The sequence below is a fragment of the Nomascus leucogenys genome, chromosome X (genome assembly GCF_006542625.1).
Source record: "Nomascus leucogenys isolate Asia chromosome X, Asia_NLE_v1, whole genome shotgun sequence".
Lineage (NCBI taxonomy): Eukaryota > Metazoa > Chordata > Mammalia > Primates > Hylobatidae > Nomascus > Nomascus leucogenys.
The window spans coordinates 121,197,210-121,341,388 of NC_044406.1; the positions used below are offsets into that span (position 1 = coordinate 121,197,210).

Genomic DNA, 144,179 nt, shown 5'->3' on the forward strand with positions numbered 1-144,179 from the left:
GATATTCTCGATCATTTCCCTATAAAACTGGGTTTCTAGCCAGGGCTCATGCCTTCACACTTGCTGAAACCAGTTCACCTTCTGCACCAGTGCTGCCAGAGAGAGCTCCCTGTGACACGGGAATCATGTTTCTGCACTTCCCACGCAGGAGCCACTCACCATATGTGGCTCCTGAGCACATGAAGTGTGGCTGGAGCTGGGAATGGCTGAAGAGTTAGTTCTATTTGAGTTTCAATAGCCCCGTGTGGCAAGTGGCTACTTGGAAAGCAGCACACCACCTGAGATGGCAGGAACAACATGAAAACATCCTCCATGCCACTGCAAAAATGTCTGCCTATACATCTTAGAAGAAGACATGTCCAGCATGAACATCATTACGAGTATGGTAGAAAAATCAACAGCTGCCACTGCTACAGGTTAATAGATTGCCTTCAACATGAAGATAAAATGCTTCCAGCACTTCCACTCTGCCCCATAGTCTCTTAGTTGAGCTAATGCCCTGCAGAGCTTCTCTTCAACCAGAAGGGGGCACAGACACCAGGCAAGAGCCTATGCTCAGTGATACGGAATGTTCTAGAGCCCAGGAGACCGTTCCATCCACTGAGCTGAGCTGGTCAGACCTAACTAATGTCATCTTTTCCTTCTTAAAGGGAGATGCCAGGATGAGGAGGGAACAAGTAAAAACTGCTTTTGCTGTTTCAAGGTTGTGACAGGCACTACCAACCACCAAGGTCAGCAACTCAAAGGCACCTCAACCCGGCCTCAACTTCTTGGTTTGGGGCCCAGGTGGGGGAATTCTCCAGCTGCTACTGCAGTCTCTCCTCTTTCTTCTTCAGATAGAAGGTCATGTTATCGAAGATGGCCTTGTAGAGACTGCTGAAGCTGGCATCTGTGACGTTAGGGCATTCCAGCATGGCCCAGTTCCCACGAATAACACTGGAGACTTTTTTTTTTTTTAAACACAGTGTATTCAGGAACAGAATGCCACTGGCCACCTACAGGCCTGCAGAGCACCAGGGGGATTTCATGGCAGTCCGGCAGCACCCACAGCCCCTGGGTCTTCTCGAAAGCCACATCCCACACATGGTGCTAGATTGACAGATGCTGCCTGTACAGTAAGTTAGCTGTCTGAGAATATCAAGCTGGAAGATGTAGATTACAGGAATACAGTTGCACAGAAGCGTCATGCAGTTCTCCTAACACCAGAACATGATCCCGGATGTGACAAACCTCTGGTGTCCCAGGGGTCCATCAGCCCTTGCAGACTGGCCAGGTGAGAGCAGTGCAGTTGATGGCCACTTCTGTACTCCCAGAGCCTAAGAGTGCAGTCCCTGGAGGAGGACAAGAAACAGTTCGGGCTGAGTGGGCACCACAGAGATGCAGCTCACAAACTACGTGTGCCTGAGGCAGAAGGACTCGATACTGTGAGGCGCTGTGGCCTAGCTGACCTGGATCTTCTCATCCTGGTTGGCAGTGAGGATGAAGCAGTTATCAGGACTCACAGTCACCTCTAACAACATTGACAGGTGTGCCAGGTCAAGTCTGCCGCATCTATGTGGCTCTGAAACCAAAAAGGAGTACACATCTCCAGATTTGTCAGCCACCAAGACCTTCACCTCAGAGGCTGTAAGGTCAGGGCCATACACCTCCTTGCCATGGTCCTGACACTCAGACATTGCCATGGTTTTGTATGGAAAAGAATCAGATGCTTGTGGTCATCTGTTAAAGCAAAATAGCTGCCAGACTTGGAGGTGGATGCCAGAATCATGCCACTCCCCCAGACCAAGGGCAGCCCATCCTCCCCTTTATTTTCTTGTGACTATTCTGCAGCACTGCAGTCATAGATGAAGAGGTTGTTGTCATCACTGTTTGCAGCAGAGGTGGCCAGGAAAAACCCAGAGACTCTACAAGAAAATGGTTAGAAGTGATAAACAAATTCAGTAAATTTGCAGAACACAAAATCAACATAAAAAACTCAGTATCACTTCTATATGCCAACAACAAACAATCTGAACAAAAAATCAAGAAAGTAATCCCATTTACAATTGACAGAAATAAAATAAAATACCTAGGGTTAAATTTAACCAAAGCGAAAGATCTCTACAATGAAAACTATAAAACATTGATGCAAGAAATTGAAGAGGACACAAAATAATAGAAAGGTATTCCATGTTCATGGATTAGAAGAATCAATATTGTTAAAATGTCCATATTAACCAAAGCAATCTACAGATTCAATGCAATCCCTATCAAAATACTAATGCCATTCTTCACAGAAACAGAAAAAAAAAATTCTAACATCTATATGGAATCACAAAAGATCCAGAATAGCCAAAAGTATCCTGGGCAAAAAGAACAAAACTGGAGGCATCGCATTACCTGACCTCAAATTATGTTACAGAGTGTAGCAACCAAAACAGCATAATACTGCCATAAAAATCAGACGTATAGACCAATGGAACAGAATAGAGAACCCAGAAACAAATCCACACCCCTACAGTGAACTCGTTTTCAACAAAAGTGCCAAGAGCATTCACTGGGGAAAAGACAGTCTCTTCAAAAAATGGTGCTGGGAAAACCGGATATTCATATGCAGAAAGATGAAACTAGACCCCCATCTCTGACCACATTAAAAATCAAATCAAGTGGATTAAAGACTTAAATCTAAGACCTCAAATTATGAAACTACTACAAGAAAACATCAGGGAAACTCTCCAGGACGTGAGACTGGGCAAAGATTTCTTGAGTAATACCCTGCAAGCACAGACAACCAAAGCAAATATGGACAAATGAGATCACACCAAGTTTAAAAGCTTCTGCACAGAAAAGGAAACAACCAATAAAGTGAAGAGACAACACACAGAATAAGAGAAAATATTTGCAAACTACCCATTTGACAAGGAATTAATAACCAGAATATATAAGGAGCTCATACAACTCAATAGGAAAAAATCTAATAATCTGATTTTTAAATGGGCAAAAGATCTGAATGCATATTTTTCAAAAGAAGATATACAAATGGCAAACAGGTATATGAAAAGGTGCTCAACATCATTGATCATTGAGAAATGCAGATCAAAACTACAACGATATATCATCTCACTCCAGTTAGAATGGGTTCTATCCAAAAGACAGGCAATAATAACAAATGCTGGAGAGGATGTGGAGAAAAGGAAACCCCTTGTACACTGTTAGTGGAGATGTAAATTAGTACGACCACTATGGAGAATGGCTTGGAGTTTCCTTAAAGAAACTAAAGTAGGACTACCATAGGATTCACCAATCTCACCCCTAGATGTATGCTCAAATGAAAGGAAATCAGTATGTTGAAGATATATCTGCACTCCCGTGTTTACTGCAGCACAATTCACAATAGCCAAGATTTAGAAGCAACCTATGTGTCCATCAGCAGATGAATGGAAAAAGAAAATGTGGTGTATATACACAATGGAGTACTATTCAGCCGTAAAAAGAATGACATTCTTTCATTTGCGACAACACGGATGGAACTGGAAATCATTATGTTAAGTGAAATAAGCCAGGCACAGAAAAGACAAACTTTGCATGTTTTCACTCATTTGTGGGAGCTAAAAATTAAAAATAATTGAATTCATGGAGATGGAGAGTAGAAGGATGGTTCCTGAGGCTGGGAAGAGTAGTCACAGGGGAGTGGGGATGGTTAATGGGTACAAAAATATAGTTAGATAGAATGAATAAGATCTAGTATTTGATAACACAGCAGGGTGACTACAGTCAACATAATTTATTGTACATTTCAAAATCACTAAAAGAGTATCATTGGATTGTCTGTAACACAAAGAAATGGTGAATGCTTGAGCTGATGGTTACCCCATTTACCCTGATGTGGCTATTATGCATTGTATGCCTAATGTATCAAAACATCTCATGTACCCTATAAATATATACACCTACTATGTACCCACAAAATTTAAAAATAAAAAAATTAAACCTTTTTTAGAGACAATATATAGGTAGCTGTATGGATTTTTGTATAGATCTAGATATAGTTCGTGAATACTAACTACCCAACTTTGTGTGACTTGCCTACAGTGTGACTGCATTATCTCTTGGGAATCATCAGGAGAGGAAGTATCTTAGAAGCTAGTCTGTAAGGTAGAATGCAGAAACTCTGAATTTTGGGGGAGAAAATGAGGCCCTTCCCTTGAGCTGGAAGGGAAGTCTATGGTAAACTGTGTGGGTAAATTAAAAATTTTGACTTGGTCCCAGTTACTCGGGCACAATTCTCTCAGAATTGGGGTCATGTTATTTGTGATGGTTTTTCTGATGTGTCACCTTGGGTAGGCTACAGTTTCCAGTTATTTAATCAAACACTAAATGTTGCTGTAAAGAGAGTTTTTAAATATAATTAAAGGCTATAATCAGCTGAATCTAGGTGAGGGAGATTATCCTGGTTAATTTGGGTTGGCCTGAGTCAATCTGTTGGAAGGCCTTAAAAGCAGGGTTGAGGTTTCCCCAAGAGAGAAGAAATTCCACCTATGGACTTCAGCTTCAGCCTGTGCCTATGAATTTCAGGTTGTCCAAGATTTTTCCTTCCTGACTGCCTGCCATAACAACTTGTTTAGCCAGACCTCACAATTGCCAATTCCATGCAATAAACAGATAGATAGATGATAGATAGATAATAGGTAGATAGATATATGGAGAAAAAGAGAGAGAGAGAGAGAGAGAAAGATAGGTAAGATATAGATATAGATACAGATATCCTACCAATACTGCTTCTGTAATTGAGTTCTTACTAATACACTCTGCAAAGGCAATTGAACTAGGGTGTTTCTACCAGTAAGATGCTAGGGCCGCAGAGGAGGGTTTGGAATTGTGTCTATACAAACCATGGGTGGTGCATCATCTCCTTGATTGAAGTTGACCACTTCAAGGCAGTTGAATGTATGTTTGGAAAAATGAAAGCCAGCAGGGATTTAGTAACTTGTAGAATTCTTAAACTGCTGGAAAGCAGGAGAAAAGAAAGCCTCAGTAAATATACTGATGTTGCAGAGGTTGGAGACAAGGCTTTGGCAAAGAAATGGAGATGAGCAAATCAGATTTGTTTAGATCAAGTGAGAGTAGGAACTGTCCGAAATAGAATACTTCCGTGGAAACATGAATGGCACTGGAATCCTGAAGGTCTCCACAGATTCTCACTTTTATCAGAATTAGTTTGTGAGGAGGATAGAAAGGAAGCAGCATGAAAGGCTTGCAGTAGTGAAGGTGACTAAGTCTTATATCATGAGCAGAAACATTTAGGGCAAACACCCAGGACCTAGGGAAGTACTGTTGTGTTGCTCCCAAGGAAGGGAATGTGGAGACAAGTAGGTCAGCTGTGGCCACTGGGAAAACCACCTGCGAGCATGTAGAAAGATACTGGGAATAGAGACACATCAGAAAAAGGCCACAAAACTTTCTGTAGTGAGGAAACTTGGCCCTGAGAAGGATAGGCTTAACAAAGTATAGGCTGACTTCATGTCCTGCCATGGGCAACATGGAAGCCAAGATAGAATGAAGGCTGTGTTTTGCAGTATTGGATGGTGGACAGTAGTGACTATAATTGTCCAACACTTTCTATGAATAGCCCTTGACCATCTCCCACAATCATCTGTTAGCTGGTGGAGTTACTTTACCTCCTCCAGCCTCTTTTCTCCTCAGTAAAATGGAGATAACAATAGTCTGTTTCCTAGGAATGTTGTAATGGCCTCATGAGAGGATGTATGCAAAGTGCTTCAGCCAGCTGCTTACATTTCATGAAGTATATAAGGTATTCCAGGCTTCCACGTCTTTTCTGGTTGTTCCTTCTACATGGTAGGAGGATATTCCCACATCTGGCCTCAACCTTCTCAGACCCAACTAGAAAATTCTCCAGCATGTTTGAAGGATGAACTTAAGGGTCCTCCCTCCATGAGCCCTTCCTTGATGGCCCTATTAGGCATAGCTGACCACTCTCATTCTGTGAACAGTCAAACAAGCTTCTATAGATGTCTTGGGGGGATTCAGTGAAGAGCACAAAAAGTTCACGCCAATCCAGGCTCTGGATTCCTCGTCTCCCATCCAGGATGCTCCAATTCCTGACTGCTACTGCTTTTCAAGTGAATTATACTGGAATGGCAACCAGCCTACGTTAAAGACTTGTTTAAAGCCATGGCCAGTTGCAGAATAGACTAAATGCATCATTTAACTGTAAGTAAGAAACCCACAGCATGGCCCCCTAAGGGATCAGTGCAGAGACATGCCTGTTTTATCTGTCTTGGAACGTTTTCAGGGCTGCAGCAGCCTTCTGAGAAGAGTTTGATGAATTAATTTCAAAGCAAATATATTACTCTTAGCTAGTAATCTAGAGAATCTAGTGCAAGGGATAACAGATGGGGCAAGCAGTAGACAAATCAAAAAAGCTTGGGAAAAAAGAGGCTGGGGAAAAGATAGAAAGGAGAACAAGGGCTTTGTAAAGCTTCTGAGTACATTAAGGACTCTATAAGCCCATGCACTTGCCCAGGAATGGGTGGATACTCAAAGAAGACCTGAGAAGACCTTGATCTTTCACCTGTGGGTGACATTTAAGCTCTGCACAAGCATATAGTGTAGGCTAGGTCAGAAATGTAACACAGAGTCAATCTACTATTTTTATTTTTGTCTCCTAGCATGCAAGGAAATCTCTGTCCTATTATTAGTGGACCACTAAGCTAACAGAACAAAGACTTTAGTGAACACACATAACAAAGGATAGAGTCTTTAAAAATGTTTCTAAAAGTCACCAAAAAAAAAAAAAAAAAAAAAAAGAACGAACAAACCTACAACCCACGATAAGCAGTAACAACAAACCCTGGAGAAAGAGATAATCTGATTCTCTGAGTTACTGCATTATAATGTTTTAAACGTCCAATTTTCATCAAAAATATGTGATGCCTGCAAAGAAATTAAAAACTATGACTCAAGTACAGGAAGAAAAAGAACAGATACCGTCCCTGAGGAAGTCTGAATGTGCTTCTTACTAGACAAAGACATTAAATCAATTGTGCCTCACCTGGGGTTCCTGAGGCCTTTATGTCCCCACTACTATTAAAATAGGCCTTTCCTGGGATCCCTTTCCTTTAACAACACTTTCTGCTTTCTAATCCATATTGCTAACTCAACCTGACCATTATAGTTCTCATTGAAAGTTGATTGGCATTCTACTTTGTAAATCAATCCTTGGTAAGCTTGGCTTAACTCTTGGCTCTTGCAAAATGTGTTCATGACTCTGAAAAGCTGAAGACCAGCCCTTAGACATGGTAACCGAGCAGATTCTGATCATATCTCTAAGTGCCTATGGCACACTCAAATATAAAAACTCAAAATGTCCCAAGTTGAACTTGTCTTTTCTTAAAAAAAAAAAAATCCCTCTCTTCTTTCTTGGTTCCCTCTCTTGAGTGGTGTCACCATCATCTACCTAGAAAGTCAAAAGACATCTCTGAGTCAGCTGCATCCCACTTCCCCAGGAAAAACAGTTAAGACAGACTTCACTTCTTATAGTTTCAAAAATCCATCCCACACTTCATCCTCATCAGCCTTAACTTGGTTTGGATACACTTTATGTTCCCCTATGTCAGCAAGTTTTTTGTTACTGTCCCTGTTTCCAGGTTTTCACCCACATCTCCACCAATGCTAAATTTATCCCCCTCATCCCAGGTAAGGTGATCCATAGAAAACATAAATATGACCACGCCACTCCCCTCTCCAATATACTTCAACAAAGAATATCAACTGATGATAAAGTTTGAATTCTAAGACCCATTAAAAGCTAATTGCTGCCCTTACACCACTTGTTCTCCCTCTCTTCCACCCGAGGATCTGACAACCTGATATATCCTCCACTGCTGACAGAGTGATGTACTCTCCACACAATCTAACCTTATCCTTCCTCTTTCAATCCTTCTTCCCACCATGAACATATCCTTATTTCACCTGCTGTCTTCAGGACAAAGTTCAAACTCCTTTATCCTTCTGATGTTAGTGTTTGCTACACCTCCAACTTGGCTGGATTGTAGATATGGACACAAAGGCAGATGAAGAAAGGCATACTAAGCAAACTCAGGAAATGAGCTAGTCATTAATGTCAGGCAGACACTGGCAGTGGGGAAAGGAAAGAATATGAACAACTGAAATTCTTCCCAGAATGACTGTAGATAAAATAAGGGAGCAGAAAAGTTATCAAAACCATAGGCTGGAACCATATAGTGAAGGAATAAACCGTGACCATCACATTCGTTACTCTAAAAGCATAATAAGTTGAAATTAATGACATAAAAGTAATAATTGATAACAATTAATATTACATATTGAATTCGTATAAATTAGCAATAGTACTAGAATGAATAATTAATATTTATATAAGGATGATCTTCAGTCATCAGGAAAGGGTACATTATTTTCAGGATGCTTAGTTTAAGAAGCAGAGGTCACGTGTAATTCTTTAAATTCCTATGAAAGAAGTATTAAAAGTTTGGGTGCTCAAAGCTGACACTGATATGTAAAATGTATATATACATAATATATATAATAGTATATATAATATATAGATAATATATACATATATTGCAATTCAATCTCAAAAGATGCTCGGTACATGCAACTAAAATACTTAAACCATATGTTAGATATTTGTTATCTGCTAGGGACTTGTACCAAAAGCTTTCCTTTGATTTTGACAGACAGGTTGTGGTGAGTATTATTACTACTATTTATCAATTAGGAGATGTAGACTCAGGAATATCATCTACCCGCCCATGATCACAATCTGAGTGAGTGGTGGAGATAGGATCCACATCTGGGTCAATCTGACTCCAAAGCTATAATTTCCTTGTATCTCAGTTTCACAAACTTTCCCTTTCTTTTCACAGCAGAGGGGCCAGAAATTGGCAGAAGATGAAAGCAAACGTATTTTTTGAAAGAGAGAAATGCAAAAAGCTTAGATAGTGGAGCAAAGTCTGGAATGGCAGGGTGAAACCCTCCATAAACTTGTTCCTCCTTAAAAAAAATGCAAATACTGGCAAAAATTGTCACAATCAACTTTTTTAGAACTCTGGAAATTAAACAAAGGTTTGCAAGAATCTGAGAAGCTTTTATTAAACAAAAGCTGCTGAGTCTCAATAAGAGCAGCAAGGCTTATGACTTTTTAACTTGAACTATCCCCATTCCTTTCTCACCAGCTTCACAGGGGCCTTAAAATCCAGCAGCCTGAAAATCGTGGCTGTGAGAACCATCAGGCTGAAAAACGATTCCTCCTCCACACCCAAAAAAAGCCAAAATGTAAAAAGTCCAAATGTCCTTCCATTAATAATGGTTATCTCTGAGTGTGGAGTGAGATTTGAGACTTTTGCTTTTTACTTTATAACACTTCTATACAATTAAATTATTATGAGTGTAACTTTTAAAATAAATGACACAATAAAGATAAAACAGGAAGAAATCATTCCTGAAAATGCTCTAATGAGTGAAGGATGGTAGATGGAAATTATACAGAATTGTTTATGACTATTTCTAATTTTAAAAGTATATAAAATATTGACTTTTTAAATGTGGTGTTCTGTCTTTAACTTTCATTTTAGTGAAAGTCAAAAACAGCTTCTAAGAGCTTTTATAGACTCACAATTTGTCCTTTGGTTTCTGATTCTACTTTACCCACAGCGTTCTAAGTCCTTCAAATATAAATTATTTTACCACAGTGATTTTCAGGGATTTAACCGTAACAAGTGGGGAAAGGCTACAGTGTAGGACTTTGCTGGCAAGCTTGCTCTGCTACTCTTGGCAAACATAATTGTGAGTTAACTCCAGCTGTAATATTAAAGCTAACTGGAAGTCATTATAGGCAGCTTTTTGCTCACAATGTTATAGTCTGTCATGGAGCCTGCAACTATTTTTGACAGCATAGAACAATGCATCCTGTGCCTGAGAGATACAGTAGCAGTAGATACAGTAGATACTATATATAGCTGCCTACTGTAATAACATCTCCACAATTATTCAGGAAGCCTAGGAAGTGTGAATGAGCCTAAGAAGAAACCTGCTATGAAAAAAGATCCCCCCACCTCTCATTCCAGACACAACAATTACACATTTTGTTTGAAACCAGGAAGTAACCTGCAACATTCAAATTCTCCCCATAATTATTGGAAAGTATATCTGCTTAAGACTAGGGAGTAACCACTGTAATCAAATTCTCGACAAGTATCTACAGATCATGGCTAGGATTCAGATGGCCTTTGAAGGTCCTGAAATTGGAGCTCTAATTTTTGTGCATGTGTGAATTTGGGTGACAGACTATCACTTTCATCAGTTTCCCACGGTGGCCTGTGGCCAAAAGAAATCTAAGAGGTACTGATCTTAGGGTTTCCAGTATTAGACTAGGAAGTAACAGACTGGTAAAAGATGTCCCTCTCCTCCCCACCAGATCCTTCAATGGCAGCTCTAAATCTGGATTCATCCCTGGACCTGCAGTTTTTTGACACTATACTCAGGCAGAGGATGGAAGCACTGAAGGGCAAGCTGGAGGTAGGAAAACAGAACGGTGTTTCCAAGATCCTGACCTGAAAGCACCTTCAGGGAGAAAGATCTATCTCTGCTTTGAGAGTAACTAGTTTTAACCAGGCTGTGATGCCTAAAGAAAGAAGCAGAAAGCTGGTTGTTTCTGGATGTGAGTACCAGATAATGAGCAACTGCCGAGTTAGGGGCCACCAAAGATCCAGTTTCTAGTTGGATTCAAAGAAATTGACCCTGATGCCCAGCCAAGATAAGACCAAGAGCCAGGTCTGAGGGAGTTAATCTGCTTAGCCTAGAGTAAAGCAGGCCAAAGCGACGCATTAACATAATATATAGGGAGAACCAAGTGGCATCGCAAGTCCAAAAATTTCAGTTTTAGTCTCAGCTCCTAGGCTAGCTAGCTGTGTGCACTTGAGCAAGACCCTTAAGGTTTTGGGATACCATTTCCTTCTCTGCAGATTGTGAGCTTTAGACTAATGACATGCATAAGCATATATCATTGAGTGTTTCAGGTGCAAAACCTTTGTTTATGTTTCTAAAACTCAAAACATGCTAATTTAGGAGCTAATTGGAGCCAAGTAAGATGTTATCGATTTACTCGTGATTTATTTATTTAAACTGACAAACTGCACATATTTATGATATACAGCATGATGTTTTAAAATATGTATACATTGTAGAATGGCTAAATTAAGCTAATTAATGTATGTATTACCTCACATACTTATTTTCTGTGGTCTAGATTCTTAAAAAGTACTCTTTAGCAATTTTCAGGTATACAACACAATGTTATTAACTGGGATCTGGAGATGCCTCACATTTGTAGTGCAGTAGATTTTGATGTCTTAATTGCTAACTCAGGGTGTTCAGAATTGAATGAAATGCCAGCTAGGAAAGCTCTAGAAGTGAAATTATGCTCAGGACTGCAGCTGGAAAATCTCTGTCATAAGTCATAAGAAGAGAAACAAATGCATTAACCCCTCTGATGGAGGTGGCAGAATTGATCAGAGGGAAACTTGGGAAGGATCCTGTTTTGGGGTGCAACTATGTATCACATGGATCAAGAAAACCTTTCAGGAAAGATTCTTAATCTATGCAGAGGATCACCATAGAGGCTGGCCCACGCACTCTAAGCTGAAAGATATATTTGTGAAGCATTGAACTTCAGAAGTAGTTGATGAAATATATAGGAATAGTCACCTATGTCACTGGTAAGAATGTCAATTGGTCTAACCCTTTTAAGAAGCAGTTTTCAGATATTTATTTAGAGCCATAAATTAAATGAAATAGTTTGTGTGCTCTGACCTAGCAATTCTAATTTTGAGGACTCTATTCTAATGAAATCCAAATGATTGAAAATTCATCGTGCACAGGTTGTCATCACAGTGCCATTTATCTTACCAGAATATGGGAACACGAAACACAAGGTATGCAAAACCACTGACGTTCACTGTAGTCTAACCCCTTCCCACGTCCTTAGCCCTCACCGAATGCCCAGCATCCACATGCATCCTTCTTTCCATTTACTTACTTGCAAAAATGTTCCCTAATCTAATATCACTATTTTCCATGCATTACGCTAAAGACACTTACTCCCTTTCTGAAGGATACAACCCGAAGTCTCATCCCTGTTTTTCATCAAGCTTCAAGTGCAACACCTCTGAGCGATTGGCCTTCCTCTTGTTCATTTCTGAATGCAGAATCTCATAGTAGGCATAAGTGTATGCACTTCTGCTTCTGGTGGTTGGCATAGTGATGATCTTTACTATTCTCCACATAATGGCAGTCCTCTCTCGAGATTAGTAATTAGCAAAACCACTTTGGACCTTGATCCAGCAATCCCACTTCCAGGTGTATATCCAAAGAAAATTAAGTAATTATTTCAAAGAGATATCTGCACATTCATGTTCATTGCAGCACTATTCACAATAGCCAAGATATGGAATCAACTTAAGTGCCCATCAATGGATGAATGGATAAAGAAAATGTGGTGCACATATACAATGGAAAACTATTCAGCCTTAAAGGGGAGAAATCCTGGATCTGAAACAACATAGGTAGATCTGAAGGACATTATGCTAAGCTAAATAAGCCAAACACAGAAAGGCAAATACTGCATGATCTCATTTATGTGCAGAATCTGAAAAAGTCAAACTCATAAAAACAGAGAATAGAACAGTAATTATCAGGGACTGCCAGGTGGGAGAAATGGGGAGATGTTGCTCAAAGAGTACCAAGTTTATAAGATGAATAGGTTCTGGGGATCAGGACCATGAATCTGGGGATCCGTTCCATGAACGGATCAGGATCTCTTCCAGACCTTTGTCAATGCTGCTCTTTTCTGCTTGGAATGTCACTTCCCTCTCAAACTCCTTGTCTAACTAACTCTTACTCATGTTTTATGCATTAAAATTACAACATCACTTCTTCTTAAGTCTTTCCCTGCTCTCTAAAGTCTGGGTTAAGTTCCTTTCCTCTGAGCTCCCACAGCTCTCTGGACCTCTTTCATATACCACTTATCATGCTGCAAAATGATTGCCTGTTCAGCTGCCTGTCACTTTCACCAGACGGCTATGGACTGCCTTGTTCTTCTTTGTAATCTAGCATCTCACCAAGATGATGGCGTAGAGTAGGATCTTGTACCTACAGTATGTTTTCAAATGAAATCAATACAGCACTTTGTTGTAATATGACAATATGTAAATAAATGAGTATGCTGTGTTCACAGGAGAGAGATTGAATAGGCCTGACTAGAATAGAAGATGTACAAGCATGCTAGGAGTTGTGGGAATTAAGGATGAGTGGGTGCCAGGATGAGGCCTGAAGGGAGGGTCTTGACAGGCTAACAGATGAGTTTACACTTTCTGCTATTGGAAATCCATGGAGTCATTGAAAAGCTTAGTACAGGGGAGTGAGTGGTGTGTGTGATGTTAAAGGATCATTATTCTGGTATCAGTATGTAGGATGGATAGAAGGTGGGTATCACTGTGGTTATCCAGGCCAGCTAGTGATCATTTGAGCAGGAGAAATGAGGGCCTGGGCTAGGTTGGAGGTGGTGGAGTTGGAAAAGACCAGATGATGATAGTAAATTTTAAATAATCACCAACAGAAGCCTTGGAAAATCACCTCAGAATACATTTATAATAAATAAGCAGATTATTGCAGTCTATTTTTCAAATTCAGATAAAATCAAGTTAAAATTTAAATCAAGTCTTGAAAATAGTCACAGATTAGGGTAATTGAATGTGGCTGCTAGGGAAGCCGGTCTCACCACTTTACAGCCTCACTTCATGAACCTCAGGTAATTTGTATTTTTGGTGTGAGGGACTTATTCCCTCTCCAAGCCTCTGCACCCCCCATTCCATGAGTTCCAACATGGAAGGACTCCTAAAATCACCTCCCCAACTGGCCTTAAGTTAGGAATAATTCTGCTGACTTGATACAAGTTTTTCGTGTGTGCGTAATTCTGCTGACTTGATACAAGCTAGTGTGTGTGTGTGTGTGTGTGTGTGTATTCAACTGTTCTTTCAGAGCAATAGCATCTAGAAACACAAAGCTGTTATAGGCAAGGTCCTTTATTTGATGGATATCCTGAGCTGAAGAGTTGCTTAATACACACACATACATTCACGTGCACACACATGAATGTGCACACATGTATGCACATACACATTCTAAATAGAAAAAATGAATGAATTGAATGAGTTAGCCTAAATTAGGAGAATTTGCCGTACAACATAGAAACAGAAGAACTCCAGTTTCTCTGCATAGATTAATGACAGTTTGTCCTAAACAATGCCAGTCAAAATAAGCTGCGAAGAGATATCCAGAATGGGCATATAAAAGTTATTAGGAATATAAAACAGCATAGTCAATTGATATGTAGATTTAATTTCTTCATTTGATATTATATGGAACTCATTAGAGTGAGGCGTTTAAGAGAGCTGGTTCTGCAGTCAGTCAGACCTGGCTCAAGTCCTAGCCACCACTTGCTAGCTATGTGATCTTGGGTACTTTGGCCTGTCTACAACTCAGTTTCCTCAGATGTCAAATGGAGGTACATATAATACTAATTCCATACGTTTTTTATGAAGATTCAGAAAATAGATACAAAGAGGCTGATAGATGATAGTGCTAAATACATAATAGCTGTTGTCCTTTAAATGCAAATGTAAGGGTTTATGTCCCTTATTAGTAATGTTTTCTCAACTGGCCAGATGGAAGACCACCACAGTGGAGTCAGAGGATGATGATGGAGATTATTAAGAAGCCAGAGAGAAGAGTCTCCACTGAGGTATAGGTGAACTAGAGCCTTCATTATGCTAACGTATGTCTGAAGAATTTTATAATAATTGATTGGTACTGGCTAATCTTCTATAATAACATAGTGTACTTTCAAAAAGCTACCCATATTATATAGTTACTGTGGAACTGAATGTGAAATTATGTTCAAAAGGCTTTTCTCTCTCAAATGTCCCTCTTCTGGTAATACTTCAAGATTTTGGACACCTGGGAGGCTGCTATTCAAGGAGTCATTCTTTTTTACTCTATTGCAGTCTTAAGAGCATTGTCTCTAGAACCAGACTACCTGGACTCAAATACTTGCTGTACTGCTTGATAGCTTTATTGTCTTAGGAAATTTAATTAACCTCTCTGTTTCTTGGTGTCCACATCTCTAAAATGACAATAAAAATAGCACCTCCCTCATAGGACTGTTGTGAGAATTAAATGAGATAATCCCTATGCTACCATGTATTATTATGTTTTTATGTACATGTACTGTTTTCCTAACCAGATTGTAGCACATACCATTGAGAGAAGGAACTGTGCCCTATTTATCTTTGGAGTCAATGTCCATGGACATATGCTGTTGAGTATGAGGAAACTTAAAGTAATATCTTTCTTTAATACATAGATTTTCAAAGGCTACCACAAGGTGGTTTTAGTTGACATTTTCTATTTAGTCTAAAAGTAGGTCCGTGAAATGGGTCATCTGCCACTCTAGCTTTATAAAGCAAACCAGACAGTTCTCATACAATAATGGGTGTCTTAACTACACTTATAATCCAATGTGCAGCATAAAGTTTTTGCCTTTATTTTGAAGAAATCCCAAAAGGTGAAAGTGATTTTAGCAAAGTAAAGTATTTCTGCTGTAGCTATGGTATTGTATGGGACTTTTAGGCTTGCTTTCTCAAGAGTCTTTTTCTGGAGAGCATGTAATTGGCCACATTTGGATCCATCCTGATTTGTTGCCTAGTGATGGCCAAAGGAAGTCACCCTATGGTGAACCACAAGTCTGTTTGCCATTTTGGTTTCACACAAAGTGGCTTTGTAGCAATGTTTAGCAAAAACAACAGTGTTCATTCGATCTCAAAATGGTTACGTTGGGAGGATTCTATATTCTGATTCCCTGGTTTGCTCTGGGGTGCCCTAGGACCACTGTAAGATTTGGGTTGAGATAAGAAAGGGTCCGGTGACTCCAATAAAACCCTCTAGTTACTTAGCATCACTCTCTACAAATCTGGGTTTTTCAGAAACTCTTTGACAGCCTTACTCTCCATATACTTGGGCTACTATTACAAAATACGACAAACTAGGTGGCTGGCAATTTTGGGATTCCGTGGCTTGTAGATGCATCACTCCAATCCTTTGTCTTCACATAGTATTCTCCCTGTGTGTCAGTCACATCATCTTCTCTCTGTTGCATATCTGTCTATGTCCAAATTTCCCCTTTTTATAAGGACATATATTATAAAATCATGTTGGATTAGGGCCCATACTAATGACCTCTTTATGGATTATCTTCATAAAAACCCTATTTTCAAATAAGGTCACACTCTGAGAATGTGCCCGGGAATTAGGACTTTAACATATCTTTTTTGGGGGGACAGGGTGGAGGAGAACACCTCAACCCATAACATACCTGCTTGTTGTTGTTTTGGTTTGTTTTTTAAAATTCACCAGATTTCAGTTCCCTGGCCCTTCCATGTTGTTCTAGTCAATTAACCCTTTTCTGTCTTTAATTCTTTCCTGATCTAGACTAGACCTGTGGTACATTATTCAATGACTCTGTATCTCCGTTATACTTCCATTCCACTTTCCAGAAAAACTCTAACCCTGGGTCAATTCAACTGCACCTGCCTTCTTTGTGCCTTCTTACTCTAGAGTTGCTGAGTGCTGCAAGAGGAAATCCTGCCACTATGTGGATGGGTGCCAGCCACTACACATTCATGATCTCCAATTCCAACTCAGTCCTTGGATGCTGTCCAGGGTCCTCCAGAGATACAGAAACAATAGGAGGTGTGTGTGTGTGTGTGTGTGTGTGTGTGTGTGTGTGTGTGTGTGTGTGTGATTTTAAAGAATTGTCTAAAAATCTGTGGAGGCTGGAAAATCTAAATTCTGTAGGACAGACCAATAGGCTGGAGACCCAGAGAAGAATTGAGACAAGTTGATACATAAGATTAATCACCATATACCCTCATGCTCCACAAGAACTATTTGAAACATTCTCTACTCTTCTTAACCTTCAGTCTTAGTAAAAAGGACTTTGATTCCTACTCTTTAGGGAAAATGGCCATTTTCAATCAGAAAGTCCCTCACCTTTCTGCCTTCATGCCATTAAAAACCCACCCACCCCAGCCGTGATCCTTGCCTCCTCTCTTCCTGGCACAGAGGAAGGGAAGTCACTCCTAAGCCCAGTCTCCCCATCTGTACTCTGGGTTTTAATTATCACTGCATTTTCAGAACCTATGTGGTGTAAGGAATATGGTGGTCCTTCCTTAAGCATATGTTGAACGACTGAATGAATCCCTTCCTAAGCCCTTTCTTTCATTCTCCCCTCTTTCCCTCTATTCTCAACCTCTCCTTCCACTCTTTAATATTTCTCTGTAGTATCTAAACAAACTCAAGTCTTTACTACTATGGAATCGGCATCCTTGACCATGTTTCTTCTTCAAAAAATAAAAATTGTATAAAAATTGTATATATTTAAGATGTACAGTGGGATTATTTGATATATGTATACATTGTGAAATGATTACCACAATCAAGCTCATTAACATTAATCAAGCTTCACCTCACATATTTACCCCTTCTTTTGTATGTGGTGAGAACATTTAAGATTTATTCTCTTAGCAGATTTTAAGTATACAATACATTTCTTGTTGTAGAAACGAAGTCTTACTATGTTGCTCAAGCTGGACTTGAATTCCTGGGCTCAAGGGATCCTTCCATCTCAGCTTCCCAAGTAGCTGGGACTACAGGCATGTGTCACCACACCCAGATTACAACTTATTATTATTAACTGTAGTCACCATGCTGAAGTGTTGATGGGGAGAGGGGAGGGAAAAGTGTTATGAGAGCACTTAAAAGGAAACATTTAGTCCTACCTATTGGAAAGGAGAGAATCAAAGAAAATAGAGACAGTGAGAGTTTGATTGTGTTGTAGACATCTATGTATTGTGCCTGCACCTAGCACTCTCCTGGGCACATGGAAAGCACCCAGCAGTTGATTTGTTAGCTCACCATTCTGTCTCTTCATCAGCTAGGCCATTTAACAGATTCATTTTGGCCCAGGAATGCTGTATTAGTTATGCTGTGGTAGCAACACCAAAAATCTCACTGTCTGACTACAACAAAATTTAATTTCTTGCTCTCACAAAATCCATTGCAAGTCCAGGTGACACTCTGAGGCAGCTTTCCTTCGTGTGGTAACTCAGTGGTACCAGCTGCTTTGATTTTGTGGCACCCAAAATCTCTATACATGCTTCCATATTTTCACTTCAGGCATGGGAAGAAAGAGTGGAGGGTCTCACTCAGACAGTTAAATAATGTAATCATAAAACGTATCACTTCATCTCACAATTCATTAGCCAGAATAAGTCACATCGTCTGTCTCAATAGCAAAAGAGAATGGGGAAGTGGAATCCTTCAGTGTGCTCAGAAGGAGGAGAACCAACTAGACTAACATTAGCTAAGTGAATGCTAAATTTCACTTAAATAGATTTATTTATGCTATGGACTGAACGTTTGTGTCACTCTCCAAATTCATATATTGAAATCTAATCACCAAGGTGATTATATTAAAAGGTCCTTGGGGTTGATTAGGTCATGAAAGGATCTGCCCTCCTGACTGGCATTACTGGCCTTATAAATGAGGCCCCAGAGAGCTGCCGTGCTGCTTGCACCATGTGTGAAGATGTATAGAAGGCACTATCTATGAGGAACAGGCTCTTACCAGAAAGCAAATTTGCTGGTGCCTTGATCTGGGACCTCCCAGCCTCCAGGACTGTGAGCAATAAATTTCTATTCTTTATAAATTACACAAAATACTTTGGTTGGTGCAAAATACTTTAGGTTGGTGCAAAATACTTTAGGTTGGTGCAAAAGTAATTGCGGTTTTGGACCATGAATTTTGAATCATTATAACTAGGCTCAAACACATCTTTATTAATCAAAATAGGAACCATTACAATTGATATAGGAGTTAAGAAGAAATTACTTAGGTAGATAGTAAGGGTATGGGAGTCCCCAATAAGGCTTTTCTTTTTAATGAAAAGCAGCCCCAAATTATTTTCCTTTCTAATGAAGAGCAGCCTGTAAAATTAAGCTGCAGACACAGATACCAGCAGTTGTGCCAATCATGTTCAAGATGGCAGCTCCATCTCCCTTTCTCTTTGTCAGCCACTTGTGTACAGTAAGAAGCAGACAAGATGGCACCGATCAACTGGAATACCCATTTGCATAATAAGATTAGGGTGGGGCGACCCTTCTCCCATGCACTATGTAGACGTCATAACTGATCGAACCAATCTATGAGCCCTATGTAAATCAGACACTGCTTCCTCAAACTGGACTATAAAACTCGGCACATTCGCTTCAGTGGTCCTTTTTTTTTTCCTCTTGGACACCCTCTTTTGGTCTTTCTCAACATGAGGAAGCTTTTTCTCTCTTTTCTTCTTTTTCTGTTAAACTTTCTGCTCCAAAACCCACTCCTCTTGTGTGTCTGTGCCCTGAATTCCTTCCCTACTGAGACCAAGAGCTAGGGTATATACCCCAGACAATGGAGCTGTTTCACAATCAACACATTTTTGCCAAAGAGAAATAAGTTTGTCTATTCCTGTAGCATAAAAATCCATGCTTTGGGATTCGATGAACTCTTGGAAAGTATTTTCTGCCTCCTGCTGGTTGTGGAAGCATTTTCCCTGCAAAAAGTTGTCGAGATGCTTAAAGAAGTGGTAGTCAGTTGGCAAGAGGTCAGGTGAATATGGTGGATGAGACAAAACTTTGTAGCCCAATCTGTTCAACTTTTGAAGCGTTGGTTGTGCAACCTGTGGTCGGGCATTGTCATGGAGAAGAATTGGGCCCTTTCTGTTGACCAATGCTGGCTGCCATCATTGCAATTTTTGGTGCATCTCATCAATTTGCTGAGCACACTTCTCAGATGTAATGGTTTCGCTGGGATTCAGAAAGCTGTAGTGGATTAGACAGGCAGCAGACTACCAAACAGTGACCATGACCTTTTTATGGTGCAAATTTGGCTTTGTGAATTGCTGTGGAGCTTCTTCTCCATCCAACCACTGAGCTGGTGGTCGCTGGTTGTTGTATAAAATCCACTTTTCTTTGCATGTCACAATCCAATTGAGGAATGGTTTACTGTTGTTGTTATGTAAAATAAGAGAAGACAATACTTCAAAACGACAATTTTAAAATTTTCGGTCAGCTCATGAGGCACCCACTTACCGAGCTTTTTCACCTTTCCGATTTGCCTCAAATGCCAAAGGACTGTAGAATGGTCGACGTTGAGTTCTTCAGCAACTTTTCGTGTAGTTGTAAGTAGATCACCTTCTGTGATTGCTCTCAAATGGTTGTTGCCAACTTCTGATGGCCGGCCACTAAGCTTCTCATCTTCAAGTCTCTCGTCTCCTTGGACCACCACCACACTGCACGTTCGTTAACAGTTCCTGGGCCAAATGTATTGTTGATGTTGTGAGTTGCCTCTGTTGCTTTACAACCCATTTTGAACTCGAATGAGAAAATTGCTCAAATTTGCTTTTTGTGTAACATCATTTCTATAGCCTAAAATAAACAGCAAGTAATAAGACATTAGCAAAAATAAATAAATAAATAATAAAAATAAACCAAGGGCCCATTAAAATGATGTCTAACATAACCATATTATTTAAGAATGTATTCCAATATCAAACTGCAATTTCCAACAATGCAAAAACCACAATTACATTTGCACCAACCTAATATTTTATTATAGCAGCCCAAACAGACTAAGACAATTCATGATTATTTGTGCTAAGTCGGTCTGTTAGCTATTGTGTTGACAGAGGCAACTACTCAAGTATTTGGGCTTAGATGCTTTTGTTACATTTGTTTTCCCTGACTGGAAACTATGCCATCACCTGTTTGGGGTATTGAGCCAACAATACTGTCATCTGGCGAAACGATTACATTACTTTGAGCCATTGTATTATCGATGATGTCACCATTTGGAAAGTGTGGCTTGTATATGTTGCGAATGAAACAAGACAAACAGCCAAGTGACAGATCCAAGATAGATCTACTATGCTCTGTAGATCTTTCTTATATGATGAAGATTTTCTTCATTTGTATCCTTTGATGGGCGATTTAGCTATTTCCTTGAATTAGGTTGTCGTGCAACTTAAGTCACATCCATTTAGGCTCTATCTATATTTCCTATATACAAACTCTATGAAGTTATATACCAAATATACATCTGCTGTGTGTTCCCAGAATGAGTGTCTAACATGCCAGGCCCTGAAAAATGACCCTAAAAACCTTTTGAGAATATATGCAGGTTATACGGAAGAATGAGAGAGGCCAATTAGCATTAGCTTCCTAATTCACCCCAAATATGGATGCTTAATGTATATTGATTATTGGAAAAATAAGATATCCTTTTTTTGTCTATCCTAGTATGAAAAGTGTAAAAGTTTGATAGTATTGAAGAGGGTGTGAACAAGCCAGCACACTCTGGCTGAAAGTATAAATTGGTATGATATTTTCAAAGGGCAATTTGGTAGTATCTGTCAATTTGGTAGTATCTGGTAAAAGACAACTCATAAGACCCAGTGATGCAACACTTATAGTGCTAGAAATTTTTCCTGTAGAAACATCTCCACAAATGTGCAAAGATTTATGTATAAATATATTTATTGCATCATTGCTTGTAATAGAAAAAAAATGAAAAGAACTCAAATGTCTATCCATAGAGGAACTGAGAAAAATACACAAAGGTGCATTTTAAAAAATTAGGTGGATCTACATCTACTGATACACAAAGACAATTTGTGCTGTATAAGTCATTTAATAAAGCAAACTAAAAACAGTATGAATCATTTGTTTAAAAAAATAGTTCTGTAATGTTAGAAAATTTTGGAATCAGTAAATGATATTAAATTAGAAAAAAAGTAAAACTTTCCCCCAAGAAAATAATATATTTTATATATGTACTTTATATATGTACATATATACATATATACAATACATATATACTTTATATATGTATTGTATATATGTATAAATAATTTTATATATAATAAAACTATTTGAATAAAAGCTGACTTCTGAGAAAGTCCTGATCTACTCTGTAACTCAGGAAATGGATGTGGCAGCTCTTAATGTGACCAGCCAAGTGTAGCAGAGTGGAGCTTAGCAAAAGGCTCTGAGCAATTAAAGCTGCAGAATAATTGGCCAGGTGCAGTGGCTCATGCCTGCAATCCCAGCACTTTGGGACGCCAAGGAAGGAGGATTGCTTGAGCCCAGGAGTTCGAGACCAGCCTGGGCAACATAGTAAGACCCCCATAAGGAAAAAAGCTGCAGAATAATTACCAGCCATCAGAGCTTCTGATGGAACCCACTCCTCTGTACTGTCATCTTTGATCTGCTCTTAAGCCCTAATCCAAATGCTCAGTGCTTTTGGCACAAGAGTACAGTTCTGATCAGATGACTCTCTTTAAAACCATCCTTGGCTACCTACAGAATAAATCTAAATCATTTAGCGTGGCATTCAGGGCCCTATGCTATTTTCCGACTGTAAATCTCAACCCAATCAAAAGGCCTGTACAGCATAATGTTTAAGAGTTCAGGTTTTAGAGTGGGGATGGTTAAGGAGTCCAAAAACATAGATATAATGAATAAGATCTAGCATTTGATAGCACAGCAGAGTGACTACAGTCAACAATAATTTATTGTGTATTTTTAAATAACTAAGAGTGGAATTGGAATGTTCCCAACACAAAGAAATGATAAATCCTTGAGGTGCTGGATGCCCCAATTACTCTGATGTGATTAGTACACACTGTATGCCTTTATCAAAACATCACATGTACCCCATAAATATATACAACTTTTTTTCTCATTAGAAGATTTTATTTCTTTTTTTTATCTTTTTTTTTTTTGGTTTATTTGTTTGTTTTGGAGACGGAGTTTCACTCTCGTTGCTCAGGCTGGCATGCAATGGCGCAATCTCGGCGCACTGCAACCTCCACTTCCCAGGTTCAAGTGATTCTCCTGCCTCAACCTCCCAAGTAGCGGGGATTACAGGCACCCGCCACCATGCCCAGCTAATTTTTTTTATTTTTAGTAGAGACGGAGTTTTGCCATGTTGACCAAGCTAGTCTTGAACTCCTGACCTCAGGTGATCCACCTGCCTCGGCCTCCCAAAGTGCTGGGATTATAGGCGTGAGCCACTGAGCCTGGCCTTATCTTTAAATTATTATTTTAGTTTATTTTATGTTCCAGGATACATGTGCAGGATGCACAGGCTTGTTACATAGGTAAACGCGTGCCATGGATATACACCTATTTTTTTTTTTTTAAATTAAGAGTTCAGGCTTTAAATGCTTAGCCAGATCTAGGATTGAGTGCTCTGCCTTATCACCATTTCAACGAATCTTAAACTATTTGTCCTTTGAAGCCAAATTCACCAATCTTTTCTCCATACCCCGTTCTTCCCAGATCCCTGTGAGAAAGCATGAAACTGTCCTTTCCCTGAACTCCCACATGGTTGTGTCTATACTGCTCTCAAGGCACTTGCACTTTTTTACTAAGTGATTTTTTGTTTGTTTTTTGTGACTTCCGTACTAAAATGTCAGGCCCATGAGAGTGGGACTCCACTGCCATCCCCATAGCACCCAGCATATTGCTTGCGCATGCCAGGCTGATAGTAAATATTTGTGGAATTAAATGAATAAATGAATGAATGCATTTCCCTTTTAGCAACAGTCTCAACAATTTACATATGCTACCAGCAAGTGGCAGTAGTCTCCTTTGGCTGTTCTAGCATTCAGCAAGCTGCTGCTCATTAGAGCCTAAAATCATTCTACAAGTAATGCAATTCTCAGTTTTAGATAGTTTGGCAGAGCTGAAAGTGCTGAAATCAGAATCTAGTAATTTGAGCTTTTAGCCCCAGATCTGCCACTGACGAGATATGTGACTTTCAAATCAGTCCTTTACTTTCTGGATCTTTTTCTGCATCTGCAAAATGAAGGATGGGATGATTTCCAGAGTTTGACATTCTGTGATTTTCATACCCTGCAAACTCAAGATAACGAGAGCTATGGATTCTTGGCTTGTTGCCATCGTCATTTTTTATCTCTTGTAGAATGTACTTAAGATAAGGACATGGACAGAGGTATTTCCTTAGAAATTCTCTCTAAATGCTCTTTCCTTGTTTGGATGTAATGGAAGATCACCGGGGCCTAACCATCCCTCTCTGACTAGTGTTAACTCTCATGACGGAAACAGGTAGTGATTCTTAGAAGTGAAGGAAGAGGAGGATTAGGGGAGGAGGTTCAGTTCAAGAACCATGGGATCAGGCAATGAGAGAAGGCTGGGAATCCGCTGATTTGATTCCCAGAAGGATCTCTACTGTATCTGTTTCAAAACCTCTGCTTTGATTCTGCATAAATGTGTTTTTAAAATTATATTCTGGGGAAAAGGAGTAGTTACTTTTTATAATTACTATGGTAATTTAACTATTTAATGTTTTTAAACCACAGTTCTATCTTCATCAATAAAATGCTGTCCCTAAAACACTATTGGAGAGTGGACGGCTCTCGTAATATAACGCTAAGTGAAATAAACCAGATTAAACTTCTATAGACAATATGATCCATTGTGTTTAATTGTAACATATACACACAGAAAAGGAGAGAAGACTCCCTATCAAGGATAGGAAGCAGGAAGCCAGACACTGGAGCAAAACGGCACACATTTTAGAGCCCAGGGTAACTTCAGGTAAGCATTAGGAGAGAAAAAGTCTTGCTATGTAGGTTGGGTTTTAAAGGCAAGAAGGGACAAAGGGTTGCCACATTATTTAGAAAAAAAAAAAAGATGCACATAATTGAGGTTTTATATTTGGTTAACAGATATAATGGATATCACATTCAAAGTTTTGTTACTTAGAAAGATGTAACAAAGGTAAATATTATTTTGATAAAGAGTTGAACTTGGTGTAGAAGTCTGGTTCTAGCTACGGGAAAATATCTTCACTCTTTTCTTATTACTTTGTGGCAGAGAGTGCAAATTACTGGAACAAAGAGTAAATTTGGAATAAGGATCTCCTCTGAGAGGGAAACTAATAGGGAAATAAAAATGTTTTCTAGTTACAAGAAACAACTGATTTAACTTTACCTTAACCAATGATATCAATGCATCTTAAGTATGCATGAGACAAAGACAGAAATTTTTCTGTGCATGTGCAGCACTGTCTAGGAGAAAGAAACAATCTCGTAATATAATGCTAAGTGAAATAAACCAGATTAAACTTCTATAGACAATATGATCCATTGTGTTTAATTGTAATGTATACACATAGAAAAATTAGTGGAAAAAACATACAAAATATGTTCACAGTGTTCATGATGGAATTTCACATAACAGGCAATTTTACTTTTCTTCCGTATAATTTTCTTTAACTTTTGAATTCTCTGTGGAACTGATAGAACGTTTACAATGTAAAAAGTAAAACTGATGTCAAGGCCTATTATGTTAATAGTGAAAAAGGCAGGTATGGCTAAGTTTCTCTGGATCCCTGAAGCCCATCTTGCCACCCGTACTCCAACAGATTCCCAAGGGTAGGATATAATCACAAAGATGCCTCAGGAAAGAGCCTACTTATTGCTGAATCACTAAAGTATTAGGTTGGTGCAAAAGTGATCACGGTTTTTGCCATTAAAAGTAATAGCAAAATCACTTTTGCACCAACCTAATAGTTACTTACCCTGGTAAACTGGCCTGCTGTGTGTGAGGTGAAAGGACCCTTTTTTCCCCTTGAGGTTAAATGAGCTTAGACAAGAAGTAAAGCCTAAGCAGGTACAAGACAGATCTGTTTTTTTCTCCTTGGCCCACCCTGGTTTCCTTTTTGGGTAAGGTCAATGCAGTCTGCTTACAAAGAGCAGACCACCCTGGCCTGTCTTGTCATATGAGCCACATGAGATGCAGGGGCAGGGGAGAACACAGAACAGAGAGAACTTGCACTGCACTGAAGAGGTTAGCCCTAGCCCTGTTCGAACTAAAATCACTTGACTCTTCCCAGAGAAAGCTCTAAACCCTAGTAGGGGAGGAAATGGGAGAAGCCTGGCCTTCTCCTAAAGCAGGGATTCCCAAACTTTGACGATGACCCCAGTACACACATACCACACACTCCCACACCCACACTTGAAGTAAAACTTTCACAAAAACTACGTAATCCTCAGGGCTGGCTTCCTAGGCATGTGACCTGTTATAGTAGCACAGGGCCACATGCTCAGAAGAGCCCGATAGTTGGTTTAATGTTCTGCTACCACTGTCTAGGAATCTTTAATAATTTTATTTTTGAACTTGTGTTTTGTAAATGAAGTCAAATGCAACAGTGGAGCATGCACATGAGCAGAGTAGATGCGGAAAATGTGTGTGTCTTGTTCCCTCATTTACGTATAGTGTTTGTGATGCCCCCAGAGAACACAACTGCAGTGAACTGGCAATGCTTGGAAGTTCAGCAAGTCTCAAAGGGAGAAGAAGGTGTGTTCCCTCTACAACTAAGGCGGGGTGGAGTAGGGTAGTGACAGACCAAAGAGGTCATGCTTACCTTTTGAACGAGATCTTGTTTCATAGACAGAAAGAATTCAATGCAATGGAATTCTAAGAAATATGAAAACCGGCCAGGCGCAGTGGCTCACACCTGTAATCCCAACACTTTGGGAGGCCAAGGTGGGTGGATCACGAGGTCAGGAGATCGAGACCATTCTGGCTAACACAGTGAAACCCTGTCTCTACTAAAAATACAAAGAAATTAGCCAGGCGTGGTGGCGGGCGCCTGTAGTCCCAGCTACTCAGGAGGCTGAGGCAGGAGAATGGTGTGAACCTGGGAGGTGGAGCTTGCAGTGAGCCGAGATCGCACCACTGCACTCCAGCCTGGGCCACAGAGCAAGACTCCGTCTCAAAAAAAAAAAAGAAAGAAATATGAAGAACCCTATTATATCCTATGGTGTTACTTTCCTGTATTAGCCAACCAGTTATGCTGAAGATGACGACATAGAAAAAAAGGGAGAAGATACATCAACCCTTTCTATTTCATCATGCCTTACTCACCAGTAAACCAAAGGCAGAGACTATTTTTAGTATGTGTAGTATGTGCATGTATCGGAAGTGAAATAAATTCATTTTGTGCAGCGTTTCTACTGTTCTGGTAAAAGCTACAAAATATAAACTGTGTAGTTTTGGTGATTCTGCATGTAAGTTAAGTGCTTTTATATTTGTGTCTTTGAACTGGCCTTGCCTAATAAAGATTAATGGTAAATTTTACGTTAATAATTTAATTTTTTTTTTTTTACTTAGAGTTGGAATAAATAGCAAATAAAAATACATTGTGGCAGCCAGGCGCAGTGGGTTTTGCTTGTAATCCCAGCACTTGGGGAGACCGAGGTGGGCAGATTCCTTGAGTTCTGGAGTTCAAGACCTGCCTGGGCAACATGGTGAAACATGTCTCTACAAAAATTAAAAAATTAGCTGGGCATGGTGTGCACCTGTAGTCCCAGCTACTCAGGAGGCTGAGGTGGGAGGATCGCTGAAGCTCAGGAGTTCAGGGCTGCAGTGAGCCGTGATTGTCCCACTACATTCCAGCTTGGGCAACAGAGTGAGACCCTGTCTCACACACAAAAATATCCCCAATATGGCTGGCAAGTCAAGACAGAGACTGCAGAAAAAAGAAAAAAGCTTTATATTTGAGTCCCTCTAGCAACAGTATTTTCTGCCTTATAATCGAGGAGCCCCATATTTCTATTTTGTGGTGGGCCCCAAAAATTATTTAGCTGGTCCTGCCTATAAGGTATGAGATCTATAATACTTTCTACTCTGGTCTTCTCTGTTTTTAAATGTTACTCATGGATACCCCAAATACCATGGCTTGATCATTACACATTCTATGCCTGTGGCAAACACTCACATGTACCCTATAAATATGTAACACATTATGTATCAGTAAAAGAAAAAAGCCAAGCGTGATGGCTCACGCCTGTAATCCCAGCACATTGGGAGGCCAAAGCAGGTGGATCTCTTGAGCCCGGGAGTTACGGACCAGCCTGGGCAACATGGTGAAATCCCGTCTCTACAAGAAATACAAAAATTAACCAGGAGCACACCTATGGTCCCAGCTACTTGGAAGGCTGAGGTGGGACGATTGCTTGAACCTGGGAGGTCGAGGCTGCAGTGAGCTATGATCATGCCACTGAACTCTAGACTAGATGGCAGAGCAAGACCCTGTCTCAAAAAAAAAAAAAAAAGGAAATGAAAAAAACTGTAACACATGTAAATACACGAAGAACACAAGAAATAATAATTAATGATGTCATAAAAATAATGCTATCTTTAGTAATCCATATTACTTTAGAAAGGTCTAGTCCATGAGTGTGTGAAATAAAAGGAGTCATGTAAATTGGGTTAAAAAAATGTTGCTCATGATCCACTAAATTGACTTCATGACCCTTAATGGGTTGTGACAGGCAGTTGGCAGAACCCTGCCCTAGAGGTTAGAGTGCATGGTTAACATTTCCCCAAACATTTTCTCTTCAACTAAACCAAAGTGCTTAGCAGCCAGGTCTCGGGTCAGTCAAAGGTGATTTCATTTCCCCTTGAGGGAGATAATCAGAGGTATAAAGAAAGTCCTACCACCACCTTCGAAAGGCTGCTTGACTAATTATTGTCATGGCTGCTAGAACCAATGAGATGGCTAATTTGGTCCCTCAAGGCCTTATACAAATGTCTCTTTGATCTTACCTCAGAAGTCTCTGTAACCCATCAAAGTAATACTTCAATTAAGTTTATCCCAAGGCTATCCCACGTACTGGGTCAGGAAGTCACCCCCTACTCAATTTCTCATCTAAAATTATGCTCAACTCAGTTATCCCAATAGGGTCACCAGACAGGATTATACAAGGCACGCTAAATATTAACATCCCACAGAGGAAGTTGCATTTCTAACAAAGTTAATATTGTGATGGTTCAGAGCATGAGCTTAGAAGTCAATTAGATCAGATGCTAATCCTAGCTCTGTCCCTCTCTTGGGCATGTAACTTAACCTTTCTGGGTATTGTTTTACTCATCTGTAAAATGGGAATGTTCATATCTATAGTGTTGCTGTAAGGAATAATGTTTGCAAAGTGCCTAATAGCACTTAGTAAATTATAGCTGTTATTATTGCTGTTGTCTTTTCCAACAGAGATATTTAAGTAAAATTATCTAAAAACATCTTCCTTATACAATTCTGTTTCTGTACTGTTCTGTCCAGCCAGAAGGGTCTTCCTTGAGTACCTGGTTCAGTGATTCTCAACTGGAGGCAACTTTGCACACTGGGTGATATTTGACAATGTCTAAAGATGTTTTGGTTGTCATGACACGGGGTGAAGGGTGCCACTAGCATCAAGTGGGTAGAGGCCAGGGATGCTGTTAAACATCCTACAGTGCACAGCACCCCTTACCCCAGATACACACGCAACAAAGAATTATACAGTCCAAAATGTCAAAAGAGCCAAGGTTGAGAAACCTTGCCTTGATTGAAGCCTGGACCAGCATCTATTAGAAAGTACATAGCTCCTTCAACACCTCCAAAATTGTTTTTTTCTGATTTTGAACAATTAGATTTCAGATTTTGTGATAATTTAGTCAGACCTGGCCTAAATTTGTCATCATGAAATTTTTAGGCAATTAATTAATAAACAAGATACATGCGTGTGTGTGTCTGTGTCTATGTGTGTATATTAGTATAGTGGTGAGGGGTGATGGTGAGAAGTACTTCCTTGAAAAAATTAAGCAATTTTAAGTACTCCAGGAATAAATTACAAATGAATTTTGTCCATCCATACAATGGAAATCCTATAGGAATGTCTATTAATCTACCTTTTAACCTCCTTTAAATTACTGAGTGATTACATGAAATGAAACTGGTGCAAAATTCAACACCTCCAAAATTATATTACTCCAACCCCGTGACTCCTATCTTCCAAAGTTCCCAGAGCTATCAGACTATATGGAACGACCAGGGAAAATTTTGATCCATTCATACTACAGAATATGATGCAATCATAAAAGGAATGAGAACATTAGCATAATAGCTAATATTAATTCAGCATTCACGTGCTTTACATTCAGGATCTCATTTGGTTCCTAAAGCATTATGAGGTAGATTCTATTATGATCACCACCACCTCCTACACAGTTTTACAGATAAGGAAACTGGAGGTGGAAGAGGTAAGGTGACATGCAAGTAATTGAGGTTAGTTTCTTGAAACTTGAGAGTTTATTTTTGTTAACCAAAGATAAATAATTGCAGTATGGTGTAAGTCAATTGGGAGAAACAGATTCAACTGGCTTAATATAATCTTAAAGGCCTGTATTTCTTCACTTGTGATTTACTTGCTTTAAGATCTTATTTTGAGTAGAGAGAAACTCTTCTTATTGAATTTCTCATTATTTCGATTTTTTATATATTCACTGGGGAACCATCAGTGCAGGCACCATGGAATGTAATTGAGATGTTAAATCCAAGCTAAACATTTGAATATTTATCCTCATATTATAATGCAGTGCTTCTCAAAGTGTGATCTATGGACCCATACAATTCCTTGAGACAGTCTCAGGGGGTCCACAAGGTCAAAACTAATGTAATATCAAAATATTATTCACTTTTTTCACTATGTTGAGGTTTGCACAGATAGTGCAAAAGCAATGGTGAGTAAAACTGCCAGCCCCTTAGAATGAATCAAGGCAGTGGAACTAAACCACTGTCTTGTAGTGGTTTTTGTAGTCTCCAATACCACATACTCAGAGAAAAAAAAAAAGCAGTTTCATTTAAGAATGCCTTCAGAGAAAGAGCAAAAATTATTATTTTTATTAAATCCTTTTATATTGCATAGTAACGAAATGAGAAGTATGCATAAAGTAGTTCCACTTTGCAATAAAGTATAGTGGTTGTTTCAGTGGAAAGCACTTGTCCAGTTGTTTGAGTTGAAAGATAAATGTAAAACATTCATTGATATGACTTCACATTCCACATTGCAACTAAGCTTTAAGAACTACCAAGCCAAATGACTTCACTGGTGAATTCTACTACTCATTTAAATGTAAATAAAAGTAAAACTATACAAACTCTTCCAAAAAATTGGAGACAATAGAATACCTCTCAACTCATTCTTTGAGGCCTACATTTATCTGACACCAAAACTATAAAAAGAAATTACAAGAAAAGAAAAGGCCTGTGGTTACAAACTAATATCCCTTATAAACTTCGATGCAAAAATTCTTAACAAAATCTCAGAAAATCAAATCCAACAAGATATATTTAAAAAGTGAATACATTGAGATCAAGTGTGGTTTATGCCAGGAAGGCAAAGTTGGTTTAACATTCGGAAATTAATTCAGTTCACCATATTAATGGATTAAAAAACTAAAAACATATCATTTTCTCAATAGACTTAAGGAAATACTACATCTATTCCCGATTAAAAACAAACCTCTCAGCTAGGAATAAAAAGGAACTTTCCAGACCTAAAGGGCACTTACAAAAAAACCTACATATACCATCATATTTAATTAGGAAAAATTAGTTTTTCCTCTTAAGATCAAAAACAAAGCAAGGATGTGTGCTCTCACCACTTCTATCCAACAATGTACTGGACATTCAAACCAGTGCACTAAGGAAGGAAAAGAAAAAGCATCCAGATCAGAAAGGAAGAAATTAAACTATCTTTATTTTCAGAAGAAATGATGGAGAAAATCGGCCGGGCGCGGTGGCTCACGCCTGTAATCCCAGCACTTTGAGAGGCCGAGGCGGGCGGATCACGAGGTCAGGAGATTGAGACCATCCTGGCTAACACAGTGAAACCCCGTCTCTACTAAAAATACAAAAAATTAGCCGGGCGAGGTGGCGGGCGCCTGTACTCCCAGCTACTCGGGAGGCTGAGGCAGGAGAATGGCGTGAACCCCAGGGGGCGGAGCTTGCAGTGAGCCGAGATCGCGCCACTGCACTCCAGCCTGGGCAACAGTGAGACTCTGTCTCAAAAAAAAAAAAAAAAAAAAAAAAAAAATGATGGAGAAAACCCAGTGTAATCTACAAAGAAGTTACTAAAACTAAGAAGTGAGTTTAGATTAGTTGCAGGATATAAAATCATTATACAATGTTTTTCTATACTAGGAATGAACAATCAGAAATTAAAATTTAAAATATTATTTATAGTAACATTAAAAGTATGAAACACTTAGGGATAAATTTGACAAAAAAACGCAAGAGCTGTACACCAAAAACTATAAAACATTGCTGAGATAAATTTTGAAAGACTTAATTAAAGGGAGGAAGAGTGTTCATCACTTGGAAGAATAAATGCTGTTAAGATGTCAATCTTCCCCAAACTGATCTGCATATTCAGTGCAACTCTAGACAAAATCTTAACATGCATTTTTATAGAAATTAACAAGCTTGTTCTAAAATTTATATGGAAATGCAAAGGACTCAAAGTAACCAAAACAATTTTGAAAAGGAAAACAAAGCTGGAAGACTTACACTACAGACCGGCCTGCCCCTACATCATCCTGGAGCCTGAGGACAGGCATGCCCCACCTCTGCCACCACCAGTGCTTTTGCATGTCATCTGGGGGCCTGGGGATCATCTGACCCCATTCACCACAGCTGGCACTTGCATACACGATTGAGATTCCTGTGAGCAGACTTGCACCACCTGCCACTCTACGCAGCTCCCTATACTAGGCTCAAGGCCCACGAATGCCAAGGGGCTCTCCTATGGCTAGGATTGCAGGAATTTATGGTAGTAATGTGTACCCCTGAGGATATCTTGCTTACCTTTTTTCCACAGTAGGGAATTTCTCCTGGTTCTGAGCCTATTTTGGTTGAGCCAGCTGCTTTGCCTCCCTCTCTTTCTCAGAGGGTCCCTGTCCCTTCTCTGCGGAATTCCAGTGTTCTCTCTTAGAAGCTCTATTTAACACGTGATTACCTACTGCTGTTTTGGTTTTTCTTTGTGGAGGAGGCGATTACCAGGTGCCTCTAGTCAGCCATCTTGAAGCCCCCAATCCACGTTCTTAAACGGCAAAATATTTTAACAGACACTTTACCAAAGAATATATATGGATAAGAAATAAATACATAAAAATGTCTCAATATCATTATTCATTAACTAAAATCATCATTATTTTTACATTAAAATAATGAATACTACAACACATTCATTAGAATGGCTAAAATTATAAAAATGTATCATTCTAAATGTTGGTGAGGATTTAGGGCAACTGGAACTCTTATACACTGTTGGTGGGAATTTAAAATGGCATAACTACTTTGGAAAACAGTTTTACAGTTTCTTAAAAACTTAAACATATACCTACCATATGACCGAATCATTCACTCCTAAGTATTTAATCAAGAGAAATGAAAACATATGTTCATATAAAGACTTGTACATGAAGTCTTTATTTATTTGCAACTTTCTTTGTAATATTTCCAAACTGGAAACCACCCAAATGTCCATCAACAGGTGATTGGATAATTAAATTGTTTTATGTTCTTAAAATTGAATACTACTTGGCAATAGAAAGGAATTAACTATTAATACATGCAACAGCATATTATGAATCTCAAAATAATTATGCTGAGTGAAAGAAGACAAACAAGAAAGAGTTTATCTATTGATTCATTTTGTACAAAATTCAAGAAAGTGCAAATGAATCTATAGTTGCAGAAATGAATCTATAGTTACAGAAAGTATATCAGTGGTTTCCTGGAACAGTTGGGGAGCTGAGAGGGTCAGAAGCGAGTCATAAGGGTTATAAAGGGTCATAAGGATAAATGGTCATAAAGTTATAAAGGGTCATAAAGAAACTTTGGTGGATGCTGGATATACTCATTATCTTGATTGTGGCAATGGGAGCCCCAAGAGGGTGGATCAGGAGGTCAGGAGTTCAAGACCAGCCGGGTGCAGTGGCTCGTGCCTATAATTCCAGCACTTTGGGAGGCCGAGGTGGGTGGATCATTTGAGGGCAGGAGTTCGAGACCAGCCTGGCCAACATGGTTAAACCCCTGTCTCTACTAAAAATACAGAAATTAGCCGGGCGTGGTGGCAGGCGCCTGTAATCCCAGCTACTCGGGAGGCTGAGGCAGGAGAATTGCTTGAATCCCAGGCGGCAGAGGTTGCAGTGAGCCGAGATCCTGCCACTGCACTCCAGCTTGGGCAACAGAGTGAGACTCCATTAAAGAAAAAAATCTCCACAAATTCTTTGATATACCTCCCTTCAAGAGACGTAGTTTACTTCTCCTGTTGAGTACAGGCTGGTATTAGTGACTCACTTCTAATGAATAAAATATGACAGAATTTACAGTATTTCACATCCAAGATTAAGTCCTAAAGAGCACTGCAGCATACTGAATGCATTCTGTGTTGGATCGCTTATCCTGGAATCCAGCTGCCACGTATGAGAACACTCAAACAGTGCAATGGAGAAGCCCATGTGACAAAAAACTGAGACCTGCTCCCAATAGGCGGCAAAAAAACTAAGGCTTTCTGCTCATAGCCATGCAAGAGAACCATCTTTAAGGCAAATCCTCCATCCTCAGTCTTGCCTTCGGATGCAGCCCCAGCTGTGGTTGTGACTGAAACTTCATGAGACCATGAGCCCAAACCACTCATACAATTAAGCCACTGCTGGATTACTGGCTCACAGAAGCTGTGATATAATAAATGTTTATTGTTTTAAGCCAGTAACTTTGGAGTAATTTGTTACACAGCCTATATATATAAAATTTGCATTTATGTATTGTATATATATGTATATATATCAAAACATCAAATTATAGTCTTTAAATATATGTATTAGTAGTTTATTATATGTCCATCATACTTCAATAAAATTGTAACAAGGAAAAGAAACTACCATTTGTTGAGTTTTGGTGCATATCAACAAAGAATATCCACAATTATCTTCAAAATATAAAGTACTCCTCTTTGTTCCAACTCTGCATCTACGTGAGTCCTGATTCTCTTTCACATACTGCAACCAAAACAACATTTGTCAACTAATTGAACACAGAAGCAGATATGAGAATCCAGCTGTTTTTTTATTATTCCAGATATCGAAGAAATTTGCAAAAAATGTAAAACGATGCCACTTTTCTCATTAACTTTTTTTGTTTTGCATAATGTAAGGTTTTAACATTTATTTTACCAGTTTTGAGAAATACCTAAATTCAATATGAAATTAAAATTACAAATGGGACACAGCCCTCATCACTTACCTGGATTACTATCATATCTAAGAATTATCATTCCGAAATAAAACATATTATGCATTTTCTAGTAATAATCTAGCTTACTTTTATCATCTGTTTTCTAGAGATGGACACACCTAGAGCAAGACTATGAGCACTTCCACTTTGGGAGGCCAAGGCGAGTCAATCACCTGAGGTCAGGAGTTCAAGACCAGCCTGGCCAACATGGCAAAACCCCTTCTGTACTAAAAATACAAAAAATTAGCAGGGCATGGTGGTGCGTGCCTGTAATCCCAACTACTCGGGAAGCTGAGGCAGGAGAATCACAGGAACCCAAGAGGTGGAGGTTGCAGTGACCCGAGATCGTGCCACTGCACTCCAGCTTAGGCAACAGAGGGAGAATCCGCCTCAGGAAAAAATAAAAAAGTGAATTGAAACTGTATCCTAGTCTACTAATGAAGCAATTCAGACTGGAAGTTAACCGATAGGAAACTATTCAAATGTCCATTAACAGAAAGACTGATGAACAAATTGTGACTATTCATACAACGGAATGTTATTTAGCAATAGAAAGAAATACATTCCGGTTATATACAATTTTGAATGAATCTCAACATTATGGTGAGTTTAAAAAGCCAGACACAAAAGAGTGTATAAAATATGATTCCATTTATATAAAGTTCAAGAACAGGCAAAAATAACCAATGGTTATTCAGAACAGGGATGTCTATGAAGGGATTGTTAGGAAGAAGACATAAGTGAACTTTCTGGAGTTATTTGGATAATAGTAACATAGATGTATACATTTTTCAAAGACCATAAAACTGTACAGTTAAGATCTGTGCCTTTAAATGAATTAAACTGTACCTCAAAAAAGTAAGTTAGCAAACCAATGTATAGATAGATCATGCTTTGAATGAATCCATGTGTCACTGGTTTAACCTAAGATACTTGTTTCTTTCCAATTGAAATGATTGAAGTGAGACTGTCACCAGCTATGGTGAAAAAACACTCATTTCTCCAGCAAAAATCCATCCACTACTGAATCTGTCCACTACTTCCCATCTCCACTACTCCACTCAAGTACACTAGGAGCCTCCCGTGTGGACTCCTTGCTCACAATCCTGCCCTGCTACAGTCTTCTCTCTAAACAGCAGCAATACCACTCAGAGCATATCATTCCCATACTTACACCTTCCAAAGGCTTCCCTTCACATTTAGGAAGAGATCCAAGCTCCTTCCTCTGTCCTACAAAGTCCTACATGAATGGGTCCTGCCCTCCTCACCAGCTACTCTGCCACTTATTACTGTGTTCTAGCTACTCTGCCCATCTTTCAGTTCAAAAGCACCAAGCTCTTTCCGGACTCTAGACACTCACCCAGCCTGTTTCTTCTGCGCAGAAAGCTCTTCCCTGACCCTCTTCAACTGACTAACTGTCCCACATTCTGCAAATCTGCTGAAATGTTATTTATTCAGAAAGGCTATCCCCGATTCTCCAGTCTGTATGGTTTTCCTGTTATTCATTCTTATAGTACACTGTATTCTTCTCTTTCGCAGAACATATCCTCATTTACAGTTATATATTTATTACTGTGTTCATTCATTTATTGTGTGTGTTTGCTACTAGAATGCTGTTTCTCCAGAGTCTAGCGCTTATTCACCAATAAATATTTGGTGAATGAATGAATGCACTCATCCTACAACTAGCTTGGAAGCGTTTTATTTGGGACGATTATGAAGGCTGGCCTAATGAGTCAGAAAAGGAAACATTAGTGGAGAATGTTCTTTCTACTGGACAGAGCAGAAAGAAGAGCAATAGTGCAACAGTGAAGGGCATCTGTTGTTTTAATGAGTGCCCCAGGCGATTTTGAGGCAGATGGTCCCCAAATGTAACTCATTCTTTTTGATTCATGCCACACATACTTGATTAGCACCGTGTGTTGGGGAGACAGCAGGGAACAAGGTAGTTCCTGCCTCCATGGAGTTCACATTTTAGTGGAGGGCAAGAGAAAATAAACAAAATAAGCAAAGTGCCACATAATATAATGTCCGGACTGTAGTGATAATCCAGGGCTCAATCTGTAGCAGTAGCTCTACCTACTCCATCTCCACCTCCACACTTAAAGGCCTAGCAAGTACCAAGATGTATCATCCCAGCCTGATCACTTTGCTTCTCTCTGCCTTCTTGCTATTTTAGAGTGAATTCTGATCATGTTACTACCCTTTCTATTTTCACTGTGATTCCCAGCCATAGCTGTACAATAGAATTGTTTGAGGAGGTTTAGAAAATACTGATACACTGGGCTGCCCTCCCCCAGAGATTCTGATTTAGTTGCTCTGGCGTGTGGTCTGGGCATGCAAATGTTTTAAAGTTCCCAAGGTGATTCTTATGTGTAGCTAAGGTTGAATTGCTGTATGAGAAAAAATACTGCAAGATACAATAAGACTTGGACATCGTAACTTTTAACAAGAGCTTACTCTCAGCTGAAAGCTTCAACCTTAGCCAGAGGCTCTCACCCTGTGATCCTCTGATTGCCTGAATCTGCTGGGGAGCATGTTAAATGCAGACTTCTGGATTCTACAGATGGAAGTTTTGATTCTTTAGATCTGGGATAAGGCCCATGTTTCTGCACTGAAACAAGCATCCTCCATGGCTCTGAGGCACACTACAGCCTCAGAACCTTGGGTCCTAGAAATTGGCCACTCCCACCAACTGGGGGTACAAAGCCCTGTTCTAGATGATGTGGTGGGGTGTGTAAAGAAAGAGTAAATCAGGGACCTCACAGCCTAGTAGGGGAGAGAAAAGCTATACATGAATAACTGAAAGTCATGGTACAGTAAAGAGGGTGCCATGGCAGAGGTATTTAGGTAGAAAATAAGAAATTTCTGATATTTAAACATTATTTTAAGGATTGGTAAAACTTTAATAAGTGGAAATCGGGCTAGAAAGGGTCAGGCCCATACCACCATTCTCATTTCCTAGTCTGGAGCACTGCATCTTAATATTGCTATGTTTTATTGCTGTATTTGTTTGTTCATTTGCTTGTTTGTTTTGTTTTTGAGATGGGGGTCTCATCTGTTGCCCAGGTTGGAGTGCAGTGGCATGATCTTGGCTCACTGTAACCTCTGCTTCCCAGGTTCAAGCAATTCTGCTGCCTTGGCCTCCTGAGTAGTTGGGGTTACAGGCATATGCCACCACGCCCAGCTAATTTTGGTGTTTTTTTCTTCTTTAGTAGAAACAAGGTTTCACCATGTTGGCCAGGCTGGCCTCGAACTCCTGGCCTCCAGTGATCCGCCCACCTTGGCCTCCCAAAGTGCTGAGATTATAGGCATGAGTCACCATGGCCAGCTGGTAGAGCCAGGTTTTAATATGGAGATCATTTTTATTTCTCTGGCATGAATGCCCAGTGATGGCACTTATCATGGGTCATATAATTAGTATATGTTTAGTTTCTAATAAATTTCCAAACTGTTTTTCAGGAGCTATAATTCCCACCAGCAATGTGTGAATGAACTTGTTTCTCTACATCTTCACCAGCATTTGGTGTTGTTACTATTTTCTTTTAATTTTAGCCATTCTGATAAGTGTACTGTAATGATATTTCATTATTGTTTTAATTTCATTTTCCTACTGATTGATGATGTCAAATAATGCTATGGCTTGCTCGTGTCCCCTATAGTTCATGTGTTCAAAAGTTCATCCTCAATGCAACAGTATTGAGAGGTGGAACCTTTCAGAAGTGATGAGGCCCATGCTGGCTCTGCCCTCATGAATGGATTAATGCAGTTATCATGAAAGTAGGTTAGTTATCATTGGAGTGGATTCCTGATAAAAGTATGAGTTTGGGCCCCCTTCCCTCCTCTCTCTCTCACACATGCTTTCTTGCCCTTCCACCTTCCACCATGGGATGATGCAGCAATAAAGCCCTCACAAGACACAGGGTCCTCGAACTTTGACTTCCAAGACTCCAGAAATGTACCCTAGAAATTTGTATAATCATTATGTATCAATTAAAAATAAATAAAATAAAAAAAATAAATCTCTGATCTTTATAAACCACCCAATCTCAGCTAATCTGCGATAACAGCACAAAACAGACCAAGACAAACATCTTTCTATTGGCTTATTTTCCATTTGTATATTGTCTCCAGTGAAATGTCTGCTCATTTGGTTTTCTCATTTTCTAATTGAATTATGTGCTTTGTTACAGTTGAGTTTTAAAAATGCTTTATATATTCTAGACACTTAGTACTGTGTTAGACATGTGGTTTGCAAATATTTTCTTCCAGTCTGTAGCTAGTTTTTTCATCTTTTTCACAGGTTCTTCCACAAAGCAGAAGTTTTTCAATTTGATGAGGTCCAATTTATCAATTTTTTTCTTTTATGAGTCATGTTTTTGGGATCATGAGTTAATTTATGCATATGCTATAAGGTTTAGATCAAGATTAATGTTTTTCCTATGGTATCTAATTACAGTATTACCATTTGTTGAAAAAACTATCATTCCTCCATCGAATTGCTTTTGCATCTTTGTAAAACAAATCATTCGCTCTTTCCTCATTAAGTATGATGTTAGCTGAACAACATACAGCTAACGTGAAAGGTTGGGTTTTTTTTTCTCTTTTCTTTTTTTTTTCGTAGATGCTCTTTATCAAGTTGAGGAAGTTACCCTCTCTTCCTATTTTTGAGGGTTTTTTTTTTTAAATCATGAAAAGATGTTGGATTTAGTCAAATGCTTTTTTTTGCATTGATTAATAGAATTATGTTGTTTTTCTCCTTTAGCCCATTAATATGGTTGATTACATTGATTGATTTTTAAATACCAAACCAGCCTTGCATCTCTGGAGTACACTCCATTTGGTTATGGTGTAGAATTGTTACATAGTGCTGAATTCTATTTGCTAATTTTTAAAGTATTTTTGCGTCTAAGTTATGAGGGATATTGGTCTATAGTTAAATGAATTTTTTTGTTTTTGCACTTTGTCTGGCTTTGGTATCAGGGTAAAACTGGCCTCATAAACAGAGTTGAGGAAGCATTCCCCTCCCCTTTTCTGGAAGATATGTGGATAATTAGTGTGAATTGTTCATTAAACACTTGGTAAAAATGTCCAGTGAGACTACTGGACCAGGAGATGTATTTTTAGGGAGATTTAAAATTACAAATCCAATCTCCTCCATAATTATAGTACTATTCAAATTCTCTATTTTACATTGAATGATTTTTGGAAGTTTGTGCTTTTCAAAGAATTGATACACTTTATCTCAGTTCTCAAATATATGCATGCACAGTTGTTTATAGTATTATGTTCTTTTAATGGCTCTAGAGTCAGTAGTGATACCTTGTTTCATTCCTGGTGTTAGTAATTTGTGTCACCTCTTTTTTTTTCTTTTTCAGTATTGCTAGAGATTTGTTAATTTTATATAACTTTTCAAAGAAGCAAGTTTTTTTTCCATTGATTTTCTGTACTTTTCTTCTATTTTCAATTTCATTGATTTCTGCTGTTTGTCTTTTCTATCCTTCTCCTTGCTAGCTTTGTTTTGCCCTTCTTTTTCTAGATCTTTAAGGTGGAAGCTTAGATTATTGATTTGATCCTTTTTTCTAATGCAAGCATTTAGTACAATACATTTTCTCTTTAACTCTACTTCAGTGGGATACCATAAATTGTAGTATGTTGTATTTTCATTTTAAGTTAGTTCAATTTATTTTGTATTTCCCTGAGGCTTCTGCTTTGATCCATGGATTATTTAGAAATGTGTTCTATAGTTTCCAAATGTTTGGAAATTTTCCTGTTATCTTTCTCTTACTAATTTCTAGTTAAATCTCATGTATCAGGGAATAATCTCTGAGCACTTTTAATTCTTTTAAATTTGTTGAGGTTTGTTTCATGGCCCAGAATATAGTGCATCTTGGTATTATGTTCCATGGGTGCTTGAAAAGAACGTGTATTCTGCTGTTGTTGGATAGAGTATTCTATAAATATTGATAAGATCATTTTGGTTGATGGTGTTGTTGGGCTATTTTATGTCTTTGCTGATGTTCTGCATGGTCGTTCTATCGCTTGTTGAGAGGGGTGTTGAAGTCTCAACTGCAACTGTGAACCTATTTTTCCTTTCAGTTCTATCAGTTTTCAGTTCACAAATTTTTCAGCTCTGCAGTTCAGTACACACGCATTTAGGATTCTTAGTGGATTGGCTCTTTTATCATTATATAATGGTCCTCTCTGTTCCTGCCTTTCTGTAGATTATTTGAACGTTGTTTTAGAATTCGATTTTGATTTTTCTATATTAGTTCTTGGTTTATCTTTTTGTACAACTTTTAAGTGGTTGTTCTAGGTATTGCATTATATATACATAACTTATCACAGTCTACTAATGTCATTATTTTACCAGCCTGGGGAAAGAATAGAAACTTGATCTCTCTTTGTATTCCTTTACCTTCCCTCATTTATAATATAATTGTCTTGAATAACCCCCTTGCCTATATTGACAATGAGTTCAGGGTAGTGTTATTGTTTTTGTTTCAACCATCAAAAATAATTCAGAAAATTCAAGAGGAGCCAAAAAATCTATAGTATTCACTTTTATTTTTATTCATTATATTACTCTTCCTTTCTGATAATCTGAGACTATTTTAGTTATTATTTCCTGTCTGTTTACAGAAGTTCATGAACCATTTTTCCTCACTGGCATCATATTCCCTTAATCTTCATGTGAAGATTCATGTCTTGAATTCACCTTCATTCTTGCAGGATATTTTTGCTTGATATACAATTTTGGATTGATAGTACTTTTCTTTCAGCACTTAGGTCACTTTTTTTCTGTCCTCTATGGTTTCTAATGAGAAAGTCATAATTATTTGAATTGTCTTCCCCATCTGTAAAATGCCATTTCTCCCTTCATGATTTCAAATTTTCCTTTTTCTGTTTAGTTTTCAGAATTTTTATGGTGATTTGTCTAGGCCTGGATATCTTTTGTTTTATCCCATTTGGGTTAGCTCAACTTCTTGATTTTGTATGTTTATTTCTTTTGTCAAATTTTGGAAATTTTACTTATTATTTTTTGAATACTTTTTTCAGCTCTTCATTTTGAGACTCAGGGGGAGTTGACATGAATGCTAGATCTTTTGTTAAAGTCTCACATGTCTCTGAGGTTGTGTTCATTTTTCCCTATCTATGTGCTCTCTGTTATACAAATTGGGAAGGTTTTATTGCTCTATTTTCAACTTCAATGATTTATTTCCTCTCTCTTGTCCATTCTGTTATTAGGCCATCCATTAAATATTTTAGATTAATTTTTGTATTTCTCAACTCTAAAGTTTCAGTTTCGTTTCCTCTTTACATCTTTTTTTTCTGATATTTTCTATTATTTTAATTTTTAATTTAGGTTCAGCAGTACATGTGCAGGCCTGTTATGCAGGTAAATTGCATATCACAGGAGTTTGGTATACAGATTATTTTGTCACCCAGGTAATAAGCATAGCACCCAATAGGTAGTTTTTTGATCCTCTCCCTCCTACCACCCTCCACTATCATGTAGGCCACAGTGTCTGTTGTTTACTTCTTTGTGTCCATGTGTTCTCAGTGTTTAGCCCCCACTTATAAGTAAGAACATACATTATTTGGTTTTCTGTTCCTGCGGTAGTTGGCTTATGATAATAGCCTCTATCTCCATCCTTGTTGCTATGAAGGACATGGTCTTCTTCTTTTTATGGCTGTATAGTATTCCATGTTGTATGTACGTATGTATTTATTTTAGAGACAGGATCTTGCTCTGTTACCCAGGCTGGAGTGCAGTGATGTGATCATGGCTCACTGCAGCCTTGAACTCCTGGGCTCAGGCAATCCTCCTGCTTCAGCCTCCCAAGTATCTCGGACAACAGGCTTACACCACCACAACCAGCTAATTTTTCAATAAAAACTTTTGTACAGATAGAGTCTTGCTATATTGCCCAGGCTGGTCTTGAACTCCTGGGCTCAACCAATTCTCCCACCTTAGCCTCCCAAAGTGCTGGGATTACAGGCATGAGTCGCTATGCCTGGCCCTTCTAGAAGTATTTTTATAATAACCCCTTTAAAATATTTTTTGGCTAATTCTAACATCTCTGTCATCAACAGTAGTTGGCATCTACTGATTGTCTTTCTTCATTGTTAGAGATCTTCCTGGTTCTTTGCATAACAAGTGAGTTTTTATTGAATCTTGGACATTCTTATATTATGTCAGAGACTTTGGCTCTTACTTAAACCTTTGGTTTTAGCTGGTTTCCTAAGACACTGTTTTAGCAGGGAAAGGGGAGACACAGCCTTCTTACTGACAGATGGAAGAAGTCCAGGCTCACCAGTTGGCCTCCACTGATAACTGTCAGGGGCAGTGGGGTCATTACTGCTGTGAAGCGTTGGTAGTTCTGGGTTCTCATATGGTCTCCTTTATACCCAACTGTTTGGGAGGGGTTAGAATGCCTTTGTACAGCTCTTCATCTGGAGTCACTGACACAGGGCAGGTATAGGAGTGTGCAGTGGATTATTTTCCACTGGGTAGTGATGAAGTCCTGACTCTCCACTAGGCCTCCTCTGCCACCACCCTAGAAGGTGCACTGGAGCACCTTGTTACAGCCTGTTAAGGATGGAAGTCTAGGCACCCTACTAGGAATTTACTTGCTTGAGTTCATTAATGCCACAGTATTTTCTATGGGGTTTGGCTGGAGTAGAGCAGTTATTACCTAAAAGTTTCCACTCTTGCTAGATTGCCCCTTTCCTTGTCCTCTAGCTAAAGAGACCAGGCTTTCCTTGGGGCTTTTTTGTCCACACCTTTTGGCACTTGGGGTTACCAGTTTCCCCAGTACTCAGTCTGGGATATATGAGGCAGAAAGGAAACTTACCACCAAGGTCCCTACCTTATTTGCCACCTTCTCTCCACTTTTCAGTGTCTTATGTTTGTTTTATTTATTTATATTTTGAGACATGGTCTTGCTCTGTCACTCAGGCTGGAGTGCATTGGCATGATCACGGCTCACTGCAGTCTCAACCTCTGAGATGTAAGTGACCCTCCCACCTCAGCCTCCCATATACCTAGGACTACAGGCATGTGCCACCACAACCAGCTATTTTTTTTGTAGAGATGGGATCTCACTGTGTTGCCCAGGCTGGTCTCAAACTCCTGGACTCAAGTGATCCTCTCACCTTGGCCTCCCAAAGTGCTAGGATTACAGGGGTGAGCCACCGTGTCTGGCTTGTTCTATTTTTTAAAGTCCAAAGTTTTTAGCTGTACTTAGTGGGAAGAATAGTGGTGGTGGGGGGAAGAATATCTACTCTATCTTTCTGTATATGGAAGTCTCCAAATTTATTTTGAAATTCAGAATTTGGGGGATTTTAAGATGTTAATGTGATGCACAATGGTTCTCAAGTGAGTGTGCATCAGAATTTCCTGGAGGGCTTGTTTAAACAGATTTCTGGGCTCATGTCCCAGATATTCTGATTGAGTAAATGTGGGTGGGGGTTGGGAATTTGTATTTCTAACAAATCCTATTCAGTACTGCTGTTTAAGGATCACATTTTAAGACTACTGCCTTAAGATATTTAGCTCAATGATTCTCAACTTTGACTGCTTATTAGAGTCATCTGGTGAACTTAATTTTTTTTTTTTCAAAAAGAATGTCCAAGCACTACCTATTCTCTACCCCCCAGATATTTTGATTCTGTTGGTGTGGAGTGAGACCTGGGAATTCTGTAGTTTTAAAAGTTTCCCAGACATGAATGTTCATAGCAGAGTTATTTATAATAGCTAAAAAGTGGAAATAACCTAAATATCCATCAACTAATGAATAGATAACAAAAATGTGTTATATTTATACAATGGAATATTTAACTATAAAAAGAAATGAAATATTATACATGCTACAACATGGATGAACCTTGACAACATATGTAAAGTGAAATGAGCCAATCATGAAAGGTCACATAGTATATGATTCCATTTACATGAAATGTCTAGAATAGGCAAATCCATAGAGCCCAAACTTAAGACTAGTGGTTGTCAGGGCTGGTAGTGTTGTATGTGTTGGGGGGATGCTATGCTTTGAATGTCTTATCTAAAACTCATGTTGAAACTTAACCTCAAAGTGGTAGTATTGAGAAATGGGGCCTTTCAGAGGTGATTGGATCATGAGGGCCCTCCCATCATGAATAGATTAATACAATAATGGATTAAATGGTTAATGGATTAATGAGTTATCATGAGAGTGAGACTAGTGGCTTGCTCTATCTATCTATCTATCTGTCTATCTATCTATTTATTTGTAGAGACAGGATCTCACTCTGTCACCCAGGCTGGAGTTCAGTGATGGGATCAGAGCTCACTGCAGCCTCCAATTCCTGGGCTCAAGTAATCCTTCCAGTTCCACCTTCCAAGTAGCCAGGACTACAGGTGCATGTCCCCATGCCTGGCTCAGTTTTTTATGTTTTGTAGAGATGGGGTCTCACTATGTTGCCCAGGCTGATCTCAAACTCCTGGCCTCAAGTGATCATCCCACCTCGGTCTCCCAAAGTGTTTGGATTACAGGTGTGAGCCACTGTGCCCAGCCGAGACTAGTGGCTTTATAAGAAGAGGAAGACAGACTTGAGCTAGCATGCTCAGTCACCTTGCCATGTTGGGACTCTAGAAAGTGCCCATCAGCAAGAAGGCTCTCACCAGATGCAGTCCCTCAACCTTGGACTTCTCAGCCTCCATAACTGCAAGAAATGAATTCCTTTTTAAAATAAATTACCTAGTTTCAGGTATTTGTTATAAGCAACAGAAAACTGACTAAGACGAGGAAAATAGAAAGTGACTGCTAGTGGCTATGGAGTGGTTTCCTTTTGGAGGTGAAGAAATGTCCTGGACTTAGAGAGTTGTGATGGTTATATGACTTTGTGAACATACTAGACACCATTGAATTGTATTATTTAACAAGATGACTTTTATGGTATGTGAATTTTGTTGTGATAAAAAAAATCCCTCTCAGGTGATATCCAATATATTCCAGTAACTGAAACAACGCAGCATTATACCTCACAAGAAGTTGCAAATGCTGACAGGAATGACTGAGATTTTTAAAGTCCAGGTAAAGGATTTGTAATTATTTCTTTAAGTTAATGTTTTCTAAACTTTTCTGAGCAGAAGAATCACCTGAGAACTTGCTAAAAATGTAGAGTTCCAGACCCCTCCCCAGTGAGGATTTAGATCTTGGATTGTAATCAGATTTAGGTTAAGAGTGATATTTGTAATCTGTTTTTGTTTGTTTGTTTGTTTTAACAATACCTAGAGTGATTTTGTTGGTGGTTTTTTTTTTTTAATTAATTTCAATAGATTTAGGGCTACATGTGGTTTTTGGTTACATGAATTACTTGTACAGTGGTGAGGTCTGAAATTTCAGTGCACCTGTCACCTGGGTAGGGTACATTGTACCCAATATGTAGTTTTTTATCCCTCATCCCCCTTTTACCCTCCCCACTTCTGAGTCACCAATGTCCATTATACCACTCTGTATGCCTTCGTGTACCCATAACTTAGCTCCCACTTGTAACTGACAACATACAGCAGCATTTTGGTTTTTCATTACTGAGTTAATTCACATAGAAGAATGGCCTCCAGTTCCATCCAAGTTGCTGCAAAGTACATTATTTCATTATTTTTATGGCTGAGTAGTATTCCATAAATACACAATATATACCATATTTTATTTGTCCACTCATTGGTTGATGGGCACTTAAGTTGGTTCCACGTTTGCAATTGTGAATTGTGCTGCGATAAATATATGTGTGCAGGTATCTTTTTCATTAATGTCTTCTTTTCCTTTAGATAGATACCCAGTAGTGGGATTGCCAGATTAAGTGCATGGTAGATCTACTTTCAGTCTTTGAGAAATCTCCATTCTATTTCCTGGAGTGATTTTGATGTTCAAGCAAATTTGGGAAACAGCCTTAAGTGATGAGAAGCCAATCAAAGCTTTTTCTCTTTTAATTGAAAATTGTTATTTTCTCAAATGTGTCTTTGTTTTGGTAGTTGATTAGACTAGAGTTAATTTAACCAGAATTTTAATTTATTACACATGTTTGTCAAGGAGCAATTAAGTGTATTTCTGCTGTGTTAAACATTGGGAAATGGTCTGTGTATTTGTAAAGTCTATTCGATTTCAAGTCTAATTATGTATCTGTAGTTAGTTCCTACAGTTAACAGATGTGAATTTGTGTCAACTGCAGATTTCTAACTGTTTTCTCATCGTTTCTCCCATGTTGTTCCTTCTTCATTTTATCTATGTGTAGCACATTTCTAATATTTACATCATTTATCCAATGTTTTGCAAAATGGAAAATGTCCCTACTGACAGCTTTTTAAAAAATTCAAACAACAAATAAAAAAATTAAAGTTATTCACAGACTCTTGTACTTCCCAGAAATAACTTCTGTTAACACTGTGCTGTATATACTTCCAGATATTTTATGCACATATACAAAAATGGAATCATAGTATACCTTCTGTCTTTTTTAGTTAATATGTTGAAGATCTTTTTGTGTCAACGCTTTAAATATCTACCTTGTCTACCTTAATGATTGCATGGTATTATATTGTATGTATACAACTGTCCCTTGGTGTCCCCCCACAGGAGACTGGTTCAAGGACTCCCTCAGAAAACAAAGTTGGAGGATGCTCGAGTCCCTTATATAGAATGGCAGTATTTGCATATCATCTACGCTCATCCTCCCATATACTTTAAATCATCTCTAGATTACTTACAATAATGAAAACAATGTAAATGCTATATAAATAATTGCTATACTGTATTGTTTTAAAATTTGCATTATTTTTATTATTGTACTCTTATTTTAAAAATATTTTCCATTTGTGGTTGGTTGAATCAGTGGATGTGGAACCCATGGAAATGGATAGCCAATTGTATATTATAACTTATGTAATCAGTATCCTTTTGAAAGACTTAAACGATGGTCCAATACTATACCACTTTTTGAATGAATGAAGTAGATCTGCATGTGCTGCCATAAAAAGATATCCAGGAAGTAATATATGGTTAAAAGAAAACCCTAAACGAAATTGCAGAACAGTATGTGAGCTATGGTCCTATTTTTGTAAAAATGTTTGTGACATGTATGTATATAGACATATACCTACATACCTAGAATACACACATACTCACACCTAGAAAAATGCCTGGAATATAACATATCAAATGTTAACAGTAATTACCTCTGATGAGTGAGACATTTATTTTTTTGGTTACACATCTGTATTATCACAAATCTGAATTTGTTACAATGAATAAGCAAAGCATTTTTTTATGTAGCTATATATATATTCAGGATATATATGTTTAGAATATATAAATTTGGAATAGATATATGAAATTCCATGTGGAAGTTGTGTTTTTTGTGAAAGTTGACAGTTTTAGAGCAGGAGTATGTAAACAATTAGAGCTGAGCCTTAGTTTAATCTGGAGAAAGGCATGTACCGAGGACAAGGATAGGTGGTAGAGACACTATAGAAAGGAAAAACCATAGGACCTGACAACTAATTCTATGTAAGCGCAGAGATAAGGGTGAGTTTAAAAAAGCTCACTGAAAGAGCTTTGGAGATAGCATTAACCTGAGTAGGGAAGCCAGAGGAGCTGATTTTAAAAGGAAAATCACGACTTCAGAGCCTAGAAAGATATATTAGTTGCCTACTGTTACAAAATAATTTACCCTCAAACTTAGTAGCTTAAAACACCAATAATCATCTATTATTTATATGGCTTCTGTAGATCAGGAATGCAGACTTAGGCTCAGCAAGGAAAAGTTGTTTCTGTTTCATGATGTCTGTGTCCTCAGCTGGAAGATCCAAAAGCTGAGAGCTGGAAATCATCTGATGGTTCTTTCACTCACATTACCTCACAACTGAGGTCAGGCTGGTGACAGGTGTCAGCTAGGGGCCTAGCTGGGACTGTCAGCCAGAACATCAACATGGAGCCTCTTCATGTGGTCTGGCTTCCTCACAACATAGTAGCTGCATTCCAAAGGAGAGCATCCTGACAGAGAGAGAGAGAGAGATCCAGGTGGAAGCCATATTTCCTTTTAGAAGCTTGCCTTGGACATCACACAGCATTGCCACCGCTGTACACCATGGGCCAGTGTGGTTATAAGCCCCTTTCCCCACATTTAAGAGTGTGAAACACAGACCCCCACCTCCCAGTGGGAAGAGTGTTAGTCACGTTACATTGTAAGGGCATGTGGGGTGGGATAAATGTATAGGTATGGCCATCTTTTAAAAATGAATCTGTCACACTGCATCGTACTTTAAGGTGAATTCGACTATTCATGGCTTAATGAATTATCACTTTGAGAAAGATAGGCATTTGGCTAAGGAACCCAGCAGCCCACAATGCCTTAACCTAAATAAATAACTCACTAAAGTTGCAGAAGCTACATTGTTAAGGGGGGACCATGATTTCAGGAAGGGTGCTTTAATCTTTAAAAGGCTCAATATAAAAATTAAAAAGACTCAAAAAGTCTTTCATATGGCACACACAGTCCTCTATGATCTGGCTTTTTGCTGAATTCTTGGGTTTCATCTTCCAACTATTCCTTAACTCACACCTTAAGTACAAGGTATGCCAAATGTCTAGGAGTTCTTTGAACATACTATTTGAGGTCAGGTTCTCTAGAAGCAGGGATTCAGGTCCTTGTAATTTACTACAGGAGAGTTTCAGGAAGAAGTGGGTGAGGGAAGCAGGACAGGGCAGGGGAGGAACCTAAGCAAGAATGTGGACTCACTTAGAGAGAGGGTTCGGCTGCTTCCCCAAATCTGGGAACCATGAATGACACCACAAAGATGATCCCATCTTATATAAAATGGCAGTATTTGCATATCATCTACGCTCATCCTCCCACATACTTTAAATGATCCCATCTTTGTTAGGCAGTCATTGGCTGCAGGTTGCGGGGGACGGCGGCGGGGGGGAGGTGATGTGACTTGGTGCCAAAGAGGCTCCCATTCCTGAGGAGAACTTTCCAGAGAAGGGGAGGGGCAGCCGACATTCACAGCAGCTGTGGGATGGGTGCACTGGCCAATAAAGAGCACCTGAGCAGACCACTAGTTGGGGCTACCACACATATTAATCTGTTTCAAGGCCTCAGACCCTGGCTCCTACTAGTCCCTTTATTTTGGGAGACAACTGCTTCTCTTTTTCTTTCTTTTTTTTTTTGTCATTTTTTTGAGACCAAGTCTCACTCTGTCACCAAGGCTGGAGGGCAGTGGCATGATCTCAGTTCACTGCAGCCTCTGCCTCCCAGGTTCAAGTGATTCTCCTGCCTCCACACCCTGCTAATTTTTGTATTTTTCATAGACAAGGTTTTGCCATGTTGCCCAGGCTGCTCTCGAACTCCTGACCTCAAGTGATCCACCCACCTTGGCCTCTCAAAGTGCTGCGATTACAGGTGTGAGCCACCACACCCGGCCTCAACTGCCTCTCTTTTTCATCACGAATTCTTCCTTTCAGGTCAAGTTCAGATACCACCTCCTCCAGGAGGCTTTCCCTGATGACTGGCTAAGTCCTACCCTTCTGTGCTCACATAGAACCTTGTGCGTTTCCCACATTGTATTGAAAATATTTGTTTCTATTCTGGCCTTCCCCAGTGGAATAGAAGCTCATCAAGGCAGAAGCCATGTCCTGTTTATCTTTTCACCCCAGGCATTTAGCAAAATGTCAAGTAGAGCAGGCCTAAATAAATATCTGATGAACTGAACACTAAGTAAGTGATTTCTGTGGCCCTACAAGGCCAGCCAGCTCTGCTATCAATAGTTCTTCATTCTCCATTTGGTAGAAGGGAAACAGGCAAAATTGGGAAAATTAAGTTATTTATGACAAATAAGCTAGGTATGGCGCTTCTCACTACACCTAAGTAAAAATATGATTCTACTGTTGTTACATTTTACAGGACATGTTTACAAAAAACGGAACAACAGACAGTGGGGCCTACTTGAAGGTGGAGGGTGGGAGGAGGGAGAGGAGCAGAAAAAATAACCATTAGATCCTAGGCCTAGTCCAACAACTTCCCGTGACATGAGTTTGCCTATATAACAAACCTTCACATGTACTCCCAAACCTAAAATAAAAGTTAAAATAAAATAAAGGACATGTTCAAACATAGTTTAAGTGCTGTCATTTAGAAAACATAGCCTTAAGGAGAAGAGGGAAGAATGATGAAACTTATGCTTTAGCAAGAATCAAAATCTTTCTTTTTTGTCAGTGGAAATGTCTTGGTATAGAAGCTATTTAAGGATTTTTCACAATACTAATCCTCCCCAGAAGTTAAAAGGGAAACTAAAGGCATGTTAGTACTATGGACTAAATAAGATGCAAAGAACCCAGCCAGGAGAAAAGCAGTGAGGGGATGAATTTAAGTGATATAGAAGGTAGAAATTCAACAGTACTTGATGGTCTGTGGATGTGGAGGAGGAAAGAGACAGAAGCATCTAGTTTTCTGGAGGCAAGAGAGGCTGAAGCTGGCTGTGGCAAGGTCCTCCCCACCACCACGCTTAGAATTCACTCTCTGTGCACTGTGTACATCCCTGGTGTTCCACACACAGAATAATGGCCCTCTTGCCTGTGAGTTCCACAGGAGGCATGGGCAGTGGCTTCAGGGTGGTGAGGTATGAGGAGAACACCACAGAAAATGTGAAGAGGAAAGACCAAGATTCCAGGGCCTCAGCCCAGAGGCTCCAACACCCTGACTTGTGAGAGGAAGTTACCCAAGTGGCAAGACTCGCTGGGGAGCTTTGTGTGGGCTGCCCTGGGCCAACTTTCATAACCAGCTATTTTTATTTTTAGCCTACACCACCTCTCGGAGTAACTAAGTCTATCAATGTCCATATAACTTGCTCTGCCTGGGTCCTGGGCAGAAGGGAGCCACTAAGAAGGATTGTGCTAGGCATTTGGCTGCCCTTGATCAACAGATGTCTGGATCTCACCTCAGCTCTCTGGGCACCCCAACATTACCATCACCCCTCACTGCTCACCAGCCCTTCTCTCATCAGGTTTCAGAAAGGGGATTTCCTGAGCATGGGTAGAACAAGTGTCCACAGGCAGATCACAGCAAATTCAGGTCTCATACAGTCCCACAAGATGGGTTATCCAAGGCCAGTCTTTTGAGGGCTGAGGGAGCCCAGTCTTCATGCCTGGATGACTCACTCCCACCATCCTCTCTCTGGCCCCTCTGCATCCTGCTCTCCTGCAGGGCAGTGCCCGGGTTTTCTGTGCTTCTCTGCCAGTGAGCTGGTTCCATGCTGGGCTTCTTCTAATGTGTTTCTGGGCTCTTAGACACCCAGCACATACCCTCTCATTCTGGTATTGTTCCTGCAGAGTGGAGAAAAGGAGCTTGGGCTCGGGGGTCAGGCAGCTGACCAGTGGAGGGACCTCAGTTTCCTCACCTTCACCTGGGAAAAATAGTAGGCCCTACCTCACAAGATTGATGCCTTGAGATAAAATGCGCAAAGTGCCAAGGCCTTTGCCTTGTACATAGTTAGTGCTTAAAAAAAGAAGCACTCACAACTGTAGTGTATTCTCCCAAAATCTGTCTGGGAAGCTTCTCCCTTCTTCAAGGCTTATTTTTATACTTTACTCAGCCAGCTTGCTTCCTAGTAATTTTTACATTGGTGGCCCACAGACAAGTCAAACTCACCTTGCCCCCTGCACAAAGATTAACTTTTTACCTGACTTTATTTCTTCCATGGTAGTTATCACCACCTGACATACTAGATATTTACTTGTTTATTTATTATAAATGCGCCAAGACAGGGAATCTTGGCCTATGTATCTAGATCTTGGAACAATGCCTGGCACTGCTTAAAAAATAATTGTTGAATAGCCTCCACCTGCCCCAAAATGCATCTCTTCTTTTGTCTTCTGTCTCAGTGAGTAGCCCCACAATTTCCCTATCGCCCAAGCTGGAATGCTGGTCACCCTTGACTACTCCCTTTCCCTACACCCCATGTTCAGTCAATGGCTAGGACCTGACTACCTTACCGTCTAAATGTACCTGGCACCCATACACTTCTCTCCACCCTCTTGTCACCACTACAATTCAGCCCACCTAAATTACAGAAATAGACTCCTCACTTGTCTTCTGGATTCCATTTTTGTCCTCATCTAACCCATTCTCTGTGCCGAGGATAGAATGATATCACCAAAACCTGATCTGTTGAGAATCATTCAATGGTTCCTTGTTGTCTCCACAATAAAATTTAACTCCTTACAGGGCTCACTAGGCCCTGCATGATCTGGCTCCGGCTCACCTCTTCAAACTCATTTCTATCCATTTCTCCCCTCTTCCTATTCCCCTACTCCAGCTCCTCTGCATTATAGTCATAGAGAACTTTCCTTTTTTTCCAAGGGGTCTCTGTCAGTCTCTCTCACCATCTCATCCACATCTCCATTTCCTGCCTGGGACACTCTTCCTCCTTCCCTGTGTTATTCCTCACCCCCCACCAGCCTCCTTCACCAGGCTAATTCCTAAGCAAAGTCAGATTCTATAAGAAACTTCTCTGTATGCCCCCCTGACATATCCACCCCCTCTAGAATATACTTTCCTTCTTGGTGCTTCCATAACACCCTGTATTTCCTCTCTTATAGCACTCAATATAGTATCACATCTATTCTTTTGACTATTTTCCCCACTAGAATGTAAGCTCTACAAGGGCCAGAACTGTATCTATTCTTGCTTTTATTTAACACAAATAGAGCTTACTCTGTGCTTAGCATTTCTCTAAGCTCTTCATAGGCTGGGCACGGTGGCTCACACCTGTAATCCCAACATTTGGGAGGCTGAAGCGGGAGGAATGGTTGAGCCTAGGAGTTTGAGACCAGCCTGGGCAACATAGCAAGACCATGTCTCTACAAAAAAATAAGTAAAAGAATAAGTATTCATTTAATCATTATTACAATCCAAAGAAATATTATTATTATTACCATTATACCGATGATGAACCTGAGGCAGAAAGAGGTTAAGTAAACTTGTCCCAGGTCACATAGCTGGTAAATGGCAGAGCTGGAATTTGAACCCCCAAATCCAAGCTCTTAACCACTACAATATGCTGTTTCCCTTTTTCCCACATGCATACTCATTGCCCGTCATATAGAAGGTCCACCCAAGAAGTATTTGAATAAAAGAAAGAAGAAAGAATGACTAAATGAACAAAGATTGTGGAAATAACACAGTCCTTTGTGGAGACAGTGAGAGGAAAGGAGGTAGCCATGGAGTGAGACAAAGATTAAGTTTAAGGGTCAGTGAAGGTGGAAACAAATGGTCCAAGGTGTAGGAAGACCCCAGGTGAAATTGCAGGAGATGAAAAACAAGGTAGTTGGGAGTAGGAGCTCGGGAAGGCATGTAACAAGTAGCTCTGCAATCAACAAAGGAAATACAGAACACACCATTGGACTTGGCCAGAAGTAGGCCACTGGGGACCTCTGGGCAGTTTCCATGGAGTGCAGGGAAAGAAACCAGATTGCATGGGCTTGAGGAGACAGAGGGTGGTGGAGAAACCAGACAGGGAGATTTTACTCCCCTCTAAACCATGAAAGGTGGGCTTTGGGAGGGGGTAGTAACCAGGTTAAGTAAGGTCTTTTTGTCAAGATGTAGTAATTAGGGCCGGGCCTGGTGGCTTATGTCTATAATCCCAGCACTTTGGGAGGCTGAGTTGGGATGATTGGCTGCATCCAGGAGTTCAAGACCAGCCTGGGCAACATAGTGAGACCCCATCTCTATAAAAAAAATTAAACATTAGCCAGGTATGGTGGCAAGCACTTGTAGTCCCAACTACTCAGGAGGCTGAGGTGGGAGGATCACTTGAGCCAGGGAGGTTTAGGCTCTAGTGAGTTGTGATCACACCACTGTACTCCAGCCTGGGTGACAAGAGTATGACCCTGTCTCAAAAATAAAAATAAAAATAAAATATAGTGATTAGGGACTGCTTAAAGACAAGAGGTGACAAAACTTGGGAGAGTGAAAAATCAAACTGACTGTCACCAAAACAAAGCATCAGCTGTACGGTGGTGGACCACACCACAACATAAAATGTAAACATGGGGCAAAGTCTGTGAACACTTGTGTGAAGAGAATGAAGGCCAGGAGAGCAGTATATGAAGAGCAAGGACTTGAAGAGGAAAGAGGAAACTCTTTTCAAGAGCTCACAAGTTCAAAAAAAGTGAGAAAATCAAAAAGAAGACAGGATGGTTAATGTAGGCCATAGAGCCTGAAATCTGGGAGCAGTTGGAAAGAAGATTTGACTGAAGGAGACAAACAGTGAGCAGTGGCCCCAGAAAGAGCCATTTCATAAGGAAGCATGAGTAGAACAAAAGGGAAGTTGCCAGGGTTCTGGGTAAGCAGTAAGGACTGTCAGTTCAATGCCTTGGCCTGAAGGGGCCTCCTGGAGCCCAAATCCAAATGGCCCTGGATCCACAGGGACAAGGGAGCTGGGTCTACCACCCTGCTCCCATGAAAGATGGCAGGCAGGGGGCAACACGGAAGGGCTGGGTAACCCTAGGAAAGGAGCTACAGGATAATACCCCAAGCACCTGGAAAGACGATGAAAGAATGAAAACCACAGTACATTTGACAATTTCTTTCTGTAACCATTTATGGAGCAAGTACTTCGCACCAGGCATTGGTTATAGGATCTGGCTGCTCTCAAGGAGTTTACATTCTAGTACAAGAAACAAACCCACAGCAGAAATAACCTATAACACGAAGAGGCTGATGTTCTGTAGCAGAGAAAGATGTAGAAAGGGTTTTGTATGGTTTAGTGCTGATATATGCCAAAGAAACACAGTGGAGAAGTCCACACACTTTCTAGCATAATACAGAGCTTACTTTCCTCCAGGAAGTGACGAAGAGAAGGTTCTTGGTGACAGCTTGGGATTTGGTTTAATCTGAATAAGCCCATAAATCCGTTACATGGTGTTTTTTTTTTTTTGTATATTGCCATTTTTGTAGTTTATACTGAGACACAAATATTTTTCAATTCTATGTTTACATCATTTCAATTCCATTTGCATTTATGCCAGAAAGAATCAATAACATGTCTTGTTAGAAAAAAAAATACATTAAAAGGCATTCACCTGCATGGGGAGAATATCTTGTCCTTAGAAGGTCACTCTATAGGTCCATGCATATCCTTGACCACAGGAGCATTGTGTGACTGAGACTATTTGTGTTTCACTAATGCTGGTAAGTTGTTTTTGAAAATCGTCTCAGTAATATTGACGTTGGAAGAACTTTTTACAATTCTTTTAATGTAATTTTTAACATAGCCCCTTTTCTGATTATAAAAGTAAGGCACACTCATTGAAAAGTTGGGAGGTTGCCGGGCGCGGTGGCTCACGCCTGTAATCCCAGCACTTTGGGAGGCCGAGGCGGGCGGATCATGAGGTCAGGAGATCGAGATCATCCTGGCTAACACAGTGAAACCCCGTCTCTACTAAAAATACAAAAACTTAGCCGGGCGTGATGGTGGGCGCCTGCAGTCCCAGCTACTCACGAGGCTGAGGCAGGAGAATGGCATCAACCCGGGAGGCGGAGCTTGCAGTGAGCCGAGATTGCGCCACTGCACTCCAGCCTGGGCGACAGAGCGAGACTCCGTCTCAAAAAAAAAAAAAAAAAAGAAAAGAAAAGTTGGGAGGAAAGTATAAAGGAGATTTTTTAATGTCATCTTAAAATACCATTTGTAAACTGGGGTATATCATGGCTCAGCAGTCCTTATTCTCCTCTCTCATACACACATACACATATAGATATTCATAAAATAAAATATAAACTCCTCATAGGAAATCCTGTAATTCTTCAACCAAAGGCTAGTCTAAGCAACAAGTCAACCCAATGCGTTTATTTGGTGGGCTGAAAGTTTGTACAGTATTACTCAATATTGACTTTAACAGGCTAGGCACGGTGGCTCACACCTGTAAACCCAGCAATTTGGGAGGCCAAGGCAGTTGGATCACTTGAAGTCAGGAGTTTGAGACCAGCCTGGCCAACATGGTGAAACTCCATCTCTACTCACAATACAAAAATTAGCTGAGCATGGTAGCACATGCCTCTAGTACCAGCTACTCAGGAGGCTGAGGCAGGAGAATCGCTTTAAGCTGGGAGGCAGAGGTTGCAGTGAGCTGAGATCACGCCACTGTACTGCAGTCTGGGCAACAGAGCAAGACTCCATCTCACAAAAACTGTGAACTAGGCAAAGTTTGTTTCCAGGAAATAATCACATTCCCATCTTAATAATCCCATCCCTATCTAATATTAGGCAGAATTCTTAGGTGGCCCCATGATCTCCAATCCTTGGTGTTACATCCTGTATAATATTCTTTCCTTGAGTGTGGGTGGGACCTGTGACTTTCTTCTAGTCAAGATTATCTACATTACATAAGGCTCCATCTTGGAGTAAGAGATTTCTCTGCTGGCCCTGAAGTAGCAGCTATGTTGTGAACAGCCAGTGGAGAAAGCCATATGGCAGAGATCTGCAACAGAAGGTGGACCTGAAGGTGGCCTCTGGTCACCAGCAACAGCCCCAAGGAAATGAATTCTGCTAGAACTCTGAATGAGCCTGGAAGCCAATTGTTTCCCAGCTGAACCTCCAGATGAAAACAGCCTGGCTGACGCGTTGACTGCAGACTTACGAAACTAAGTAGAAAACCCAGGTAAACTTAGACCTCTGACTCATGGAAACTGTGAGATAGTAAATGCTTGTGTTGTTTTAAGCCACTAAATTTGTGATAATTTATTACACAGCAGTAGAAAACTAACACACTGCCCCCAACAGTCCTATATTTTTTGTACCCTAGCCCATGTAGGCATTGCCCTTCTACATTGACATTTGTATCAGAATGGAAATGGGGGCTTCTAGTATCTTTTTCATCCTTATTTCTTTATTAATTTCCTACATTCCACCAGAATGGCCTGAAATGCACCATACATAGTACTATCTTTGGCTGAATTTTTGTTCATACCACTCCTTCCAACCCAGATTCCCTCTCTTCCCTCTTTGTGCCTTGTTCATGAAATCCTATGAATTTCTAGACCACTGGACCATTGTTTCCATAGCACTTTTTAATTTGCATCCTTGTTTGTCCCTGATTATATACTGCCATATGATTTCTTTTAAAATCGTATTTCTCTGAGAATGTTATTGAATGTGCATATATAATATATAAAACATATACACAGAACATACATATATAAATATAGAGTGTACATAAAATATATAAAATATATTTTTTTGAGATGTTATCTCATTCTGTTGCCCAGGCTGGAGTGCAGTGGTGTGATCTCAGTTCACTACAACCTCCGTCTCCTGGGTTTCAGTGATTCTCCTGCCTCAGCCTCCCAAGTAGCTGGGACTACAGGCACCTGCTACCATGCCCGGCTAATTTTTGTATTTTTAGTAGAGACGGGGGTTTCACCATGTTGGCCAGGCTGGTCTCAAACTCCTGCCCTCAAATGATCCACCCACCTCGGCCTCCCAAAGTGCTGGAATTACAGGCATGAGCCACCGCACCCGTCCAAAATATATAAAATATTATGTACATATATGTCATCATCTCTCCTCAATGAAATCGCAAACTCATTGAAGCCCTGGATTCCACACTGTGCATAGTAATTGCCAGGAATACACAAGTCCAAATTTTAAAATTGTGTCATATGAAGTAGCCAGTCAAGTGGTTGGCCACTTACTGAGTCTCTTCACAGAGCCAGACTTCAGAGTATCCGTCATTGTTACCCTAACCTCAGGGAGCTGAATTTTCCTCTACTGAAAATTGAATACAATGCCATCTGCCATAATTAATTCAAAGATTAAACAAGGCTACCTTGGGTGCCTGGCTCTTCATAGGCAATAAATGTGAGTTGGGAGCCTGCCCCTGTGGTCCCAGCTACTTGGGAGGCTGAGATGGGAGGATCACTTAAGCCCAGGAGCTGGACGCTGCAGGCAGCTATGATGGGGCCACTGCACTCCAGCCTGGGCGATCAAGCGAGATCCTCTTTATTTATTTATAAAAATAAATAAATAAATAAATAAATAAATAAATAAGTGAGTTGAATCACAATCTAGGTTTGCAAACCTCCATGTGTAAAGGCTGCGCAGAGGGAACAGTGGTGGAATTATTGCAGGCAGGCCAATGTTTCAAAGAGCTTAGTGAAACTGAAGAAGCTTGTGCATACAAAAGGCCAGTTTAGGTAACTGTAACTGTGTTTAAACTTTAGTTCCCTTTCTAAGTAGATATATGTGGAATGCAAGGCCAGCAACCAACTCACAAATACTGATCAAGACGGGGGAGGGATCTAACGGAATGTGAGTACGTCCTGCCAGGAAAGAAGTTTGCTGCTTCTGAAATATTTTCGTCTTCGCCACTGGCAGGATTGATCGATTGCAGTTAGCAAAGAATTTTCTGTGCAAACTGTCCAAGCATCTGCTTCTGTACTTCTGTACAACTGTTGCTCAAATTCACTCTTCTTTTCGAATCACCATCTTTGAAGAGCGACAGAAAAATCCATCTAAACCATCCGAACTAATCATTCGAACTGCTTCCAAGTCCTTTAAAGGAGAATCCTAATGAGGGTCCGTAACACTTCCCCTTATCCTCTGCCTGGGTTCAAACTTCAACTCCCAGGGTTCGCCCAAGTCCCTCCCCCAGTCCTGTCATCTAATGAATATGCAAATACCACATAATTGGCAGCCAATGGCATGGGTTCTGGTCACATGGTGCCGATGGTAGGTGAGCAGACAGAAGTTGTCAGTGAACAGAGACGGCGCTCAGTCTGGGGCGAGCGCTCTAGTGAGCGCGGACGGATGCTTAGGCAGTAGTCCTGGCAGCGGCAGTAGTGGTGGCAGCAGAAGAGAGGAAGGGGGAGGGCCCCCAGGGCTACACACGCTCACACTTTCAAGTTCCCTTGGAGGGAGAGGAGGTGGGGCTGCAGAAAGAGGAGGCCAGGAGCGGTCCCATCCGTCCCGTCCCGTCTCCCCCTCTTCCTCTTGCTCCTTGCCCCCCGGCTCTGCGAGAGTTGAGGGTTCAGGTCGCCGTACGCGGCAGTGAGGACAAGAGGGCCGGGAGAGTGGGGAGCGCAGGCAGGAGTGCGGGGGAAGATGCCCATCCTGCTGTTCCTCATAGACACGTCCGCCTCTATGAACCAGCGCACTGACCTGGGCACCTCCTATTTGGACATTGCCAAAGGCGCTGTGGAGTTATTCTTGAAGGTAAAGGGAGGGGAGGGGAGAGATAGGGAGAGCTCCCGAGGGATTTCAGGGTGTGGATTGAGGTGCTTCTGTAACGTTTGTATCGCCCTCCCCCCTCCTTTCCTACGCGACCCCCTCCGTCATCCCTTGCCCCGCAGCTGCGCGCCCGGGACCCGGCCAGCCGCGGAGACAGGTACATGCTGGTCACCTACGACGAACCCCCATACTGCATCAAGGTAAAGGGGCTACGGGTGGGGGGACAGGCGGGAAGCGGGAGCAAGTCGGCGGGGGCTGCTTACCCCCCTGCCCCCGCCCGAGGCGGTCCTGCGTCGCCCGGCGGGGGGTGGGGGGCGCAGAGGGCGGGCGGAGTGGTGCCGTCGGCGGCTTCAGAGTAGCTGTCGCGCCTGGGGTCGGGGAGAGGGGACCGGGGAGGAGCAGCCCCGAGGAGAAACCGCAGGAGGGCCGAGCTCGTGGCGCGACAACCGCAGCCGCCTCGGAACATGGCGGACATTTTGCTTTTGTATGAGCCTGCGAGAGGGAGACTGAGGGCGCTGCTGAGATGGAAAGGAGGGAGGGGAGGGAGGAGCGGGGAAGGAGGGCCCGAAACCCGGAGGGAGGCTGCGAGGCGGGCCCGCCCCTTCGAGGCGCACCGCGCGAGGGTGCGGCCGAGGCCGGGGGGCCGGGCGGAGCCTGCGACTCCGCCCCGAGGTCCTGCCGGCCGGGCGCGCGGGCTTTCCCGGAGCCTGGGCTCCTCCTCTGGCCCCTCCTTCCTCCCCCGGTCTTCCTCCCCCTCCTTGGGCTCTTCGCTGCATCTCCTCCTTCTCCCCCTCTTCCTCCCGGTCCCCTCCCCTTCCTGCTGAGAGCGTGGCAGAGCCAGCCGCCGGCCTTCAAAGACCAGACAACCGCCTTTGCACTCGTTGGCCTCTCACCACCCCCGCCCAATCGGAAATCTGTCCGCGACGCCAGTCTCCCCACCCCCAGAGCCGGAGAAAGTCTTTGCGTTTCTGCTTCGGAATTGGCCAGGTTCAGCCCCGCTCTCAGTTACCTTAGCTACTGTTACTGTTTCATTGGAAATTCCAGCGAAGCAGCGACACGGAGGGGGACGTGCCGAGTGCGAACCCACAGGGGCAGAGCTTTTTAGGGACCCGCTTTACCTATTTACATCATAAATTAGGTTTGTGCTAGCCACGTAGGAATTAATCCAGGGACAAGAAGGAAAGGAAGGGGAGGACTCAAATGTAAGCATTTGTAATAGTCAAGTTCGATGATTTGATTCTGACCTACAGGAGAAAAGTAGGGAGGACGGTCTCTGTGGGGTAATTTATGTTCCTATGGTGAGGAGATAAAGAACTGCTGCTTTGCCTGCAGTGGCCAGATAAAATGGAATTTAAACTGTTAAATCAACCTGCATAAGAGTCCTGCTTGCATATTGAAATTTTAAAAATACTACCACAATCCTTGACGTCTTTTGTTAGGCTTTTTCTTTTTTCCTGAGAATAATCGTAATAGTGCTAGGGAGACGCAGTCTGGATGTGTTGTGATCCGTTTCTGTAGAGTGAGGTGTTTTAATGAATGGAACCTACCAAGCTGAATAGTTGGCCAAAGAGTGTTCCTTCAAGCATAAGGAAACCAAAGAGAAACTAATTTTGTAACTCGTAGCTTCGGTTAACAGTTTAATTAGTAGGTTCCCCTTAAAACTGTTCTTTTTTCGATGCTTTGTTTTCAGTTTGTGATTCTAATCCATTTAGAAAAGTGGAACAAGTAGACATCTTTCAAAATGCCGTAAGCTTTTAAAAAATGTCAGTTTTCCCAAAAGGATGTGATCATTTTTTTCCACATAGAAAAGGAGATGTTTATACATCCTAGGTCTGAATGTCTACACTCTTCGACTACTAATATAGATAAGAACCGACCATTTGTAGTGTGGCCATCTGAAGACATGCTCCTTAATTCGAAGGAGTAAAAAAGATAAACCACAACGCAGTGTGCTTTCTTTTCCTTAAAGGAGCAACTTATTGGCCAGGTGCGGTGGCTCAGGCCTGTAATCCTAGCACTTTGGGAGGTCGAGATGGGCGGATTGCCTGAGCTCAGGAGTTTGAGACCAGCCTGGGCAACATGGTGAAACCCCGTCTTTACTAAAATACAAAAAAAAAGAAAAAAATTCGGCCGGATGTGGTGGCGGGCGCCTGTAATCCCAGCTACGCGGGAGGCTGAGGCGTGAGAATTGCTTGAACCCGGGAGTTGGAGGTTGCAGTGAGCCAAGACCATGCCACTGCACTCCAGCCTGGGCAAGAAAGTGAAACTCTGTCGTCAAAAGAAAAAAAAAAAAAAAGGAACTGATTTATCATTTTTCCATATGCCAAGAAGGATTGTTTAAATATAGTTTTCCATCTGTAAAACTTATCAAAACAGTATTTACAGAAAGTTGGGAAAGGAAATAAACCTCATTCTTAACAACCATCATTACATCTTTTAACCTAGCATTGTGGTTACAGTGCACATATTACTTTGTATTCTGCTTTTTCCACCGATTTTTATCCCATGAATTATTCCAGGTCGCCACATAGCCTTCATACTTAAAATTTTTAATGGCTGTGTAATTTATCCATGCTATTTTAAAGGCTCCAGATAGTTCTATAGAACGGACAGGAAAAGTTGGATTTTGTTTTTAGTGGAAATTTCATCAGATAGCTCTTTTTATCCTGCCATCTTACATACTACATTTTTTTCCTAAAGCAAAAAGCACGTTTCCAAGTTGAGTTCGATTTTTTTTCCTTATGTAGGTCAGATATATGGGAAGATACTTTTTGTAATATGTTTAATTATTAATCGTTGGTTATCTTCCTCTCAGCCTATCTTTCCAAAGTTTTTCATTTTACTCTTAGGTGATAACTACATGTTCTAGGAAAAGGTTAATGATCTTAATGATGTTCTTGTCATTTTGCTCTCTATACCTGAATTAATAATATGCCATATTTTGGTAGCATTTTTTTTTCTGAGTCTCTTTTCAATCACTCTCCTGCCAGCCTGCCTCCAACCCTCCTCTCAGCATGTGGTAACTATTTGTTCTTTCGCTTGTAGTATCTAACCAGCTTGGAAGGTCTGAAATTTTAGAACATCTGGTGATTTTTTTTTCTTAAAATTTAGTCTAGTCTTTCACTTGCTAATAGCTGGGAGCCATAAATGTCTGTTTTCTGTCACACTGATTATCAAATAGGTCTTTCTTTGATTGTCAGCGGGCACCTTAGTTCCTACTTAAAAACTTCACTCTCATTAGGAGTCTGAGGTCTTTTCAGCAAAGTGATGTTGGCTAGGATTTTATTGGTAGCTTATACTTTTGCAGAATATGAGTGTATTTTTTTTATTTCTCTAAGGTTTGAGTGCCATTGTTTTTCTTTTTTCACAGTAACTGCTTATTTCTTAGGTCTTGGTTGTATCCAAGTCTAAACACTGTAAAATGAATTTTATTTTCTACTTGAAGGTTTGTTTCTATTGGTGTTGTAACAGACATGAGTTGTGCATTTGGTTGGAAGATTTTTTTCTTAATAGGCATGCAACTCTTCCCAGTATATCCACTTACAAGATCCGACAATAAATCTTGTGAAAAGTTAACTGTGACTGAACATTTTCACTAACGTATACTGTTGAATATGTGAATATAGTATTTCACTAAAGACTTCGGAACTTTTTACTGCATACTCCTTACTATATAGCTGTGTGCTCTTTTAAAATGAGTCATACCTGTTACTTGCAGTCCCGGTTTGCATGGATAGAATTAAGTTTGACTTAAGTACCATATAAAAAGCGTATGAAATGTAAGCATCATGTGCTACATCTGTTATGTTGCTTTCTAGACAAGTTTTATGCATAGTGTTACAAGTGTTGACCCCACCTTTATACCGTGGTATCTTCAGTGTACACAGCTAGCATGAAACCCTGTTTAACATTTAAAAATATCTAATGTATCCTTATAAAACTAGTATGTGGTTTTTAAAAGTGCTATGTTTTGGGATTTTTTGGTATAATTGTTGTTTTTAGTCTTGGCTGAGGTTCTGCTGTCTTGTATGTTTTGTTTTGCTATGAATCATAATTTCCTTTTATTCAGTGAATAGAAGAGGTAGGCTTGTCACTACTATGACTTTGAAAGAAAGTAAGCCATTAGAGTAGGGTATATATTAACAAAGGTATTCAAAATAGTTTTATATTGGAAGCTACTTAAAATTATTTCTTTTTTGTTGAAGGAAATTATTTTTTTAAACATAAAATGGAGTTACTTTTCTAGAAATAGTTGAAACACATGTATAAGATACTGGCCAGAAGATTTTTATAAATAGGGGATGATAATGTTTCAAAGAAATATCCTAAGTCTGTAATTTGAAGATATACAGCTGAAAAAGTAAAATTTTCCCTGAGTGTTGCCTTTTCCCATCCTGTAGCTAGCTTTGCTTACTGGTGTCTGCATGCCCTTGACAACATGTATCAGAAAATAGCAAAATTTTGGCTTACAGATTTAGGAAGTAATTTAAGCTTTTAAAATGATATGTGTTACAGGCATTTTTTAGAATTTTAACTAAGACATAACTTTTTCATATGCCCATGAATATATTTTATAGATCTTATTTGCAAAAGGAGTGACTTTTACGGGAGCCTTTCATTGTGGTTAAGAAGCTGTGGAAGAGCTTATCAGTGAAATAGTAGCAACATGGCCTGTGAGAGCAATCTTAGACAATGAAAGATGCTTTTAAAACTCAAAATGCCACACAGGCAGTGCATTGACTTTTACAATGAATTGCCTCTCCCATTATCTTGCTTTTTTATCCACCTTCCTTTACTGGCCATTTGTGGCATGCAGCAATAATTATTTTGAAATAAGAAAAGGGGAGAGTCAACAGTAGAAGACTAGACCTCTGGGCAATACAATCTTCAGACTAGTTACCAGCTGTAAGATGACTAGGGAAGATGCCTGACAAAATTGTGGAGGACTGTCTGTTGTGTATCCCCAACCTCTCTAGTATCCATTCATTCTTATTTGCTCCTCGTTTCAACCTTCATCATTTCTCACTTGCAAGCAGCCACTCAATTGTTCTCCCTGCTTCCAGTCTTGCTCTCCACTGATTCCTTCCCCTCATTGCCCTCAGATTCATCATTCTTTAAATAAAATAAAGTCATTCCCCTATGAAAAAAAAGTCCTTCAGTGGCACTCCATTACGTTTCCCAATAAAAGTAAATTTCTTGGCCTGGCCTCCATGGCCGTTCATGATCTGGCCCTATCTTACCATGTCTCGGCCCTCTCTTCTCTTCTCATAGACCTCAGGCTTCACCCACAATGAAAAATTAGGTCCTCCTCTCCAAACACATTATGCCAGTTGCTTCTGTGCCATTGTAAATGTTATTCCCTCTGCCTGGGACACATTGGTTGGCCTGACATACCTCAGTTCTTTATTCTATGTTTTCAAAAGTCATTTTGTCCGTCTGCCTTTTCCCTACTCCAAGCAGTATAACATCTTCCTCTGTGATCCTTTAACATGTTGTCCACACCTTAACTATATAGCATTTAGCATGTTATATGGGGACTATTAGTGTTCATGTTGACTTCCCTAATGTGAGCTCTTGAAGGGCAAATATTTGAACTTCTAGGTATTTGTATCCCTAGTACCTAAGGGGGTGTTTAGATTTTAATATGTACTCAACAAATGGAAAAAAGGTTTCAAGCAGTATGTAAGTGTCAAAGCTACTCATTTCCCTCATGTCAAAGCTTACCTCATTCTCGGTACTCTTCCCCATAGAGTAATCACTATTAACAATTTGATATATTTAATGTTTATTACAGCTAGCATTTTCATATAGGTTCAAGTTTATAATATGGTAGAATCTTATTGTATTTTTTACAAGATAAGTGTATATATTTCTCTTTTTTCTTTTTTATCGAAGTATAATTCATATACAGAAAATACATGAATCCTAATGACTTGATGCATTTTTATATTTATACATTCATGTAACCACCATCCCAGGCCAAGATATATAACGTTTCCATCAACCAGGAAAATGCCTCTTGCATCTTTCTGCAATCCGTCTCTCCCCTGCATGTAATTACTGTTCTGACTTTTATCACCATTGTAGTGACATGATCAAAATGGTGTTTCCAAAAGACAAGTGTAACAGTGGATTGACACTACAGCAGTCTAGGCATTCATTTACCATATACTTCTTGAGCATCTCCTCTGCACCAGGCTCTGTTATAGGGGCCTAAGGTGAAACCAAAAAGATATGGCTTAAGGAGGGACCAGAATAGTAAAAGACATGGTCCTAGTCATTAAAAGTCTTGAGGATAGTCACTGGAAAAAGCTGACTAGAGAAGGTGGCTTAGGATATGGGAAATGTCAAGAGCAGTGGACTCTTAACCAGAGAATTGGAGGTGAGGGAGGAGGATGCACAGGACTCTGAGAATCTGGTGTGTCTCAAGACTATAACTAGTTAAGACTGGACCACAGAAAGGCTTTGAAATTTGTAAGCTAGATTTTGTACATTTCTTCTGGGATGCAGAGCTCTTTGGTAGAGTTGAAGAGAAATAGGACAAAGCTTGTTGTCTATATGCTTGTTTGGTTATAATTACCTTTTAAGTGAGCTAAAGGGAGGGGAGAATAAAAGGCTAGGGAGACCCATAAGTTGTAGTTGAAATTGCCTAGTTTCGTTGCTGCTGCTTGAGAGCTTTTGGCCTTATGGTTGGGATTGGGGTGGGGGTAGGGAGATGGTGAAGGGCAGGGCACAGGTAAGGAAAGGGCAGATATTTTTTCTTTTCAGTTTGCCTTTGCTTTGGGAAGATAATTACAATTTAGAACACAGGGTTCTCAGTTTTCACAGAGTGAAAAAATATGGCAGTGGTTCCACATCTCAGGAAGAAATGTGTTTTCTGGAGAAGGGTAGGATTGAAGGACCCTCCTTATGGGAGTGAGAAGGGCAGTGAAGAAAGGAAACTACATGTTTCATTTAAGTCCTTAAATGAAAAACTCTTTGTAAACATGGCCTCCTCCCCGTTGCCTTTTACCAAAAGAGTGTAAATGAGAGACCCAGGCATTCCGTTTGTAACTGTGTATTGGGAGCTTGGAACACATTATCTCCTGGATACAATGTTGGAAGTGGTGATTATGTTCCCAGCCCTTCCTCCCAGGAACCTTTTTAACCCTTCATGTCAGTTAGCCATAGACCTATTGTGTTTATCATTGTTTCTAGTGGGAAATGGGTTTAGGTTTCCAACTTGATTTGTTGAAAACATATTCTTTCTCCTTCCGCACAACTTGGTGTGGAATATGGTTCCATGAGGGGTGGGGACACTGTAAAGGCTCCAGCAGAGAGGGCGAGGGGCTGAGGTGGCAGTGGAGGTAGGCGTGGCTCTTCACATATGCCAGTTACTCCTATTCATAGATTGGCTACATTTACACGGTTCAGCATAGCATCCACTTAGCCACGTACGGTTATTGAGCACATGAAAGGTGGCTAGTCTGTCAGTGGGTGCTGCAACAGACAGTGTAAAATACAGTATTTTGGATATATTAAGTAAATTATTAATCTAACTTGTTTCTTTTTACTTTTTCAATGTGGTGAGTTGAAAATTTGAAATTCCATATGTGACTTGCACTATATTTCTATTAGACAGCAGTGTTTGTCTATATTCTTTCTTAAGATATTTTATGATGTTCATATCCTAGGAATTGTTTCTGAAGGAGGATCCTTTCTCTGGAAGTTCCGTTTAAAATGAACACCCCCCCCCCCCACCACCCACCGCAATAAAAGACTCATTTGTGCATGAAAGGTTATCATACAGTTCAGAGTTGATGGCTTGATAATCCTTGCCCGTGGGACAAAATATGAAAGCATCCCATTCTTATTTGTATTGAAAGCCAGTTTGGTTGCTTAGTCTTTTGGATGCAGTTGGTGATCCAACTGGTTGGGTTAGAAGTCTTTTCCTGGGCTAAGTATAATGGAATATGTATGTGAATGGATGTAACTGCAGTAATTCAGAATTCCGTTTATAATATGTGCTCACCAGTAGCGCTAAATGTTTCATACTTTCAGTGTTATTAGAAATATGTAACATATCCCTTGTTAGATTTACATAGCTACTTTGCCCAAGAATTCTCAGGAGCAGCATTCTTTAGGAAGTGTAGGATAAAGAAAAAATACTCTAGTTTGGCATAGTGTAAAACTTAACAAAGGGGAATTTGTATCACTGCTGTTTTTGAAAGCTTTCTTGATGTTCCCCAGCGGAGCGCTTGTCTTATATCATGGCAAGTCATCAGTGGCGTTAAAAGGAGAGAGAGGCCACATGACTGGAGGGCTCCTAGGATTCTTACTTCTGACAGTCGTTAACTTTCTCAAAACTTAATCCTCCTAGTGGAGGTTACAGGAGTGATTAATTGTTATTTTTTGGTAACTATAATGGCTCCCATTTAAGGAATAAGCACCAATGTCTAATTCTGAGGCTGGGTGGATTTATAGATATGCTGATGAATAGCATCTATAAGAGGTAGGACCACTTTATAGCCCTAATTTTGGATCCTCCTAAATCCCATCTTGTAGTCGAAGGTGTTTTCTAACTTGTATAGCATATCCCTGTATTTCAGATATGATTTGACTTATATTTGCTTCCTTGTGATAATGAACAATCACGAAATAGCCTTCAAATAATAGCAGCTGACATTTATTGAGTAATGCTTAGGTACAGGGCAATGTGCCAATGAATGTAAAATGTTTATTTAGTTTCTCTTCCTAGTCAGCCTATGTACTGGTATTACTAGGTACTATTATTATACTCTTTTTATAGATAAGGGAACCAGGGCCCAGAGAGGTTAAGTAACACAGCCAGTAGTAACCCAGGTCTGTCTCTATTCTAGTCTATTCAGTGATTAACCACTTCACTTCTCCTATCAATTGTGACAGAACATTCCTTTTGATAACTTCTCACTGGTATTTTCTCATTATGATGCATGTCCTAGAGCCATCATTTTTTAAACATAATTATCATGCTGTTATTTATAGCTGCTTTTAATGTAATAGTGCTTGGTATTGTAGCAAGCACTCAATTAATGAAAATTATTACTGCTAGTGTTATTATTTCTAATATTTCTCTGACTATCGCTGGGTGAGTATTGTGGTGCATATGTTTGTAAAACACTTTTGCCTTTGATGTCCCACAGTTATGCCCCTACTGGTGACAGATATAGAGTTGTTGAGACTCTCAGTTGATGGAGTATGAGATAGTTGAGGACTGGAGGATGTGAACTGGTGGCCTAGTCTGAGGAGGCCCTATAGGAGTAGTGGTAGGTTTGTAAAAGCAGCAGGGTACTCCTTGGCTATCTATTAATAATAGCCACTAAAAACTGATATGCCTTCTTCACTTTACCAATCTCCTGATAAATGCTTTTCTTATGAGGAAAAGAAAGATATTCAGTGTACTCCACAGTAGCTATTTGTTTTTTCTAATCCACAGCCTCTGGAGGAGGTAGACATGGTTTTTAAAAAGGTCTGGATTACCATCATGCCTTTGCAGAGTTTTGTGTATCAGCCTGAGCCTTATCTGCTGGTGTGGTCCTCATTTCAACCACTTCTCCCATTTTCCTCAAGGCACACACCTGTCATAGCCAGATCATTGGTTTTTTTCCCTCCTGTCTAGTTAGATGGCCTGGGGCACAAGAGTGGATTTTATAGAAGAAGTAGAGATGTCAGTCAGTGGGGTCTTAACCAGAGAAACATTGCATGAAGACTTTTGGGTGATGTACCAGATGTTTATAGAAAAAGTAGAATTCTATATCTTAAACCATTTTCCCCTGGTTATACTACTCATTAATGCCAGTTGCTCTTTTATTATCTATATCCTGCCCTGTAGCTCAAATAGTTCAGTGAACTTAGTACCAGGAGCCAAACACAGGATTTGAATGCAATTGAACAAAAGTCTTGAAAAATAGAACTGTTAGGAAAACTAAATATGATTTATTAAGGTCTTAAGATTTACTGTGAAGCTACTTGGGCAAAGTTACTAATATTCATCCTCTTTGTCCTTGACTGCATTTGAAACTAACTACTTCTCTCTTCCAGAAACTTATCACTTCCTATATTCTGTTTCTCCACTCCTCTCTCTGATAATTCTTTCTCTATCTTCCAAAGTCTTTCCCTTGGGGAGTGTATCCTGCTTCATTCGTGGTTCCAAATATTCCGACACATATTGATGCTTCACCATCTTCAGCTTCTCACTCAGGCATCTCAACTGACTGCAGGACATCTCCACACATCTCCACTGACTGTCTGTCCTGCTGTCAGCTCACAGTCAGACCTCTTCTGTCATTATTGAGCTTTGTTTTTTCTTTTTGCCTTCCATCTTCTCTGGCCTATCTGCCACCCCTTTGAAATTTCTCTTACATGTGTTCCTTTGACTCAATTTCTGTTGCCATCACTTTAATTTAGGTCCTCATGTTTTTATGCTTTGACCACTGTACCAGCCTTCTAGCTGGACTCCCAAGTGCCTCCAAAGTTCCTATCTCCACTTACATCAATTGCTAACTTTCAAAAAAAGTTGGTTTTATCATATCACCCTCCCCACCAGGCTGCCATTCTGAGCTCTCTAGTATCTGTCCCACGTGTCGGTAAAAACTTATTTCCCATCATTTCCCACAGAAGCCCTGCACTGTCTCTTCTACCCTCTGAGTGTATCTCCCCATTCCTGATGCCAGCCCTTAGAACATCAATTAATCAAAGGAAGAAGAGATACAGAGCCAGGAGAGCTGAAGGCCTGGGGGAGGAGAGGAAGTAAACTGAAAGCATTCCATTAAGGGTGTGACTTGAGGGTGAGGACATGACAGAACATGCTTTAAAATACTGTTATAATGATGAGAAGCTGCAGAAGGAAGGAGGGTGGGAGCTGGAGTATGACCTTTAGTGTTTGATTAGTCTGAACTCTAGACCAAAATGGTTTGATTTAAATTGGCCTGAAGTTGCCTGGAGGCACTACTGTTTAATCAGAAGGGCCAGTCCCTCTTTGAATTTTTGTCTCTGCCAAAGACAACCCACGTAACTAGACAGTGGACAATAGGATTCTAGGGAGAATATCTAGCCTTTAATATAGCCATGGTATTGGAAAGTGGAGACCCCCTCCTGTTTTATTTCTTGAAGGAGGATGTTGACGATATGCAGAGCAAAGCTCTCCACTTTTCTTAATAGCTTACGTAGGTGCGTAAACATTGTAAACTCCCTTTCATAGTGATGCCTTTGAGTTGTGTGTTAGAAGTAGATTTAGGCTATAGCTAGGTACTTTTATAAAATCAGATTCTAAAAAGTGGACATAGTACATCCAGTCTAGTAGATCATGCCATCTACTGTCATGTAATATGGCAAACTGTATCATTGTCACTTCAGTAGCTCTGTCAAGAGTGCTGGACTGGAAGGCAAGAGATCCATGTTCTTAACCTGAGTCTGTTACTAATTACACACATGACCCCAGGCAAGTCACTTAACCTCTTATGGTGTCAGTTTCCTCATCTGTTAAACGAAGGGATTAGACTAGATTATTTCTAGGGCTCCTTCCGAAAAAGTACAGGAGAGAGTTGTATAACTGAAAGGCAGGAAGTGGAATAATTGAGGCTTGGAATTCAGGGTGACTTAAAAATTACTTTAGGCCGGACATGGTGGCTCACACCTGTAATCCCAGCACTTTGGGAGGCTGAGGTGGGAGGACCACTTGAGCCCAGGAGTTTGAGACAGCCTAGGAAACATGGCAAGACCTTGTCTCTACAAAAAATAATTTAAAAAAAAATTAGCCTGGCATAGTGGCACATGCCTGCAGTCCCAGCTTCTCAGGAGGCTGAGGTGGGAAGATCACTTGAGCCCAGGATTACAAGACTGAAGTTAGCTATGTTCACACCACTGCACTCCAGCCTGTGCCACAAAGTGAGATCCTGCCTCAAAAAAAAAAACAACTTTTAAATTTTAGAAAACAGGTCCTGGATGTGTTTAATGTGCTATATCACACACAGTGGTTACATTGGTAAATACCACTCCATCTTATTGATGTCAATTCTGTTTGCTGTAAACAATTTAATAATGTTCATGACGGAGTCCTATCAATACTTTGGAAGAGTGAGAGTGAGGGTTTGGTGAACAGACAGACTAACTTTGTATTTTGTTGGGATTTTTAACAATGAATGCATTTTACCACGTAAAAAGTAGTTCATAACAATTTTTTTTGAAATTATTTATTTTCATTAACTTTTATTTTAAGTTCTAGGGTACATGTGCAAAATGTGCAGGTTTGTTAACGTGTGCCGTGGTGGTTTGCTGCATAGATCATCCCATTACCTAGGTGTTAAGCCCAGCATCCATTAGCTATTCTTCCTGATGCTCTCCCTTCCCCTACCCCCATTCACAGGCCCCACCCAGTGTGTGTGGTTCCCCCCATGTGCCCATGTGTTCTCATGGAAGAATTTTTCCTAAAAGAATTAGTCCTGGGGAAAGAGGTGCTGTGTAATCTTCAGAACGTAATAAATGGCCATTCTGCTATCTCGTATGTTCAACACTTTCTGCAATGCTTAGGTGGCTTAGTCTCACTCTTGTCCATGTATGTTTTTTCGAAGGCCAAAAATTTTTATTATTTTGTGTATCTGTCCATAAATGAGCCAAAATGTAACCAACTGAATGTGTGATATGCACAATAGCAGTTTTTTTTTTCCTGATAATAGATATTAGTTGATAGCTGCAGTTGAAATAGTCTGAGACTGGGAAAGGAAACTTTTCACATTTAAATATGACCAAGTTTAGTAAGTTCTAAGATGTTTCTGCTTCAGTAGCAGTGCAATTGACTTTTGGAGGGAGGAGAAAAGCTTCTAAAATTATTGGTTTCTACGTGTTACTGTCCACTGGTGAAGGTCAGATTTCTTTTGATATTATCATGTTTTCCAGTAAACTTTGAGAAGTGTGCTGCTTCATGAGTTTATCCTAATTCCCTGGGGTAATAATTGAAAACTTCATAAAAATATTTTTTAAATTTTCTAGATCCTTATGATTGTTTATATGCTTAAAGAACTTCATACTAGATATTAATTTAAAGAGCTCAGTAAAACAAAATGGTGAACTATGTGTCAGTGGAATCAAACTGTGAATCATTTCTTTGCCCAGTTTCGTTAAAATATGTGATCACGTGAGTCTTTAACTGTCTGCTGAAGATCAGTGCAGCAGGCCACAGACTGTTAAATACATTTCTGCAATATATCAGGGGAGGTCAATTTCTTAATATCTTTGTTAAAAAGTAGAAGACGCAAGTAAGCTAGATTTCATATATGTAGTCTTGGTTGGTAGTATCTCCTGAAGCCTGTGGAGGAAAATTGGTAGATGGAAACACAGAATGATAGCATTCAGAGTTCTCAGGGAAAGAACTGATTTAATCAAATAAAATGGGCTTTGCACATTTTGGCAAGTTCAAGACACTAAGAAAAGCCCTTGGGGAAGTAACTTTTATAAAACTGAATCCAAGAGAACTGGTTATTCTTTTTTTTTTTTTTTTTTAAAAAAAAAAAAGATAGGGTCTTGCTCTGACACCCAGGCTGGGGTGTAGTGGCGTTATCATAGTTCACTGTAGCCTTGAACTCCTGGGTTCAAGCAATTACTACTTGGGGCTACAAACACATGCCACTATGGTTGGCTAATTTGTATGTTAATTTTTTGTAGAGAGAGGAGTCTCGCTATGTTGCCCAGGCTGATCTTGAACTCCTGGGCTCCAGTGATCCTCTCTCCTCAGCCTCCCAAAGTGTTGGGATTACAGGTGTGAGCCACTGCACCCAGCCTGGACATTCTTTAAAAAGTAATTTTAAAGCTACACTATACATTTAAAACACAGAACACTGAAATACCTCCTTTGAGCGTTGAAGTATATTAGTATCTTGAGTCAAGTGAGAAAAGCACAAAAAAAGTGAAATCCGGCCAAATTGCTGGAGTATCAGGGAAAAAGTTGTGTCAGGGTCAGAAAATATAAGCAAAAAGGAAGTTTTTAGGGGAGGTACAAGAAGGAAGACAGTTCCATTCTTGTAATGATGTAATGTATTCTTAGTGTGTACTTTATAATTGTAACAACCTCCTTTATAGGTGTGCTAGCTGTAAAAATCATTTTACAAAGATATTTTAACAGTTTAAGGTGATTCAGCTGTCACAGTGTTCTGTTACCTAAGAGAGCAAGTAAACCTTGTTGCCTTTGTTATCAGAATTGGAGTCCATTTTAATTGTGAGAAGAAAATTCCTGAAGTTGAGAAGTTTTAACTTGCCCAAATATTCAGGGCAAAGACCAAGAGAAAAGTCATTTGTCTCCTCGGGAGACAGAGATGATTGGAAAAGCAGGGCTTCTTATTTTTCATGTCATTCCATCTCACTGGTGAGTTTACCAATGCAGGAACAGTTTGTGATGACAAAGATGACAGAATGCTAAGTTGAAGAAGAAAGTAAGTTGGTTGAAAAATACTGTTGGAATTGATTTATGCAAATTTTCTGGGTTGTTTCAGAGCAAGTTTTTCCCCAAACTTACGGAGAGCAGATGGAAAAAGGAAAATAGTTTATCTTTCAACAAGAGAAATGATGGCCCTGCTAAATTTAGACTCTTTGGCTTTAACTTGTGACATCTGGGAAAATACTCAAATCTGTTAATCATTTAGTTTGTATAACCACCTAGAAGAGCCCAATGTCCAGGATAGACCTCTAACATGGGCTTACAAACGGCAGATATTACCAGGCTGATTTAATTTCCTTTAATAAAAGATAAAAAGTCTTGTCAAGGAGAGGAAAGCAACATGCATTGGCTTTCTGGATGTCAACAAGGTTTTTCATTCATTCATTGTGAAGGGCTTGCTAACAAGCTAGGAAGATTTGGACTGGACTGCACTGCTCCTCAGGGGAATGTCCAGATAGGCTGTGGGATGTGTGTGCCTAAAACAGGTCAGTGCAGTGGCTCAGCACCAAGTCAGGGGGACACAACAAGTGGAGCCTCCCAGCAAGAAGTTCTGTCACTGCTGTGTGAAGGAGCCTGGCTTGTGAAAATTCATAATGTACAAGGATTCTTTTTAGTGTTTGGAAAGATTCACTGCCAGTCCCTTTAAATAGCTACTACCCTAAAGAATATTAATCATTCAACTATTTTTTTATTTATAAATAGTCAATTCACATACAGTTTGTAAGGGTTACTTTTCTTGTGGAAAGTTAGGTACAGCTGCCCTAAATATCTTTATCGGTTACCTTGGCTGGGGAAATTAACAGCATATTTATTAAACTTGTACATTATACTGTGTTATAACATTATACCATTTTCCAAATATTAGTAAGGTCACTAACATTTTGGAAAAGGATTACAAGTGACCTTTAGAGATAGAACAGGAGTTTTCAGAAAGGCCTCTAACACCACTCCCACATCCCCTTCGAGGACAGTTGATCTGCTTTTATCTCTTTTACTTGTTCTGAGTTCCTGGCAAGATTTCAATGGAGAAAAAGGCTTCTCTATTTAAAAAAAATAAAAATCAATGAAAATTAATGAATTGGAGAAATGGCCTGGCTAAAATGGGATGAAGTTCAGGAAGGACAAGTATTAGGATACTGCGGGATACTGAAGTTTAGGGGAGCCACTAAATAACACTCCTTCATTTCCCTCCTCCACTTGAAGTCTATTGAGAAATAAGACACAGAAACCAGCCACAGTTCCAAATTACAGCCTTGTTCCTGATCAAAGCTGAAGGAAAGGATATAGCCTACATGTGTGTTCTGAAAAGCTTCCAAGTAGTTCACATATTGACAGACCTACCCTATGCGTCTGTTGTAGGGGTGGAACCTACCCCTTAAGCACGACATGTCAGAGAACATACCAGAATATTCAAAAGAGCTTCAGCAACAGGCCCGCAGAGAGCATGCCAGTTTCCTGTTTGCAAACCAACCAGTCAGATGAGAAGGTGGAAATGTGGGTGCAGAGGGTAATAGAAAATATTGCTTTTAGGCTTTGCCCTTCTGAGGAGAAAAGTGCAAATTCTCTCCTTCCTGTGGTGATGTAAGTGAAGAATAAATAGCTAGTGGCTAGTCGGATCAAGCTGGGACAAGAACCCAGGTCACTGATAGAAAGGCCCATGTTTTTCTGTTGGTATGAAAAGACATTTTTAGTTGACTGTGGAAACTTAAACCCAACCTGAATTAATGTATTGAATTAACATTTATTGAGACAGGTGTTCTCTTTCTGTAAGTCAGATTTACATGAAGGATTGTTATACGGTGTAGAATTATAAGATACATAAGTCTGATTTATATTAAAGGAAGGTATAGAATTATAGGATATAAAAACTGCAAGGGACCTTAGAGTTGGTTTTTCAGCCCTTTCATTCCTTGGGTGAGGAAACAGCCCCAGTGGGATTAAGTGACTTACTCTGGACCACTTGCCAAGCAAGTTAGTGACAGCTAGGAATAGACTAGGTCCTTCTAATTCTTAATTCACTGTTCCCCACACCTAATTGTTCTGCACTTAGATGTCAGGGAAAGTAGGCTTAACTTAAAATGAAATTTGAAAATTTTATTAAACTTATAAACTAATCTAACAAGACATATCTGTGAAGTGAATATAGGCTTACCATGAAGATAGTGCAGGTTCAATTCCCAGACCACCACAATGAAGTGAGTCACAAGAATTTTTTGCTTTCCCAATTCATAGAAAAGTTATGTTTACACTATACTGTAGTTTATTAAGTGTGCAATAGCATTATGTCTAAAAAACAGTGTATACACCTTAATTTAAAATACTTTGTTGCTAAAAAAATGTTAATGATCAACTGAGCCTTCAGCCAGTCATAATCTTTTTGCTGGTGGAGAGTCTTGCCTTGATGTTGATGGCTGCTGAGTGATCAGGGTAGTTGTTGCTGAAGGATGGGTTGGCTGTGGCAATTTCTTAAAATAAGACAACTATGAACTTTACCGCATCGGTGAACACTTCCTTTCAGGAAAGTTTTCTCTGAAGCATGCAGTGCTTTTTGATAACATTTTACCCACAGTAGAACTTCTTTCTATTTTCTTTTATTGGAGTCCATCCTCAAACTCTGCCACTGATGTATAAACTCAGTTTATATAATATTGTAAATCCTTTGTTGTCATTTCAACAATGTTCACAACATCTTCACCATGAGTAGATTCCATCTCAGGAAACCACTTTATTTGCTTATTCATAAGAAACAACTCATTCATTAAAGTTTTATTATGAGATTGAAGCAATTCAGTCACATCCTTAGCTTCACTTCTAAATCTAGTTCTCATGCTCTTTCTACCACTTATGCAGTTACTTCCTCAACTGGAGTTTTGAACCCCTTAAAGCCATCCATGAAGGTTGGAATCACCTTCTTCCAAACTCCTGCTAATGTTGATATTTTGACTTCCTCCCATGAATCACGAATGTTCTTAATGTCATCTAGAATGTTGAATCATTCCCAGAAGGTTTTCAGCTTTTCCCAGACGCATCACAGGAATCACTATCTATAGCAGCTATAGCCCTACAAAATGTACTTCTTAATAGCCTTACAAAATGTATCTTTTAAATAATAAGACTTGAAAGTCAAAATGACTCCTTCACTCATGGGCTGCAGAATGGATGTTGTGTTAGCAGGCATGACAACAACATTCATCTCCTTGTACATCTACATCAGGGCTCTTGGATGGCCAGGTGCATTGTCAATGATCAATAGTATTTTGAAAGGAATCTTTTTTTCTGAGCATTAGGTCTCAAAAGTGGGCTTAAAATATTCAGTAAACCGTGTTGTAAACAGATGTGCTGTCATCCAGGTTTTGTTGTTCCATTGCTAAAGCACAGGCAGAGTAGATGTAGCATAATTCTTAAGGGCCCTTGGATTTTCAGGATGGCAAATGAATGTTGGCTTCAGCTTTAAGTCGCCAGCTGCATTAGCCTCTAACAAAAAGTCAGCCTGTCCTTTGAGGCTTTGAAGTCAGGCATTGACTTCTCCTTTCAAGTTATGAAAGTCCTAGATTGCATCTTCTTCATATAGAAGTCTGCTTCATCTACATTGAAAATCTGTTGTTTAGTGTAGCCAATCTCATCAGTGATCTTAGCTAGATCTTCTGGATAACTTGCTACAGCTTCTATATCAGCACCTGCTGCTTCACCTTGCACTTTTATGACGTGGAAGTGGCTGCTGCTTCTAGCTTCAAAGTTTTCTTCTGCAGCTTCCTCACCTCTCTCAGCCTTCATAGAGTTGAAGATTCATTCCATCAACTCTAGGAAGAGTTAAGGCCTTGCTCTGGATTAGGCTTTGGTTTAAGGGAATGTTGTAGCTGATTTGATCTTCTATCCAGACCACTAAATCTTTCTCCATCTCAGCAATGTGGCTATTTTTTTTCTTACTCCTGTGTTTCCTGAAGTAGCATTTTAAATTTTCTTCAAGAGCTTCCTTTGTATTCACAACGTGGCTAACTGGTGCAAGAAGCCTACCCATCTCAGCTTTCGACATGCCTTCCTCACTAAGTTTAATCATTTCTAGCTTTTGATTTAAAGCGAGAGAAGAGCAACTGTTCCTTCACTTGAACACTTAAGAGTCCATTGTAGAGTCCCTAATTGGCCTGATTTCAATATTATTGTGTCTCAAGGAATAGGGAGGCCTGAGGAGAGGGAGAGAGATAGGGAACAGCTGGTTGATGGAGCAGTTAGGACACATGCAACACTTATCGATTAAGTTCACTGCCATCTTATATGGGTATGGTTCATGGTGCCCCAAAATAATTACAATAGTAATATCAAAGCTCACTGATCATAGATCACCATAAAAGATATAATAATAATGAAAAAGTTAGAAATATTGCAAAAATTACCGAAATGTAACAGAGAAACACAAAGTGAGCACATGCTGTTGGAAAAATGGCACTGATAATACAGGGCTGCCACAAACATTCAATTTGTAAAAAATGCAATATCTGTGTGGTGCAATAAAGCAAAGCACCATAAAATGAGGAATGCCAATATATATAATGTGTGGAAGAGTGGTTTAAATTGGTGGGCTCTGAAGTTAGGCTATCTGGATTCAAATCTTGGCTGTGCCATTTCCTAGTTGTTTGGCCTGGACAAGTTGCTTTCCCAAGCCTCAGTATCCTCATGTATAAAGTGGAGATAATAACAGCACCTACCCAGAGGGTGGTTGTGACGTTCATGTAAGAAGGATGTATATTACATGCTATGCTTAGTATGAGTTCCTAACATATAAGCACTGATAAATATTAGCTATCATTAGTCATCATCATGATTATTTTACCTTGGAGAGACTTAAAATTTGACCTGTGAAGATAATAAACCCTTAGCTTAGGATTCTACCCATCCCAAGTTACTCGTTTGTCCTAAACCTCCATTCTTTAGGCCTCTTGTAGTCATCTTTTACTGTCTATCCTTTGGCCTCATGCTCTATCACCAAGTCTGTCCTATTTGTTTCACATGTTTCTCATTTAACTCTTTCATCTGCATTTCCATCCTAATTCAGGTCTTGATTCCCCAGGTGTGGCTTACTATTCAAGCCTCCTAGCTGCTCCTAGCTGCTCCTCCTCCTCCCCCCCCTTTTTTTTGAGACAGGGCCTGGTTCTGTCACCCAGGCTGGAGTGCAGTGGCATGATCATGGCACACTGCAGCCTCCCCCTCCTGGGCTCAAGTGATCTTCCCGCCTCAGCCTTCTGAGTAGCTGGGACCACAGGTGCACACCACCATACCTGGCTATTTTTTTGTGTGTGTATTTTTGGTAGAGACAGGGTCTTGCCATGTTGCCCAGGCTGGTCTCGAACTCCTGAGCTCAAGCAATGTGCCAGCCTTGGCCTCCCAAAGTGTTGGGATTACAGGTGTGAGCCATCGCGCCTGGCCTCAAACCTCCTAGCTTCTTCTGACTACAACTTCACTGTCCTCCAGGCTGTCCTGTATGTCACTATCAGACAGATTATCCTGTTTACCCCCGCCTTGGATTCTGTAGTGTGTCTGCTGTCTGCTGCTTTAAGGCCAGGCTCTCATACCTGACCTTCAGGTCTTTTAGGAACATCAGTGTCCAATAGAAATATAATGTCAGTCATACACATAATTTAAAAATTTCTACTAGCCACATTAAAAAGTAAAAACAGGTAAAATTAATTTTACTAAAATATTATATGTAACCAAAAATATCCAAGACATTATCATTTCAACATGTAATCAATACAAAAATAATGAGATTTTGGCATTTTTTGTTCTGCATCCTCAAAATGCCAAATGCATTCTATACTTACATCACATCTCGATCCAAACTAGCCACACATCAAGTGTTAAACAACCACATGTAGCTAAAAGCTACTGTATCAGATAGTGCAGCTGTAGAATGTGACTTGCCACCACATAAACAAGACATAACTATGTTTCACTTCTTCCTTGTTTGTTGAAATAGGGATGTTAATGCCATGCCTATTTTATAGGGTTGTCCTAAGCCAATGTGAAGTGTGAAAGTGCTTTGTAAGCAGTAAAGTTCTATAAGAATGTATGGAAGTTATTATCAGGAGTGAAGGTTTTTACTAACATAAGAATACAATATCTTTGGAGTAAAGTAATTTAAAAGAAAAAACCATATTAAGGAGGCAAATTAGCTGTCCTGAATTCATTTGTGAAAAAAATTAACTCTAAGCAATGAATGGAGAGTGTAAATGTATACTCACTATCTCTTTATAATTATCTTTTTGGAAGAAATTTATCACATTAATAAGACTCTCTAAATACTTCAATAAATTTGTGGGCCTTTTTTCCTTCAGCATGTTGAGCAATGGATATAGGGACATTCGGTTCTTCTCTTGATATAGGGAGCTGGACCCCTACCAAAGAGTTCATTGCTCTTGGTAGTAAATGTAGCCTACATACTTTGTAGTACTGAGGTAGGAGTGGCATTAAAAATTTCCCATATCGTCCAATTCATTGCAAAGAATAGGAATTAACCTAAAAACAATGTCAGAGATTTAAATACAGAAACTATTAATATTTGGGCTGGGCGCAGTGGCTCACACCTGTAATCACAGCACTTTAGGAGGCCAAGGCAGGCAGACCACCTGAGCTCAGGAATTCAAGACTACCCTGGGCAACATGGTGAAACCCTGAATATACTAAAATATAAAAAATTAGCCAGGCATGGTGGCACACGCTTGTCGTCCCAGCTACTGGGGAGGCTGAGGCACAAGAATCGCTTGAACCTGGGAGGTGGAGGTTGCAGTGAGCCGAGATCATGCCACTGCACCCCAGCTTGGGCTACAGAGTCAGCCTCCATCTCAATAAAAAGTGAAAGAAAAAGAAAAAGAGAGAGAGAGAAGGAGGGAAGGGAGGGAGGGGAAGGAAGGAAGGAAAGAAAAAGGAAGGAAACTATTAATATTTGTAAAATGCTTTCATTCCATATTCTGTATTCTGACAGATTGATGAATAACACCACTAACAATCAGGACACATTATTTTAAATAAAGATGAGTCATAAAGTGGTACCCAAATCTTATCCTAGCCCTTTACCAAATCAAATAGTCCACTAATTTTTTAAAATTATACCTTGAACTACCACATGGCCCTTCCGGTGTTCAAATTTAATATATAACCTTTGTTACCAGTGTGGAAATAAGTTTGCTAAACGAAGTAACTCCAAAAACAAGAATCAATTTTATATAATGGCTTCAGGGTAAAGGACCCCTGCCCACCATTTACAAGTTTGCCAAAGCCAGAAACTTCAACATAATGCATGACCCTTTCTCTCTCACCTGTCCCTCTAATTAGCTACTAAATCCTTAGGACTCCTCCTCTGAAATACTTCCTTAATCTGTAACCTCCTCTCCATCCCCACTGCCCTAACTCAGCCTTTCATCACTTTTCTCATAAGCTCTTTCAGCAGTCTCCAAACCAGTTTCCCTGTCTCAAGCTTCAGCCTCCCCTCCACCCCACAATTTATTCTCCAGCTACCAGCAGAGATCTTAGTAAAATAAAGATCTGATCCTACCGCTCCCCAGATTTAAAACTGAGTTCTTCCCAGGACCAGCAGATAAAATCCAAACTGCTGAGCATGGTGTACAAAGCACTTTATAGTCAGAGCCCAAATTATCTTAATCAGCCTTGCCTCCTGCCATGTGCCCAGAGCAATGATAATGAGATTACTGGTGATTCTCAAATAAGTCCTATCCTTTTATCTGTTCTCTTCCCTTGCACAGTCCCCTCCACCCCTCACATCAGTGAGTCTCATGATCTTCACTTCATCCCATCAGGCTTTCTCAAATGTCCCATTTTCAGTGAGAAGCCTTCCCTCACTCTCTGGTCACTTGTTCTTTCAGTCTCCATAAGTGCATCTATTATTCCTTTGTGGCAGGAACACCTCAAGAGCTAATTCCTCTCTATATCCCCAGCACGTAGCATTCTGCCAAGTATAGCATAGTTTGTCAGTAAAAAAATTGTTGAATAAATACAAGAAAGAATTGATCCTCTCCTCCACCCAAATGTACACCTTTCTCTTCTACCCCAAAGAAGAAATCCAATTTCCTAATTCAGTGTGATTTATAATCAACTACTGATAGTTCCAGGTATTTGAAAAGATACTTTAAATCATAATGCTTCCTTTTCACTAAAGTTCAGTTTATCTAGGCCAATAAGATTTTCCTTGGGCCATAAAGAGTTATTCTCATTCCCTATATTTCCAGTACTAAAAGTCATATATACAATTTGGCCAAAGGAGCACCTGGAAAGTTTTAACCTTTAAATGCTTTGACCTATAGGATATGTTAGGAACATTAAAATAAAAGACAACAAACTAAGCACATCTTTAATTTCACAAGAATCGCCAGCTATTGGACCTGGAGTGAATCTTAACCAAGATCACCTTCACCTTGTAGGGTTATGCAGGTTGTGTTCTGTTTAACCCTAGGGGGCGCCACTCTCACAGATTATGATGTGAATGACTCTGCAAGGTGATATCATTCTCAGCCTTATACAGTGTCCCTGCTTATCAGATCATCCTCCTTTTCAGCTTAGGTCCTAAGAAGCCAACTGGTTTGCTCAAGGTCACACAGGTATTTCATAACAGGGTTCATAGCCAATAACCTGCCCCCTTTCTTACTTCTCAGTCATTCTACTAATCCAAATTGCTCTGAAAGACCATGAAACCAGAAAAGAGTGTTTGATGTAGTTGCATAGATAATGGACTATATGCCTTCAGCTAAATGTGAAATTCAAATGGTTTGGTTTATCTCGGTATCATTTGCTCTTGTTTCCCACCTCCAGCTGTACTGGCCTGGTTGGCATAACTTCAGCATTTAGCATATCACACTGCTGCTCTCAGGCTCACCGAGACTCAAGTGGCTGTTCCACTCTGTTGCCACTCTGTGCTGTCTTCTCTCTTTCTTGCTGGCCCATTCCTCTGTGACTTCCTGTTAGCTGCCACCTTCTTCTTTTAGCTTCTCTTCTCAGGATTTTTTGCTGCTTTGTTTTTATACCCACCTCAGACCAGTCAGCACGATCCTTTCCTTCCTTCTATTCTACACACCAATCAATCACAGCATGTTGGCTGTTGACCTTGGATCTTTGGTTGTTTGCTGCTGTTCATAGCTGCTGGGCGTGGCTAGGGGATGCTGCTTCTTTGCCAAAACTTTTTGTTTCTTTTTCTTTCTCGCCTTATTCGAGATCTTGGGCTTTCTGAATGCTTGAAGATGCCAGAAGGGTTATATCCAAATAAGTGTGGCTCTATTCCTATTATTCCCTCTTTACTCTTGCTTAAAAGTGAAAATATTGCTTCAGTGGAAGAATCTTGGTTAGAAGAATTAATGTAGCTCAGACAGTCAATATAGCTAATTGTCTCTACCAAGGACAATGCATTTAAAAAATAACTACTCCTTCCTCTGCCCCTTACTCCATGCTCACCATCAATGTCAAACTAGGGTAGCAGGTGTGTTGGCAGGTTTGGTTGAGCCTGAACAGAAAACTGGACCTCTTGAGCCACAGTCCTTCAGCCATAATGGACGAAGTATTTTTTGCTTCAGTTCTTTGCACTTGATCATTAGAGCTAGCAGGTCTTTCCGAAACTGCTTGCTTTAGTTCTACCCAATCATTGAAGATATAGAATAGAATTAGGTTAAAGAGTGGTTAATTTCTTAGAGTTTAGATACTTGCTGCTTAGTGGTTGTTTGTACTTTATGTATTGTTCATTGTATAATCAAGAAATTCTTTGTAAATGTTTGGTTTGCAGGCTGGTTGGAAGGAAAATCATGCAACATTCATGAGCGAACTAAAAAATCTTCAGGCTTCTGGACTGACTACTCTTGGTCAGGCTCTAAGATCCTCATTTGATTTGTTAAATCTCAATAGATTAATATCTGGAATAGACAATTATGGACAGGTAAAAAAAATTTGAGTGAGTACGGCTAATTTATTTTGGTGGCTTGGGGTAAGAATTTAAAGTTGGGCATGGTTACTAACTTTTCTGCTACTTTTCATAACCTCCAAAAATGAGATTCATATTACCTTTTAAATATATACTTTTTAAAAATCCCTCTTCTTTTGGTTCTTGTATATGGCTTGATAATAGAATAGCTAAAATTGTCTACCATGAGATAATCAGATGTTTGAGAATGATGTGAATAAACGGCTGAGAAATATCGGAACAAGACAGTTGGAAAGAAACTTGGAGTGTCCTTAACTCCTCTGCCCCTCCCAATTTGATGAAAAAGCTCTAGGATAAGAAGGCAGAGTAGCATTTGCTGTTGCTCCCATTGTCCTTTCCTCCTCTAAAGTCTGTGCTCACAGTAACCAGAGTCACTCTCCAGGTTGCAGCACGCAAGTCACTAGTGTCCTATCTGTGCCAGGATTTTGACTTAAGTGAATGGATTCATGAGGGTGGATCATAATGCCAGTAATCTTGTAATATTATTTTGTGATTACTTGGAAAGCAGAGTGAGAGAGGTATTTGAATGTTAATGGTTTGGGGAGTTCCTGAATTATAAGAATTCCTCAGTTTATACTGAATGTTACCTCTTCAGGGGTTGTTATTTTTATTCCCACCCATTTTGTTCCCTGATCATTTCTTCCTTATTTATCCAGACAAATTTTATCATATTCTTGAGAGATCATTGGCAAGGCAAATATAAAAGTTTAAATATACTTCTATTACTTTACATGGCTCTAATGCTTTTAAAATGTATTTTAGGGGAGAAATCCATTTTTTTTAGAACCATCTATTTTAATTACCATCACAGATGGAAACAAGTTAACAAGTACTGCTGGTGTTCAAGAAGAGGTGAGATTTTTTTTTTTTAATTTTGTTTAAATGGCAGGGAACATGCAGCTATTTCTGTGGGAGGCATTTCCAGTTAAGAGTAAGTTTGGTCAAATCATCCATCTTGGTAATCCTTGAAGACTGCTTAATTTTATTGAGTTACATGAAAGAAAAAGTCAACCCTTTAATTCTTTCTTCATTTTTATATGGTTTGTTATGATGAACCTTTTCACATTTTTGCCTTATCAGCTCCATCTTCCTTTGAATTCCCCTCTGCCTGGAAGTGAACTAACCAAAGAACCTTTTCGTTGGGATCAAAGGTTATTTGCCCTGGTGTTGCGTTTGCCTGGAGTGGCTTCTATCGAACCAGAGCAACTAGGGAGCGTACCAACTGATGAATCTGCCATCACACAGATGTGTGAAGTCACAGGAGGTATTGGCAATATTTAATGTTTCTGAAGGAAAAATTCAGAGCATAGAGTGTATTTTTCATTAAATGCCATATCCAGTCTTTACTTGTTTTCCTTCAAAGCCTTTTAACTCTGTTGCTTAAGGTCATCATTGGTATATTTGCTGCCAATGTAGTTATGATTATTTCAAGTTATATTTTAGTATTTTAAAATGCTTATATTATGAAATTATATTTTATTTGATCAAACTTGTGCTATTTATTTTTCCTTCTGGGATAGGTCGCTCCTACTGTGTGAGAACACAAAGAATGTTGAATCAATGTTTAGAATCTCTAGTTCAAAAAGTTCAGAGTGGTGTAGTTATTAATTTTGAAAAAACAGGACCAGATCCACTTCCTATTGGAGAAGGTATAGTAGATAACTTTTTTAACCCTAAAGTGTTATATAAGAGACTGAGAAGACATTAAATAAATTATTATAGACACAGTCTTCACTATCCACGTGCATTTGAGTGGTTACAAACATCCATCCAAACAACTACCATACATTCACTGCCTATATATATGTATCAGGTGGCCAAATTCTAACAACTTTAATTTCATGTTGAATGTTCCTAAGAACGTGTTTCCTTTTCCTGGTGCATTTTATATTCCCTGGTCCCAGTCTTTGGATGGCACTGACTCATTCACCTCTCTATTCACAAAATGTCTGGAGATTCACTATGGTATGCACTTAAATAATAATCTGGTTTTGGTTTTGTGAGTGCCAAATATGCTAAGCCATCTTTATGAAATATGTGTTAGTTTCTGCACCTCAGCAAGAAATTATGAATGTTTATCCAGGAACTGCTCATCTTCTCTAAGATACTACACTAGTATTTTCCCGGTCACTTTTTTGCTCTGAAGTTAAGAGTTGAGCAACCTTTTCTCCAAATGAGATTTCACAGAAAGTTCGACATCCAAAAGTTGATGAAAGTAGGGTGACTTTTGCATAGGGGAAGTTAAATCGTAGTGAATCTCTAGATGGTTTGTGAATGGATGTTTGTAATCACTTGAATGCAAATGAATTTCAAAGGGATCAGGGAACTAAACAAGCACCATGGTAATTGCTAGACTTCCATGGTAATGCACTGCAAGAACAGAGCTCCTAGAAAGTCTATGTGTATATGTATGTAAGTGTGTGTATATATATATATATATATATACACACACACACTCCATTATTATTACCACAGTGCTTGTCCAGCCTGATTTATATGTTTTAATTGCCTTGACCAAGAACAAGGGGGTCAAATGCATAAGGGCAGAAAGCTACACATTTCTGCCTGAAGCAGTGGATCCTGTGGCTCCTGATCTTTTGTTGTTGTTGTTATTGTTGTTGTTTTGCCCTTTAGTTCCCCATCCTTTTGTGAAGCTGTTGGAAAAAATATAGACCGCTTTCCCTATAAATACAGACATAAGTGACACATTCACAATTTTGTGTATAATCTCAGGGGTTTTTTGGACCTCCAAGTTAAGAACATCTGCCATAAAAGACTGAGGCCCCACAGCCTATTTTAAATTAACTGTGTAGGAAGGGCATGTTATACTGCTAGCATCCAAAATTTCATGCTCACTATCTTAGCATAAACTGGGAACTTACATATTGAAATCCTAGTGGGATTTGGTGTCATGTAAATGGCTCAGATTTTTTTTCTAGCTCAAGTTCTCCTTTGTCCAGAGTCCTTAACCTTTCAGGTTCTGATGAAAGTTAAGAACCCTTTGCTCAGAAAAATGCACATTGTCAGAATTGTGAGCTCAACTTCGGGGGGGTCCTCCAAAGCCATTATACATTTTTTTCCCTAGTGCACAGTGGACCCATTAAATCTCCTAGTCTAAAGAAATTACTTGTTTAAAGTAATGCTTAAATAAGTTATTCAAATGACTGATAATTTAAGAAAAATGAGACTCAAATCATTAAAGCATATCTTTTACAAATATTATCATTGAAAGTTTATATAACTCTGCCTTGCCCTGATTTGGGGCTGGGGGGGGAGAAGAAGGAAGGAAATGAAATATGCTAGTTTAAATCATTGAAATGCATTCAGGATACATTATTCAGCATTATACAACACCCATTGTCCATGGAATTTTGATGGTGGATGGAGAAACCATAGTGAATTAGTCCACAATAAACTTGATGTGTTTGCTTTGTGCTCCCCTCAACTATATACACATTGTCTGCATTTCTTCTATCTTTAAGTGAATTTGGCTAGTTTTTACTTTGCCTTTGTGGTCATTGGGTCTAATTGTTTGGCAAAGAACACTTTTTCTTGTATTTGGAAATAGAAAGAATATATGTATGGAATTTATGATCTATTTTTGTCAGACTCCAGGAATGTAAAAACTATACCAGGGAATCAACAATTTCATTTGCCTAATTTAGTAATTGAATTCTTGAAAAATAACTGTAGTGTTTTGATGTTTTTAATTTATCTGTATGAGTCTCAGAAAATTTAAAACTAGTTTTACCATAGTTTTCTGCATAACTGCATATTCTCTTACTAGGTTAAGAATGGTGGGGTGGGTGTTGGGTTAGAAGACATAGATTAGATGAAAAGAGTTGCTAGAGAGAACGTTTAGAAATCCTAGTAGAGTCACTTTTTTTTCTTCTTCCATTTTTCATGAATCATTGTTCTTGTTTTATTTTGGACTTTGCTTTCAGCTAGAAAGTTTGTACAAGAAGATCAGCAGCTGTAAAAAGAAATTCACGCCTTTGTTTGTCTTTTGTTTAACTTTTAGATGGACTTATGGATTCATCTAGGCCAAGCAATTCATTTGCTGCTCAGCCATGGCATAGTTGTCATAAACTCATTTATGTACGACCTAACTCTAAAACTGGTGTTCCTGTTGGACATTGGCCAATTCCAGAATCTTTTTGGCCAGATCAGAATTTACCTTCACTAGTAAGTGTCATAAAACAAAAAGGTAAACGTCATTCTGGATTTTCCATTTTCTGATTACAGTGAACCTTTTAAAATAGCTTTGAGGCCTTTATGCCATGCCACAGGCAAGTAAGTCTTCCCTCCTTTGCCTTCTATCTCTTACTGGAAGTCTAGCTTTGTGCCTAAAAGCAAAGGAGGACTTCCTTTATTTTCTGATACTTGTCATTCTTCAGTTGCATTTGCCACTTGAGCTGCCCTTTTTGGATGTTAAAACATTGCTGTTTTTGATGCTGTTATAATCTGTTACTTGGTTTTCATTTCAGAGCAGCTGACTTGATTTACGTGGCAAACACAACATCTAAAATGTACTGGCCTTGGTTTTCATGCACAGCCTCAGGAAGTTTGAACATAGTTTACACCTTGGATAGGTTCTGGGAACATATTAAAATCATATTCAAAATTCTACTTCTTCCTACTTTTCATCTTTTTGTAATCAATGGACTTTTGTAGCTATATACCTTTCAATGATGGGTAGTTAAGCAATATTTAAAAAATAATCTCTGAGCAAGGATTTGTCTTTTTGGTCACTGCATTTGATAGGAGAGGCTTTGCTATTACAGTTGCTCCCAGTGCCAGATCAATTGGCTTTTTTTTTTTTTTTGGAGGGAGGGCAGTGTCTAGTAATAAGGGAGATGGTATGAAACCCACTCTCTCTTTTGTCTTCTTTCCCCTTCCCCAAATTGTAAGAGGGCCTGAGTAATCTCCCTTATGTGGGCTCAGGAGGGGACACAAACAAATCACTACTTCTTCTATTTAACATCTTCCTAGTTCAGTTCATCTATATTCTGTCTCGGTTTTAGAAATTTCTGACAGTGAATTGCATTTTCTCCTGGATTACTGCTTTTAGGCTTCTGCCCTTTTTTCAGAAGTGGCCATGAAAGACCTGAATGTAAGACTGAAGAGCCCTTTTGGCCACTGCTGTGGGTGAGGGTAAACGTCCCACTCCTCTCCTCAGGGCTTCAAGGTGTTACGCCTGTGAAACCTCAGCCCTTCCAAACTCCAGAGTACAGGCTTTATGGCAAATTTACTTCATTTTTGCTAGCAACAAGTCTTCATTCATGTCTTTATGACATTTTTACCTGTTCAAATCTAAGGAGTCAGAAACCTTTCACAAGGTTAGTTAAAACTAAGTTGGTAAAAAATAAAATAGAATAAGACATTCCAAGTAATTCACACATAGCTCATGTTACCATTCCTCCATCTTTAAAAGTTCATTTAAGAGCTATTTTTCTCAAACCCCAAATATCTTATAATTGTAAATTATAAAGGCAAATGAATATGTTTTCATTTTTTATAAAGGAAGCAGTGATATTTTATCATATTCATATTAGCCTTACAGATTTCTCAACAAGAATAGGCTGACCCACTTCTTACTTTGTCTCTGGGACTTGTCCTGTGTCCCTCTCTCTCCATATTGCCCTTGCTGTTCGCCTTTCTCTCTCTGGTGCTCTCCAATCACACAAGCTAAACCTGTTACTTAAATGGCTTCTCCATTAATCTGCTCCAGTACCCCAGGTACACAGGCCTTTGAAGCCCAGCGCAAAGCATCCCCAGCTCCAGCTATTCAAGCAAACACGTTGGTGTTAGCAATGCTGCAAAAATCCATCTGGGCCCAGGCGTTGTGACTGGCTTATTATCAGTCTCTATCTTGCCCTTTCCTTCCCTCTACTATTTTTCATCTTGCTTGTTCATGGCTTTAGCCCTCTCATTACCTTATTAGAAAGTTGCATGGATTTCTTCATTCCCAGCGTATCTGGACTATCTGTAACCTCATGGTACAAAGGAATGAAGGGCAAGCAATTCTTGGAGGTCATAAAATAGATCTGAAATTCAACATTCATCCTACGAATCATAAAAACTTCTTAAACATATTCAAAATAGTTTTTTTCAATTCACTGAAATTTTAGTTATGAGTGTTGTAATTTACCTTTCCTCTTCCTAATGTCAAGTAGATAGTAAAGAATCTGAGCCCTCTCTCCCATGGAAGTCATTGGTGGTTCCTAGAGATCTAGTAATCTTCTTTCTCAAAATGCTAGTCTGTATCTCAGTGATAATGTAACAAAATATAAAAGGACTTGCAGAATTGTCAGAAATATAAGCTTGCTTTGAGACCTAACCATTTTTTCTGCTTTTTTTAAAATTTTTTTTAGCCTCCACGAACATCTCATCCTGTTGTGAGGTTCTCCTGTGTAGACTGTGAGCCAATGGTAATAGACAAACTTCCTTTTGACAAATATGAACTTGAACCTTCGCCCTTAACTCAGTATATCTTAGAACGAAAGTCTCCCCATACCTGCTGGCAGGTACTTATCCTTACCTATTAGCCAAATGTCTGTAACCACTCTAGGATCTGGGAATTGTTTTAAGAAGCTTCAAAGGTTATTCTCAAAATAATTGGACTGACTGTGCTAATGATGTTTCTCATGAATGCTGTCAAATAAACAACAGGGCCAGGCAAATAATTTCAGACTAATATGAATCATTAGTCTACTGTACATTGCCATTTAAAGCAATAGAGTCTGATGAAATCTATATATTTGAGGATTTGGGGGACCCCTTGAAGTCTACCCATGGACCCCAGCTTAAGAATCCCTAATCTAAAGGTTGTACTTCACTTCAGGTATGGCATCAGCAGCTGAAACAAGGTGTTTAGCCCTTACTTTGCACTTGACAGATTGGAAGTACAGGATAGTTTAGGCAGAGAACCATAAGCACTGAAACTAATTTCTGTATTAGTGTAATATAATAAAACTCTTCATCCTGTAGTACAAATCACACTAATGTGTGTAATGTGGATTTTGCAACTTGAATGAGACAAATGCATAGAGATATCTATCATACACTGGCTCTTCCAAGTGTTACACTTAAGCCAGAAGGATTTGCTGATTGGTTAATAGAGTCACCTATGGAACTTAATTTGTAAAAATTCAGAGATGGCAGTCACAGCCTTTTTATGTGGATACAACAAAAATGTCCTACACTGTAAAGATGTATGTTATATTTCTAAACTGTAGAGATGTATGTTCTACTTCTATTAATATATAGGACTCTATAGCAATCAGTAACTGTTAGGCTCTATTTATGCAAGGAACACTTTCAGACTGCCATCTGTTTTATCTTAAAATGTGAGATTATTGCTACAAGTTGTCTGTAAGCTACTTAAATTCTCCCAAGATGCTACAACTAGTTAGAAAAAAAGGAGCAGGCTTAAAGCAAGAATGTAAAAGCACAAGAAACAGAATAATCTCACAAACATAATACTGAGCAAAGAAGCCAGACAGAAAAGATTACATATTGTGTGATTCTATGTTATATACTTTCAGAAAGAGGTAAAACTAACTTACTCAGAAGTCGGGATAGTGGTTTCTCTTAGGGGGATGCAAGGTAGTGGACAGAAGAGGACACAAGGAGATGTCTGGTTTTGTTCTGTTTCTTTCTTTCATTCTTTTCTTTTTGTTTTGTTTTGTTTTGAGACAGCATCCAGCCTGTTGCCCAGGGCGGAGTGCAGTAACACAATCGCAGCTCACTGTAGCCTCGACCTCCTTGGCTCAAGCAAAGCGATCCTCCCACCTCAGGCCCCACAGAGGAGCTAGGACTACAGGCACACACCACAATTCCTGGCTAACTTTTTTATTTATTTTTTTTTTATTTTTTATTATTTTTATTTTTATTTTTTTTAGAGAGACGGAGTCTCACTGTGTTGTCCAGGCTGGTCTCAAACTCCTGGGCTCAAGCAATCCTCCCATCTCGGCTTCCCAGAGTGCTGGGATGATGGCATCAACCATTGTGCCTGGCCATATTCTGTTTTTTGACTCGTGTGCTGTTTACACATGTACATTCACTTTGTGAGCATTCATTGAGCTACATACTTATAGTTTACCCCAAAAGTGCTAGAAATGTAGAGATATGGATAATAGATTGCTAATTTAAAATAAAGATATGACCTTTGAATTTATGGGTTGAAAAATATTTTTATAATGAAAGCAAATAAAATTACAAATTATAGCCTTTCCCTAAAATAACCCCTCTTTTCTATATAGCACATTTCTTGGAAACCTTCTTCAGAGAAACTTAAGAAATGCTGTCCTTGCTCCTGCACAACCCCTTAAATATGTCATATGCCTCTTTCCTGTACTTTATGTTACTTTGTTTTAGAGTATTCTTAATGTGATGAATTAGTGGTAGTGAAAAGAATAAAATGAACCAGTAGCCAGGAAATTTGGCAAAACCACAATGGAGACCGGAGCCTAACCCTAGTTCTGTCACCAACTATGTGGCTTGCACGAGGGACTTACTTTGTCCGAACTAGCTCTAAAGATCCTTTGGAACCCTAAAAATCTATGAATCTGTGGCTGATAAGGAATTTGGAAAAACTCAAGGGGCTAAGGAAGGTAGGAAAGAGAAAGAGAGAAAGAAACAAAATACAGTGCTTTTCCTTTCATGGGAATCATAGATCTGACCCTTGACTGCCTTGTGCATGTGATTTTTTTTATCTTTCTTTGATGAATTTTTCTCTCTTCTAATATACACACTTAGGAAATAAAATCTAGCATGGTTTATTGCAGTTATCTGTTTCTATTATCATTCAAATTATGACACAAAATCTAGTAGACTCATGTTTTAGTACAACTCATGTTCTGTGGGATCATAAATTACATAAATTACATTACATAATTATACCAACTTATTCTTAGTGATAATATTATAAGAAGGTAGTGAATTGGTAGGTGATATTGGTGGTACTGAGAACTAGCAAGGTAAATGGATTCTGTTAAATGTCAAGGTTCTACTTTGTTGTAAACGATTCTGCCGAAGGACTTTGGAAAAGTAAAGGTCCAGGTCTCTAAAAGTATATATTGGTGGTTTGGACCAAAGACTCTGAACATGGAACAGAGAAAACATGGCAGCTAGGGGACCCCAGCACAACATATCAACTGTAAGGGGGCTGATGATACAGGAATCACATCAGGAAATCAATAAGGAGTAAGAAAATAGTCATATGGAATTAAGATCAATGTTTTGATCTTCACTGAATGTTTACTCTACCAGCATAACTTTTTTTTTTTTTTTTTTTTTTTGAGACGGAGTCCTGCTCTGTTGCCCAGGCTGGAGTGCAGTGGCACAATCTCAGCTCACTGCAACCTCCACCTCCTGGGTTCAAGTGATTCTCCTGCACAGCCTCTCGAGTAGCTGGGATTACAGGCGTACCACCATGCCCGGCTAATTTTTGTATTTTTTAGTAGAGATGGGGTTTCACCATGTTGGCCAGGCTGGTCTGGAACTCCTGACCTCAGGTGATCCGCCCGCCTCGGCCTCCCGAAGTGCTAGGATTACAGGTGTGAGCCACCGCACTCAGCCACTACCAGCATAACTTATAAGAGAAATGCCTTCCAGGTTGACCCAAAGTATCTCCTTGCTGTCTCAAAATAACTAGCACCAGTGCCTGGCTTATTATAATAGGTTACTCAGTAAATATTTATTGAAAAAAAAATGAATAAATGGGTAGGGGAAGGAGGCAGCAAAGACGCATAGAGCAAAGACTTAATAATAGTACAATGAAGACGGTTTACATAATCCTTTAAGTAGGCTTTGTTTTTGTAATTTCATGCTTCAGGCATGGGACTATGTTCTATTTTCTTCACAGTCTGCACTCTGATTACCACTTGTTCTTTTGAGAAGTTAATTTGTTTTAGTGGCTGGTTTCCTCTTAGCAGTATTTCAGCTTTATTTTTCATTTTGCTAAGTAAGTAACTATCTGGGTACTGTTGATGTAGCCTGTGGTCTCTGAATGGTTGTTGCATAGTATAGTTTCATTTCTTAATATAATTTATAGGAGAATTGCGATCTGAACATTCATATTTAGTAGGACTTTTTCTGAGACAGGGTCTTGCTCTGTCACCCAGGGTGGAGTGCAGTGGTGACTCACTGCAGCCTCAAGCTCCTGGGCTCAAGCCATCCTCCTGCCTCAGCCTCCCAAGGATCTGGGACCATAGGCACGTGCCACCACACTTGGCTAATTTTTAAAATTTGTTGTAGAGATGAGATCTCCCTTTGTCTCCCAGGCTGGTCTCAAACTCCTGGCCTCAAGCAATCCTTCCACCTCAGTCTCCCAAAGTGTCAGGATTATAAATGTGAGCCACCTGTAATCCTAGTACATGAGCCTAGCCTAGTATAATATATTTTGACATAACCATAGGCTAAAAACACTATTGCTATTTTAAAATTACAATCAAATTGTACCATAGATGCTGCTATGGAATGTTACTGTGGGTTTGGTTTGACATAAAATCCTTATTGTCATCACTGTGCGTTACTTCATGTTCTTCTCAGGTATTTGTTACTAGCAGTGGAAAGTACAATGAACTTGGATATCCATTTGGTTATTTAAAAGCCAGTACAACTTTAACTTGTGTAAACCTCTTTGTGATGCCTTACAACTACCCAGTTTTACTTCCTCTTTTAGGTAAGTAAAACATGTGCCACTGAATCATCTTTAAAATACAACAGAAATGAAAAATCAATAATTTTAAATGTAGATGACAGTAAAAAACTGATTTGAAAGGAAAGAATTTGCATACTGTTTTCTGTTTGTTTTCTTTTTGTTGTTTTTACATCAAACAGAAGAGAAGCTTGACCTTCAGCGTGTGATTCTTATGCTGTTCTTCAGGTTGCAACTTCCAATGCATGCCCCACCCCAATCCCCAGTTTGAGGTGCACTTGGCTTTTTTGTATAGTTTGGGGCCAAAAAATACCAAAACAGAGCTACCATGGGGTGGGAGTAATGGCTTGTGCTTGTTTCCCCTCAGAAGATAAATGCTCTTGAGGCATCTGTTTCAGGCAGAGTAGTGAGTTAAGAAAATAGGTACCAGAGTAAATTCTGCAATGACTGTGGTTGTAGAAGCTGTGATTTCCATAGCAAGGTTCTAAAAGGAACAACTCAAGAAGCTGTTACTCAGATACTAATGAAAATGTGTGTGGAGATATTTTCCCCTTATTTGAAGAGCCACATCTGTTTAGAGTAATGTAGTACTTACTGCACAGCATCCTTCTAGTTGTAAAGTTGTAAATGTTTTTATTTCGTGGAGTTTCTTAATTTTTGCAAAAAGGGTCGAATCTTTACTAAGTTTTCATATGATCATTAAAACTATGAGACTTTTAGTGCTATAAATACAACATACATTGAGTATACTGAAGTTGCAATACTTTTAAATGTTGATTTAAGAAGTTTAAGAATGAGTCATCATAAATGTATTAGCATGATTATTTTATATAACCTATCTACTTTATTTCTTAGTCCAACCTAAGAGGGATGTTCTCTTTCTAAGAGCTGATTATCATTAACATAAGATATAGGTTATATCTTTCAGATTAATAAGACAGCCAGTAAAAAAGTGTCTGTATTTTGCAGATTTATTTATCCCTTTTCTTAAATATGTCTTTATGACTTCAGTTTCCACAACTATAAAGTGAAGAGATTAGACTATGTAATCTTCACTACCACTGTTAATGGTATTATTTTTCTATTTTTAAGTGCACTTTTTTTGATCTACTTTATTGAGTTATGCTTGACATACAAAAAGTTGTACATATTTAATGTATACAACTTGATGAGTTTGGAGATAAGTATATACCCATTAAACCGTCACCTCAATCTATGCCACAAACCTATCAGTCACCTCCAAAAGTTTCCTCCTGCCCTGATAAGATCTACCCTCTTACTGATCTTTTAAGTACACAATACAGTATTGTTAACTATAGGTACTATGCTAGAAAACATTATGCTGAGTGAAATAAACCAGACACAGAAGAACAGATACTACATGATACCACTTACACACTTTTTGTTTTGAGATAATTGCAGATTCACATGTAGTTGTAAGAAATAATATAGAAAGAGATGACCTCAAAAGCACAGGCTACAAAGACAAAACTAGACACATGGGACTATATCAAACTTAAAAGCTTGTGCATCAAGGGAGACAATCAACAGAGTGGAAAGGCAACCTATGGAATAGGAGAAAATATTTGCAAATCATATATCTTATAAGGGCTTAATTTCCAAAAAATATAAGGAAGTCTTACATTTCAATAGCAAAACAAAAACAAAACCCTAAATAACCTGCTTAAAAAATGGGCAAAGGACTTGAATAGATATTTCTCCAAGGAAGAGGTACAAATGGTTAATAGGCATATCAAGAGATGCTCAACATCACTAATCATTACAGAAATGCAAATCAAAACTAAAGTAAGGCATTACATTACACCCCTCAGGATGGTCACTATCACAAAAACAGAAAATGAGAAGTGTTGGTAAAGATGTGGAGAAATTGGAATTCTTGTGCACTCTTGGGAATGTAAAATGTTGCAACCAGTATGGAAAACAGATAGAAGTACCTCAAAAAATTAAAAATAGAATTAACCATATGATCCAGCAATCCCATTTCTGAGTATATATCCAAAATAATTGAATCCAGAATCTTGAAGATACATTTGCACACCCATGTTCACTGCAGCATTATTCACAATAGCTAAAAAAAAAAAAAATCCGTTGATGGATAAATGAATAAAGAAAATGTGGTAGATATACATGCAATGGAATATCATTTAGTCTTAAGAAGGAAATTTTGTGACATGCTACAATGTGGATGAACCTAGTGGACTTATCCTAAGTGAAATAAGCCAAATGACAAATATTGTATGATTCCACTTATATGAGTTATTAAAAGTAGTCAAACTCATAGAAACGGGCTGGGTGAGGGGAAAATGGGGACTTGTTTTTCAGTGGGTAATAGAGTTTCAGTTTTCTAAGGTGAAAAGCCTCTAGATATCTATGGCACAGCAATATGCATACAGTTAACACTATTGGACTGTACAGTTAAAAATGGTTAAGATGGTAAGTATTACATGTTTTTAAACACAATTTTTCTTTTCTTTTTTTTTTTTTGAGACAAGAGTCTCTTTCTGTCACCCAAGCCAGAGTGTAATGGCATGATCTTGGCTCACTGCAACCTCTATCTCCCAGGTTCAAGTGATTCTCCCGCCTCAGCCTCCCAAGTAGCTGGGATTACAGGCGCGCACCATCACGCCCAGCTACTTTTTGTATTTTTAGTAGAGACGAGGTTTCACCATGTTTTCCAGGCTGGTCTCGAACTCCTGACCTCAAGTGATTGGCCCACCTCGGCCTCCCAAAGTGCTGGGATTGCAGGCATGAGCCACTGCGCCCAGCCTAAACACAATTTTTAATAACATTTTTTAAAAAGAAATAACACAGAAAGATCCTATGTACTCTTTATTCAGTTTTCCCAAATGGAAGTCTTGCAAAACTACAGTACAGTATCACAATTGTGATATTAACATTGATGCAGTGAAGATACAGAATATTTTCATCACCACAAAGATCCCTTATGAGGCCCTATTACAGCCACATCTGCCTGCCTTCTGTACCCATCCCCTCCTTAACCACTGCCAACCACTAATCTGTTCTACATGTCTACAATTTTATTATATCAAGAATGTTATATAAATGGAACCATTCAGTATGTAACCTTTTGGGATTGGCTTTTTTCACTCAGTGTAATTCTCTAGAGATTCCTTCAGGTTGTTGTAAGTATCAATAGTTTGTTCCTCTTCACTGCTGAGTTTACAAACTATGACATTAATATACCACAGTTTCTCCACCTATTCACCTGTTGAAGGACATCTGTGTTGTTTATGCTTTTTGGCTATTGTGAATAAAGCTACTGTAAATATTTGCATACAGGTTGTGAACATAAGTCTTCACTTCTATGAGATAAATGCCTAGGAGTGCAATTGCTGGATCCTATGGTAGTTGCATGTTTAGTTATTTAAGAAACAGCCTAAGTGTTTTCCAGAGTAGCTATACTATTTTACATTCCCACCATTAGTGTATAAGTGAATCAGTTTCTCTGCATCTTCATCAGCCTTTGGTGTTGTCAGTATTTTTAAAATTTTAGCCATTTTGATAGGTGTATGGTGATATAGCACTGTGGTTTTAATTTGTATTTCCCTAATGGCTAACAATGTTGATCATCTTTCTATGTGCTGATGTGCTGATGTGCCATTGTATATGTTCTTTGGTGAACTGACTTTTCCCTATATTTTAATTAGATTGTTTGCTTTTGTTACTGTTGAGTTTTGAAAGTTCTTTATATATCGTAGATACTAGCCCTCTGACAGGTGACTTGCAACTACTTATTTAGATCTTTTTTTTATCTTTCATTGGTCTTATGCAGTTTTCCACATACAAATGCGGTGCATATTTTGTTATATTTACACCTACTTCATTTTTTGAGTGATTGCAAATGCTATTATATTTTTGATGTTGGTGTCTACATGTTCACTGCTAGTATATACGAATACAGTTGATTTTTATGTTAATATTGTATCCTGCAACTTTACTGATCTCACTTATTAGTTGTAGGAGAGTTTTGTAGATTCCCTGGAATTTTCAATGTAGATAATTATGTCATCTGCAAATAGAGACAGTTTTACCTTTTCTATTCTTATCTTTATGCTTTTTCTTTTCTTTTCTTGCCTTACTGTACTGTAGAGAACTTCCAGCACTGTGTTGAATGGCAGTGGTAAGATGTATGTTCCATCAGTGCTTGACAACTATGCACTATTCATTCTTACATTAAGCATAATGCTTTTGTAGATTTTCTTTATCAAGTTGAAGAGTTCTGGCTGGGTGCGGTGGCTCACGCCTGTAATCTCAGCACTTTGAGAAGCCAAGATGGGTGGATCACCTGAGGTCAGGAGTTCGAGACCAGCCTGACCAACATGGCAAAACCCCATCTCTACTAAAAAATACAAAAATTAGCTGGGCATGGTGGCACACACCTGTAGTCCCAGCTACTTGGGAGGCTGAGGCGGGAGAATCGCTCGAACCCAGGAGGTGGAGGTTGCAATGAGCCGAGATTGTGCCACTGCACTCCAGCCTGGGAGACAGTGCAAAACTCCATCTCAAAAATAAAAAGTTGAAGAATTCCCCTTCTATTTGTATTTTTCTGAGTTTTAAAAATCATAAATAGGTGTTAAAGCTTCTCAAATGCTCTTTCTTTCTTTCTTTTTTTTTTTTTTGAGATGGAATCTTGCTGTGTTGCCCAGGCTGGAGTGCAGTGGCATGATCTTGGCTCACTGCAACCTCTGCCTCCTGGGTTCAAGCGATTCTCATGCCTCAGCCTCCCAAGTAGCTGGATTACAGGCATGTACCACCGTGCCTGGCTAATTTTTATATTTTTAGTTAGAGACGGGCTTTCACCGTGTTGGGCAAGCTGATCTTGAACTCCTGACCTCAGGTGATCCATTCGCCTCGGCCTTCCAAAGTGCTGGGATTATAGGCGCGAGCCACTGGGCCACGCCTCAAATGTTCTTTCTGTATCATTTGATATGACCATATGATTTTTCTTCTTTAGTGTGTAAGTATGATGGATTACACTGACTAATTTTCAAATATTGAACCAGCTTTCTATCCCTGAAATAAATCTCACTTGGTCATGGCATATAATTCTTTTCATATATATTACTGAGTTCTATGTGCTGATATTTTCTTGAGTAATTTTGTGTCTATATTCATGAAAGATATTGGCCTGTAGATTTCTTTTTTGTTGTCTTTGGTTTTAGTATCAAGGTAATACAAGCTCTTCATAAAATGAATTGGGAAGTGCTTCTCCTATTCTGTTTTCTGGAAAAGATTGTGTATAATTGGTATTAATTATTCTGTAAACATTTGATAGAATTCCTGAGTGAAACTATCTGGTTCTAAACATTCCTGTTGGGAGTTTTAAAATTATTAATTCAATTTCTTTCATTAATTCAATTTCTTTCTTTTCATTATGTGTTTCATTGAGTGAAATGTGGTTATGTGTCCTTTTGAGGAATCAGTCCATTTGCCCATTTTATCTAAGTTGTGAAATGTATGTGTGTAGAATCATTCTTAGCAATCCCTTATTGTCCTTTTGATGTGTACAGAGCCTTTAGTGATATCACCTATATTATTCCTGGTATTGATAATACGGGTCTTATGTCTTCTTTGTCTTTGTCAGCCTTGCTAGATGTTTGTCACTTTTATTAATCTCATCAAAGAACCAGCTGTTTCATTAATCTTATCATTTTTTTTTCTTTTTTAAATTTCATTGATTTCTTTATTTCCTTTCTTCTTACTTTAAGTTTGTTTTGCCTTTCTTTTTTGATTCTTGGTATGGGATCTTAGATTATTGGTTTGATACTTTTCCTCTTTTCTATTGTAAGTAGTAATTAGTGCCTTAAATTTCTCTCAGCACTAATTTAGCTGCTTTCCACAAATTTTACATGTTGCCCTTCATTTTCATTCACTTTACTTTGTCTTTTGATTTCTCCTGAGACTTATTTGACCCATAGATTATTTAGAAGTGTATTGTTTGATTTCCAAGTATTTTGAAATTTACCTATTATCTTTTTGTTATTAGTTTCTAGATTGAATTCCATCGTGGTCAGAGGACACATCTGTATTTGATATCTACTCTTATAAATATGTTGCCATTTGCTTTATGGCAAAGCATATTTTCTATCTTAATATATATTCCAGCAGTGCTTGAAAATAATGTATGATCTCATGTTGTTTGGTAGGATACTCTACAAGTGTTAAATTGTTCCTGTTGGTTGATGGTGTTCTGCTATATCCTTGTTGATTTTCTGTCTATTTGCTCTATCAGTTTTTGAGAAAGGGTTGTTGAAGTCTCCAACTATAATTGTGGATTTGTCTGTTTCTTTTTCAGTTCCATCAATTTTTGCTTCAATTATTTTGCAGCTTTTACTTTGTTCATATACATTTAGAATCATGGTGTATTCTTCCTTGATTTATCATTATGTAATGTATCTTTGCTAATTTGCTTTTAAGTCTGCTTTATCTGATACTAATGTATCCACTTCTGTTTTTCTTTGATGTTTGCATGATATATCTTTTCCCATCATTTTACTTTGAACTTGCCTGTAACTGTTTTGTTTAAGTGAGTTTCTTATGGACAGCACATTTTTGAGTCATGTTTTTTAATCCACTCTGCCAATCTTCGTTTTCTAATTGGTGTATTTAGATATCTGCATTTAATGTGATTATTGTTATGTTAGGGCTTAAGTATGCCGTCTTATAGTATTGTTTTCTCTTTGTTCTATTTTTCTTTTCTCTGTTTTCGTTTTACTGGCATCTTTTGGGTTATTTAAATGTTTTTTAGAATTCTATTTTCTTTTACTATAGTACTTTCAAGTATATCTGTTTGGATAGCTTTTTTAGTGATTGCTCCAGGTGTTATATATGCACAAATTACCACAGTCTACTCGTTCTCATTATTTTACTAATTTGAGTGGAATATAGAAACTTTATCTCTCATTATATTCCCTTACCCTCTTCCATTTATAATAAAATTATCTGAACTATTTTATGTACAATTAGAAATACATGAGGCAGTGTTATAACTTTCGCTTCAACTGTCAAACATAATTTAGAAAACTCAGGATGAAAGTCCATTGTTTTAAACCATATTTTGGCATATCCTGTTCTTTCTTCCTGATAATTCAAGGTTTGTTCTTTTATGTTTAATTTCTGTTTAAAGAACATCCTTTAGCTGTTTTTTAAGGGTAGGTCTGCTAGTGACAAATTCTCTTAGTTTCTCTTCATCTGAGAATATCTTGATTTCCCCTTCATTCCTGAAATATATATATATATACATATATATATATATATACACACATATATATACAGATATATACGTATATATATACACACACATATATGTATCTATATACACTATATATGTATATAGATACATATATATATGTATATATACCATCCTAGAGAGTCCATGTGAATGGGTATTTAATGCCATGGAAATAATTTGCTGAGCTACAGAGGTAGTGACTAAGGCACTGTCACCCCAGGAGCTCTCTACTCTTAATCTAGACTGCAGAATATTTTCTTTCTTCTCCTGACTCCCATTTTAAAACTCTGGCGGAAAATAATTAGCCTAAACAAGCTCCTTGGTGGAATCATTGCACTTGGCATTGTTAGAAATACAAAGAGTATTATTCACTTGATTATCTAATCTATTTATATCTAAAAGTTTCTCCAGTATTTACGTTTGTCTGTTAGTTTCCAAAATCTGCCTAATTCCCAACAGACTCCACATAAAGACATGGTATAACAGGATATATCCATGGTCTCTCATTCCTTTCTGTCAAGATATGAATGGTCTTTAAAGGCCCCACTTGCTGCAATGAACCAGAAATATCTTCAAATCTTTAACAAAAGACCTACATTTTATGACTTTGTAAATTTAAATTTGTTTCAGCAGGAGTGAATAATTTATTATAGCTGTAAAAGGAAGGAAATATGTAGTCGCTTTTCTTAACTAAAGTAATTCAGATTTTCAAAGAATAGCCCTATTTGTAAAGAAATTATGCATGTGGGATAGGGATGGTTTTGTCTCTGTAAGTAAAGCATTTTTTTTAAAAAAAATCAAAACTAATAAAACCTTAAGACACAAAATAAAGGATGAATTTATGGTGTCTTTGGTACCTGTAGTATGTGTGGCAGATTCATGTTGATGTCTGGGGATTCCAATTTTTATATTTTTATTGTATTAGAAAAATATTTTTTCTTACACTTGGAAGGAAATAATGAGATGTGAAGGAAATTTTCATGCAGTATATAAAAATGATTTCGATTATTAAAATAATTATATTTAAGTGTGAAAAGATAGGGAATGTCTACTTAGGTAAATATTTTTAGTTCAAATATTTTTAGTACATAGTATTCAAGAAACATGTTTAGTTGTTCTACAGAATTTTAAACTTCAACCTGACATCTGTACTTACTTCTACTAGTGCTTTTACTATCACCCAATGACTTTAGGTCAGTGAGTAACCTAAAGTTTGGCTCAAAATGTGTGATCATGGAAATAAAAAAAAAATGCAGAGGCACGGAAATATGGCTAAACAAAGCATAGGCTGATTAAAATTTTTATTTTATTATTTTATTTTATTTTATTATGTTTTTTGAGACACGGTCTTGCTCTGTCACCCAGGCTGGAGTGCAGTGGTACGATCACAGCTCACTGCAGCCTCAACCTCCCAGGCTCAAGCAATCCTCCTACCTCAACCTCCCCAGCTACAGGCATATGCCATCATACCTGGCTAATTTTTGTTTATTTTTTTATAGAGATGGGGGTCTCATTATGTTGCCCAGGCTGGTCTCAAACTTCTGGGCTCAAGTGATTCATCCATCTGAGCCTCCCAAAGTGTTGGAATTACAGGTGTGAGCCACTGCGCCTGGCCCAAAATATAGTTTTAGAGCTTGCTCATCACTGCCTAGAAATTATAGGCTTAGCTTTTGTTTGTGTATACTTTGTAAAGTCTCTTACCTTGACCTTTCAGCAAAATGGATAACACCCTCTATGTTTAAATGAAATAAATGTTATTCCATCAACCAGTGACCATGGATTGCCCCTGAGGTGAAAATTACTAGTTACCAATATGTAAGAGGTTGGGAAAATATTTCAAGTGGATCAAAATCATTGTTTTAATATTGTATTTCATGTAATATTGCAGATGAAAGAGGAATATGTAACTTAAGAATTTATTTCATTTTTTAGAAAAAAATACTATATATAATTTTGGTAAATAATACAACCACTAAAAAAGATAATCAAATAAACGCCAATGAAATTTTCATCTACATTAAAAGCTGAAGTTTCTAGATGTGGGTTGCTTGATTATATCTTAGAGCTCAGGACTAGAATGATGTAATATTTTATTTTTCTATTACAGATGACTTGTTTAAGGTTCACAAGCTTAAGCCAAATCTGAAGTGGCGACAGGCTTTTGACAGCTACTTAAAAACTCTGCCTCCATACTACCTATTAGTATGTATTTGTGTGTATATATGTATTAACTGTATCAATGATAATTCTTGTCACAAGAAATGTTAGTGATCAAAAGCTTTTACTGTTGCAATAAGAGAGATATCTTTTTATTTTACAGATATTTGTGTCGTCACTGTCTTCTCAAATCATGTGTAAGAGTTTGGAGATGTCATGGCGGCACAAAAGAGAGCTGTTTTCTCTATTTCATTCCTTTAACTGCCATGGTTATTTTTATAAAACACATCTATGTTTCTCTCATTAAAAGTAACCTTATGAAATTATAACATTGGAATTTAAGAATAAATAGATCTGGATTCATATATTACATCAACTTTCCTTTTTAACTCTAGAAATTCTCAGTATGGGGTTTCCCTCTGGAAAAAGAAAATCTGAAGACATTACAGTTGCCTATTGCCTCTTAAATGTGTCCTAGACACAGCATGAAGTTGGGGCACTGGTGGTGGGAGGCGGAATCCAAAAAAATTAAGAAATGACTTGGCCTCATTTTGGTTTCTATAATGTGAAGTATTCATGATTTTGAACTGGTAATATAATCTAAATCAAGATTACCAAAATAATTTCAGAGGTTGATGTGGTAACCTTTAAGCCAAGTTTCTAGAGGTGAAAAGGCAGAATCTTAAATGGTACCGTTGGTGTCACTGGGAGGAGAAATTGGGGTGTGTTACTGTTTACCATGGCAGTAATGGGGCAAACAATAAAATGCAATGTGAAATGATTTGATGATTTGGGAAATAAGATTGAACGCAATTTACTTGTTTGAATTTGCTGTTACTTGCTCTTCTTATCCCACTCTCTTCTGATTTTTTTTTACTTTCTGCTCCTTCTCTGCTATTTTCATTGCCACTTTTTAATGTTCCATGTTTGGTTTTATGTGCAGCACCTTGACTTCTAAGAAATGAATCATGTCCCTTTGCCCCTTATAACTGAACTTTGAGTATTTTAAGATTTATTCTATTCTTACTGTTGTGTATTTTGTTTCCTTATAGCCATTAAAGAAAGCACTAAGGATGATGGGAGCTCCAAATCTGATATCAGATAATTTAGATTGTGGACTTAGTTACAGTGTTATCTCTTACCTTAAAAAACTCAGCCAACAGGTAGTATTGGTAAAAACAAACAAACAAAAATCCTTTGCCCTCAGAAGTGCATTTCCTTATTCTTTAGTGTAACTGTAATTTTTCAAATTAAATGTGTATATATCTCTACACTTTATGGATTAGTAATAATGTGATTCTCTATGGCTTCTAGCTTCACCATTAAGCTGCAGTTAAGGGTCTGTCAGTATCATTTGATGCTGTGCCATTTCTCCTTTTGCCTGCCAGCTTGTCCTACCCACAAGCTGGTTGATATGGGGCAGAGGTTTAATAGACTTCTCTCATGGGTCACATTTTGTCTATCTTCAACCTAGTTCCTCCTCAGATCACTCTGGGCTACAGCACCCCTCCTGTTTAGATCAGCACGCTGAGGCATGGTGTGATTAAATGACTTGTCTGAGATTAGTTTTCAGGCATGTGAAGGACTTATACTCACATGCTAGCCCTTGGATAAAGAGCTATATGCTTTTCCCTGGAGAGTGGGGAGATGAGACCAGTGTTCCTCACACTGGAGGGTGATAGACCCCAAGGGGAACTGAAGAGTGGAGCTCAGTTTCCTCTCTTCTCACCCTCCACCTGTTCCTCATTTGCCATTATTCACCTTGTCCCTTGCCTGCCCCTCTCTATTAGTACCTCATCCTCCACTCACCGTTCCTTATCATACTTCTCACCTCTACTTAGCCCATTCTTGTAGGATGGAAATATTTGAGAAATACTGAGTTAGAACTTTACTATCATATGAATGTGTTATGTTATATGAAAAATTAATGCAGCAGTTTTACTTACCTTATGCACAAGGGTATTCCCAGGTAGGGGACAATAGTAACATTCGCAGTGGTGATAATGCTTCAAGGTGGATGTGTTTGGAAGTTTGGCCTTTAGGAAATGGAGAGTAGTGAGCAAAACATCAGATTTCACCAAAGAAACAAAGTGACTCCACAATTGGGATGCCGACAGACCTTGCTGGGAACTGACAACAACTTCAGTATGGTCTGGAGCTTACCAGCTCCTACCAGGACAGTGTACTTATAAGTGCGAAAGAAAGTAAAGGCAACCCCAGATTTCTAATCTACCAAGTGTCCCCCTAACCTCCTTTCCTCTCTGCTAATAGATTTTTTGTGGTTGTTGTAAATGTTTTGGTTTGGTTATTTATTTATTTATCTATCTATTGATCTATCGATTTTTTTTAAATTTGATGTTTACCTAAGCCTTTAAGGCTGTGTCACCAAGGTATGGCCACAAGGAAGAATAGTGTACAGAGATTTTAATTCATGCAAGTTCTGGGACCTTTTGGGGCGCATGTATCATTTTACGAATGAGCTTTCAAGACCATTTAAGGAAACAGATGCTTCATTTGCTCTTATCTCATATTTCATGACTTAAGAATTTTTTAGCGATAATTAACATAGACTTAATTCCAATAATTAGGGAAAATTAATAAATATCTGTCACCAAACCACAAGAAATCCAAAATTATTTTAGGTTTACCGAACATTGGTGGAATTCCATCTTTCTGAGAAAAAGAGAAGATCATAGCTAATTTATAATAGCTCAAATTACTAATTTAATAACTGGGTCGCCAGTGTTTCTTGAGCCATTTCAGATGTATGTAAAACACAAAATATGCCAAATATATATTGCTATAATACACTCAAGCAATATTAATCAATATGGTATCACAATGCCTATTAAGAGGCTTTTTACAAATTACTTACTTGGTAATATCTGTTAAATTAAGCATTATCTTCTAAGACCTTTTTTGGATAGTCAAATATTAGAGATAAATAGTTTAATTTTTTCAGACCTTTTTTGGATAGTCCAATATTAGAGATAAATAGTTTAATTTTTTCAGATATAATGCCAGTCGATGTGATCTGAATTTTAGCACTAGTTTACATGTATAAATACAGAGTCTTAAACCTTTATGTCTGAGTCTGAAATGAACCTGTTCACTTAGACTAGATTTTATAGTAACAAAATGTGCTTTTAAATGTCTATGAATGAAATTTTTATTCATGGTTTTTATTCTCTCCATGATTTTATTATAATTTTGACACTAGACAAGAAAAAAATATATTATTTGTCTTTCCTGCCCCCTATCTGTTTGCTGTGGTAGTGCAAAGAAGCACAGGAAAATGTTTAATTATCCATTTTTCTGTGATTTGTAATTGAAAATTGTTCTGTGGGGTTCTGAAAGTATTATCTTTCTTAAGTAGTAAAAATGACAGTGGTAATGTAGATGTTTTTATAACATACTATGTACTTTCATTTTAGACCAAACTAGAGTCAGAACGAATACTAGCATCAGTGGGGAAGAAACCTCCCCAGGAAATTGGAATTAAAGTGAAAAATCATTCTGGAGGTGGCATGTCCTTGACTCACAATAAAAATTTTAGAAAACTATTGAAAGAAATCACAGGGGAAACTGCGCTTAGACTGACAGAATTGAACACCAAAGAATTTGCTGGCTTCCAAATTGGGCTCTTAAACAAGGTAAATTGTGACATAAATAGTTTGTATTTGTTTGAACTTGTCTGATACATTTATGTCTTTCATATTCCTTTAGTTTTGAAATAAGGGACAATCCTATTTTGGAGTTAGTAGTTAATAATGAACCAGTTTAGGAATTGTCAGCAGATATCAATACGGAATTAAATGGACAAGATATGTTTTGTGGGTAACGCCCATGAAAGATAAAGAGGAGATGAAGCTGGAGTAGGCAGGCAGAGCTTCCAAGCTACAAAGCTGACCCATCACCTGTGAGAGGAGGGAGGAATGAAGGAGAATTGGGTGTGAAGAAGCTCAGACACTGGTGTAGCTTGGAGAAAGTCTTGGCCAGCACAGTGGGGACCTCTAGCACCAAGATTTCCCATAGAGGAGGGCCACGCTGGGCAGAGCTGGCCAGGCCCTAACACCCTGCCATTCTCCGTTACTGGCCATGGGCAGCCTGGGAAGGGCATGGCCTCAGCTCAGTGCTGCAGCGGATCCCTATGGCACCACAGCAGCGGGAGGCTCTCTGCTAACTGCACTCCTTGCAGGATCAGCCATTGCTTTCCTGAAGGGAGATCCCAGCAGCTCACCTCCCCTCCATGGCTGCCAGAGGAATACATCTAGAGTACGAGCAGTGGTCCTGCAAGGCGGCCACAGGTATCAATCTCGGGATTTGGTGTTTTAAATGACGTATTTGAAAAGGGATAGTCCCAGTGGCTTTAATACCCTGTAGGTGTGTTACAACGCAGAACAAGGCTAGCAAGTGGAATTTTGCCACTGGGAAAATTCTACTATAGTCAGTTGTATTGATATAACACTCTTCAATAACATTTTAAGAGGGATAAGTATGACATTTCTATATTAAAAGCCTTAGGAGTAACTGAAATTATTTCTTTCATTTCAAATAGGATTTGAAACCTCAGACATACAGAAATGCTTATGATATTCCCCGTAGAGGTCTTTTAGACCAGCTGACCAGAATGAGATCCAATCTGCTGAAAACACACAAGTTTATTGTTGGACAAGATGAAGGTAAAATAACTGTGAAATACTTTTTTTTTTTTTGGAAAATGCCAGGCATGACTTACAGGAGGTGTTTATTGCATAATGAGTAGGCTATTTTATAGTATTTTAATGTTTAAAATGCCTATTTTCACGGAATCCCTGTCTGTTTACCAGGCACATTTTTTTTTCAAGTTTAAGGGCAAGTGTGCATTAATCAGCACGTACACTACACGTGCCATGCTTTAGCTATCGTAAGCTTCAAACAGCCCCAGGAAATAGATACTGTTTTTATGTCCACTTCATGGACATGGAAACTGAGAGTGAGCATTTTAGTAGTTTGCCCAAGTTTAGCCAGTTGGAAAGTGGCAGAACCTAGGTCTGTCAGATTTCCCAATCTGCACACCCAAACACTATAACACTCAGCCTACTGTGATAAATTCAGTAGAGAATACCTCATTTAAATGAAAGTAATCAACCTAATGGTATCCAGGATAATTGTGACTATTTACAAATTCCATTTACTCCATTTTGTTAATTTTAAAAAGGCTCACCTGTTTACTAAAATGAGCAAATCTTATTCTGGTCAATTCCCTGAAATTATACACAAAGTTTTGTGTGTAAGAGGGCTTTTCTAGGAAGAGAACCTACAGATTTGATCAAATTCTCAGTGATTAAGACCTACTAACCAAGATTCTCTGGATGATAAGCAAATGCCGTAGAGCCTAGACTCTTTGAAATGCAGAAGTTATGTGGTGATTTGAGTTGGGATGGTGGTGTAGGGTCAGCCCATTCTCAAACCTGGTTTGAAGGCAAGGGAGTTGTTCTGATCCTAGCGATGTGAGCCTGTAGGCAGTAGTAATGGTAGACTAAGTTATGATTGGGATGAAGAGAGATGATTCTAGATCCTAGAATGCTAGATTCGAGACTTTAAATACTATTTGATGCCAAGACACACACTGCTAAACCAAACTATGATCATGTCTTCTCGAAAGGACCATACGCTTCAGCTATAAGCATCAATTCCTTTTCCTGTGATTTTGCAGATTCCCTTCATAGTGTTCCAGTTGCACAAATGGGTAACTATCAGGAATATCTGAAGACATTGGCTTCTCCACTACGAGAGATTGATCCAGACCAACCCAAAAGACTGCATACTTTTGGCAATCCATTTAAACAAGATAAGAAGGTAGGATACCTATGCCTATGTTTGCCTAAATTGGGATATTCTTGCTATACGATTATTTTCTTTTTGGCAAGATGAATACAAATCAGAGGTTCTCCATTTGCTTGTTTAAACAATAAAATTTGACACCAAGGCTCTTAGTGGGAGCCTCCTGATGCAAGAGTGTGTTGGTTGAATAAAGTCAGAGCTGCCATGTATTGAGTACTAGTAGGAGCTGGTGTTTTAAATGATCTCACTTAATGCTCACAACTGTTCTGTAAGACAAATGTTACTGTTTGTCCTTTAAAAGGGAGAAATCAAAGGCCGCAGTGGTCAAACGCCTTACCTGTGACATAGCACATAAGAGCAAGGATTTGAATCCATGTCTTTCTCACTCCAGAGTCTATATTCATTCCACCACACACTAATTTCTTTAATATCGAAATCACAGTTTATTTCCTGTTTCCATGATTCATATCTGTAGTGCGTGATCTAGAAAATGATGAATGTGTCCCTTGAAATATGAAGTACTAAGTGATATTGTTTTACTTGAATGGTCCTACTAAAAATCTAAATGTGGGGCATGTGTCTGTGTGTGTGTGTGTGTGTGTGGTATACTGACTTGCCCATTGAAGCATGAAAACAAATGGGATTATAGCTGCACTCATGGAGGAGACCATTGGTATTAAGGCTTAGACCACACAATAATCTCTTTTGTGACAAGACTAGATTGAAAGGTATTCCACCTCACCTAAATCTTCAATTTATCTTTCTATGCTTCGTTTCCTCATTTTGTAGCACTGGGGATAATAATTACACCTAACTATGCTGGACGAGGTGGCTCACGCCTGTAATCCCAGCACTTTGGGAGGCTGAGGCAGGCAAATCACTTGAGGTTGGGAGTTTGAGACCAGCCTGGCCAACATGGCAAAACCCTGTCTCTACGAAAAATACAAAAATTAGCCAGGCATGGTGGTGGGTGCCTGTAATCCCAGCTACTCTGGAAGTCTTAAGCAGGAGAATCACTTGAACCTGGGAGGCGGAGATTGCAGTGAACCAAGATCGTACCATTGCACTCTAGCCTGTGTGACAGAGTGAGACTCCATCTCAAAAAAAAAAAAAAAAAAAAAATTACACCTAACTAACTAATAGAACTCTGCATAATATTAAGTGAGTACATGTACGTTGTTTACAACACGAACAGGCATGTAGTTAATTCTCTGAAAATGTTTTCCCCTTTCTGTATTGTTTATGAGTAAAAAGTCCTTTGGAAAAGTCATTTATTATTATTTTATTCAAATAATGAGGGCACATATTTTTGGATTATTCTTGGACAAGAACAGCTCTTGGCTAAATTTCTATACTGCTGCCTCTCATCTTTTATCTACCCCCTCAAGAGTGAAAAGCCTCCTCACTGCCTGCCCAGCACCAAAGTGGGCATATTTGAATCCCTGTGAGGCTGCAGATGAGGGAGTTACATTTTCCACCTGCCTGCCTTTCAACATTTACATGCAGCATACTGTACAGTGGTAATCAATGTTGTTTAATGATATGAGTTTGAAGCATAAAAAAAGAAATTATTTCCCTTATGAAGAGTTGATGCAAAATAGTTCGTACTTCTCTCATTTTGGTTGAATAATGCTGCTTATTTGCAAGCTTTCTGATTAATCATTATTGTAGTATGTTTTGCTTGGGACAACATCCTGTATGTTAGTTTCCTCCTTGTTCCATTTAAATTGGATTAAAATTGAGTTGCATATTTCTAAGAACAAAGTTGGGGTGGGGTAAGGTAAATCTTTGGCCCATGATTAAGATTTATATTAGTTGGCCAGGCGCGGTGGCTCACGCTTGTAATCCCAGCACTTTGGGAGGCCAAGGCGGGCGGATCATGAGGTCAGGAGATCAAGACCACGGTGAAACCCCGTCTCTACTAAAAATACAAAAAATTAGCCGGGCGTGGTGGCGGTCGCCTGTAGTCCCAGCTACTCGGAGAGGCTGAGGCAGGAGAATGGTGTGAACCCGGGAGGCGGAGCTTGCAGTGAGCCGAGATCACGCCACTGCACTCCAGCCTGGGCGACAGAGCGAGACTCCATCTCAAAAAAAAAAAAAAAAAAAAAAAAAGATTTATATTAGTTAATCTGGCATGGGATTGAAAAAAATGAAAGAAAAAAGACATATTAGTGATATAATGCAAGATTGATTATGTACGCATATTAAGAGTGCTTGCAGTTTTATAATAGTGGAATTTTGGTCTTTAATGAAATACATTCATTTATGTGTTTTTTAGGGAATGATGATTGATGAAGCAGATGAGTTTGTAGCAGGGCCACAAAACAAAGTGAAACGTCCAGGGGAACCCAACAGTCCTATGTCATCTAAGAGAAGGCGGAGTATGTCCCTGCTGTTGAGGAAACCACAAACACCACCTACTGTAACTAACCATGTGGGCGGAAAGGGACCACCCTCAGCCTCGTGGTTCCCATCTTATCCAAACCTCATAAAACCCACCCTTGTACATACAGGTATAGAGTAGTGGTTGTGATTTCCTTATGGCTCCTAGAGGACTAAGACGCTAAACAATTTTGTTTTCCTTTTTGTGTTCCTTCCTTTGTGTTCAGTTTGTGTTCATTAAGTAAGCCATTACTAAATCATCTATGTGGTAGGTACAATAAACCCCACAGGGAGCAGAGACCCTGTTTCAAGGATCTCAATCTACATGAGGTGAAAAAAATTATAATTATATAGTAATTAACACATAGTAATTAACAGTAATGAATACATTGCTTAGCAAGTAAATACCACAGTAATTAATGGAGAAATGGAAAGAGGTGAGCATGTTTGCTGCAACCTTTTGGAGTGGCTGCAAGGGTGAGGAGGATAAAGCAGGTTTCCCTGGCAGTAGGAGCAAGCGGACTCAGCAAGACTGGATCTGCACTTGCTGTTTGTGTTATCACCACCTATGCATGCTTTAATCTGGTGCAGTCTGGTATCTGCCTCCTCAGCCCCACTGAAACATTCTCATCAAGGTCACTAGTGTGTGCAGCACATTGCCATTCCTTCTCCGCAGCATTTGACACAGTTGTTCACTCCCTCCTCCATGTGTACGTTGGGTTCTCAGACACCATAAGCTCATAGCTTTCTTTTCCCTCTAATAGCAACTCCCTTTCATCCTCATTTTCTGGTTTTGCCTTTTCTTTCCACCTCTAAATATCATAGGGCCTCAAAGCTCAATCCTGGTACCTCTCCTGTCCTTCACTGCACTCTCTTCCTAGGTGACCCCATGCAGTCTTGGGGCTCTAAATTTGATTTATGTTCCAACAACTCTGATATTTATACCCCTAGAATATAAATTGCTCCTCAGTTTCAGACTCAGACTTACTTGTGGACATGCATCTCCACTTAGGTGTCTAATAGACAAATAAAACTCAGTAGGATTCATGAGTTTCAACTGAACTCTTGAACTTGCCCCTCTCCAAAACAGCTCTACTTATAGCTTTCCACATTGCAGATAATGACACCATCCAGATATGTTCCAATAAAGCTTTAACATCTGTCAGGGTTGAGGAGGGTAGAGAAGCTCTAGATTGTAGTGTTTGCAGATTTCCTTCATGTAAATAATGCTAATATTTATCAAAGTCAAGCTGTCAACCTGAAATCATTGAGCCAGAGTCGGGAAGAGTGCTCTGGAGGGCAGTTGTGCCCTGGCTCCTGACACACTTGAGCACTATTTGCCCAGCGGTTCAGGTGACAAACTGTAGAGTCATCATGATTTTTCTCTTATTTTTCCCTCGCTTTGATACCTTTCACAAGTTCAGGAAACTTGATGTTCAACATAATCCCTAAATCCCACTATTTCTCTCTATCCCTCCAGTGCACACTGCTGTGGCCTCTCACCACGCTACTATAATACCTTCTTATCCTAGCTTCATGTTTCTAATCTAGCCCCCATCTATCACATACTCTCTAACCCTATGGCCAGATAATTATGTCTGCATGTATATCACATCATGCCATGTCGCTCCTGAAAACCCATCCTCAACTCTCTTGAGCACTCAGAAGGGACCCTGAACCAGCTTTAGTCTGCAAGACTGCACGGCCTGGCCTCTGTCACCTTCCCCTAACACGGGAGCCGCTGGGGCTCCCTCTGCTGCTGTCTCCCACAGGCCTGTAGATGGCTTCCCCAACACCAGCCCAATGCTGCTTGTTTCATTTGCTCATTGTGCATGTACTGTCTGACTGCCCCATGAGGATGTGAGCTCCACAAGGGCAGGGAACGTTGCTCTCTGGGCTGTTTACTGCTGATCTCCAGCTCCCGACACACTGCCTGCCACAGACGATGAATAAATGAAAGAGGTGTCAGATCTGGAGTGAAAAGAAAGTACTTTTCTGACACAGAAAAGAAGGATTAGGAAGATAATACACTAAAAGGGATTTTTGGTGATGGAGTGCGTATAGAACTTTCAGCACTAATGGCCGCCTCTATTTTCTCAGAATGTATTTGATGTAAAGAGGAGGCAGGTTGTGGTGTATCCAAGTTATCTGGCTTCCAGCTCAGTAAAGCATGGCAGGTTGTATGTGAATTTGAGAAATCATGAAATGAAGTGAGACTTGCTGTTTTCAACTTGTAAAGCATAACAAGCTGACACTAACGCATGAGTACCAGGGATCTGTGATTGTGTGTTTAGAGTTGTACTGTCTTACTTGGTTTCCATATGTATTCATAGGACCAGAAAATAAGAGGTGGTTTTATTGTATTATGTGTCCTGGCCTCAATTTGAGGGGTCTCAGATCGCCACCTGGTATATCATCCTGCTTTATGAGATTATTTCCTAGAAATTGAGCATCAGAGGGATATACCTGTGGGGTTGACATAATACACTTACCTCACAGCTCAACTTCTTCATTTGGTTTCCAGATGCTACTGTCATTCACGATGGCCATGAGGAGAAGATGGAAAATGGTCAGATCACACCTGATGGCTTCCTGTCAAAATCTGCTCCATCAGAGCTTATAAATATGACAGGAGATCTTATGCCACCCAACCAATTGGATTCTCTGTCTGACGACTTCACAAGTCTCGGCAAAGATGGGCTGATTCAAAAACCTGGTAGTAACGCATTTGTAGGAGGAGCCAAAAACTGCAATCTCTCCGTAGATGACCAAAAAGACCCAGTAGCATCTACTTTGGGAATTATGCCAAATACATTACAAATCACTCCTGCTATGGCACAAGGAATCAATGCTGATATAAAACATCAATTAATGAAGGAAGTTCGAAAGTTTGGACGAAGTAAGTAGTGAAAGAACATCTATCAATAATGCACCAGGAGGTCTCTGTCATTCTATGATTCACTACAGATTCAAGCTACCCCTTGAGGTACACTGGGGGCAATATTGGGCTTTCACATAGTTTAAGGCAGTTCCTCTTGCTTTAACTAAAAAGGTACAGTCTATATTTTCCTGTTTTTTCCCCTTATTTCTTGTAATGTTTCCTTTTGCTGCCGTAACAAGTTATCAAAAGATTCCTAGCTTAAAACAATACAAATTATTATCTTACAGTTCTGGAAGTCAGAATTTTGAAATTATTTTTGCTGGGCCAAAATAGTGTTGGCAGACCAGCATTCCTTCTGCTAGCTCTAGAGAGAATTTCTTTCTTTGCCTTTTCGAGCTTTTAAGGGCCATCTGTATTCCTTGGCCCATGGCCCCTTCCTCCATCTTCATGAAAACACCCTTAGCACTTTTTCTCCTCTCTGACCTCTGCTCCTGTCTTTACATGTTTTCTCTCTGACCTTAACTCTACTGTTTCATCTTATAAGAACACTTGTGCTTACATTGGGCCCACATGCATAAACTTGGATAATCTCCCCATCTCAAGATCCTTAACTTAATTACACCTGCAAAGTAAAGTCTTTTTTGCCATATAAGGTAATGTATTCACAGGCTCCAGGGATTAATATGTGGACAATTTTAAGCAGCTGCTATTCAGCCTGCTACATTTGGTTAGTGTTAACAAGGGTTGTCCTAGTAGATGCATGCAGATATTTTGATCTGAATGTTTAAAATACAAACTGCATCTAACTTTCCACTCATGAAGAACAGTTACTAAGGTTGTACAACAATTAAATTTTATTTCCCATTCATCTTTATAAAAATAATGAAGTTTTTTAAATATCTTCAGAATATGAAAGAATTTTCATTTTGCTTGAAGAAGTGCAAGGACCTCTGGCGATGAAGAAACAGTTTGTTGAATTTACCATCAAAGAAGCCGCAAGGTAGGTATAAACAGGAACTCTTCAATTTTTTGTTTTTGTTTTTAGAGCAGTAGGGCCCAGTGCAGGACAAAGAGAGGAATAGGCTCTGCCTTGCTTTTTTCTCAAACCCTGGCCCTCACTCATAGTTAAGGCTATCTCCAGAAGTATTTGGATTTATGTTATCTGAACTCAACTCATTCATCCTTCTACTTTTATCATAGCCTCAGGTAGGCTTGGACCCTCAATTGCCACTATTGGTACTTGCTCTAAGACATATCTTGCCATGAGGACAATCTTTATATTCCTATGTAGATTGTAAGCTTCAATTTGTATCCCACACAGTGCCTTGAACATCATGAGTACTTTAAGTATCTTTTGGTTCATAAAATTTCTCTTTATTTTCAGGTTTAAAAGACGAGTCCTAATTCAGTACCTTGAGAAGGTACTAGAAAAAATAGATTCCCACCACCTTCTCAACAACATTAATCACATCAACAGCAGATCATCATGTTAGTGCAAAGACCAATGAGAAAAAAATGACAAGTTTTCTGTGCTGTAGGATGGAACAGGATATTGTTGAAGCCTCCTGGAATGTTTGAGTCAAGGGAATTGCTTTCCAGATGCTAAGAAGAAGCAGTGGGGCTTTTGAATTTTATGATTGTCTGGCAGTGAAAGCTGGGCTTTTGCCTTAATAATTTTTTAAAGTATGAATTGTTTTGTTTTGTTTTCCTCAATTGAGGAAGCTGATGTTATTAATTCAGCAGGCTAAATTCAGTAAACACCGCTGCCCCTACCACGGGTAATGAGAGGTCACTCATTTGAACTTTGCCATTCCAGGCATTCTCAGAGTGGCCAGGGGCCACCTGCAAGTGGAGCACAACTTGGTGCTCTTACTGTGTCCTTCAGAAAGAATAGGTGTGCAGAAAAGAAATGGCAATCTTATGTGTGCTGAACAAAGTTTTCAACAATTCCTAGTTGTGCCTTTTAAACCATGCAATATTCAGGATAGTTTGAATCAAAGAAGTAAGAAGCTGCTATTTGGGTAACTTATTTCTCTGTGGGAAGGGGCAGGGAGAGTCACCAAACAATCTACCTCCAACTCTCTTCTCTTTTGTCTGGAGACATTACAAAGTGCACTTGAGGCTGCCCCCAACCTCTGACATTTGTTCTTGCATGTGATGATAGAAAGTCTTCAGATGGACTTATACATTCTGTGCTTTGGAAGCACAAGAACAAAAAATGTGTATATTTCCTTTAATGTTTATACAAAAGTTTATATGGAGCAGTATTGTTATGTTTGTATGAATTTGCAAAAATTAAAGTGTACAAAGAGATTTTGATTTTGCATATATAAAATAAATCATTTTATTGATTTTCACAAGTTCATTAATGCTGGATAAATTTCTAGTTATATGTTTCTTGTGATGTGTTATTCCTTTCAGAAAAAGAGCGTATGCTGTTAAACAAGTTAAGATGTTAACATAAGGATTTAAACTTCAAAACATCACTCACAGAATTGAGTGACGTTAGTGAAAATGGCAGAGTAGAGTACCCAGGGACTAGTCACTTTCAAGAAACGTGGAAAACACTGGGGAAAAAAACTGTCAGAATCAAGTTTTATTGGAACTCTAGAATATAGTAAAAGGTTTATAGCAACCAAGCCAATCCTGAATTAGGAGAGAAGTCACTGAAACATGGTAGGGGAGCTTTGTGGTATTTCAACTCACCCTTGGAATGGCTGAGTAAAAAAGAAATTTGAGGCCAGGTGCAGTGGCCCACATCTGTAATCCCAGCACTTTGGGAGGCCAAGGTGGGAGGACCACTTGAGCCCAGGAGTTCAAGAGCAGCTTGGGCAGCATGGTGAGACCCCATCTCTCCAAAATACATGTATTTTTAATTAGCTGGACGTGGTTGCACACAATTGTGGTCCCGGCTACTCAGGAGGCTGAGATGGGAGGACTGCTTGAGCCCAGGAGGTGGAGGCTACAGTGAACTGTGATCACACCACTGAACTCCAGCCTGAGCAACAGAGCAAGACCCTGTCTCAAATAATAATAATAATAATAATAATAATAATAATAATAATACAAGCTGACTTCTGAAATGGCATGGCTGCTTACTTCCCACCTTCCTACCCCTCTCAAACAAAGAGGGAGTTTTTGCATTTTCTATTCCTGGTTGCAAAACACAAAAGAAAATGGAAAAATAGTTTATGTGCATTCATGATATGCTTGCTCCTTTGAGACTCTCAAACAGCCAGCACCATCCCTTCCCATAGCCTGCTAGGAGTCAGGATGGCTTCCCAGTGCCTGTTTCTCAACCATTTTAATTTAAAAGCACTGTGAGTAGTAGTAGCTGTGCCTTCTCTGCCACAAGAGAGAAAGCCTGGTCAAGAGGTGTGGTTTTGGATGCAATAAGTCCACTGCTTCTTGGAGACGTTCCTGGACATATTCAATCGTGTCTTTCCTGGGTCCTTGGAGTAGTTGGTCAGGATGGGCTTCCCAATCAGTCCACGGGCCTGGGGCTGATTCATGGTGGTCCCAAAGACCTCAGCCCTCTGTGTTTGGCTGGAAGCCCAGAATGGTGTACAGTTCCTCAGGCATGAACCCCAGCAAGTTCTGGACATCACACAAAAAGCAGCACATATAGCACTTTCCCGACATCTTATGGATGATGTTCTTGTCATAACAGTAGGTAAACCCAGGCTCAGCTTCTTGTAGTTCATCTTGGGCTTATTTTTCCTGATTCCCCACTGGCAGGCAACATTGTCAGCGTTGGCAAGTTTAAACTCCCACCTGTCCCTATTCCAGCTGATGAAATGACTGGCAAGACTGTCTAAAATTCCAGGAGAGACTGCTGTGGGTGAATAGGTCCACTTTCTGTGAAGCCGGACAGCATAGCCACAGGTATAACTGGTTTGCCTTGCTCCACCGGGTTGCTCCTCTCTTGGATGTAATCCTTGAAAGGCATGGTCAACTTTTTGAGGCAGGGAGACTGACTGCAGTTTTCTTTGAAGCTCTCGAAGAAAGGAACCTGCTGCACATCCAGTAAGGATGACTGGCTGTTCCAGGTGCCTGAGCTCTCAAAGCTGTCTGCTTCGTGATTTAAATGTTAAAAAAGCAGACAGCTTTAAATGTCTGCACCATTCTCAGGGGATTTGTGGTCTTTAGGCTTCCCAGAATTGTTGGTGAGCAAATTCAACTTGCCTAGAAAGTCCTGACTGATGGAGCATATTTGAGGCTGACAGAGCTGAGCTGAGACTTGGAGAACATCTGAAACTCCTGTTCAGAGCTGAGCACGCTGGGTGCAGAAGCTGGACACATGCTGTCCAGGAGGCTGCCTTTGGGGTAATTGTGTGTTTGCATACGATAGGGTACATGCTTTATGCCAAAACCTGATGTATTGTTGTTAAACCAATGAGGAATTGAGTTCAGGCGTGAATTTTCTTTATATTGATCTTTTGTCTTTTCTTGGCTTTCTTCGGTCATCTGGTCCAGATGTTCCCAGAAAATGTCATCCACAAAGTCAAGTACCAGCTCCAGAAAGTAATCCTTGCCAAGGTTATATAATACCTGGCCACTCATGCTAAGCCTCTGGAGATTCACATTCACCAGACTGAACTTGTTGGTAGAGCAGAGAAGCCCCTGGCATACTTACTGCTCACTCCACAGCCAGGGTTTCTTTGGAATGCCAAAGCACTGTTTCTCCTTTTTGAAGCCACTGAAGGTAGCTTTTAAAGCTTGAGTCATCACAGCCTTGCTATACAGAGTTAACAAGGGCAATGCACAGTTGGCAAGTCATGAGAAATTGAATCCAAGCCTGTTGGCACTTTTTACAGTATTTGGTCTTTTTTTATTATTATTATATTTTAAGTTTTAGGGTACATGTGCACAACGTGCAGGTTTGTTACATGTTTGTTCTTTATTTAGAGAGTGAAAAACAGCAAACACAGACCCATAAAAAGTGTCAAAGGCTGGCTGGTGCCTGAGTGTCCCTCCGTAACTGTTAGCCACAGGGGCTATGTGGTCCATATTCTTGATTCTAAAATCATTCATTGTGCTGCTGCAGGCAAGTCCAGTGCATGATCGGGGTGGTGGCTACTCAGGGCCCATGGCTATTCGGTGTGCAATGTGTTAGGGCACACAGGTGCAGGCATGGGGCTAGAAAAGGGACAATCAGGGAGGCTGGATGCAGGCCAGGTGGCTCCCAGCACTCAGGGCTGGGGTGACACCGTGCTCACCTGCCATTGGAGCAAGTAACTAGCCCATCCCCCAAGTGGCATGCTCTTCAGGAGTGGGGGAAGGAGGGAGGATGGATGGCTGAGGGAAAAGGGAAGGAGGGAGAGGAAGGAAGAGGGGAGGAGAGAGAGAGAAGAGGAGAAGGGAGGAAGGCAGGAGGAGGGGCCAATAGCAGCTTTGATCAGGCAAAAGAAACAATCAGTGAACTTGAAGATAAGTTGATTGAAATTATCCAGTCTGAGGAGTAGAAAGGAAGGAGAATTAAGAAGAATGAACATAAGAGACTTATGGGATATCATCAAGCATAACAACATATATACAATAAGATACCCAGAAGGACAGGAGGGAAAGCAGCATAAAGAATATTTAAAGAAACGTTGGCCCCAAACTCCCAAATTTAATAACAGACATAAATCTACACATGCAACAAGCTCAAGGAATTCTAAGGGAGATAAACTCAAACAGATCCACACTGAAAAGCATTATGTCAAACTGTTCAAAGACAAAGAGAATCTTGAAAGCACTGAGAGAGAAATTACCTGTCAGTTAGAAAAGATCCTTACTAAGATTAACAACCAATTTCTCATTAGAAGCAATGAAAGCCAGAAAGCCATGTAATTACATATTTAAAGTGTTACCAGGAGAGAAAAAAAACTGTCAACCAAGAATTCTATATCTGGCCAAACTAACCTTCACAAATGAAGGAGAAATTAAGACATTCTCAGATAAACAAAACTTGAAGGAGTTTGCCACTAGTAGCGTTTTCCTACAAGAAATGGTAAAGAGTTCTTCAGGGTGAAATGAAAGGACACAAGACAGTACTTAGAAGCCTAGGAAGAAACATAAAGTACCAGTCAAGATAACCATATAGGTTACTTTTAGGTTTTAAGTTAGGGCTGGGGGTGGGGGGGGACGGGATAACGTGGAGTTGATGCTGAATCGTTACAGAGTCTCTGTTTGATGATAAAGTTTAGAAATAGGTAGTGGTAATGATTGCATAACATTGTGGATGTAATTAAAGCCACTGAATTGAAAAAAGTAAATTTAAAAAGGCCAGGTGTGGTGGCTCACATCTATAATCCCAGTATTGTGGGAGACCAAGGCAGAAGGATCACTTGAGGCCATGAGTTTGAGACAGCCTGGGCAATGCAGTGAGACCCCATCTTTTTTGAAAAATAATAATAGCCCCTGCAGTCACTGCCACCACTGCCCTGGTGGCTCTCGCCCTTCAGCCTGCAGGTGCCCCCGGTGCCCCAGGACCCCTGGCTGCTGCCTGCCTTCCCTCTGCCCCTGCCAGCCCCACCACTGCATTTCTTTCTGTCACCACTCTTCTGATGCGGCCCTCCCAGGGTGAGTGGCCTGAGCTCAGGTAACCACGCGGAAGTCCTATCTCAATGGGTTCTTCTACAGCAGCTCAGGAATCTTATCAGGAAGCCAACCTTGACCTTGGGTGACCTCTTGAGAGCTTGGGACCCACCACCAAGAAGGGCAGTGTATCAGTTTCTTGTGACTGCAGTAACAAATTTACACACACTGAATGGCTTTAAACAACAGAAATTTATTCTCTCACAGTTCTAGAGGCCAGAAGTAAAAAATCAAGGTCTGGGCAGGGCCATGTTCCCTTCACAAGTGCTAGCGGGAGGCACCTCACAGCTTCTCTCAGCTCCCGGCAGCTCTAGGCCTTCCATGACTTGTGGCCGCATCTCTCCAATCTCTGCCTCCATCTTCACATCTTCTCCTTATGCCTGTCTCAAATCTCCCTCTGTTTTTATCTTGTTAGAGATTGGACTGTCATTGGATGTAGGGCCCACCTGAAATCTAGATTAATCTCATTTTGCTATCCTTAATTTGATTACATTTGCAAAGACCCTTTTATCAAGTAAGGTCACATTTACAGATTACAGGGCTTAGGAAATGGGGGTGTCATTTTGCATGCCCCCATCCAATCCATACAGGCAGTGTCCTCTCCCTTGTGGGACTGGCCTACCTCCTCAGCTGTCTTCCCAGAATTTAATGTCTTTTAGGTCCTGTCTCTTGCTGACCTGGAGCCCTGGGTTCCCCAGTGCAGGAACTGATGGCACTAAGTACCTTGATAAAGCTCTTACTGCCACCAAAAGAAAAGAGAGTGACCATCTTTCCCATTCTCTGAGTTAAGGCCAAGTGCCTCTTCCTGTTGGCTCGCTCCTCCCCTGACCCTTTATGTTGTGCAACCCTCCTCTCCCAGCTAAGAAACAGGAAGGACTCTTAAAGACAGCATTAACCAAGGGGGCCCCCATTTTCAAAGCTTGGGAGCAATAACTGCTGCTGGTTGAAACTGACAATTACCACTGATAATAAATTTAATTTTACCCCCATAAAAATAATAATAATTTTTTAAAGCCACTGAACTGTATATGTCAAATTGGTTAAAATAACAAATTTTATGTTATACATATATTACCATAATTTTAAAAAATTAATAATGTAATATAACAGCCATCTAATTATACACTTTAAATGGGTGAATTGCATGGTGTAAAATAAAGCTCTCAGTAAAGCTGTTTGTTAAACATTGACAGAATGATTTACAAAAGTGATCCAACTCTACGTTGTTTATAAGAGATTCACCTTAAAGACAAATTGACAAATAGGTTAAAAGTGAAAGGAAGAAAACAGATATTCCATGCAAATTGTAACCAAAAATGAGAGGGATATCTATTACTAATATCAGACAAAATAGACTTGAAACCAAAAATTGTTACAAGAGACCAAAAACGACCTTATATATTGATAAATTGGCCAACCCATCAAAAAGTTGTAAAAATTATAAATATATGCACCAGTCAAGACAGCCCCAAAATAAGTGAAGCAAAAATTGACATATTGAAGGGAAAATATACAGTTCTACAATAATAGTTGGAGACTTCAATAATAGATAGAAGTACTAGTCAGAAGATGGATGAGTAAATAGAAGATTTGAACATTATAAACTGATTAGGTCTAACAGACATAAATAGAACACTTGTCCCAACAACACCAGACTACACATTATTGTCAAATGCACATGGAACAGTCACCATGATGGAAGGTATGTTAAGCTACAGAACAAGTCCACATAAAATTAAAAAGACTGAAATCACACAAAGTATATCCTCCAACCAAAATGGAATGGAACTAAAAATCAATAACAGAAGGAAAATTGTAACATGTGTAAATACGTGGGAATAAAACAACACACTCTTAAATAACTAATGGATTAAAGAAAAAGTCAAAACAGATGCCTATAGAACACTCCACCAACCATAGCAGAGTACACATTCTTCTAAAGTGCTCATGGAGTGTTCTCCAAGATCAACCATATATTAGGCCATAAAACAAATGACAATAAGTTTAAAAAGACTAAGTCATACAAAGTATCTTCTTAGAGCATAGTGGAGTCAAACCAGAAACTAATAACAGAAGTTGGACCCTTACCTTACAACACATACAAAAATTAACTCAAAATGCATCAACATCAAAATAAAAGAACTACAACCATAAAACTCTTAAAAGGGAAATTTGGAGTAAAGGTTCATGATCTTGGATTTGGCAGTGACTTCTTAGATATGACACCAAAGCAAAAGCAAAAAAAATATAGACAATTTGATTTTATCAAAGTTAAAAACTGTGTATCAAAAAACTGTATCAAGAGCATGAAAATGGCCAGGCATGGTGGCTCACGCCTGTAATCCCAACACTTTGGGAGGTAGAGGCAAGCAGATCACCTGAAGTCAGGAGTTCAAGACCAGCCTGGCCAACATGGTGAAACCTCGACTCTACTAAAAACACAAAAATTAGCCGGGTGTGGTGGCACACACCTGTAATCCCAGCTACTTGGGTGACTGAAACAGTAGAATCGCTTGAACCCAGGAGATGGAGGTTGCAGTGAGCCAAGATTGTGCCACTGCACTCCAGCCTGGGCAATAGAGTGAGGCTCTGTCTAAAAACGAAACAAAACAAAACAAAAGAGTGTGAAAAGACAACCAGAGCATGGGAGAAAATACTTGCAAAACATACATCTGATAAGGGTCTGGTATCCATAATATAAAAAGAACTCTCAACAACAAAAAGATGAATAATGGGCAGAGGAGTTGAGTAGAACTTTCTCCAGTGAAGACATAGAACTGACCAACAAGTACATGAAAAGATGTTCAACATCATTAATCATTAGAGATACACAAATCAAAATCACAATAAAAACCACAATTCATACCTACTAGGATGGCCATAATTTTTAAAATGGAAAACGACAAGCATTGTTGGAGATGTGGAGAAATTGAAACCTTCATACACTGCTGTTCGGAAAGTGAAAAGGTACAGCCATTGTGGAAAACATTTCTTCCAAATGGTAAACATTGGACTGTCATATGACTGAGCAATTCCAGTCCTATGAATGTACTCAAAAGAACTGAAAAAAAGGTGTTCATCTGCATGTTCTCACTTGTAACTGGGAGCTGAACAATGAGAACACATGGACACATGGGGCAAACAACGTACACTGGGGTCTTTTGCGGGGCGGGCAGAGGGAGAGCATTAAGAAGAATAGCTAATGGATGCTGGGCTTAATGTGTAGGTGATGGGTTGATCTATGCAGGAAATCACATGACATGCATTTACCTATGTAACAAACCTGCACATCCTGCACTTGTAAACATGGAACTCAAAATAAAAGTTAATGAAAAAAAATACGTGTTGACTATTCACAATAGCAAAGACATGGAATGAACTAAATGCCCATCAGTGATAGACTACATAAAGAAAATGTGGTACATATACATCATGGAATGCTATGCACCCATAGAAAAGAATAAGATCATGTCCTTTGCAGAAACATGGATGGAGCTGGAGTCTGTCATGTTTGACAGACATGGAGACACATGCCTGTCATGTTTGAGGAACATCAAAGAGGTGGAGTGGCTTCAGCACAGGGATGGAAGGGACAGGGGCAGGTAGGTGGCACCAAGCGTGGTTAGGAATATGAAACAGGGTCCTCACCATGCAAAGCTCTTTCAACTATCCCTTCTGTGATTGCATCATCAGTCCTTCTTGGCTGAAAGTTCTGAGATTATGATTTGGGTATTTGTTTTTGTTTTTTGGGCCTCCATCCACAATATCCACCCTGCCCATCGTGGAGTTGGGGCTGGCCAAGGCAGAAATCCATGATTTCTCCAGTTCCTCCAGCAGCCGCAGCCTGGGATTGGTCTTGCTGCCAACCTGCTAGCTGATGTACAGGGGATGAGCCCTCAGCCTGTGTTCACAGCATTCCCTAAAGCCCTTTTCCCTGGACTTGTCCCAGCTTTGTGGGACTGCACTTCTGCTCAGTTTCCTTGACCAGCACTTCTGGAACTTGTAAAATCTGGAGTCTACCAAAACTTTCATGTATTTTTCTAAATTCTGGAATTTACATAACCTTGCAAATATTATTCCATAAGAGACCCAAATCTGCTCTTTGTATCTCTTTTTCTTCCCTCTTTCTTAAAGAGATTGGCCAGGGGGAACCACCTGGATTGGACTCTTCCAGTAAGCCTGCTTGTTGGGCTCTCAGCTGTCCACTTAGGAAACACAATGTTGAGTCCCTAGGACCTGCTAGCAAACTCTGGCATTGTAGATGACAGATTCTGGTGTCCCCTGGGCACCGATCCATCCTAAATCTTTCCTTCCCAGTTCAGAAAAAACCCACAGTGGCTATGCTGACTTCTGATGTAGGCGCTGCCTCTTTGGGTTCAAACACAGGTTAGTACAGCCCACTGCTGGCTACATAGAAGACATTGTGAAAACGCAAATATCTATATACCCCTTTTTACATTTCGTAGGGCATCATGTTTACTATTCTCCCTCACAGGTCTTGCAGAGCAATTGGAACTTTCTCAGATACAAAGATCTCTGTATATATAATTTTATGTTCTGTAACTTGTTCAGAAACTTCTTCATTCTGGTTCTGAGATTAATGTATTACATACATTGGATATCCCACCTTTAAGCAGAACATCAAGTATATTTGTGGACCTGCTACACATCTGTGGCAATGTGGCAACCATGCTTTTCCACTTTCAGAGGAGACCTACTTTAAAGCAAAAGCTTTTTTGAGAATCATCAGATTGTGTTTGGTATGGCAGCAGGGACAGGGAGATTAGAACACAGGTTAGTGTCATCCCCCCTCACCAAGGCTCCTAAAAGCATTGGCTGGCTCTGGTGGCCCTGTCTCTTTGTCCTCAACCATCAAGATTTGGCTTTACCATTTACTGACAGTGGGACACAGGTCATCATCTCATCTTCTTTGGCCTGCGCTTCCTCACCATTAAGGTGGGGTGGGCAATTTCTACTGCACACGTTCCTCAGCAGTAGTAAAAGAGATGAGACATTCCAAGTGTCTGTACCATGCCTGGGCATAGTTGGCACTCAGAAAATTTGTGGGCTAATGATGAGGGCAAAGATGAATGATACTGGCTGGGCTCCACAAGGGCAGGGAATACTGCTCTGTAGGCTATTTACTGCTGATCCCCAGCTTCTGGCATGCAGCCTGCCACAGATGATGAATAAATGAAAGAGGTGTCAGACATGGAGTGAAAATAAAGTCACTTTTTTTCTAGACAAAAGGGAAGGATCTGTAGAATCGTATAAAAATAGGGATGTTTGATGATAGAGTGGAGATAGAGTGTTCGATTCTAATAGCCACCTCTATTTTCTCAGAATATTTGAGATAGATAGGAAGCAGGTTAAGGGGGGCTCACTTAGTCTGGCTTCCTGCTGTGTACAGCATGGCATTTATAGATGAACTATAAAAATAATATCAAGTGAGAATTGTAAAGGGCAGCAAGATGATACAAAATCATGAGTACAAGAAACCTGTGAATGTTTATTCTGCTGTTGTACTTGTTTACTGCATGTATTCATTATGCCAAGAGGTAAAAAGGTAGTTTTATTGTATTATCTCACCTGATCTCTGATTGCAAGATCTGGGATTTCCACATGGTATATCCTTCTATTTCATGATATAAATAATTCCCTAGAAACTGATTCATACATAGCTGTCCCTCTGCGGGGGTGGGGGGAATACACCTATCTTGCAGCTCAACCTCTTCACTTGGTTTCCAGATGCTAGTGTTACTCACAATGTCCATTAAGAGGAGATGGAAAATGGCCAAACACAACCTGACAACATCTTGTCAACTGTTCCACCAGGACTATTTAATCGGCCAGAAGCTGGTATGTCATCCATTAGTACCAGGGATCTGTGTATGTTTGTTTATTAGTTGTACTGTCTTACTTGGTTTCCATATGCATGCATACCGTAATGAAGGGGAAAAGGTGTTTTTGTTGTATTATCTATTGTGAGTTCAATTTGAGGGGGCTCAGATGGCCACCTGGCATATTCTTCAGTTTTATGGGATAATTTCCTAGAAACTGAGTATCAGTGGGATATACCGGTGGTGTTGTCATAATGCACTTACCTCACAGCTCAACCTCTTCCTTTGAACAGAGGATGGAAAATGGCCAACCCCAAACTGATAACATCTTGTCAACTGCTCCACCACAGCTTGGTGATATGGCAGCAGCTGGAATTTCATCCACGAGTACCAGGGATCTGTGTATGTCTGCTTATTAGTTGTACTGTCTTACTTAATTTCCATAAGCAGGCATATTTTCATGAATGGTAGAAGATGGTTTGTTGTATATTTTTTCCTAGCCTCAATTTGAGGGGTATCAATAGCCACCTGGCATATCCTCCCCTGCTTTCTTATATGATTTTCTAGAAACTGAGCATCAGAGGGATATACCTGTGGGGTTGACATAATGCACTTACCTCACAGCTCAACTTCTTCATTTGGTTTCCAGATGCTACCATGAATTAAAATGTCCATGAAGAGCACATGGAGAATGGCCAAACACAACCGGATAACATCTTGTCACATGTTCTATCAGGGCTGATTCATATGGCAGGAGCTGGTATTCCAGCGATGAGTACCAGGCATCAGTGTATGTTTATTTATTAGTTGTACTGTCCTCCTTGGTTTCCATATGCATGCGTAGTGTCATGAGGGGAAAAAGGTGGTTTTGTTGAATTGTCTTTCCTGGCCTCAATTTGAGGGGATGTAGATAATTATTTGATGTATTCTCCTGCTTTATGGGATAGTTTCCTAGAAACTGAGCATCAGTGGGATATACAAGTGGGGTTGACATAACGCACTTACCTCACAGCTCAACCTCCTTCTTTGGTTTCCAGATGCTACCATCATTCACAATGTTGGTCAAGAGAAGATGGAAAACAGCCAATCCCAAACTGATAATGTCTTGTCAACTATTCCACCACGGGTTCATCATATGGCAGCAGCTGATATTCCATCCATGAGTACCATTTATCAGTGTATGTTTGTTCACTAGCTGTACTGTCCTACATGGTTTCCATACGCATGCAGTGTAATGCAGGGAAGAAGGTGGTTTTATTGTATTATCTTTTCTGGCCTAAATTTGAGGGATCTCAGACCACCACTTGATATATCCTCCTGCTTTATGGGATGATTTCCTAGAAACTGAACATCGGAAGGACATACCTATGGCATTGACATAATGCACTTACCTCACAGCTCAAATTCTTTATTTGGTTTCCAGATGCTACCGTCACTCACAATGTCCACAAAGAGAGAATGGAAAATGGCCAACCCCAACCTGATCACTACTTGTCAACTGGTCTGACAGCACTTATTAATATGGCAGCGGCTGATATTCCAGCCATGAGTACCAGGGATCTTTGTATGTTTGCTTATAAGTTGTACTGTCCTACTTGGTTTTCATATGCATGCCTAGTGCCATGAAGGGAGTAAGGTGGTTTTGTTGTATTATCATTTCTGGCCTAAATCTAAGGCATCTCAGATCACCACGTGATATATCCTCCTGCTTTATGAAACAATTTCATAGAAACTGAGCATCAGAGGGATATACTTTTGAGTTGGCATAGTGCACTTACCTCGCAGCTCAACCTCTTCCTTTGGTTTCCAGATGCTACAGTCACTCACAATGTCTATGAACAGAAGATGGAAAATGGCCAACCAGCACCTGATAACGTGTTGTTGACCCTTCCACCAGGGCTTATTAATATGGCAGCCACTGATATTTCATCCATGAGTACCAGGGATCCGTGTAAGTTTGCTTATTAGTATTACCATCCTACTTGGTTTCCATATGCATGCATAGTGTCAAAAAGGGTGGGAGGTGGTTTTGTTGTATATTTCCTGGTGTCAGTTTCAGGGATCTCAGATGGCAACCTGCTATATGCTCCTGCTTTATGACATAGTTTCCTAGAAACTGAGCATCAGAGAGATATACCTGTGGGGTTACCATAATACACTTACCTCACAGCTCAGCCTCTTCATTTGGTTTCCAGATGCTACCATCACTTACAATGTCCCTGAAGAGAAGATGGAAAATGGCCAACCCCAAACTGATAACGTCTTTTCAACTGCTCCAACAGGTCTTAATATGACAGGAGCTGGTATTCCAGCCATGAGCACCAATGATCTGTGTATGTTCACTTATAAGTCGAATTGTCCTGCTTGGTTTCCATATGCCTGCATATTGTCATGAAGGGGAAAGGAAGTTTTGTTGTATAATCTTTCTTGAGCTCAATTTGATGCATCTGAGATCACCTCCTGTCATGTCCTCCTGCTTTTTGCAATAATATAATAGAAGCTGAGCATCAGAGGGATATACCTGTGGGGCTGACATAATGCACTTCCTCACAGCTCAACCTCTTCATTTGGTTTCCAGGTTCTACTGTCACTTACAATGTCTGTGAAGAGAAGACTTAAAATGACAAACTGCAACCTAATAACGTATTGTCACTTGTTCAACCGGTGGTTACTTACTTGGCAGCAGTTGGTACCAGGGATCAGTGTATTTTGTTTACTAGTTGTTCTGTCCTAGTTGATTTCCATATGAATGCATAGTGTTATAAAGGGAAGGAGGTGGTTTTGTGGTATTCTTTTTTGTGAGCTCAATTCGAGGTGTCTCAGATCATCAACTGGTGTATCCTCCTATTTTATGGGATAATTTCCTAGACCCTGAGCATCAGAGGGATATACCTGTAAGGTTGACATAATATACTTACCTCACAGCTCAACCTTTTCATTTGGTTTCCAGATGCTACTGTCACTCACAATGTCTGTGAAGAGAGGATGGAAAATAACCAACCACAACCTAATAATGTCATGTCAACTCTTCCACTACGGCTTAGTTATTTGGCAACAGCTGGTATTCCAGCCATGAGTACCAGGGATCAGTGTATGTTTGCTTATAATTTGAACTGTCCTACTTGATTTTCATATGCACGCCTCATGTCATGCATGGGAGACACATGTTATCTTTCATGAGCTCAATTTTAGTGTTCTCAGATCACCACCTGGCATATCCTCTCCAGATTTATGAAATAGTCTTCTAGAAACTGAGCATAAAAGGGATATACCTGTGGGCTTCACATAATGTACTTAACTCAAAACTTAACCTCTTCATTTTGTTTCCAGATGCTACTGTCACTCACAATGTCCATGAAGAGAAGACAAAAAATGGCCAACCAGCGCCCGATAATGTCATCGCAACTGTTCCACCAGCACTTACTAATATGGCAGCAGCTGGTGTTTCATCCATGAGTACCAGGGATCAATGTAAGTTCATTCACTTGTTGTACTGTCCTACTTGGTTTCCATATGCATGCATAGGGTCATGAGAGAAGAAGGCAGTTTTTTTGTATTACCTTTTCTGGCCTCAATTTTAGGGTTCTCAGATTGACACTTGTTATATCCTCCTTCTTTATGAGATAATTTCCTAGATACTGAGCATCAGAGGGGTAAGCCTGTGTGGTTGACATAATGCGCTTACCTCATAGCTCAACCACTTCATTTTCTTTCCAGATACTGCAGTCACTCACAATGTCCATGAAGAGAATATAAATAATGGCTAACCAGTACCTGATAATGTCTTGTCAACTGTTACATCAGGGCTTGTTAATTTGGCAGGAGGTGGTATTCTACCCACGAGTACCAGGGATCAGCGTATGTTTGTTTACTAGTTGTACTATCCTACTTGGTTTCCATATGAATGCAGTATCATAAATGGAAGAATGTGGTTTTATTGTATTGTCTTTCGTGAGCTGAATTTGTTGGGTCTCAGATCGCTGCCTGGTATATCCTCCTGCTTTATGTGATAAATTCCTAGAAACTGAGCATCAGAGGGGTATATACATGTGTGCTTGGCATAATGCACTTAACTCACAGCTCGACCTCTTTATTTGGTTTCTAGACGCTACCGTCAATCACCATGTCCATGAAGCGAGGATGGAAAATGGCCAACGAACACAGGATAACGTCTTGTCAAATGTTCTATCCGGGCTTATTAATATGGCAGGAGCTAGTATTCCAGCAATGAGTTCCAGGGATCTGTGTATGTGTGTTTTTTAGTTATACCGTCCTCCTTGATTTCCATATGCATCCCCTGTGCATCAGCTAGCAGGTTGGCAGCAAGAGCAATCCCAGGCTGTAGCTGCTGGAGGAACTGGAGGAATCATGGGCTTCTGCCTTGGCCAGCCCCACCTCCACAATGGACAGGGTGGATATTGTGGATGGAGGGCAAAAAACAAAAACCCAAACCATATTCTTAGACTTTTCAACCAAGAAGGACTAACGATGCAATCACAGAAGGGGCAGTTGGAAGAGCTTTGCATGGTGAGGGCCCTGCTTCGTATTCCCAACCTCACTTATTGCCACCCACCTGTCCCTCTCCCATCAATCCCTGTGCTGAAGGCAATCCAGCTTCTATGTCATTCCTCAGACATGACAGGCATATGTCTACTGCTGGGCCTTTGTAGTTGCTCTTTCCTCTGCCAAAATAACTGTTTCCCATTTTGTCCATTTTCCTTTATTTTATTTTATTATATTTTTAAAATTTTTATATAGATGGGGTCTTTCTATTTTGCCCAGGCTGGTCTTGAACTTCTGGTCTCAAGCAGTCCTCCTGTCTCTGTCTCTCTCGGCTGCCCTTTTTGTTGCTACTTCTATACTATTCATAATTATATAGCCATGTGGGTTTCTCTCAATATTCAATATTCAGGCTATTTTGCTGCTTAGTTTCACGTCTTTCTGGCCACATTTCAGACTCAGCGCGTTTGTTGTCACTCTGGCAATATTTGACTGCCACTTAGTGGCTATTGTGATTTATTTTCTAATCTGATTTTCTGTTTACAAAACAGAGTTTTGAGGGCCACATTAAGAATCCCTATCCCTCCAGACTTTGTTCATTTTCATACAACTTCAGATTGTCCTTTAATAAACTTTCTATGCTGAAAAAAAGATGTGCAGTCAAGCAGATGCCTGCTCCCAGGGATTGCATCCAGGCATTCCAGTTATTATAATTGGGCATAACAAATGGCAAACCAGTGAAGTAGGGAAAGTCTTGTCAGTGAGACATCTGGGCCCCCCAACTGGCAGTGATTGCCACCTTGGTCAAGGCTGTAGATATCCAGTTCTGGTGAGACCTAGGATGGTGCATGGCAAACACCCGTGACCTCCTAGGGTCTCAGTTTATGGGAATTCAAGCAGATGCCCTGTACTGCATCGTGGTCCAGCTTGGCTAATAGGCACAGCCATGACCTCCTGGTCTTCTGTATATGTGTCTGTCATTGCAGGATTCTCTTGGCACCATGGGAGCCATCTCCAATACTCTCAATGAAACACTCATGCGATGTATATTTTAAAAGCTGGAATAATTTGGGTGAGATGAGCTAAAAAAGAAAAAAAACCCTTATCTTCTTTTGTAACACTGTTTAGCCTGGGAAAAAGTCAGCTAACAATGAAAAATTGCCAGAAAATGGAAATGTGAACTTTATTATCATCCTACAGCTAGATCTTTTCTGTACAAATCAGGGAAAGTGCCCTGAAGTACCTTATGTGGAGGCCTTTGTGGCCTTATAAGAAAACCCAGCTCTATGTGGCACCTGTTGGCTGAAACCCAGTAAGCAAGGAAGCCACACAGTGCATTAGAAGATCCTTTTATTAAGGGAAGGGAACCCAGGCCCCACGACACAAAGATGGCTCCAGATAGGGGCTGTCAGGGACTCGCACTTCCTTCTGAGTCCCCAGCACCCCCACTCTGCTACCAGAGTCTTCTGTGGAATGTAATCCCATTTCACTTCCTGTTTATGCTCCTCTTTATGCTCCTTCGCCTTGTGCATTACAGACTAGCCTAGCTGGAATAACTCACAGTGAGATTTCATACCATCCAGGGCCAGAGAATCTGCTCCCTTTATGGGAAATCCAAATGGAGAAGGGATCATTAGAATACATGTTCCATTCTCAATGAATGATCTAATCCAGTAAAAGCAAAACTGCAGATAGTTCTCAGAAGAACCCAGTGCATTTACCAATGCATGCCAGGCTCTAACTTTGGCCTTTGACTTAACTTGGAAAGGTATACAAGTTGTCCTTTTTATTGCTGTACTCCACAGGAACAATGGAGAATCTGGCTAGCCAGTCAGGGATACATAGATAGCAGGGCAGCTGACCAGCCTGCCACCCATGAAGTGGCAGCTATTGCTGATCTCTCCCAGGACCCATATTGGAATTACAACATTGGAATTCCTCCTTTATCTGGAGGAATAAAGAATAGGGATGGACTACATGGTGCAATGCCTCCTGGCAGGGATCAGACAATGTGTTAAAAAACCTGTTTCTTAAGAGAAAGTCAAAGTAGTCCCACAGAGAAAACATGTAAACCCTGCCTTCTTTCAGGGGAGCTTAAAGGAGACTTCCAAAAGTATACCAACATAGACCCTACATCCGCTGAATGCCAAGTGTTACCAGGATAAAACTTAATTGGCCAGTCTACCCCAGATATCAGGAGAAAACTATAGAAATTACAATAAGGGCCATAAACACCTATGCCTCAATTATTAGAAATGGCCTTTGGAGTGTTTCCTAATAGGAATCTGGCTGAAGAGGAAGGCAGACTCCAGTGCAAGAACCGGTGATACAAAGCCCAGTCTAAAAAGATAGCTGTTTCTGTCAGTAGTGTCTTGGAACCTCAAGTCACCCCCAGGAACCTTGAAGCTTGGAAGCCAGTCAACAAACAATCAAGGAGCCTGCTTTAAATGCAAACAATCAGATCACCAAGAAAGAGGGCGCACCCAACTGCCCCTGGGCCATGCCCAGTCTGTAAACAGGGTAGCCACTGGGGAATGGATTTTCCTGAGCCCTGAAGGGGAAAGGAGACATCCTCCCTCAAGATGGCACTAACTCAAGACGGAGGAGGCTAAGGGATCCTGACAGCCCCCATTGAAAAGGACATTCCAGTCACCAATCTGGAACCCTGGCTGACCCATGAAGTGGTAGGTAAGAATACTGATTTTAAAAATCAATACCAGGGACTCCTACTCTGTATTAACTTCTCAGTTGGGTCAGTGACCTTCAAAATTGTACCATAACTGGGGTCAATGGGAAAACCTGTTCTTAATATTTTACTTCCTTACTCACATGTCACTAAAGAGATCAGTTAAGTAACACTTCTTGTTGCTTATTCCTGAGTGTCCTACCCTGTTCTTAGAGAGCGATTTATTAAATACCGTGGAAGCCATCATATTACTCAAAGGCACCAGTCCCTCCCAAATGGTCCTCACTGCAGGGTCAACAGATCACCTCCCTATATCAATCTTAGAACAAGTAAAACTTGCCATCTGGGATGACAGGGTATTCAGAAGAGCCCTTTGGGCTCAACCCGTGGTCATTAAAATACAGGACCCCAATAGGTACCCCAGTGAAAACCAATATCCCCTAAAGTTAGAAGCTAAGAAAAGATTGAAGCCCTTAATTTCTAAATTCTTACAACGTGGCTTACTAGTGTCCTGCCAATCACCTTGTGATACTCCTATTCTGCTAGTCATAAAACAAAATGGAGAATATCAAATGGCACAAGACATGAGAATCATAAACGAGGCAGGAAACCCTCTTCATCCCTTAGTAGCTAATACCTATACCTTGTTAACCAAATTCCAAGACATTGCCAATGTTGTAGTGTACTAGATCTTAAAGATGCCATCTGTTTGTATCCCAGTGCACCTGTCCTTTCAGTTTCTATTTGCCTTTGAATGGACAAATATAGGAAACACCCATGAATAGTATTGCCCCAGGGCATTCAAGATAGCCCTCACCTGTTTGCACTAGCCCCAGGCAAAGATCTTTGAGAATTACAATTTAGTTAAGGCAGCCTCCTACAGTACTTAGGTAACAACTGAATATGTAATCCAACCCAGGAAACACCTGACAGGAATACCATTACAGTCTTAAATTTGCTTGGAGCAAGCAGATATAAGGTTTCAAAAAAAGGGGCAGAGAGAGTAACTTCCCTAGGGTAACAAACAGAGAGTAACTTGCCTAGGGCACATTATAACCCCTGGAACAAGGAAGCTCTCAGGGGAAAGAAAACAAGCCATAACGGAGTTGCTTGGTCCCCAAACCAGGAGACAACTCTTAACTTTTCTTGAAATGTCTGAGTTCTGTAGAACCTGGATTCTGAGATTTGGGCTAATGGCTCATCCTCTATATGAGGTCATTAAATGGCCTGACACTGAGCCCTACAATGGCAATGAGAACAAACCAGGGCATTAAGACATAAGAAAGGCCCTTATTGAGGCTCCTGCCCTGGAAATTCATGACTTGGAAAATCTATGCACCTTATATGTGGCAGAGAAACAGGGAGTCCTCACCAAAAACTGGGAGAAACACCTCATCCAGCTGACTACATTTCAAAGCACATGGACTTTGTGGCCTGTGGATGGCCTGGTTGCCTTAGGGCAGTCATAGCCACTGCCATCCTGGTGGAGGAAGCCCTAAAGCTGACTTTTAGACACACTTTAGAGGTCCTCATTCCGCATCAAGTGCAGGGAGTTTCAGAAATAAAGGGCCACCATTGGCTCTCAAGAGGAAGACTCACCAAACATCAGACTCTCCTGCACTCCCCAAGGTTACTATAAAAACTTGTGGCACCCTCAATCCAGCTCTGCTCATGCCAGTCAATTCCTCAGAGAACCTAACTCATTCCTATATTAAAACCATAGACCAGGTCTATTTAGATAGAAGAGAGCCCAGAGATACATCTCTCAAGAATCCTGATGATGAATGGTTCACTGATGGCAGTAGTTTTATGGAAAATGGAAAAAGAAGGGCAGGGTACACTGTGGTTAGTGTGCACCAAACAACAAACGCCCAGGCACTGCCACCTAATGCCTCAGCACAAAAAGCAGATTGTCCTTGCCACAAAAATTGTCCTGGCCAGGGCCCTGGCTCTAGATCAGGGAAAAACACTAACATATGCATTGACTCCAAGGATGCCTGCATTGTCCTTCATACACATGCTGCTATCTATAAAGAACGGGGTCTTTAAATGCAAGGGATTCCCCCATTGAACATGGAACAGAAATGCTGCAGCTTTTAGAGGCTGTGCATGATCTTAAGCAAGAGGATCAAAGATATCAAAAAGAAAAAGGATCAGAGATATCAAAAAGGAAACTCCTCTGTCTCATTGGACAATGCAAGGGCTGGCAGGGAAGACAGGATGGCAACTATGGAAGCTGTAGCCCAGCTGGCCTTATTCCTCTCTGCCCATTCTCTTCATTTTATTTTAGTTTTTAGTTTTTTGAGACGAAGTATCACTCTGTCACCCAGGCTGAAGTGCAGTGGCCTGATTTCGACTCACTACACCCTCCTGGGCTCAAGCAATTCTCCTGCCTCAGCCACACTAGTAGCTGGGAATACAGGCATGTGCCATCATGCCGCTAATTTTCGTACTCAGTAGAGAAGGGGTTTGCCGTGTTATCCAGGCTGATCTCGAGCTCCTGGCCTCAATTGGTCTGCATGCCTTGGCACCCCAAAATGCTGGATAACAGGCATGAGACGCCATGCCCATCCCATTCTCTTGGTATAATCCATCCTATACCATGGAAGAAATAGCATGGGCTGAAGAAAATCAGGGGAGCCTAACACCTGAGGGTTGGTGGCTCGTAGGCCAAAAGCTCTTGCTTCCTCAGTCCCATCATGATAAATTGTCAAAAATTTACATAATTCCATCCATATGGGCAGGATGCTATGACCACCAGCATGGACCATGACTTTACAGGTAATGGCCTGGCAACCACGATAAAAAAAGGTCACTCTGGCCTGTGAACTTTGCTCTCAAAATTACCTTGGGGGAAAATGAACAATAAAAAAAACAACAGCCGGGCGTGGTGGCTTACGCCTGAAATCCCCGCACTTTGGGAGTCTGAGGCGGGAGGATCACGAGGTCAGGAGTTTGAGACCAGCCTGGCCAATGTGGTGAAACTCTGCCTCTACTAAAAATACCAAAGTTAGCGGGGTGTGGTGGAACATGCCTGTAATCCCAGCTACTCGGGAAGCTAAGGCAGGAGAATCGCTTGAACCCAGGGAGGCGGGGGTTGCAGTGAGCCAAGATGGTGCCATTGCACTCCAGCCTGGGCGACAAAGCGAAACTCCGTCTCTGGAAAAAGAAACAAACAACAACAACAACAACAAAACAAGGGTCCCCTGCTTTATTAACCTCAGTCCAGTGGCAAGGAACCTATCCTGGTGACCACTGGCAAATTCACTGCACCCAAATACTCACCTTTCAGGTTTTTAAATACCTTTTAGTTTCTGTAGACACTATTCTGGAATGGGTAGAAGTTTCCCCAACAGAACAGAGAAAGCTACAGAAGTGGCCAAGGCACTGCCAAAAGTGATCATACCAGGATTTGGCCTCCCCTGCTCCTTGCAAAGCGACAAAGGACCCTGTTTTCCTGCAACTATAACCTAAAAGATAGCCCAAGCTTTGGAAATTAAACTTCATCTCCACTCCTCATGGAGGCCACAATTCTCCAGCAAGGTTAATAGGACTAATCGAACTTTAAGGCAGACCCTGGCGAAACTGTGCCAGGAAACTTCTGAGTCTTGGTACACTCTGTTGCCTATAGCCCTCATGAAAATACGAGTGGCACCCAAAGAAAAGACAAAACTTAGTCCATTTGAGATGACTTCTGGGAGACCCTTCCTTACCTTAGACCTGTTTATCAAACTGGAAACCCAGTCTACTATACAACAGATTCAAAATCTAAGCCAGGGACCAGGCGTGGTGATTCCTGGCTGTACTGTCATCACTTTGGGAGACCGCGGTGGGCAGATCACTTGAGGTCAGGTAATCGAAACCGGCCTGGGCCACATGGCAAAACCCCCGAAATACAAAAATGAGCCAGGCAAGGTGGTGGGCCTGTAATCGCAGCTACTCAGGTGGCTGAGGCAGGAGAATCTCTTGAATCTGAGAGGTGGAGATTGCAGTGAGTCGAGATTGCACCACTGCACTCTATCCTGGGTGATAGAGCGACACTCTACTATCCAAATAAATAAATAAATAAAAATAAAAAATCTAAGCCTGGCACAGCAGGCTATCCAGGAATATAGCAATACAGTGCTGCCCTCACCTGGACAAACGATAAACATCCCGCAAGTCCTGCCTGGAGACAGGGTCCTATTAAAAACTTGCAAGGAAGGCCCCCCACCCCCGGCAGATCTGCTTCTTCCTAAATGGAAGGGTCTTAGCAAGTACTACCAACCACCCCAATGGCTGTCAAGCTTCGAGACATAGCAAGTCCGGCTCATATGATCAGAATTCAACTTTGCAATAAACCTTTACAGGAACCAGAGGAAGCTACTAATTACACCTGCCAGCCCATAGGGGCTCTAAAGCTTCTATTCAAGAACACAATTCCAGATAAAGCCCATCTGGAAGATAAGTAACATCTTCATTTTCTTGGTACTTGCCTGCTGCACTCTAATGACTTTTAGAGAGACTGGCCTATCTGCTGGGGAGGTAATTAACCATACTGTTAGTCTATTAAACTTAACTAAGGCCTGGGAGCTTTGGCTCACACCTGTAATCCCAACACTTTGGGAGGCCGAGGCGAGTGGGTCACTTGAGGTCAGGAGTTCGACACCAGCCTGACCAACATGGTGAAACCCCATCTCTACTAAAAATACAAAATTAGCCGAGCGTGGTGTCACATGCCTGTAATCCCAGCTACTTGGGAGGCTGAAGCAGGAGAATTGCTTAAACCCAGGAGGTGGACATTGCAGTGCGCCAAGTTTGTGCCATTGCACTCCAGCATGGGCAACAAGAATGAAACACTGTCTCAAAACAAAAACAAACAAATAAGCAAAAACTTAACTAAACCTTGTTGACTTTGCATAAATACCAAAATTTGGGGATGGGACAGATCTGGGCCATTATAAGACTGGCCTGGCTCCTAACACATCTCCAGGGACAAACTCACTGGCCCACAGAATGGGGATATCAGCCCCAACAGTCAATACACGTTAGTAACTTCAATGGGAATTTGGAAGCATTAGCTATTGTCTGCTTTGCTCCCTTTAATACTGCCTGTCATTAAAATATTTTAAGCTTTAACTTTTGGTCCAATTTTGTTTAAAATGCTGATTTCTCACTTTCTTGCTTACAGTAATTTCAGGTCCACATGATGGTTTTGCAAGGCTTTCAACCTTGGTTTCCTAATGAGTTATCTCACGTCTTGCCCACCAGTCCCATGAACAACATGGTTCACCCCACGTTAGATCAGGCAGGAAGAGACTTTAGGGCCCAGGCTAGGTAGGGACAACGCCCCACTCAGCAGGAAGCAGCTTCAGAAGAAATGACCTAGCCCCTCAACCTCCCATATGATTATAGGCCCTAAGATCTCTTAGGGGGGAATTGAGGCAGGGTAGGCCGTCAAGGAAGTGACCATGCCCTTGGCACACAGCAACTGTGGGGACCGTACGGCCAACACAATAAGCCTCAGCATTCACGTTGTAGTTAAGCTCATTCAAGCAAAGCTGTCTTCAGTAGGGAATTTCCTCTGTAGAGAGCACGTGCACTTTGATTTTACCTGTCCACAAACTGACCCTTTGCTCATTGTGATAGTAAAAAACACACCCCTGGGTGGAGATTTAAAATGCTAATGAGACATGTGATGTACGAACAAGCATGGATGGGCATGTACACCCAGAGGACCACCCAGAACATGTTTGCTAGTAACACATCTTCCCACTTCCTTATGAATAATCATGTAAGACTCCCATAAGGGGAGTTTCCCCAGTAATAATCAATGCTGTCTCATCCTTACAAGCAGCCAGCCCTGAACCTTCTCTGTCTCTCTCAGGGTGTATTCTGCATTTAACTTTCAAAATATTCATTTTCCCTTGCAATAAATTTCTCTATTCTGCATCTCCTTTGCTGTATGCCCCTTATTTAAATTCTTTTAAACCAAGAAAACAAGAACCAATGTCTCAGAACAGCCGTCAGCAACACTCCAAAATATTCTACCATTTTTGTTGATTTAATCACCTTCTGCAAACCATTGTTTATTAAGCTATGAGTCTGTATATACATACCATAATACACTTCTATTTTGGAAAAGCATCGTGCTGGAACAGGAAATTCTCATGTTTCCAAGTTCTATTTCAATTCTTCCAATCTGTGAACCCCCTTTTTTTGAGTTTCATACATCTGATTCTGTCACATTACTGCTAAAAAGTATTTGCAGAGAGCCAGATAAAGACAAACATTATTTGGAATAAACGATCCAGTCAGGATGAATCCACTCTCTGTTAGTTGTTAGCATATTTTCTAATATACATTTTTTTTTAGAGAGAGAGACTCACTCTGTTGCCCAGGCTGGAATGCACTAGTAGGATGACAGCTCACTGCAGCCTTGATCTTCTGAGTTCAAACGGTCCTCCTACCTCAGCCTCCTGAGTAGCTAGGATCACAGGTGTGCACCACCACGCGCATCTAATTTTCGTATCTTTTGTAGAGATGGGGTCTTGCTATGTTGCCCAGGCTGGTCTCATACTCCTGGGTTCAAGTGATCCTCCTGCCTCAGCTTCCCAAAGTGCTGGGGTTACAGGCATGAGACACCATACCCAGCCATACACCCATCTTTTTAAAAATCTCCAGTCATCATATGAATACATTAGAATCTGCATGTTGTTCTTGGTCTTGTCCATATTCTGTCTAGTAAAGCCCCTTTTGCTTTATTAGCCCAAACTCATGACTATGTGTTTCTGAAATATCTAACACTCCCCTTCAATTTCTTCTTACCATTTCAAAAAGTTTCCTTAGTTTTCAGTGGATTTGAGGGTAACTGTATTCTAATAATGTCAATGATAGGAAATCATTTTTCAGCAGCTGCAATACTTTTTCAAGTCAACCTCATAATTGAATGACTCCCATAATTTTGATAAATTTCCACATGCATTTTACTTCTTTCTTGAACATTACACCTCTTACCTTTGGTGCCTTAACTGTCTAAATAATTTTAGTATAATTTACAAATACATTTACTTTTAATTAATACAATCTATTTAGAGTAAATGTGCTAATACATAATCAAGTAATTTATATTAATTATGGATACTTGTGTGATTTACAATATGTAGTCATTACACAGATGTCCATAAAAATTTATATAAAGATAAAAAATAGTTATTAAGAGTAAAAAATTTCACACCAGGCTTCTTATCAAATCTGACTGTCAAAAATTCTTGAAAATTAATTTTTTAAAAATGAAGTGAACACCAGTGTAATTTTCATAACTGTCTTCAGTGAAGAAAGTAGAAAGGTTTTTTGATAATTGCTATCTCCCTAGGAAAGAATACCATTTCAGAAAATGTTTGATATTTGATGAAATTCCATTTCAGAAAAGTCAAATATTTTACTGAATAAAATTTGCATGACCTACTTCAGGGTTCTTTAGAATTTTTCAAAAATTGCACAGACATATTTATAATTAAATCAAACTATTTCTTTTTTCCACCCTGTGGCACTATGGATTGCGTGAGCATAGAAAGAGAACAATTGCCAGCTTCCCTCAGAAGGAAGCAGTGGTCATCACAGAAAATTGCAAGTGAGACGTTTTTAAGCCACAGGCCTGTGGCACCCACATGTCCCCTCCACGTGCATGACTCTCAGGGCTCTGCAAGTACAAGGGCAAATCCTGCCTTTATTTTAAATTTCGATATTTTGTTCATTGTGGAAGTTTTCTATTAATTTTGATTTTTAAGAAATTATGGGCCGAGTGCGTTGGCACATGCCTGTAATCCCAGGACTCTCGGAGTCCAAGGCGGGAGGATCACCTGAGGTCAGGAGTTCGAGACCAGCTCGAAGTCTTTGAATGAAGGAATTACAGAAACACACCACTCTTGTGGCCAGGGATAGCAATCTACCCAGACAGGACTATCAAGGCCACAAGGAACATCAGAGATCAGTTATCCCAGGATTGTCATTTTCCAGAGATACAAACGAGGCCTCAAGAAGGAAGAGACCCATCCCAGGTCGTATGCAGCTAGGGTTGGAACAGAGTCTAAGAAGCCAAATATCCAGCCTGCCTGCTGCACAGGGCTGCTCCGTGCCCAGACCCAGGAGCCTCAAGTATCTGGGGTGAGAGCCTCTCTGCTTACTAAGGGCAGTATTTCAGGGAACGCACCCTCACTGGGTGCTTCCACTCTATTGTTCAAGCACAAAATATGGTTTGGCAAGTCCAGAAATGTTTGTCCCTTATCCAGTATTATATGTGAGATAAGAGCCTTATAGAGACGGAATAGTCATGTAAAAATACTATATCGGACCAATTCTACATGGCAACTCCCTTTTATGTAGA

General features: G+C 39.8%; 1 protein-coding gene and 3 pseudogenes across 10 annotated transcripts; 2 read left to right on the forward strand and 2 right to left on the reverse strand.

The window, feature by feature from the left end:
• Nucleotides 1–740: 740 nt before the first annotated feature.
• LOC100607508 lies at nucleotides 741–59,111 on the reverse strand (annotated as a pseudogene).
• A 295-nt stretch (nucleotides 59,112–59,406) lies between these two features.
• INTS6L (integrator complex subunit 6 like) lies at nucleotides 59,407–118,571 on the forward strand. Of its 10 annotated transcripts, none has more exons than XM_030806877.1 (19): nucleotides 59,415–60,590; nucleotides 60,728–60,805; nucleotides 84,830–84,979; nucleotides 85,787–85,876; nucleotides 86,105–86,288; nucleotides 86,545–86,673; nucleotides 89,046–89,209; nucleotides 91,399–91,551; nucleotides 95,579–95,711; nucleotides 105,068–105,162; nucleotides 108,552–108,770; nucleotides 109,676–109,799; nucleotides 110,816–110,958; nucleotides 113,222–113,456; nucleotides 115,850–116,224; nucleotides 117,113–117,206; nucleotides 117,591–117,627; nucleotides 117,993–117,994; nucleotides 118,307–118,566. In XM_030806877.1, exons 1-19 carry the CDS (start codon nucleotides 60,480–60,482, stop codon nucleotides 118,362–118,364), a joined length of 2,574 nt encoding a protein of 857 aa, XP_030662737.1. In that variant the 5' UTR covers nucleotides 59,415–60,479; the 3' UTR covers nucleotides 118,365–118,566. The 10 variants fall into 10 exon arrangements, 8 of the variants coding, with proteins under 8 accessions (XP_030662736.1, XP_030662737.1, XP_030662738.1 ...); XM_030806878.1 differs by having other exon boundaries at nucleotides 59,416–60,590; nucleotides 113,222–113,324; XR_004028700.1 differs by adding an exon at nucleotides 106,170–106,280 and having other exon boundaries at nucleotides 59,410–60,590; nucleotides 113,222–113,365; nucleotides 117,591–118,571.
• Nucleotides 118,572–119,734: 1,163 nt separating this feature from the next.
• Nucleotides 119,735–121,240, reverse strand: LOC100579405 (annotated as a pseudogene).
• Nucleotides 121,241–127,550: 6,310 nt separating this feature from the next.
• LOC115833226 lies at nucleotides 127,551–134,670 on the forward strand (annotated as a pseudogene).
• Nucleotides 134,671–144,179: the final 9,509 nt, after the last annotated feature.

Coding starts and splice junctions, on each gene's coding strand:
- INTS6L (XM_030806871.1), top strand. CDS start 60,480: ATGCCCATCCTGCTGTTCCTCATAGACACGTCCGCCTCTATGAACCAG. Junction 86,289..86,544: donor GATGTGTGAAGTCACAGGAG/GTATTGGCAATA, acceptor CTTCTGGGATAG/GTCGCTCCTACTGTGTGAGA. Junction 108,771..109,675: donor AAATTGGGCTCTTAAACAAG/GTAAATTGTGAC, acceptor CATTTCAAATAG/GATTTGAAACCTCAGACATA.